This window comes from Homo sapiens, chromosome 19 (assembly GCF_000001405.40).
Source record: "Homo sapiens chromosome 19, GRCh38.p14 Primary Assembly".
In the NCBI taxonomy this organism is placed as follows: Eukaryota; Metazoa; Chordata; class Mammalia; order Primates; family Hominidae; genus Homo; species Homo sapiens.
Genome location: NC_000019.10, coordinates 21,777,316 through 21,882,435, shown reverse-complemented (window position 1 = coordinate 21,882,435; position 105,120 = coordinate 21,777,316). Strand labels below are relative to the sequence as shown.

At 42.3% G+C, this 105,120-nt stretch overlaps 1 protein-coding gene, 1 long non-coding RNA gene and 2 pseudogenes across 18 annotated transcripts, besides 7 other annotated features; 2 read left to right on the top strand and 2 right to left on the bottom strand.

Annotated features, from left to right (window-relative positions):
* The first annotated feature begins 8,018 nt into the window (after positions 1 to 8,018).
* On the top strand, positions 8,019 to 23,766 carry LOC105372324 (uncharacterized). Its single transcript, XR_936431.2, has 4 exons — positions 8,019 to 8,362; positions 18,215 to 18,304; positions 19,299 to 19,372; positions 23,728 to 23,766. It is a non-coding gene; the product is annotated as an uncharacterized LOC105372324 (long non-coding RNA).
* Positions 18,899 to 19,860: an enhancer, noted in NCBI's record as "H3K27ac hESC enhancer chr19:22045378-22046339 (GRCh37/hg19 assembly coordinates)". NCBI's record gives its function as "activates a minimal SCP1, AML or CMV promoter by ChIP-STARR-seq in primed H9 embryonic stem cells {active_cell/tissue: H9 hESC(primed)}" and the evidence as "EXISTENCE:reporter gene assay evidence [ECO:0000049][PMID:30033119]".
* Positions 24,219 to 24,719: an enhancer, noted in NCBI's record as "H3K27ac hESC enhancer chr19:22040519-22041019 (GRCh37/hg19 assembly coordinates)". NCBI's record gives its function as "activates a minimal SCP1, AML or CMV promoter by ChIP-STARR-seq in naive H9 embryonic stem cells {active_cell/tissue: H9 hESC(naive)}" and the evidence as "EXISTENCE:reporter gene assay evidence [ECO:0000049][PMID:30033119]".
* ZNF43 (zinc finger protein 43) lies at positions 30,371 to 77,490 on the top strand. 17 transcript variants are annotated; one of them, NM_001256649.2, is made up of 7 exons: positions 30,371 to 30,531; positions 31,409 to 31,498; positions 36,930 to 37,044; positions 39,110 to 39,291; positions 63,215 to 63,341; positions 64,450 to 64,548; positions 72,629 to 77,490. In NM_001256649.2, the coding sequence occupies exons 5-7, from the start codon at positions 63,230 to 63,232 to the stop codon at positions 74,827 to 74,829; spliced, it is 2,412 nt and encodes an 803-aa protein (NP_001243578.1). In that variant the 5' UTR covers positions 30,371 to 30,531; positions 31,409 to 31,498; positions 36,930 to 37,044; positions 39,110 to 39,291; positions 63,215 to 63,229; the 3' UTR covers positions 74,830 to 77,490. The 17 variants fall into 17 exon arrangements, with proteins under 17 accessions (NP_001243578.1, XP_016882700.1, NP_001243577.1 ...); XM_017027211.3 differs by having other exon boundaries at positions 39,110 to 44,582; NM_001256648.2 differs by having other exon boundaries at positions 31,274 to 31,498.
* Positions 45,217 to 46,189: an enhancer, noted in NCBI's record as "NANOG-H3K27ac-H3K4me1 hESC enhancer chr19:22019049-22020021 (GRCh37/hg19 assembly coordinates)". NCBI's record gives its function as "activates a minimal SCP1, AML or CMV promoter by ChIP-STARR-seq in naive and primed H9 embryonic stem cells {active_cell/tissue: H9 hESC(naive and primed)}" and the evidence as "EXISTENCE:reporter gene assay evidence [ECO:0000049][PMID:30033119]".
* Positions 46,190 to 47,163: an enhancer, noted in NCBI's record as "NANOG-H3K27ac-H3K4me1 hESC enhancer chr19:22018075-22019048 (GRCh37/hg19 assembly coordinates)". NCBI's record gives its function as "activates a minimal SCP1, AML or CMV promoter by ChIP-STARR-seq in primed H9 embryonic stem cells {active_cell/tissue: H9 hESC(primed)}" and the evidence as "EXISTENCE:reporter gene assay evidence [ECO:0000049][PMID:30033119]".
* Positions 46,301 to 46,460: an enhancer, noted in NCBI's record as "active region_14390". NCBI's record gives its function as "activates an Ori minimal core promoter by ATAC-STARR-seq in GM12878 lymphoblastoid cells {active_cell/tissue: GM12878}" and the evidence as "EXISTENCE:reporter gene assay evidence [ECO:0000049][PMID:35858748]".
* Positions 46,481 to 46,530: an enhancer, noted in NCBI's record as "active region_14389". NCBI's record gives its function as "activates an Ori minimal core promoter by ATAC-STARR-seq in GM12878 lymphoblastoid cells {active_cell/tissue: GM12878}" and the evidence as "EXISTENCE:reporter gene assay evidence [ECO:0000049][PMID:35858748]".
* Positions 46,571 to 46,660: an enhancer, noted in NCBI's record as "active region_14388". NCBI's record gives its function as "activates an Ori minimal core promoter by ATAC-STARR-seq in GM12878 lymphoblastoid cells {active_cell/tissue: GM12878}" and the evidence as "EXISTENCE:reporter gene assay evidence [ECO:0000049][PMID:35858748]".
* On the bottom strand, positions 55,157 to 55,674 carry BNIP3P27 (BCL2 interacting protein 3 pseudogene 27; annotated as a pseudogene).
* BRI3BPP1 (BRI3 binding protein pseudogene 1) lies at positions 81,249 to 81,956 on the bottom strand (annotated as a pseudogene).

Below are 105,120 nucleotides of genomic sequence, written 5' to 3'. Positions count from 1 at the left end.
ATGGCAGTCTTACACAATGAGACAATGGTGTCTCCTTACCCATTTAAATGGATGGACACAGGCATTGCTCCTCCTAGGCCAAAAATGATTCATCCCTTTGTTACCCCACAACATCCTGAACTATGGAAATTAGCTGCAGTTTTGTCAGGAATAAGGATATGGAACACTACCTATCAACTCCTTCGTACTAAAACCAAAACATCCACATTTCAACATCACCCTTATTTCTGAATGGGTGATACCTATTAGGAGCTGTGTCAAACCCTCTTACATGCTGTTGGTTGGAAATATAATTATTATGCCTGATGCACAAACTACAGAATGTCATAACTGTAAGCTGTTCACTTGCATTGATGCAACTTTTAATCCCACTACCAGTATTCTCTTGATAAGGGCTAGGGAGGGGGTATGGATACCAGTTTCTTTATGTCATCCATGGGAGTCTTCCCCCTCTATTCACATAGTCAATGAAGTTCTTAAAGGCATTCTTAAAAGAACAAAGAGATTTATTTTTACTCTTATTGCAGTCCTTGCAGGACTAATTGCGGTTACTGCAACAGCAGCAACTGCTGGAGTTGCCATCCACAACTCTGTTCAAACTGCTCACTATGTTGAAGCATGGCAGAAAAACCCCTCCAGACTTTGGAATTCTCAGGTGCAAATTGATCAAAAATTAGCTAATCAGATTAATGATCTCTGCCAAAGTGTAACCTGGCTGGGAGATAGAGTTATGAATTTGGAACACCGTATGCAATTACAGTGTGATTGGAATACTTCTGATTATTGCATAACGCCTTATGCTTATAATCAAGATCAACATAGCTGGAAAAGGTCTCAAGACATTTAAAAGCCTGGGATGACAACATAACCTTGGATATTTCACAACTTAAAGAGCAAATCTTTGAGGCTTCACAAGCCCATTTATCCACTGTTCCTGGCTCAGACATTTTTCAAGGCATAGCTAAATAATTATCTGATTTTAATCCCTTCAAATGGCTCAAACCTGTCAGAGGATCATTGTTGTTACTGGCATTATTAATATTGGTATGCTTATGTTGTCTCCTTTTAGTCTGCAGATGCCTCCAAGGAGTCCGAAACCAAGTCTGAAGTCAACGACAAGCAATGATGGCGATGGCGATTCTAGTTAATAAAAAGGGGGGAGATGTGGGTGGCAAGCCACCCAGGCACCGAGGCAAGAGACAGAGGACATGGGCTGTTCCAGTATAATAAAATATAAAACAAGAATTGTTATACCAGATATAGATCTTAGATATGATTATATATGAGTATCATTAATCATTAGTTGGTAGCAATTACTTTTTATTCCAATATTATGATAATCCTCACTCAATAATCATAGCCTAGGAAAAACCAGGCTATACAGAGATAGGAGCTGAGGGGACATAGTGAGGTGTGACCAGAAGACAAGTGTGCGAGCCTTCTGTTATGCCTGGACAGGGCCACCAGAGGGCTCCTTGGTCTAGCGGTGATGCCAGCGTCTGGGAAGACGCCCGTTACCAAGCGGATCATGATCCAGCGGTAGCAAAAGATGTCAAGAAACAACACCCGCTACTTAGCAGACTGGGAAAGGGTGGGGGGGGGGGGCGGTCTCCCTTTCCCCAGGGGAGTTTAGAGAAGACTCTGCTCCTCCACCTCTTGTGGAGGGCCTGACATCAGTCAGGCTCACCCGCAGTTATCCGGAGGCCTAACCATCTCCCTGTGATGCTGTGCTTCAGTGGTCACACTCCTAGTCTGCCTTCATGTTCCATCCTGTACACCTGGCTCTGCCTTCCAGATAGCAGTAGTCAATTAGTGAAAGTACTAATAGTCCCTGATATGCAGAAATAATGGCGTAAGCTGTCTTTCTCTTTGTCTCCTCTCCCTCTCTGCCTCAGCTGCCAGGCAGGGAAGGGCCCCCTGTCCAGTGGACACATGACCCACGTGACCTTACCTATCATTGGAGGTGACTCACATTCTTTACCCTGCCCCTTCTGCCTTGTATCCAATAAATAACAGCGCAGCCCGACATTCGGGGCCACTACCGGTCTCCGCGCATCGGTGGTAGTGGTCCCCCGGGCCCAGCTGCCTTTTCTCTTGTTTCTTTGTCTGGTGTCTTTATTTCTACACTCTCTCATCGCCACACACAGGGAGAGACCCACTGACCCTGTGGGGCTGGTCCCTACAGTATTTGTGGCCTTAAGTCCAGGAATGAAAGTCAACATGTCTCTAATTGGCTGTGTCCAGATAGGAGAGTTCTTACCTGCCTATGATGTGGGTTTAGAAATGATTCACCATCCTAATTGTTGCCGGATGTTCACATATCACAGTCACAATTCCAACTGTGACTTGCATCCACATGAGCAATTAAGAATCTTACCAGTTGGTTCTTTCCATGTATGAGAGTGATAATCCTAACAGTTGGCAGAATGTGCATACAAGAAACACAATCTCATCTGTGCACTGCACCTTGTGATGGCACCCTCTGTACCACCTGAAGGCTTTATATGGCATGTTAGAGAGTGGTTAATGCTTTATGACATTCATACATTAAGAAAGCACAGAACCCAAATTGTTTCTCTAATCCTAGCTATGGGAGACAATATCTCTGATATTGGCTGGTTCAAAATATGAGAGTCATCATCCCGTTTGTAAGCTAGGCCAAGATATATGTCACAATATCACCTGTGGGTAGGGAGCAAGCAGGAGAGTCACATCACCTGGGTAATAAGCCAAGGCTATGTTACAATCTTCCGGAGGGCAAGGACCAGGTAGAAGGGTCAAATCATCTTGGTTCTTGGCCAGTGGCATGTTATAATTCTATCTTGGAACCAAGTCACAGGCAGCAGAGTCATGTCACCTGAATGCTGGGCCAAACAATATGTCACAATGCTCTCTATGGGCAAGGTCCAGGCAGTAAGAACACATCATCTGGTTGCTGGGCCCCGCAATATGTCACAGTCTTTTTTGTGAGCAGGGTGCAGGACAAAAAGAAGACTCAAATGTTTTAGGTGATGAATGCAGAGATATGTCACAAGGTGCACTGTAGGCACGGCCTATGCAGCAGCCTCTCATCCCCCAGATGTCAGGCCCAGTGCTAAGTCACAATGCCCAAAATATGACAGGCTCAGGCAAAAAAGGAAAGTGACAGTGTCAAGATACTGGGTCCAGTGACATGTCACAATCCTGTCTACTGACAGGGCCCAAACAGAAGATGAGAGTCACATTACTTGGGTAATCAATGAAAATATATGTCACAATACCTTGTGGGCAGGACACATGCAGGAGAGTCACACCAAGTAGGTCTTAGACTCAGCCATATGCTACACTACACAAAGTATGCAGGGCCCAGGCAGAAAAGGAGAGAGACATCACCTCGATGCTGTACCAAGAGATACATCACATTCCCTTTTTAAGCAGAGCCGAAGCAGTGGAGGAGAGCACATCACATGGGAGCTGGGATCAGCAATCTGCCACAATCACCCCTGTGGGCAGGGCCTGTGCAGGAGAGTCACATTACCTGCATGCTGGGCCCAGTGATACATCACAATTCCTCCTGTGGGAAGAGGCCAAGCAGTAGGGAAGAGTCACATCACCTAGTACTGGGTCAAGCAAATTGTCACATTACCCCTTGGTGGCGGGGGAGTTCAGATAGAAGGCTCACATCACCTAGGTAGAAAAACTAAACGTGTGTCACAATGCCCCGTGAGCATAGGGCTCAAATAGAAGTGGAAAGTTGCATAACTTAGAGGCTGGTTTCAGCTATGTGTCACCATCACTTTAGTGAGCAGGGCCCAGGCATATGAAAAGAGTCACACATTTAGGTGCTCAGTCAAGTGATATGTCACAATATTCACTGTGTACAGGGCACAGGCAGAAAAGGAGAGTAACATCAACTAGGAGATGGGTCCAGGAGTATGTCTCCTATGGGGAAACCAGGCAGAAGGATCACATTACCTGTGTGCTGGGCCCAGTGATGTTACTCTCCTTCTTGTGGGCGTGGTTGAGGCAAGAGAGAAGAGTCACATCACCTAGGTTCTGGGCCCAGAGGTTTATCATACTCTGCCCTATGGGCAAAGCCAAGGTCAGAGAAGAAAGTCACATCAAACAGTTAATTAGCCCAGAGATATGTCACAAAGCCCTCTGTGAGAAGGCTCGAAGCAGGATACTCACATCACCTTCGAGCTTGGCCCACCAGTATATCACAATGCCTTTTGAGGGCAGGTCCCAGGCAAAAGAGCAACATTATGTTGGTGTTGTTTCCAGCAATATGTCACAATCTTCCCTGCAGGCAGAACCTGGAAAAAAAAGAAAAGTCAAATCAGCTAGGTGCTGGGATCAGTCATAAGTCATAATCCCACTTTGTTTTTTGTTTTGTTTTGTTTTTTGTTTTTCTGAGACAGAGTTTCACTCTTGTTACCCAGGCTAGAGTGCAATGGCATGATCTCAGCTCACTGCAACCTTTGCCTCCCAGGCTCAAGTGATTCTCCTGCCTCAGCCTCCCAAGCAGCTGGGATTACAGGCATGTGCCACCACACCCAGCTAATTTTTGTATTTGCAGTAGAGACAGAGTTTCACCATTTTGGCCAGGCTGGTCTTGAGCTCCTGACCTCAGGTGATCTACCTGACTCAGCCTCACAAAGTGCTGGGATTACAGGCATGAGCCACTGTGCTCAGCCATAATCCCATTTTGGAAGGGTCACATCACTCACAGAGTTGTGTCACAATGCCCTCTGCAGGTAGGAGCAAGGCAAAAGAGTAATTTCCCCTGGGTTTTAGAGCAAGAAATATGTCACAATGGCCACTATGCTCAGGGACCAGGCATGGAAGTTACATAACCTGGGTGTAGAGCCCAGTGATATGTCACAATGCCCCCTGTGCACAGTGCCAAGGCAGGAGAAGAGTCATCACCTGAGTGCGAAGACAAGTAATGTGTTATTTGCCTTCTTTGGACAATGCCAATGCAGGAGAATAGAGTCACATTACCTAGTTGTTGGGTCTAGCAATGTCACAATCCCATCTGTGGACTGGGCTCTCACAGAAAAGTAAAATAACTCAAATGCTGGAGAGGCATATTTCATATCACCTTTGAGCTGGGCCCACCAATATTTCACAATGCCTTTTGAGGGCACAATCACACCTGCATGAAAGGCCAGGGATGAGATTAACAATCCTGCACATTTCTCAATTACAGGTATGAGAGGAAACACTTCCTGTATGTTGAGTCTAAGTACGTGATTCACAGTCTCAACAGTGGACCGGAGCCACGCGTGAAAGCCTCAATCCGTCCCGCAGCCTGTCTCCTTAGCGGAGTCACAACCTCACGAGAGTGCTGAGTCTTGGTCTGAGAGTCACCAACCCACCTGTGGACCGGATTCACATATGAGAGTCAATTTTCCAACTTTCAACTGCTTCTGGGTGTGAGATTCAGGACCTCAGCAATGGGCTGTGTTAGTGTTAATGGATGACAATCTTTACTGTCATCTGGGCATGTGTACAGCAGACACGATCTCACTTGTGTGCTGAGTCACGTTAGGATACTCTCTGTACCAGTTGAGGGCTTTTTATGGTATGTGTGAGAGTCACGATCTGCTCTGATACCTTCAGGCTGGTATGGGCCCATGATCTTACCTGTGGCCATAAGCCCACATCAACATCTCTCCAATTGGCTGGGTCCAGATGTGAGGGTGCTCAATGAACCTATAAGCTTAGTTTAGAAATGAGTCACCATCCCAATTCTATCTGGATATTTGCATGCGACTGTCACAATTCTAACCGTGGACTGCATCTTTTCATGAGACTTAGGACCTCACGAGTGGCCTCTGTCCGCTTGTGACGATGACCATCCTAACTGTTGTCAAAGTTTGCATATGAGAGACACAATCTCAACTTTGTGCTGGGGCCCCTTTATGACACTCTGTACCACCCAAGGGCTTTATGTGATAGGCAAGAGCATGATAATCCCCTGTGATTTTTGTAAAACGAAATAACCCAGACTCTTACTGTTTTGCTAAGCCAAGCTACAAAAGACAGTATCTCTCCTACCAGCTGGTTCAAAGTATGAGAGTAATCATCACACCTGTAAACTTGGCCAAACTATATGTCACAACACCACCTGTGCATAGAGAGTGAGAAGGGACATCAAATCCCCTGAGTGTTGGTCCAGTGACATGTCACAATTTTCACTGTGGGCAGGGTGCAGACAGGAAAAAAAAGCCACAACACCTGGGTGCTTGGCCAAAGATATGTCACAATCTTCTCCTGAAAGCAGGGCACAAGCAGCAGAGTCATATCACCTGGGTGTTGGGCACAGTGATATGTCCCAATTTACTCTGTGAGCAGGACACAGGCAAAAAGAATCACATTACCTGGGTGCTGGGCCCAGCGATAGGTCACAATGACCCCTGTGGAAAAGGCCATGCAGGAGAGACACATTACCTAGTTGCTAAGCCCAGCGATATGTCACAATCCTTCCTGTTGGCAGGGTGCAGGTAGAAAAGAAGAGTCACAACATCTAGGTGATGCATGCAGAGATATGTCACAAGTCTCCCTGTGGGCAAGGCCCAGGCAGGAGTGTACTATCCCATGGATGTTGAGCCCAGCAATATGTTAAAATACTCAAAGTATATGGGGCCCGGGCAAAAGAACGGTCACATCGCCTAGGTGCTGGTACAGGGATGTGTCACAATCCCCGTTTTTAGCATGTCCCAGGCAGAAGAGGAAGGTCACATCACCAAGGTGATGAATCAAAGATATCCCATAATACTCCTGGTGTCAGGGCCCATGCAGGAGGGTCACATCACCTAACTGTTGGACCCAGTGATATGTCACAATACACAATGTATCCAGGGATCAGGCAGGATAGGAGAGTAACATCACCTAGGTGCTGCTCTGAGCTATACATTAAAATCTATATTGTGGGCAGAACCCAAGCAGTGTAGAAAAGTCAGATCACCTAGGTGCTGTGTTTAGTAATAGGTCACAACAGCCCCTGAGGAAAGGGTTCAGAAAGAAGCATCAAATCACCTAGGAGAGGGGCTTAGAGATGTTACAATACCTTTGTGGGTAGAGCTCAGGAAGAAGAGAGTGGCATAATATAGAGGCTGCGTCTAGCTATCTATTCAATCACTCACATAGGCAGGGCCCGGGCATGAGAGGAAGTTCCATCGCCTAGGTTCTGGGAGAAGCAATACGTCACAATCCCCACTAAGGAGAGGGCTCAGGCAAAAGAGGAGAGTGACATTGCCTAGGGCATGGGCCCAGAGTTATATCACAATGAACATGTGGACAGGGCCAACGCAGAAGTGTTAAATGACCTGTGTGCTGGGCCCAGAGATATGTCACAGTTACTTTAATGGGCAAAGCCCACATCAGATAAAAGAGGCATCTCAAATATGTTGTAAGTTGATGAGCCCTGAGATATGTCACAATGTCCCCCCCGAACAGATTCAAGGCAGGAGATTCACATCACCTCGGTGCTGAGCCCAATGAAATGGCACAGTGTCTCCTGAGTGCAGGGCCAAGGCAAAAGAGCAACACCAACTTGGTATTGAGGCCAACCATATGCCACAATCCACTCTGGGAGCAGTTGTCAGGCAGGAGAAAAGAGTCACAACACCTGGGTTATGGCCCAATACATATGTTACAATCTTGCCCATGGGCAAAGCCCAGGTGAGACAGGAGAGTCACATCAAACAGTCGATGGGCTCAAAGATATGCTACAATACTCCCTAATGGGAGTGCCCAGATGGAGAGTCACATCGCCCAGGTTCTTTTCCCCAACTGCTTCTTCCTAGGTTGAGTCCTGTGACTTGATTAGAATTAAGTGTGCTGAAATCCTGCAAGCCTCAGCTTCTCAGTAGCACCTGAGCTTTTAGAAAGCTATTCCATTCACTAAGTAATGCCATTTATAGCCTTCCATTAGACGTGAACAGAAGAAAACTGTTTAACTGGCAGAGAGATAGGTTTAACTAGCCCAGAGATATATAAACATTCCCCCTGTAGGTTGGGCTCAGGAAAAAGAAGAGAGTCACATAACATAGGAGCTGGGCTCAGCTTTATGTCATAATAACCCCTGCAGGCAGGGCCCAAGCACAATAGGAGAGTCTTATTACTTAGGTGCTGAGCCAAGCCATATGTTGAAATCTTCACTGTGGACAGGGTCCAGGCATAAGAGGACAGTCGCATCTCTGATGGGACCATAGATATGTCACAATGACTTCTGCAGGCAGGGCCCAGGCCAAAGAATCAGCCAATTAGTTCAGCAAACTTGGATTCAATCAAACAGTTATCTAAATAGCGACTGCAGATTCATCAAGTCAGGCCCAAAACAGTGGACGTGACAGCACATTCCTACACTGAGAAGGTAGGCAGGTTCCTGAAATGCTAATCTGGTCATAAAGCATTAAATTGCTATGCTGTCAGCTTACTTCAAAGACCTCACCTTTGAAAGTGAAGCTTTGTTTGTGTTTATGTAGACAACATTGTACGGCAATGTACAATCCTGGGTTTGTATTGTGGCATACAGTAGGGTAATAAGTCCGTATCTGCATCCTGATTATATACTAAGGTATTGAAAATGCCTTTTTGTGAACATCCAGTGTACACCTAAATATTTACATAGATGTACTTATCTATCTAAATATTTACATAGATGTACATCTACCTGTGTATATCTATATCCAGATATATTCATTTTTGTATTTTTATTCATAAAAAGTAAAGATGCAGAAGGTGAAAGGGTTGATAGGTATTGATACTGATACTGATATATAAAAATAATTCCATAGATGTATAAAGCGTTCTGACCAATAAACTCTATCTAGAGTAGTACACAAATGGAGGCATGCTATAACGTCCATCCATCTGCATTTAACTTATACAAAATAAGCATTGGTCCTTGTTGCTGACTTCTGGGAGATAAAAATTCACTAAGGCCATGAGAGTCATTCATGCCAAATCAAGGATAACCCTTTTTATTCTAGTGAACACAGAACCAAAATTAAATTAGCCTCTGCTGAAAAGCCCTAACCCAAATGTGCGAATGCTGAAAATGTTTATTTAAAGCTTCCACCAATTGAGGTAATTCTTTTTTTTGAACATGGGACAAAAAAATAAATTATTGTATTGCATTTTGTTGGCTGGAGAAGCAACTTTATTTGGTAGGAAATGAATAGTTGAGGTCTGTGACTTGAAGATACATTGCTGTACTGACAGTGAATTTTAGTTTTCTCTAGACACTTTCTTCTGTTTTATATATATATATATAACATGCAGGGTTATATAAATATGTTTATTCAATGACCATTTATGAGTATGTCTTGGAAAAAAAATAAAAGTATGTCAGAGGTCATTACCCTACCCTTGCTTCTCAACACACGTGAATACAATCAGCCAACCAGCTCAGCCCAGAAATATACTTCCAGAAATAATTATCTTTAAACTTCAGGGGCTCTTTTGTATGAATATATGACATAGCATGATAATTTGGGGATTTTTTTGTTTTGTTGGCTAAAGAAGTAACTTTTTAAGGTAGAGAAAAAAAAATTGGAGTCTATGACTCAAAGTTAGCCTGCTACACTGAAAGGAAATTAAGTTTTCTTTGGATAGATTTTTTTGTAGATTTAGATACAGATATAAAATACATAGATGAATTAACACATAGAAATCACAGGGTTATGCAAATATGTCTATGTAATTTCCATTTGTGAGTGTGTCTTGCAAAGAAGCCTCAAAATAAAAGATGTCATTTTACTACTCATTTCCCTCAAGACAGGTTAATTGATGCAGCTGATTAGGTCAGCCCCGGTGATTTCAATCATTCAATTAGCTCAGCCCAGGTTCTCCAATTAGCCAATTAGCTCAGCCCAGGTGAATAAAATCAGCCAATTAGCTCAGGCCAGGTGATTCCAATCAGCCAGTTAGCTCAAAGAAGTTAGACCCATCAGTCAATTATCAAAATATCAACAGTGAATTTCTCAAGGCAGAGTTACAATGGTTGATGGGAGTAGTGCATGCATAGATTGAAAATAAAAGCAGGGCCATAAAATGCTAATCTGAACATAAACTATTAGTTCGTGTACTGTGATCTTCCCAAATCTTTCTCATGCAGGAGAAGCTTTGTTTACATTTAAACAAACAACATCGTATGTCTATGTTTCATTCTGGAATACTATTGTGTTAGAGTAGAGAAGTAATTCTACATCTTTATCTATAATATATACTAGGGTATTGAAAATGTCTTTTGGCCAACATAATGTGTATACATTAATATTTACACATATGTAGTCATATAATCCTATATGTGTGTGTATGTTTATCTATGTATGTCTATATTCAGATGCATCCATCTTTGTATCTATATTTATAAAACATAATGATGTATAGCCAGGTGCGGTGGTTCACACCTGTAATTTTAGCACTTCAGGAGGTTGAGGTGGGTGGATTGCTTGAGCTCGAGTTTTAAAGAGCCAGGTGTAGTGGTATGTGCTTGTAGTCCCAGCTACTTGGGAGGCTGAGGTGGGAGGATTGCTTGAGCTCAGGGGACAGAGGTTGCAGTGAACCTACATGGCACCACTGCTCTCCAGCCTTGGTGACAGAGTGAGACCCTGTCTCAATAAAAAAATAAGAATAATGATGTATAAAGTGGAAATATTGATTGATATTGGTAATGATAGTGACATAAAAAGATGCTTTTATATATGTATAGACTTAACTTCCCCATAAACTATTCAAAAAATAGTACAAAAATGGAACTATGCTCCCACATACATCTTTCTGCTTTTAACAAGAAAGGATCATTTCTTGTTGCTCACTTCTGAACAATAAAAATATGCTAAGGTTATGAAAGACATTCATTGCCAGGTCAAGGGTGACCATTTTCTTTCTGGTAAACATAGGACCAGAAATAAAATAGCCTCAGCTTAAAGGCCCTCACCCAAATGTGAAAGTGCTGAATAATTGTCTTTAAAGCTTTCATAAATTTAAAGAATCTTTTTCAAACGTGTGACACAGGAATCAATCCTTGTATTTTTGTTTTCTTTGCTGAAGTAGTGACTTTTTGGGTAAGAGAATAAAAGCCAAGGGCTGTAACTTGAGCATTTACTTCAATACTGGAAAAAAAATGTTAGTTTTATTGGACACATTTCTCTGTAGATTTTGATCTAAATATGACATATATAGATAGATAAACATATACAAACACACAGGGTTATGTAAATATGTCTATATAATGTTGATCTGTGAGCACTTTTTTGTAAAACAGCCCCAAAATAAAATTAAATCAGAAGTCATTTTTCTACACATTCTATTTGGAAACAGTGAATCCATTCAGTCAATGAGCTCAGCTCTGGTGAATCCAGTCAGCCAATTAGCTCAGTCCAGGTGACTTTAATAAGCTAGTTAGCTCGACTCAGGTGGATCCAATTATGCAATTGTCTAAATAGGGACTGCAGATTCATCAAGTCAGGCCTAACATAGTGAATGTAAATAGCATGTTGATACAGTGAGAAACAAAGCAATAGCCTGAAATGCTAGCCTGGAAATATAGCATTACATAGCTGTACTGTCAGCTTACTTTCTAGACTTATTCCCTGAACCTGAAGCTTTGTTTACACTTATACAAACAACATTGCTTGGCTCTGTTTCATTATGAGATGTTATTGTGCCACAGAGTACCGAAGTTACTATACATTTGTGTTCTTAATATATACTAGAGCATTTAAAATGTCTTTTCAGAACATGCTTTGTATACATAAATGTTCACATAAACATACATAATTCTGTATGGGTTTTTGTTTACCTTTCTACCTATGTATATCTATATGCAAACATATTTAGCTTTGTATGTATATTCATACAGAAAAAAATGTGGAAAGTGGAAATATTGATAGGTATTGATTCTAATAATGGTATAAAAAAGACTTTTATACATGTATAATCTTAACTGCCTTATAAACTATATCCAGAATCACACATACGGGAGGTTGTTCTTAAATACAACCTGCTGCATTTAACATACATGAAGAAAGCATTGTTTCTAGTTTCTTTCTTCTAGGAAATAAAAATGCACTAAGGCCAAGGGAGTCATTCATTGTCATGCAAAGCTGGACCCTGGCCATATTTCAACCAAGTGATAGCGAACATGTGCTGAAGTGTTAGTGGTGGCTCTTATTCTCCAGGCTAAATCTTTGTGAGAAAGGCTAGAGTCCCTGGTGTCAGGCACTTCTGGCTTGTCCTAGCTGTGTGGTTAGGATTCCACTGAGCAAGTTTGATTAGACCCTGAATTAAAAACACTCGGGTGCCAGATAACAAGAACATTTACACATTTATAAGAATAATGTGATGTGATATGTAGCTTGGATTTGGTAAATCACGACTGAGCAATCAGCCTATTAGGCTGACTTGATTCACCTGGTCTGGAAAGAATGCAAATAAAAATGACCTCTGACCTAGCTTCATTTAGTTCTGTACATGTATTTATAGATATAAGATATGTGGATAGCGAAACATATACACCCAGAATGGTTCACATAGGTGTATCTAGGTAAAGTCCATTTGTGCTTATGCCAGGTAAAAAAGCCTCAGAAGGAAAGTAGATCAAAGTTCATTTTCCTTGCCTGCTCATCCAGACCAGGTGAATTCAATAAGCCAATTAGCTAAGCTCAGGTGATTTTAATCAGCCAAATTAGCTCAGCCCAGGTAAATATAATCAGCCAATTAGCTAGTTTGGGAAAGAAGAAGCATCAAGGAAGGCCCCCAGTGATGGATATAAATAACAGGCATGCAGTGAAAAGAAAAAAGCAGGGCCTTCAGATTCCAAGTTTTCCATAAAACCTTACATAACAGTACTGGAACTTACTTCTCAGGCTGTGTCCCTCAATGTTATTGTATAGCTAGCTGGGTTCCAGCCTGAGATGCTATACAACCATATATTTGAATGTAAGTCTATGCCTCAACATCAGTTTTGGCTGGAGGAGGATGTCTCTTGAACATATTTTGTATACATAAATATTTACATAGACAAACCCATATAATTTTATGCTTGCCTGTATCTACTTACAAACATCTATATCCAGATCTAATTATCATGCTCTTTATATTCAGAGTAGAGACATAAGAGGTAAATGTATTGATAGATATTTGTACTGTTAGTAACATAAAAAGAAACTTCCATATATGCAAAATTTTATTTGCCATTTAAACTATATCCTCAAGAGTACACTAATAGAAGCATGTTCTGACATACATAGTTATCATGTATTGCATATCAAGAAAAATTATTTTTTATGGCTCAAACCTGTGAGCAGAAAATAAACTAAAGCCATGATATCATTCATTGCTAAGTCAAGGAATACCTTTTTTATTCTGGTGAACTTGAGACCAGAAATAAAACAGGCTTAGCTTAAAGATCCTGACTTGTTGTAGGAGCACCATCCCACATACCTCTCCTTAGAAGCCTTTCCACCACTGTGATTCTGGCCTGAGGGGGGCATAGAAAGTGTGGGGTTGGGAAACAAAGCTAACTTGAACTGGCATTGATCACAGTGTATCTTCCAGGCTTCCCCCTGGCAGCAGCAGGCCTCCCATAGACTCCAGTGTTCCCAAATCGCTCCATCAGACAGATTCTGCCAGCCTCCCTTTTGCCTAGGAGGGGAGACAGATGACTGGTGCTTCCTGCTCTGCTACCTCCCCAGATTTCTCTCTGAATGTGTTGTCGCACACACTTCCTTTCCTCTCATTGGAAGTAATCTTCTAACAACTCATGGTCCTGCAGCTTTCTCAGGCTCATTTCCCTCCCGATAAGAAAAAGAAGAGAAAAAAATATGGACAAATTGCTCTCTGTAGGCAGCAAATGCAAATCAAGGCCCTCCCCTTCAAGAAAGAAGTAGAATGAGGAAAAAGGCTTATTGAGCCTCTTGTGATTGATTAAGAATCATACATCTAGATTTATCTGTATTCTAGAACTAGAAAAAATCTTTAGTGCACAAAATTAAATACTGTAATGCTTTCTACAATATTCAAAACCAACAGAGATTAGGAGCACTTCACTCAGTGGCGCTTGTGCCCCTAAAAACAACCAACCAACCAAAAAAAAAAACAGGTTCCTGAGATTGATCTGTTTCAACATTTTTGTTCTCAATCCCGGTACTATCACTACGCATCTGGACTGAAACACAAACTGAAAAAAATCAACACATAAATGATATGACTGGAGGCCAGGTGCAGTGGCTCACGCCTGTAATCCCAACACTTTGGGAAGCCAAGGCAGGTGGATCACGACGTCAGGAGATCGAGACCATCCTGGCCAACATGGTGATACCCCATCTCTACTAAAAATACAAAAATTAGCTGGGTGTGGTGGCATGTGCCTGTAATACCAGCTACTTGGGAGGCTGAGGCAGGAGAATCACTTGAACCCAGGGGGCAGAGGTTGCAGTGAGCCAAGATGACACCACTGAATTCCAGCCTGGTGACAGAACAAGACTCTGTCTCAAGGAAAAAAAAAAAAATGACCAGGATGGAGATGGTGGCTCATGCCTGTAATCCCACTACATTGGGAGGCCGAGATGAGTGGATCATTTGAGGTCAGGAGTTCCAGACCAGCTTGGCCAACATGGAGAAACCTCGTCTGTACTAAAAATGCAAAAATCATCTGGGGGGCGGGGGGTGCACCTGTAGTCCCAGCTACTTGGGAGGCTGAGGTGGGAGAATTGCTTAGAACAGGGAGGCAGAGGTTGCAGTGAGCTGAGATCCCACCACTGCACTCCAGCTTGGGTGATACAGTGAGACAAAATAACAATAATGTTAAAAAAGAAATATATATGAGCAGACCCTGGGCAACATAGTGAGACCACATCTCTGCTAAAAAGATGGTTAGATACATAGGTAGATAGATAGATAGATAGATGATAGATAGATAGATAGATAGATAGATAGATAGATAGATAGAACGAACAAGCCAGGCATGGTGGCTCACACCTGTAATTGCAGCACTTTGGGAGGCCAAGGTGGGCAGACTGCTTGAGCACAGAAAACATGGTGGAACCTGTCATGTGCGTCCATGTCAAGACAGTCCACCAACAGACTTTGTGTGAGCAACAAGGCTTTTTATTTCACTTGGGTGCAAGTGGGCTGAGTCCGAAAAGAGAGTCAGCAAAGGGAGATAGGGGTGGGGCAGTTTTATAGAATTTGGGTAGGTAGTGGAAAACTACAGTCAAAGGGGGTTTTTCTCTTGTGGGCAGGGGCGGGGGTTACAAGGTGCTTGGTGGGGGAGCTTCTGAGACTCATTGTCCAGGAGAAGGAAGGTCACAAGGTTAATTGATCAGTCAGAGTGGGGCAGGAACAAATCACAGTGGTGGAATGTCATCAATTAAGGCAGGAACTGGACATTTTCACTTCTTTTGTGGTTCTTCTGGAACAGGAATTAAAAGAAATTAAAGAATGTGTAAGCAGAAACTCAGTTGTACGTAAGAAAACCCAACTCCCCCTGAGAAAGAGAAAGAGCTGGAGTCCTTTAAAAACTAGCTCTCCCTCCCCCTCCCCCTCCCCCTCCCCCTCCCCCTCCCCCTCCCCCTCCCCCTCTCCCTCTCCCTCCGGTCTCCCTCTCATGCGGGGCCGAAGCTGGACTGTACTGCTGCCATCTCGGCTCACTGCAACCTCCCTGCCTGATTCTCCTGCCTCAGTCTGCCGAATGCCTGCGATTGCAGGCACGCGCCGCCACGCCTGACTGGTTTTGGTGGAGACGGGGTTTCGCTGTGTTGGCCGGGCCGGTCTCCAGCCCCTAACCGCGAGTGATCCGCCAACCTCGGCCTCCCGAGGTGCCGGGATTGCAGACGGAGTCTCGTTCACTCAGTGCTCAATGGTGCCCAGGCTGGAGTGCAGTGGCGTGATCTCGGCTCACTACAACCTACACCTCCCAGCCGCCTGCCTTGGCCTCCCAAAGTGCCGAGATTGCAGCCTCTGCCCGGCCACCACCCCGTCTGGGAAGTGAGGAGTGTCTCTGCCTGGCCGCCCATCGTCTGGGATGTGAGGAGCCCCTCTGCCTGGCTGCCCAGTCTGGAAAGTGAGGAGCGTCTCCGCCCGGCCGCCATCCCATCTAGGAAGTGAGGAGCGCCTCTTCCCAGCCGCCATCACATCTAGGAAGTGAGGAGCGTCTCTGCCCGGCCGCCCATCGTCTGAGATGTGGGGAGCGCCTCTGCCCTGCCGCCCCATCTGGGATGTGAGGAGCGCCTCTGCCCGGCCGAGACCCCATCTGGGAGGTGAGGAGCGTCTCTGCCTGGCCGCCCCGTCTGAGAAGTGAGGAGCCCCTCCGCCCGGCAGCTGCCCCGTCTGAGAGGTGAGGAGCCTCTCCGCCCGGCAGCCACCCCATCTGGGAAGTGAGGAGCGTCTCCGCCCGGCAGCCACCCCGTCCGGGAGGGAGGTGGGGGGGGGTCAGCCCCCCGCCCGGCCAGCCGCCCCGTCCGGGAGGTGAGGGGCGCCTCTGCCCGGCCGCCCCTACTGGGAAGTGAGGAGCCCCTCAGCCCGGCCAGCCACCCCGTCCGGGAGGGAGGTGGGGGGGTCAGCCCCCCGCCTGGCCAGCCGCCCCGTCCGGGAGGGAGGTGGGGGGGTCAGCCCCCCGCCTGGCCAGCCGCCCCGTCTGGGAGGGAGGTGAGGGGGTCAGCCCTCCGCCCGGCCAGCCGCCCCGTCGGGGAGGTGAGGGGCGCCTCTGCCCGGCCGCCCCTACTGGGAAGTGAGGAGCCCCTCTGCCCGGCCAGCCGCCCCATCCGGGAGGGAGGTGGGAGGGTCAGCCCTCCACCCGGCCAGCCGCCCCGTCTGGGAGGTGAGGGGCGCCTCTGCCCGGCCGCCCCTTCTGGGAAGTGAGGAGCCCCTCTGCCCGGCCAGCCGCCCCGTCCGGGAGGGAGGTGGGGGGGTCGGCCCCCCGCCCGGCCAGCCGCCCCATCCGGGAGGGAGGTGGGGGTGTCAGCCCCCCGCCCGGCCAGCCTCCCCGTCCGGGAGGGAGGTGGGGGGGTCAGCCCCCCGCCCGGCCAGCCGCCCCCTCCGGGAGGGAGGTGGGGGGGGATCAGCCCCCCTGCCCGGCCAGCCGCCCCGTCCGGGAGGTGAGGGGCGCCTCTGCCCGGCCGCCCCTACTGGGAAGTGAGGAGCCCCTCTGCCCGGCCACCACCCCGTCTGGGAGGTGTACCCAACAGCTCATTGAGAACGGGCCAGGATGACAATGGCGGCTTTGTGGAATAGAAAGGCGGGAAAGGTGGGGAAAAGATTGAGAAATCGGATGGTTGCCGTGTCTGTGTGGAAAGAAGTAGACATGGGAGACTTTTCATTTTGTTCTACACTAAGAAAAATTCCTCTGCCTTGGGATCCTGTTGATCTGTGACCTTACCCCCAACCCTGTGCTCTCTGAAACATGTGCTGTGTCCACTCAGGGTTAAATGGATTAAGGGCGGTGCAAGATGTGCTTTGTTAAACAGATGCTTGAAGGCAGCATGCTCGTTAAGAGTCATCACCAATCCCTAATCTCAAGTAATCAGGGACACAAACACTGCGGAAGGCCGCAGGGTCCTCTGCCTAGGAAAACCAGAGACCTTTGTTCACTTGTTTATCTGCTGACCTTCCCTCCACTATTGTCCCATGACCCTGCCAAATACCCCTCTGTGAGAAACACCCAAGAATTATCAATAAAAAAATAAATTTAAAAAAAAAATAATAATTCTGTGTACTTGAGTGACTTATGTATGAAATGTAGGAAAACCGTTTTAAAATCAGAATGTATGATGGACATAGAGAGTAGAAAAATGGTTATCAGAGGCAGGGAAGGGTAGTGGGGGTGGGAGGGAGGTGGGAATGGTTAATGGGTACAGAAAAAAATAGCTAGAAAGAATGTATAAAACATACTATTTTATAGCACAACAGGGTGACTATAGTCAATAATAACTTAATTGTACATTTTTAAAATAACTAAAAGTGTGTAACTGGATTGTTTATAACACAAAGGATAAATGCTTGAGGGGGTGGATACCCCATTCTCCATAATGTGATTATTACTCATTGCATGCCTGTATCAAAACATCTCATGGACCCCATAAATATATATACTACTATGTACCCACAACAATAAATAAATAAATAAATAAATAAGATCAGAACATAAAAAAAAAAAAAAAAAAAAACTAACTGCCTGTTTTTCCATCGCTAGTGAGCTTTATCTTTCCTCACTTCCCAGGCATTGTGAAGACCCTGATTCCATAGCTGTGAAGCTGCAAGGTCACTAGACAGATAAACTCAAGTCGCAAAACATGGTTTTCCTTGAAAAGTAAGAAATGATGTAATGCATGTCTCAACAAAATAACTGTCTTTGTTTCTCACTTCTGTAGTATGATTCCTCCTGCACAGATCTCCCCCCACCCACAAAATGCCTAAAAGCTAACTTAACTCTTTGTTGAGGGCTCAGTCCTTTGGATGTTAATCCGTCTGGGCTGATGAACCAAAGTAATTAATAAATATCCTCCTGAACCTCATCAGTCTCTCTGATTCCCTAAAATCTGGCTATACTTCAGTTGCCTCAGGCCATCTAGATGTATACAAGCAAGCTTGGGCTCAGAGGTCTGACGTTCCTGTCTTCTTATATTAATAAGAAAAAACAAAACAAAATAGTGGTGAAGTGTTGGGGTGGCAAAAATGTTTGGAGGTCGTATGGAGAGATGATGGGCAATGTTTCTCAGGGCTGCTTCAAGCAGGATTAGGGGCAGTGTGGAAACCTAGAGTGGGAGAGATTAAACTGAAGAAAGATTTTGTGGTAAGGGGTGATATTGTGGGGTTGTCAGAAGGAGCATTTATCATATAGAATGATTGGTAATGGCCTGGATGTGGTTTTGTATGAATTGAGAAACTAAATGGAAGACACAAGGTCAGAATAAGAGAAGGAGAAAAACAGGTATTAAGTGACTAAGAATTAGGAGGAGCCAGGACATCCAATTAGAGAGTGCCCAAGGGGGTTCAGCATAATTATTTGCCTCGTTGGCAAGTTTTGGGCTCTATCCTTGAGTTTTTGTATGTTGTCATATACCAGGCCAGATTGATTTAGGTAAAAACAACATTCTTCATTTGGAAATATGCAGAGTCCTCCTTTTTCAGCAGTAAGTAAGCCGAGGCCTACTCCTGTCTTCTCATATTAATCAGAAAAATAAAAGAAAATTGTGGTGAAGTGTTGATGTCATGAGAGGAACAGAAAGTTGTTCGGTCCTGTTTGCAAATTGATTTTTTTGGGATAAGGAAAACTAACGTACATGTGCCTGTCCAATTAATAGGTAGACACATGTAGGCGGAGGAGCCACAGAGGAAGAAGAGACCGTTGTGAGGCAAAATTGGAGCACCAAAAGAGGTATCTTGCACCCAGACTTTTAGGGATCTAGTGAGGGCAGCAGCCATTAAAGGTTGTAATGGGGACTGATAAGGCAACTGGGTAGTGGGGGAGGTTCAATTTTTATGGTGTATGAGAAAGTGCATACTGTTTACAAGAAACCTTTCATTGCTATTCATAGGGTTGGGTATAAGCAAACAAGAAAGGGGGCTGGGAGGAGAGTCGGAAGAAAAAGGGGAAGGTAGTCAATGATGGAGTGAAATGCAGGGCAAATGTCTTAAAGGAAATGAGGGGTTCTAAGAGGTGGGCTAGTGGCTTGTAACCCACATAGAAAAGGTTTTGAAAGGACAATAGAATGAAATGAGCCTGTCATGATGGAAAGAAGAATTTTCCTTGGTCCAAGAATCATTTGCCTTGTGTGGGAAGAGATTGATAGGTGGAAATTTCCATGGGAGAGTAGGTGGGAGTGACCGATGAGAAAGAGAAAAACTGGCCATGAGGGACAGAAGTTGGAATGCTAGTTGCTTCTTTAGCTACCTTATCAGCATAAGCATTGCCCTGAGCAATGGCATCTGATATCTTTTGATGGCCCTTGCAGTGAATGACTCCAGCTTCTTTGGAAGTAGAGCAGCTTTAAGAAAAGTTTTTATTAAGGAGGCATTAATGATTGAAGACCTTTGTGTAGTGAGGAAACCTCTTTCTGGCCATGTAATAGCATGGAGGTGAAGGATGTGGAAGGCATACTTGGAATCAGTATCAATATTGACATGTAGTCCCTTTGTAAGAATGAGGGCTCAAGTTAAGGCAATGAGTTTAGCTTGTTGAGAGGTAGTGGAAGGGGACAGGGAAATAGCCTCAATGATAGATGGAAGACACTATAGCATAGCCTGCCTTTGCTGGTGATTGGCGATTGGGTCTGGAAGAACTACTGTCAATAAACCAAGCGCAGTCTGGGTGGGGAACAGGAAAGAGGGAAATATGGGGAAATGGGGAGAATGCCATGTGGATTAGAGAGACATAGTCATGGGGTTCAGGTGTAGTATCAGGAATAAGATGAGAGGCCAGACTGAAGTCTGGGCCAGGAACAATGGTAATTGTGGGAGACTTAACAAATAGTGAGTACAGTTAAAGGAGCCAGAGGGCAGAAAATATATGCATCAAGTGCAAGGAGGAAAATAGATTTTGACAGTTATGGGAACTGTAGAGAGTAAGTGGAGCATAGCTTGTGATTTTGAGGTCCTCTAAAGGTACTAAAGCGGCAGCAGCTGCTGCACAGAGACATGAGGGCTAGCCTAAAACAGTAAGGTCAAGTTGTTTGGACAGAAAGGCTGCAGGGTGCAGTCCTGGCTCTCATGTAAGAATTTCGACTGCACAGCCCTGTACTTTGGCTGTGTTAATGAAAAGGGTTGGGATGAGTTAGGGAGAGCTAGTGTGGGAGCAGATTCTAGGGCTGTTTTTAAGGAATGGAAAGAGGAGTGGGGAAAGGATCCAGGATCTATGAGGTCAGCTAGGTTTCCATTTGTGAGTTTACATGGTTTAGTCAGGATGGCAAAAGCAGCTATCCAAAAGCAAAAGTATCTAACCATGCCTAGGAAGGAAAGGAGTTGTTTCTTTGTGGAAGGGGTTGGGGTTTGGGAAATTAACCAGACACAATCAGCAAGAAGAGCATGTGTGTTTTTATGAGGAATTATGCCAAGATAGGTAACAGAAGATAAAGAAATTTGGGCTTTGGAGGAGGATATCCTTTTGAGAATAGATGTTGGAGGAGCAGGAGGGTCTCCTGTTGGGAAGAATCATAGGAGGGGATGTAAAGTAGAAGGTCGGCAAAATATTGAATAAGGTGAGAAGCAGATGGATAGAAAGAAAGTAATCATGAGAAAGGGCTTGACTGAAGTAATGAGGGCTGTCCCTGAAGCCTTGTGGCAGTACAGCCTAGGTAAGCTGCTGAGGCTGATGGGTGTCAGGGTCAGTCCAAGTGAAAGCAAAGAGAGGCTAGGATGGAGGGTGTAAAGGAATAGTAAAGAAAGCATGTTTGAGATACAGAACAGAATAATGGGTTGTGGAGAGAGGTATTGAGGATAGGAGAGTATATGGGTTTGGCATCACAGGATGGGTAGGCAAGACAATTTGGTTGATAAGGCAACGATCCTGGACCAGCCTGTAAGACTCGTCCAGTTTTTGGACAGGTAGAATAGGAGAGTTGTAAGGAGAGTTTGTAGGCTTTAAGAGGCCATGTTGTAACAGGTTGGTGATAACAGGCTTTAACACTTTTAAAGCCTGCTGTGGGATGGGATATTGGTGTTGAGTCGGGTAAGGGTGATTAGATTTTAATGGGATGGTAAGGCGTGCATGGTCAGTCACCAAGGTAGGAGTAGAGGTATCCCATACTTGTGGATTAAGGTAGGGAGACACAAGGGGAGGATGTGAAGGAGGTTTTGAACTGGGGAAAAGGGTGACAATGAGGTGTGGCTGTAGCCCGGGAATAGTCAGGGAAGCAGATAATTTAGTTAAAATGTCTTGACCTAATAAGGGAGCTGGGCAGATAGGGATAACTAAAAGGGAGTGCATAAAAGAATGTTGTCCAAGTTGGCACCAGAGTTGGGGAGTTTTAAGAGGTTTAGAAGCCTGGCCATCAATACCCACAACAGTTATGGATGCAAGGGAAACAGGCCCTTGAAAAGAAGGTAATGTGGAGTGGGTAGTTTCTGTATTGATTAAGAAAGGGATGGACTTACCCTCCACTGTAGGAGTTACCCAAAGTGTCTGTGATGGTCTAGGAGGCTTCCAAGGCAGTTGGGCGGCATCAGTCTTCAGCTGCTAAGCTGAGAAGATCTGGGAAGGAGTCAGTCAGAGAGTCTTGGGCCAGAGTTCCAGAGGCTCTGGGAGTGGCTGCTGGGTGAGTTGGACAGTCCAATTTATAGTGGGGTCCCACACAGATGAGACAGGGCTTAGGAGGAATCCTGGACTGCAGGCATTCCTTAGCCCAGTGGCCAGATTTCTGGCACTTGAAGCAAGATGCTGGGGAAGGAGATCCTGGGGAAGGAGGTCCTGGAGGAATGCCTGGCTGCTGCGGTTTAGGTGTTTCGAAGGTCTTGTGTGCTGGAGATGTGGCTGTGGTTTTTCTCTCACAGCAGAGGCAAGTAATTGCAACTCAGAAATATGTTGCCATTTGGCTGCCTCTTCTTTATTATTGTACACCTCAAAGGTGAGGTTAATTAAGTCCTATTGTGGGGTTTGAGGGCTGGAATCTAATTTTTGGAGCTTTTTCTAATATTGGGAGTGGATTGGATAATAAAATGTACATTGAGAATAAGATGGCCTTCTGACCCCTCTGGGTCTAGGGGGGTAAAGTGTCTAAGGGTTATTGCCAAATGGGCCATGAACTGGGTTGGGTTTTTACATTTGATGAAAAAGAGCCTAAACACTAACTGATTTGGGAGAGGTCAGATAAAGAAAAAGGGGCATTAATCTTGACTATGCCTTTAGCTCCAGCCACCTCTTTAAGAGGAAATTGTTGAGCAGCTGGGGGAGGGCTAGTCATGGAATGAAACTGTAAGTCAGACTGGGTGTGAGGAGGGGAGGTGACAGAAGGATTATAGGGTTGGGGAGTGGAAGCTGAGGAAGAATTGGGACCTGGCTCAGCCTGGTGAGGAGCGGCCTGGGGTGGAGGGGAGATGTCAGATGGGTCCATAGAAAAGGAAGATTCCAAGGACTCAGAGCTCGGGGTGGAGATCGAAGGAACAGACAGGAGAGAAAGAAGAAAGATTTCGGATGAGTCGCATTGGGAGCAGAGACTAGGGAGGGACTGATGTGTAAAAGAATGCCTGGAAGTCAGGCACTTCAGACCATTTGCACATTTTATGACAAAAATTGTCTAGGTCTTGCAGGATAGGCAAATTGAAAGTGCCATTCTCTGCCCACTTGGAACTATTATCGAGTTTCTGTTGGGGCCAAGCAGTATTACAAAAGAAAATAAGATGTTTAGGTTTTAGGTCAGGTGTTAGTCGAAGGAGTTTTAGGTTTTTAAGAACACAGGCTAAGGGAGAAGAAGGGGGAATGGAGAATGGAATGTTGCCCATAGTGAAAGAGGCAAGCCCAGAGAAAAGAGAGGGTAGAGACATGGAGAGAGGGGGCGTGGTACTCGCCATCTAGGGGAGGTGGTACTTGCCACCAAGGGGAGGTGGTACCTGCCACCAAGGTGAAGGATCAAGGCAGGCATCCCTGCAGTGATCAGACGTCCCTGAAATGTGGGTGAATAATCAGGCAGGTGTCCCTGCAGTGACTTAGACACCAAGGGAAGACTGTCTTCCTCAGTCTGTGACCAATGCCAGGGTTTTGAGTTCACGAATAAAATGCCTCTCCTCTGTTTCTACCAGGAAGGGAAAGGAGGGATAGTGAGAAAGGCTGGAGAAGAGAAAAAAAAGAGGCCGCTTACCAGACTTAAAATTGGTGAGATGTTCCTTGGGCTGGTCTGAGGACCAAAGGTCATGGGTGGATCTCCTCATGGAGTGAGGGTGAGTACAGGGGACCAGTCTCCCAAAGGATTCCCCCTGTCCCAGGTCTTCAGCACCAAATGACACACACATCTGTGTGAAGAGAGTCCACCAACAGGCTTTGTGTGAGGAACAAGGTTGTTTATTTCACTTGGGTGCAAGTGGGCTGAGTCTGAAAACAGAGCCAGCAAAGGGAGATAGGGGTGGGGCAGTTTTATAGGATTGGGGTAGGTAGTGGAAAATTACAGTCAAAGGGAATTTTTCTCTTGCAGGCAGCGGGGTGGGGGGGATTACAAGGTGCTCGGTAAGGGAGCTTCTGAGACTCATTGTCCAGGAGAAGGAATGTCACAAGGTTAATTGATCAGTCAGGGTGGGGTAGGAACAAATCACAATGGTGGATTGTCATCAGTTAAGGCAGGAACTGGCCATTTTCACTTCTTTCATTGTTCTTCAGTTGCCTCAGGCCATCTGGATGTATATGTGCAGGCTTGGGCTCAGAGGCCTGACAGAACCCCATCTCTACAAAAATAAAATGTACAAATCACAAAGTAAGGTTAGCCAGTGGCGGGTGGTGTGTGCCTGTACTCTCAGCTACTGGGGAGTGTGGGGGCTGAAATGAGAGGATTGCTTGAACCTGGGAGGTTGAGGCTGCTGTGAGTTAAGATCACACCACTGTATTGCAGCCTGGGTGACAAAGTGAGAACCTGTCTAAAAATAAAAATAAATAATAATAATAATAAAAACAAACAGTAACAAGTGACAAAGAAAGAACAAACAATATTAAAATTTTTTTAACGGAGTGAACAAAGGTAAATAAGATCCTAATTAACTGTACCCCCCATCTCCCTCTGGCAGGGTTTTCTTCTGTCACCCAGGCTGTAGGGCAGTGGCGTGATCAAGCTATCCCTGTAGTTTCAGCCACTTGGGAGGCTGAGACAGGAGCAACCCCTGAGACCAGGGAGGTCGAGGCTGCAGGGAGCTATGGTTGCCCAACTGCACTCTAGCCTGCATGACAGTGAGAAGACTTCACTCAGAAAAAAGAAAGAAAAAGAAGAAGAAAGAAAGAAATTAAAACAACAACTTTAGTGTGCAGGAAGGAGCATAAAGAGACAGAGAACAAAGGAAAACAACAACTAAAGTGATGCAAAAAGAAAATGGAAGTGGAACTAGAAAAAAAAATCACAGGAAGATCACTGGGGCCCCAGCTCCTCAGAAGAGGGAAATGGGAGGCCCACGTGGGCGAGCCCTAGGGCAGGGGAGTGGGTTCGAGGCCTCAGCGAGCCATGATCACAGCCCTCTGCTGGACCTAGGAGACACTACTGCGTGTAAATATTTAAATGTTTGATATTAAATATTAAGGTCGACCTTCAATATTTGGAGCTGGTGGCCAAGTGTAACACCTGCAGCTCACAGCCCATATGTGATCAAACTGGTGGCTCAACTGAGAAGCCAGCCAGTGGCTGTGGGCAGTGGTGCACTGGGTCCACCCTACAGCCAAGTGTTATAATGCCCAACCTTGTTTTTACTAACCCTGTTTTTAGACTCTCTCTTTTGCTCCCTTAATCACCTAGACTTGTTTCCACATGAATAAACTCTCCCTTAGCTGAGAAAAGCTGGACGAACTCCATCTGGCCCCCGTGATTTACAAGACATTAAGGACTCCTTACCCACCCCCTTCTTCAAGGAGTTAACTTGTGTAAACAGATTCTCAACATATCAAAAGAATTCAATTAACTGATAAGGTACCGAAACAAACCATGTATGAAGTTCCCAGGATTTTGCTCAAAAGATAACACCATAAAGCCTTGAGTTTGTGTCCGGAGTAGTGCCCATATCTAACTCTTATGAAGGATTTAGATCCCCGCACCTGGTACCTTTGCTTTTTTTGTAACCATTTGTCTTTTAAGTTGTTTGTTTCTCTGTAACCATTTGTCCTTTTAATTTCTTGCATGTTTTTACTTCTGAAGAGTTGTTGCATTTAAGCTCCCCTCCCTTTCCTAAACCAAAGTATAAAAGTTAATCAAGCCCCTTCCTCGGGGCCGAGAGAATTTTGAGCTTTAGCAGTCTCTTTGGCCGCCGGCTGAATAAAGGACTCTTAATTCGTCTCAAAGTGTGGCGTTTTGCTAACTCGCTCAGGTACGACAATCTCGGCTCGCTGCAACCTCCACCTTCCCCGGTTCAAGTGATGCTCCTGCCTCAGCCTCTGAAGTAGCTGGGATTACAGGCACCCGCCACCATACCTGGCTAATTTTTGTATTTTTCTAGAGAAGGGTTTCACTATGTTGTTGATCAGGCTGGTCTTGAACCCCTGACCTCACGTGATCCGCCTGCCTCGGCCTCCTAAAGTGCTATGATTACAGGCATGAGCCACCGTGCCTGGCCAAAGTAGTTTTCTTCTAAGTTTTCAGTCTTCTCTCATACTGGTAGTAGACCTGGAATCACAGGACAATGGGCAGTGTGACAGCCTGTGTACAGGAGAGCAGAGCTTTCCATTTCCAGACACCCAGAGTTTTATTCCAGGCCAGGTCTCTATTATATTGTTTTTCTGGCAAACCTATAGAGTTTGCTGAACACCAAGCAATTCTCCAACACCAACCTATTGTCTAACATTTGAATTCTGATACCACCCAGAATCAACACAGACCCTGATTCAGGGTTCGGTTCCATAAGTTTTTCCTTAGTGCAGATGCCACTCACAAACCCCACGGGCTTATCTATGCTTCTGAGGTACTTTTGAAAAAGTGAGGACCTCCATAACCTCCCTCAAGTTAAATAATTTGATAGAGCTACTCACAGAACTCAGCAAAACACTGCAGTTATGGTGACCAGTTAATTATATAAGATACAACTCAGGAAAACTGAAATGGAAAAAATGTACAGAATAAAAAAAAGGTGGGGAAAGACGAAGAACATAAATTCCTTTCCAATTATGAATTACAGGGTGCTACCACATAGCCAGAAATAGGCTCTGCACATTTTCTCCTTGTTCTCATTAAAAAATCAGCTAAATTTGTCTTCAGCAGTCAAAATAAACTACTTCTAAATCAAACCTCACTTAAGTTTATTTCTTTCCCACAGACTCCTGAACTTTAAGCTACCCTACCCTCAGTCTGAGCCAAAATACAATCCCATTTTATGTCCCTCCTAAGATTCTCCTGAACCAGAATCTGATTTTTTTCACTCTCCATTTGCCATTCTCCTCCTACCTTATCTTTAAATCTTGTTTGCTCCTCCCTATGAAAGAAAGCCCTGGTCTGCCTATCCTTTGCAATCCTTAATGCTCTTATAATTAGTACTTCTTCCTGTTTCAATACTTCTTTGGATTTTAAATTATTCTACATAAATCTGTTTTATTTTACAACTTTTAGAAACGGCCTCAAAACAAGAACAATATTATCTTCAGGAAGAATCTTTCAGGGGGCCAGGTGCGGTGGCTCACACCTGTAATCCCGGCACTTTGGGAGGCTGAGGCGGGTGGATCACAAGGTCAAGAGATCGAGACCATCCTGGCTAACACTGTGAAACTCCGTCTCTACTAAAAATACAAAGAATTAGCTGGGCGTGGTGGCACGCGCCTGTAGTCCCAGCTACTCAGGAGGCTGAGGCAGGAGAATCACTTGAACCCGGGAGGTGGAGGTTGCAGTGAGCCGAGAGTGTGCCACTGCACTCCAGCCTGGGTGACAGAGCGAGACTCTGTCTCAAAAAAAAAAAAAAAAAAAGAATCTTTCAGGCCGGGCGCGGTGGCTCATGCCTGTAATCTCAGCACTTTGGGAGGCCGAGGCACGTGGATCGTGAGGTCAGAAGTTTGAGACCAGCCTGACCCACATGGAGAAACTCCGTCTCTACTAAAAATAGAAAATTAGCTGGGCGTGGTGGTGCATGCCTGTAATCCCAGCTATTCAGGAGGCAGGAAAATCACTTGAACCCAGGAGGCAGAGGTTGCAGTGAGCCGAGATGGCGCCATTGCACTCCAGCCTAGGCAACAAGAGCAAAACTCTGTCTCACAAAAAAAAAAAAAAAAAAAAAAGAGTATGTCAGTCCCCTTCCATCTTAACCTTAAATGCATCTGCCTGTGGGTCCCCAGCTTTCCAGGGCTCTGTAGCTTCTCTCAGTATATAGTCTTCTTTCAGGACTTGGACATCTGCCCAGGAAGCTCCCAAGGAAGAACAAACTGGGCCTTTAATAACCTCCTATTGCAGGATCAATATTAGCTTTAGCTTGGAGTCACTGGGTGCAAGCTTTAATTTCCATGTCAGAGTTATTCACTTGGTTTTTGGAAGTTTAAGTGTTTGAAAAATCCAGCGAAATTACCCAAACAGTGTTTATATAAAAAAAGGAGACCAGGTGCGGTGGCTCATGCCTGTAATCCCAGCACTTTGGGAGGCCAAGGAGGGTGGATCACCTGAGGTCAGGAGTTCGAGACCAGCCTGAACAACATGGCGAAACCCCATCTCTACTAAAAATACAAAAATTAGCCAGGCATGGTGGCAGGCACCTGTAATCTCAGCTACTCAGGAGAATTGCCTGAACCCGGGAGGCAAAGGTTGCAGTGAGCCGAGATTGTGCCACTGCACTCCAGCCTGGGCGACAGAGCGAGACTCTGCCACAAAAAAAAAGAGGAAATTTTAAGGTGCTTACATTTCATACCTCAGTAAGAAAAGCAAAAGTATCTATTCCTTTCAGACAATAAGTGTGTTATTATATTATTTCCATTAAAAATCATGTAGTAATTAGTCATATGGGAACACTTTTAGTAGGTTCCAAGTTTCATCTTACAAAATTTGACATTAAACCCAGAAATCAAGATAACAGGATGTAGAACAGGTATAGTCAATGTCACAAATTTACCCTGCACAAAGAGGAACTGATGTTTTTGCGAATCTTGTAACTTGCCCATTATCTACCACTTTTTTTTTAATGTATGCATTTTTTACAGCCAAAACGGAAAATATATTTTACCTATTCTTTTCTTTGGTAGCATTTTAAAAGATAAGCCTTGGAATTCTGTTTGAAATTCACTCAGCCATAAAAAACACACCTTACAGGAAAAAAAAAAAAAGGGTAAATGAGAATTTTAAACAAATGGAATGCGTGATTAGATTTATTTTCTGAAACCCACCTCTTTTATGACCTCTCAGGAGACACTGCACTATGTCCCAGGGAGTTTCCAAGTGCATTTTACTTTGCAAGTTCTTGCACCATCTCACCGGGGTCAGGTTTTTGTGTCTTGCTTTGTTTTTTAGGGATACCATTTTTCCCACGAATCTCAGAGAATCCAGAGGCAGAAATCGTTTCTGTTTTCACCTCAATACCAGCATCTGATTGGCTGACCAGCAATGTGTGTCCAAGAAATGGAAACTGGCTTGGATGAAGACAATCTTTTTTTTTTTTTTGAGACGGAGTCTCGCTCTGTCGCTAGGCTAGAGTGCTGTGGCGCGATCTCGGCTCACTGCAACCTCCAACTCCCTGATTCAAGGGATTCTCCTGGCTCTGCCTCCCGAGTAGCTGGGATTACAGGCATGCTCCACCACGCCCGGCTAATTTTTTTGTACTTTTAGTAGAGACGGGGTTTCACCATGTTGGCTAGGATGGTCTCCATCTCCTGACCTCGTGATCCGCCCGCCTCGGCCTCCCAAAGTGCTGGGATTACAGGCGTGAGCCACCACGCCGGCAACAAAAGTGAACTTCTAAGGTTGTGTCATCTGTTTCACCTCTCAGCCCTCCAAGCTATCACTGTTAAATATAATGGGTATTGAGAAAACTGTTAGATATTATTAAGGAATTTCTATATATCCTCCAGTTGAGTTAGGTGTTCTGATGTAGCTCAAGTATTTTCTTATCCCTACCTCCAGGGTCTAAACTAGCAAATTACATCAGGACACCTACAGAGGACAATTGGCGATTTTCCAATAGAAAGTGAAATAACCCCGTTAATGAGAGTAATGCAGTTATTTTAAAAAAAGAGAAGTCAGATTGAGATGTAGCACAGTCAGGGCACAATTACCCTGATAATAGCCACTTCACAGAGATTGGTTTAGATGTTTTTCTAAAATGAGCAAATTTAGGCAACATAATTCATGTTTATCTATCCCTAGCCCCAGCTGCTTCCCCGTTCCTAATGGTCATCCCAAGATGTGTACAGCAGTGTGGTACAGCACGGTGAGAGAGACCCTCAGGGATGGGACGAGGGTCTTTGCTGCATTGTCAACATAATTAAAAAGTTGTTAAAAGGGTATCCAAATGTTCTGTTTCTTCCCCTTCAGTAGCTACTAAGATGCACTATACAAGCTGACCCAGGGAAGGAAAAAAGCAAGTGCATTTCAAGGCTCAGCTCACTTGATTAGCTGTAATTCCCTGGGCATGTGCCCCGCCTACTTGAGCCTGTTTCCCTGTCCATAAAATGCGCAAACGCTAGGGAGGGTGGGTCCTGGAGCTTTATCCAATCAGTGGCGCTGGCGTGGGAACCACCCAATCAGACGCGCAGTTGGAGAGGGGGCCGTGGCTTCCGGCTTTTGGCGGGGCCTTTGTCTCCAGCTCCCGCTAGACCTTGGGACCCGCCTCTGCTTTTCCGCGTTCTCCAACTCGGGAATCCCCGGTGACTTTGTCGCAGCCTCCGTTACCCTGTGATCTGCAAGTCCTGGGAGACGCACAGCTAAGATGCCCGGACATCCTGGAAGCTGGGAAATGGTGAGTGTGCGGGGTTAGGCATCCCGAGAGGGGAGAGCAGGCTGTGAAAGTGGCGGGACCGGCCTCCTCACAGTCCGCTCCTGAGTCCTGGTCGCTGGCGCAGCTCCGCCCCAGGCCCCTCTGGCCGCAAGATGGCGGCTGGGCCCGCAGCCGAGCCTCCCGCGTCCCGCCCCATTCCTGCGCGGTACCCTGTCTGGAGCTCTCTGGTCAGCTCTGCACCAGCAGCCCCGAGTATTTCCCAGATTGTTCAGGGATGCCCGGCGGATGATCGGGGCAGAATCCCGACTCGGTGTGTGCGCAGGAGGAGCTGCGGCCCTGGGGTCTTCAGTTTCTGTTGTTAATTTTTTTTTTTTTTTTTTTTTTTTGAGAGGGAATCTTGCTATGTCGCCCAGGCTGAAATGTAGTGGCGCGATCTCGGCTCACTGCAACCTCGCCTCCAGGTTCAAGCGATTCTCCTGCCTCAGCCTTCCGATTAGCTGGGATTACAGGTGCGCACCACCAGGCCCGGCTAATTTTTATTTATTTATTTTTTTATTTTTACTAGAGATGGGGTTTCACCATGTTGGCCAGGCTGATCTCGAACTCCAGACCTCAGGTCATACGCCCGCCTCAGCCTCCCAAAAGTCCTGGGATTACAGGCGTGAGCCACCGCGCCCGGCCTCTTAGGAACATTTCTGAATCTCACACTCGGAGGCTGTCAAAAGTTGGATAATTGACTTTCATATGCGGGCCTGGTCCACAGGTGGGTTGGTTACTCTCAGACCAAGATTCAGTACACATGTGAGGCTGTGACTGCACTGAAAAGCACAGTCCGCAGACAAAATTGTGGCTCTCTTGCAATACCGTCAACCATTGAGATTGTGACTCACGTACTTAGACAGACCCAACATACAGGAGGTGTTGACCCTCATACCTGGAACCTGGACATGTGTGGAATTTCTAATCTCATTCCTGGACTTTCCTGCAGGTAAGATTGCATGCATCTACTAAGCACCTTAGTGATTTGACTCCTGCCTTGGCCCAGCCCACAGATGGAGATTGTGACATATCGCTTGACTTTGCACCTTGAAGATGTGACTTTTTTCCAGCTTTGGTGCTGCCCACAGATGGCATTGTGACACATAGCTGGGCCTTTCACTGAGGTGATGGGAGTCTTTTTTCTTGCCTTGGCACTGTCCACAAGGTGCATTGTTACATATTGCTAAGCCCTGCTCTCAGGTTATGTGACTCTCCTTTTTTCCTTAGTCCCTGAATATTTTGGACGTTAGGACATGTTACTAGGTCTAACACCTATACAATAAGAGGCTCCTGCCCAGGCCCTTTCTTTTTCTTTTTTTGTTTGTTTGAGACAGAGAATCGCCTTGTCTCCCAGGCTGGAGTGCAGTGGTGCGATCTCGGCTCACTGCAACTTCCGCTTCCCAGGTTCAAATGATTCTCCTGCCTCAGTCTCCTGAAGTGCTGGGATTACAGGTGCCTGCCACCATGCCCGGCTAATTTTTGTATTTTTAGTGGAGATGGGGTTTCACCATGTTGGCCAGGCTGGTCTGAACTCCTGACCTCGTGATCCACCTGCTTCGGCCTCCCGAAGTGCTGGGATTACAGGTGTGACCCACCGTGTCTGGCCCTGCCCAGGCCCTTTCTACAGAGGGCCTTGTGACATATCTCTGCATCAATCACCTAGGAGAGTGACTCTCCATTTTTGCCTGCACTCTGCCTACAGGAAAAATTTTGACTTATCACTAGACTCAGGTAATGTGTCTCTCCTGCCTGGGCCTGGACCACAGAGAGCATTGTTATCCATTGCTGGGCTCAGCACCCAGGTGATGTGACTCTGCTGCCTGTGTCCTGCTTTCAGAGGAAGTTTGTTACATATTCCTGGCTAAATATTCAGGTGATGTGATACTCCTGTCTGGTCTCTGCCCTCAGAAAAGACTGTGACATATTCCTGACCCAAAACGCACGTGATGCGACTCCTCTCTCCCTATTCACAGGTGGGATTGTGAAATATAGCTTGGCCCAGTTTGCAGGTGCAATTATGACTCTTCTACCCTCAACCAGCCAGTAAGAGAGATGCTGCCTCTTATAGCTAGGCTTAGGGTTATGAGTATTATCCTGGGTCTCTTTCTTGTACAAATGTCATAGAGAATTACTTTTTTTTTTTTGAGATGGAGTTTCGTTTATGTTGCCCAGGCTGGAGTGTAGTGGTGCAATCTCAGCTCACTGCAACCTCCGCCTCCTGGGCAATTTTTATATTTTTAGTAGAGATAGGATTTTGCCATGTTGGCCAGGCTGCTCTTGAACTCCTGACCTTAGGTGATCCACCCACCTCGGCCTCCCCAGGTGTTGGGATTACAGGCATGAGCTACCATGCCCAACTGAGAATTACCACTTTTTTTTTTTTTTTTTTTTTTTTTTTGAGGCAGGGTTTTGCCCTTGTTGTCCAGGCTGGAGTACAATGGCGAGATCTTGGCTCACTGCAACCTCCGCCTCCTGGGTTCAAGCGATTCTCCTGCCTCAGTCTCCTGAGTAGCTGGGATTACAGGCATGTGCCACTACGCCTGGCTAATTTTGTATTTTGAGTAGAGACGGGGTTTCTCAGTGTTGGTCAGGCTAGTCTAGAACTCCCGACCTCAGGTTATCCACCCGCCTCGGCCTCCCAAAGTGCTGGGGTTACAGGCGCCAGCCACCGTGCCCAGCCAAATTACCACTGTTTTGAATACTATATAAATCTCTCGTGGTACAGAGAGTGTCATTATAGAGTTCAGCAAGCAGGTGAGATTGTGTTTCTTCTTTGCCCACCCCACCAACCGTTAGAATTGTCACCCTCACACAGTGATGGAGCCCACTGGTGAGGTCCTGAATCTCATGCACAGACACAGTCCACCGTTAAAATTGTGGCTGTTATATGTGAACATTCCGCAGGAGTTTGAAAAATGACTCATTTCTAAATCTAGTTCATAGGTGAGAATTTTTCAATCTGAACCAATGAGAAGTCTACCTTCCTGAGGACATGTTGACTCATACCTGGGCTGAGGGCCAGAGCGAACACAGCTCACAAGAGAGATGGAGGCTCTTATGCACAGGTTCAATTCATTGGTGAAATTGTCACTAGCGTACTTAGACCCAACATAGAGAATGTGGTGACTCTCATACCTAGAACTGGGACCTGTACGGGATTAATTGATCACTGGACCTTTCTGCAGGTGTGGTTGTGACATTGGCCAGCACCTGAGTGATTTCAGTTTCCTGTCTGGTCCCAGCCCAAAGGTAAAATTGTAACATATCACTGGTCCCAGCACCTAGGTGATATGACTCTCCTCTTTTTATGGGACCTCACAAATTTTGGGTATTGTAAAATAGTACTGAATCCTGCACCCATGTTATGTGACTCTCTCACCTGTGCCCTACATGTTGTGCCATATTATGGCACAATATGTCACATTAGAAATTGTCACATATGGCCGGGCATGGTGGCTCATGCCTGTAATCCCAGCACTCTGGGAGGCTGAGATGAGTGGATCAGTTAAGGTCAGGAGTTCAAGACCAGCCTGGCCAACATGGTGAAACCCCATCTCTACTAAAACAATACAAAAATTAGCCACGTGTGGTGGCGCATGCCTGTAATCCCAGCTACTTGGGAGGCTGAGGCAAGAGAATCACTTGAATCTGGGAGGCAGTGGTTGCAGTGAGCCGACATGACACCACTGCACTCCAGCCTGGGCAACAGAGCAAGACTCTGTCTCAAAAAACAACAACAACAACAACAACAAATTGTTACATATAAGGCCGGGCACAGTGGCCTCACGCCTGTAATGCCATCAGTTTGGAAGGCTGAGGCGGGTGCATCACCTGAGGTCAGGAGTTCAAGACCAGTCTGATCAATATGGTGAAACGTCTCTACTAAAAATACAAAAATTAGCCGGGCATGGTGGTGTGTGCCTGTAGTCCCAGTGACTTGGGAGGCTGAGACAGGAGAATTGCGGGACATGGAGGTTGCAGAGCCAAGATGCGCCACTACACTCCAGCCTGGGTGACAGAGCGAGACTCTGTCTCAAAAAATAAAAATAAAAAAGAAATTGTTACATATTGTTGGGTCCAATACCCAGGGGATGTAACACCTTTTCTCTGGACCCTGCCTACATGGAGCTTTGTGATGTAACTCAATGATGCCCGTCACCATGGTGATGTTACTTTCTTTTTTTTTTTCGGAGACGGAGTCTCACTCTGTTGCACAGGCTGGAGTGCAATGTTGTGATCTTGGCTTACTGCAACCTCCGCCTCCCAGGTTCAAGTGATTCTTCTGCGTTGGCCTCCTGAGTAGCTGGGACTACAGGCATGTGCCACCACACCCAGCTAATTTTTGTATTTTTAGTAGAGATGGGGTTTCAGCATGTTGGCCAGGCTGGTCTCGAACTCCTGGCCTCAAGTGATCCACCCTCCTCAGCCTCCCAAAGTATTGGGATTATAGGTGTGAGCCACCGCGCCTGACCAGTAATGTTACTTTCTTCTCCTGCCTGGTCTCTGCTCACAGAGACCTAACATCAAGGTGATGTGACTCTTATTTTTCTTAGGCCCTTCATATTTGTGTATCGTGACATAATGCTCAGCTGAACACCTAAAGGTCGGAAGTCTCCTACCTGGGCCCTTCCCACAGGGAGCATTGTGACATGTCCCTGCATTCATCAACTAGGAGATGTGACTCTCCTCTTCTGCCTGCACCCTGCCTACAGGGAAAATTGAGGCACATTGCTGTGGCCAGCAACCAGATGCTGTGTTTTTTCTGCATGGGTCTTTATTACAGAAATGATGGTTGACATATCTCTGGGCCCAGCATCCAGGTGATGTGACAGTCTTCTTCTGTCTGGTCCCTGCTTACAGGAACATTGTAGCATATTGCTACGCCCAGCACCTACCTGATGGGATTTTTCCCTGGTTTTAGGTTTTGCCTGCAGCAGACATTATGAAATATTGCTAGGCCCTGCACTGACATGTGAGTCTTCTGCCTACGATTTGGCCACTTGGGCCATTGTGACATATTGCTGGGTCCAACAGCCAGGTGATATAACTTTTATGCCTGGACCCTGCCTAGGGGTGGCATTTTGAAATGTCTTTGCACCAGTCACACAGGTGATTTGACTCTCTTGTCTTACCTGGTTTCTGCTTACAGGAAGTTCTGTGACATTTTGCAGCACATAGCTGATTTGATTTTTTTTTCTTAGTTTTTCCTCCAGGGAAGATTGTGAAATATTGGTGAACCCAGCATCAAAGTGATGTTACTCTATTTTTTTCTTGGCCCTGCTCACATAAGACATTGTGACATGTTGCTGGGTTTTACACCCAAGTGATGTGAGTTTCCTGCCTGGACCATGCTTACAGAAAACATTTTAACACATATCTAAGCTCATCAACTATTTTATTTGACTCTCCTCTTTTATCTGGGCTTTGTCCATAGGTCAGATTGTAATATATCTTTGAGCCTGGGTTGTGCTAACAGAAAAGAGAGTGACTTATTGTTTGGCCCAGCACACAGGTGATGTGATTCTTATGCTTGGTCCCTGTTCAGGTGGTCATTGTGACATAACTCTGGGCCAATCACCTAAATAATAGGTCTCCTTTTTATTTCTGAATCTGTCCACAGTAAGAAATGTGAGATATCGCTTGGCCCAGCACCCATGCGATGTGACTCTCCTCTCATAGCTAGACCCTGCCCACTGTAGTGATTGTGCTACCAGCTCCTACGTTATCTGACTCTTGTCTTCTTCCTGAGCTCTGCAAACAAGTAGCACTAGGAAATACCCCTGGGCCTTTCACCTAGGTGATGTGACTTTTCTGCCTGGGCTCTCCTTATCCGGGTATTGTGACATGTTGCTGGATGCAGCATTTAGGTAATGTGACTTCTTCTCTACTGCTTGGACTCTGAACAAAAAAAGATTTAGATGTATCACTGGGCCCAGCACCTACATGATGGGACTCTTCTCTTGTCTGGGCCCTGCATCCTTTTTTTTTTTTTTGAGACAGAGTTTCGCTCTTGTTGCCCAGGCTGGAGTGCAATGGCATAATCTCGGCTCATGACAACCTCTGCCTCCTGGGTTCAAGCGACTCTCCTGCCTCAGCCTCCTAAGTAGCTGGGATCACAGGCATGCACCACCACACCTGGCTAATTTTGTATTTTTAGTAGAGACAGGGTTTCTCCATGTTGGGCAGGCTGGTCACAAACTCCCGACCTTAGGTGATCTGCCCGCCTCGGCCTCCCAAAGTGCTAAGATTACAGGCGTGAGCCACTGCGCCTGGCCCCTGCATACATATTGTGACATGTACCTGGGTCTATCACCAAGGAGTCTCCTACATAAGCCCTGGTCACGAGAGTATTATGACATATCTTTTCATTCATCACCTAGGTGATGTGACTCTTCTTCAGCCTGCACCCTGCCAAAAGAGGATTGTGATGTATCACTGGACCCAGCACCTAGATGACGTAACTCTCATCTTTTGCCTGGACCTTGCATATTTTGGGTATTGTTACATATTACTGAGTCTGACATTAGGGGATGGGAGGTCCCTGCCTGGGCCTGCCCACAGGGGGCCTTGTGACATATTTTGACATCCATCAATTATAATATGTGACTTTTCTCACCTACATGCACCATGCCCCCCAAAAACATTGTAACATACCACTGGGATCAGCAACCAGATAATGTGTCTCACCTCTCAGGGTATTGCTCATAGAGAGCACTGTAACATATTGTTGGGCCCTGCACCCAGGTGGTGTAACTTGCTGCCCGTGCCCATCTTACAAGAAGAGATGTTAAGGCATCCCTGCCCAAGCACCTAGGTGATGTGACTCTCCTGTCTCGTCCTTGCACTCAAAAAAGATTGTGACATATCTCTAGACCAGCCCCAGGTGATGTGACTCTCCTGCTCACTCTTTACCCATAGGTGTAATTGTAACATTGTAACATATATATATATATATATATATATATTTTTTTTTTTTTTTTTTTTTTTTTTGAGACGGAATCTTGCTCTGTCGCCCAGGCTGGAGTGCAGTGGAGCAATCTCGGCTCACTGCAAGCTCCACCTGCTGGGTTCATGCCATTCTCCTGCCTCAGCCTCCCAAGTAGCTGGGACTACAGGTGTCTGCCACCATGCCTGGCTAGTTTTTTGTATTTTTAGTAGAGACGGGGTTTCACCGTGTTAGCCAGGATGGTCTCGATCTCCTGACCTCATGGTCCGCCTGCCTCGGTCTCCCAAAGTGCTGGGATTACAGGTGTAAGCCACCTTCCCGGCCCTTGTCACATATATTTTGCCTGAGCTTACAAATTACTATGATGATTCTCATACCTTGAACCAGGCAATAAAAGAGATACACCTTGCCTAGCTAGGCTTGAGAAAACAAACATGATTCTAAGTTTCCTTTTTTTTTGCAAAGGTCATGGAGAATTACCACTCTCTCAGATATTATAAAAAGCTCTCAGGTGGCACAGAGTGTCATCACAAGCCAAAAACACAGATGAAATTGTGTTTTGTGTATCTTTTTTTTTTTTTTTTTTTTTTTTTGAGACAGAGTCTCCCTTATCACTCAGGCTGGAGTACAGTGGCACGAGCTCACCTTACTGCAACCTCCACCTCCCAGGTTCAAGTGATTCTCCTGCCTCAGCCTTCTGAGCAGCTGGGATATGCCCGGCTTTTTTGTATTTTTAGTAGAGATAAGGTTTTACCATGTTGGTCAGGCTGGTCTTGAACTACTGACCTCATGATCCACCTGCCCCAGTCTGGGCCTAGGGCCGCAGGTACGATCATGGTTTTATACAATCACAAAGATCTCAGAGTGGATTTGACTCTCCTGTATATTGTATAAAGCCCTCGGGTAATACACTGAGTGCCCTTACATGGCCCAGCACACAGGTGACATTGTTATACTCATATGCGCAACCAGCCAACAGTAAATATTGTCATCCCTTAACATAAACATAACCTACTTCTGAAGCTCTGAATGTCACACCTGGAGGCAGTGGAAAATTGCAAAATTGACTCTTATAGGTGAATCTGGTCCACAGATGGATTGGTGACTCTCAGGTCAAGATTCAGCACACCTGTGAGGCTGTTTTATTTTTTTATTTTTAAGACCGAGTTTCGCTCTTGTTGCCCAGGCCGGAGTGCAATGGCATGATCTTGGCTCACTCCACCTCCCATGTTCAAGTGATTCTCCTGCCTCAGCCTCCCTAGTAGCTGGGATTACAGGCGCCCGCCACCATATCCAGCTAATTTTTGTATTTTGAGTAGAGATGAGATTTTGCCATGTTGGCCAGGCTGGTCTCTACTCCTGACCTCAGGTGATCCACCTGCCTTGGCCTCCCAAAGTGCTGGGGTTACAGGTGTGAGGCACCACGCCTGGCCAAGGCTATGATTTTACTAAGAGACACAGTCCGCAGAAGAGATTGAGGTTGTTATGCATGGATTCATCTACATTGAGATGGTGACTTGTGTACTTAGACCCAATATCCAAATGGTATTGACTCATACCTAGAATGAAGACACGTGAAGAACTGTTTTATCTGATTTCTGGGTCTTTCTGCAGGTGTGATTGTGACACATACCTCTGCTCAGAATGTGAGCGATTTGACTCTCCTGCCTGGGCCCAGTACACAGATGGGATTGTGACATATCGCTGGACCCAGCATGTAGATCATGTGACCCTATACTCTTGCCTTGGTGCTGTCGCAGAGGGCATTGTGACATATCACTGGTCCCTGCACCCAGGTAATGTGTTTCTCCTTTCTGTGCCCTGCCCAAATGGGCTATTGTAACATATTACTGGATCTAACACCCAGATGATATGAATCTCCTACCTAGACCCTGGCTTCAGGGGACATTTTGCCATATTTCTGGACCCATCTATTTAATGTTACTCTTCACCTTTACATGGGCTTTTCCCTAGGAGACGTTGTAACATATCTGTGCCAAGCACCTACATGATCTCACTCTTCTCTCCTGCCTGGGCCCTGACCACAGAAGAGGGGGTGACGTATCACTAGGCCCTGACCACAGGTTATGTGATTTTTCTGCCTGGTCCCTGTCCAGAGAGGACATTATGACATTTGCCTGGGCCCATAAACTAGATTATATGACTCTCCTTTTGTCTCTGAAACTTGTCCACAGTGGAGATTTTGACATACCACTTTTCTCAGGATCTACATAATCTGAATTTTGTTCCATGCCTCAGTCTTGCCCACTGGGGTGATTGTGCCATATAACTAGTCTCAATTCCTAGGTTATGTGACTCTTCTTTATGAGCCTTACCCACATAGGGCATTTTGACATATCTCTGGAGCCCTCTCTTAGATGAGGTGACTGTGCTGCACGGTCCCCTTTTTTTCAGAAAATATTGTGCCATATTTTTTGACCTAGTAACAAGGTGATGTGACCCTCGTCTACTGCTTGGTTTCTGCCCAAGGCGGGATTGTGATTTTTTTATTTTATTGTTTTTTTTTTTTTTTGAGATGGAGTCTCACTTTGTTGCCAGGCTGGAGTGCAGTGGCACGATCTCAGCTCACTGCAACCTCTGCCTCCCGGGTTCAAGCTATTCTTCTGCCTCAGCCTCCCAAGTAGCTGGGGCTACAGGCATGCACCACCATACCTAGCTAATTTTTGTATTTTTATTAGAGACAGGATTTCACCACGTTGTCCAGGATGCTCTCGTTCTCTTGACCTGGTGAACCACCAGCCTCTGCCTCCCAAAGTGCTGAGATTACAGGTGTGAGCCACCATGCCTGGCCAGGGATTGTGATTTTTCACTGGGCCTAGCACCTTGGTGATGTGACTCTCCTCTCCTACTACAGGTTTCAGTTAGAAAAGGAGAGTCACGTCACTTAGGTGATAAACAGAAAGATAATGTCATAATTCTCCTATTAGCAGGGCCCATGCAGGAGAGTCACATCACCTAGTTGTTGGACCCTGCCATATTTCAATATACACAATTTGTTTCACCTAGGTATTGGTGAATTGTGTATTGTATATATTAAAATATGGCTAGTCCAACACCTAGGTGATGGGACTCTCTTCACCTGCTAATAGAGGAATTATGACATGTCATTTGTTTATCACCTAAGTGATGTAACTTCTACCTGAACCCTGTAAAAGGGGAGGATTGTGACATATCACTGGACTCTGTATCTAGGTGATATCACTCTCTTTAACCTGGGCCCCTTGTATTGTGGGTATTATGACACATCAGTGGCTCAAACCAAATGGGTAAAGAGCTCTTGCCTGGGCCCTGTCTGTGGGAAGCACCTTGTGACATATCTGTGCATCCATTACTTTGGAGGTGTGACTCTCCTCTTCCATCTGCACCATGCCCAGAGAAAGATTGTGTTGCATCTCTGGGTTCAGCAACCAGGTGCTGTGTTTCTTGTGCCCAGGCCTTGCCTGCAGAGAGAATTGTGACATAGCTGGGTCCAGTACCAAGTAACGTGACTTTGTTGTCTGTGCCTTGCTTTCGAGAAGGAATTGTAACATAACCCTGGACAGGCAACCAGGTAATATGACTCTCCTGCCTGGTCCTTGTCCTGAAAAATTGTGACATATTTCCGACTCAGCATGCAGGTGATGTTACTCTCCCATTTACTTTCTACTCACAGGTTAGATTGTGACATACACTTTAGCCCAGTTCACAGTTGCGATGATGATACTCATACCACAAACCAGTCCATAGCAGAGATACTGGTGCTGGTAGCTAGACTTAGAGAAACAGGTAAAGTCCTGGATTACCATTCTTTCACATTTTGTATAAAGTCTTTGGACGGTACAGAGAGTGTTATCATAGGGCCAAGCACACAGGTGAGACTGTTTCTCAAATGCACAACCTACCAAATGTTAGCATTGTCACCCTCACACGAATTTCACACGTGAATGGAGTCCACAGTAAAAATTGTGACTGTCATATGTAATCATGTGACAACAGTTAAGATGGTGACTCATTTCTAAACCTAGCTCATAGGCAGGTGAGAACTCTTTTCTCTAGACCCAGCCAATTGGAGAGATGTTGACTCTAATGCATGAGCCTAGGTCCACAGGTATGATTATGAGTTTGTATTAGAAAAAAAAGTCTCAGAGCAAATTGTGACCATCATGGATATTGTATAAAGCCCTCAGGTAGTATAGAGAGTTCTATAACAGGGCCTAGCACCCAGGTGACATTGTGACACTCGTATGCAAACCCAGCCAACAGTGAAAATTGACAACTTTCCACATGAACACAGCTCACTGTTGAAGTTCTGAATCTCACACCTGGAGGTGGTTGGAAAATTGACTCTCAAACGTGGATTCGGTTCACACGTGGGCTGGTGACTCTCAAACCAAGATTCAGCATACCTGTGAGGCTGTGACTCCACTAAGGGGACACAGTCCACGGCAAAGATTGAGGCTCTCATGGATGTATCCAGTCCACCGTTGAGATTGTGACTTGTGTACTTGGACTCAACATACAACATGTGTTGACTCTAATACTAAGAAATGGGATGTGTGGGATTGTTCATTCCTACATTTTTTTGTGACTGTGATTGTAACATACACCTTTGCCCAGCACCTGAGTGATTTGACTCTCCTGCCTGGTGCCTAGTGCACAGATCGGATTGTGACACATTGCTGAATCCAACATCTAGGTGGTGTGACTCTGTACTTTTGCCTCAGCACTGCCCACAGGGGGGCATTGTGACATATCACTGGACCCCACACCCTGGTTATGTGACTCTTCTGCCTGTGCCCTATCTTCATGGGCCATTGTGACATTGCTATGTGCAACATCCAGGTGATGTAACTTTCCTTGCTGGATCCTGCTTGCAGGAAGCATTATAATCTATCTGCATCCATCACCCAAGTAATGTGACTCTCTTTCTACCAGGTTGCTGCTTACAGAAAGAATTGTTACCTATCACTGGGCCAGCACCTAGCTGTTGTGATGCTTCTTTTTCTACCTACATTCAGCTCACAATGTAGATTTTGACATACTGCTGGGCTAAACACCAAAAATGAAGTTACGTTTTTCCTCAGCACTTTCCTCATCAGGCATTGTGACATATTGTTTGGCCCAGAACTAAGGTAATGTGAGCCTCCTGCCTGAACCCTGCCCATAGTGGGCATAGTGACATATTTGTGAACCCATCATCCATATAATGTGACTTTCTTACTTGGCTTTTCCCTATAGGAGAGATTGTGACATATATTTGAGCCCAGAAACCAAATAATTTGACCCTTCTTTCCTGCTATGGCCATGCTCCCATAAAAGAGAGTGACTTATTGCTGCGATTAGCACACAGGCTATGTGATTCTTCTGCCTGGTTCCTCTCCACAGGAGTTACTTTGACATATCTCTGGGCCCATTACTTAGATGATGTGACTCCTCTTATTCCTGGGATGTGTTCACAGTTTGGACTGTAACATATCGCTTAGTCAAGCACTTATGTGATGTGACTCTTCTCTCATGTTTTGGCCTTGTCCACTGGGGTGCTTGTGATATGTAGCTGGGCCCAGCTCTTAGGTTATGTGATCTCTTTTTTTTTTTTTTTTTTTTTTTTTGCCTGATCTCTGCATACATTTTGTATTGTGATATATATGGCTGGGTCCAACACCTAGGTATTATGAGTCTCCTGAATGGGCTCTGTTCAGAAAGGTATTATGACATATTCTTTTTTCTTCATCACTTAAATGTTGTGACTCTCCTTTTTTGACTAGAACCTGCTACAAAGGATAATTGTGAAATATCACTGGACCCAGCACCTAGGTGATGTGACTCTCCTTTTTGCCTGGGTCTCACATAATTTGGGTATTGTGATATATTGCTGAGACCAACATCTAGGGGGTGGGAAGCTCCTTTCTTGACCCTAACCACAGGAGCTTTGTGACATATCTCTGCATCCATGATCTAAATATGTGATTCTGTGTTTCTGCCTGCACCCTGCTAACAGAGAAGATTACGACAAATTTCTAAGTGCAGTGTATCTTGTTTATCTTGTGCTGACCTCCTATCTCATCCTGTGACTAAGAATGCCTAACCTGGGGAGGCAGCCAAGTAGGTTTCAGCATATTTCACACAGCTGCTATTCAAGATTGAGTTGCTCTGGTTTGAATGCCTCCAACATTAAGATCCACTATAAAATTATGAAAAAAGTCTAGAGTAAATGAGAATTAAATTAGGATGGGCTATTCTACCCTGGGTGCGGTGGCTTACTCCTGTAATCCCAGCACGTTGGGAGGCCAAGGCGGGCGAATCACCTGAGGTCAGGAGTTTGAGACCAGCCTGGCCAACATGGGGAAACCCCGTCTCTACTAAAAATACAAAAATTAGCCAGGTGTGGTAGCGCACATCTGTAATCCCAGCTACTCGGGAGGCTGAGGCAGGGGAATTGCTTGAACCCAGGAGGCGGAGGTTGCAGTGAGCTGAGATTGCACCACTGCACTCCAGCCTGGGTAATAGAGCGAGACTGTATCTCCAAAAAAAAAAAAAAAAATTTAGAATGGGCTATTCTGAAAGATGTAGCAATAATTATATTTGTGTTTATGAGTTTTTTTTATTAACCTCTACACTTGATAATGAAAGAGGTTTCCACTGCTAAAGGAAAATAAATCTCTTGATGCCAAAATTACTAAGCCACTAGAAAAGTCAAGTTGAGAACTATGTCAGGCAAATCTGCCTCCCATTTTATTTCTAAATAAGATAGCTACAAAGATAAAAAAGCTACATACTTTCTTTACAATTAGCCAACAAGGAAATTCCTTGAGAACCAAAGACAGACAGAACTCAGAGTCATTTCTCTGAGCCTCGCCTGAGACAAATGCACATCTGATTGCTTCCTCTGCACTGCTGTTAATTTAGATATGCAGGTTCACTGAGCCAGACTAAATTGTATTCAGTTGAATGCTTATCAAGGACTCAAGAATCCAGACTTTTATCTCTTATTTACTTATGACCTGGAAGCCCTCACCTCAAGTTGTCCTGCATTACTGGATCAAACCAAGAAAGAGAGAGAGGAAGGAGGAGGTGGAGAAGGAAAAAGGTAGGGAAGGAAGATCTTATACATATTGATTGATGTCTCATGCTTTCCTAAAATGTTTAAAAGCTGCTGGGCATGGTGGCTCACACCTGTAATCCCAGCACTTTGGGAGGCTAAGGCGAGCAGTTCACCAGGTCAGGAGACATCCTGGCTAACAGGGTGAAACCCTGTCTCTACTAAAAATACAAAAAATTAGCTGGTATTCATAGAAAATATAATTTTTAATTATCGAGTAATCTGAATAAATGAATATATCATAAAAAAATTAGCTGGGCATGGGGTCATGCACCTGTATCCCCAGCTACTTGGTAGGCTGAGTCAGGAGAATCGCTTGAACCTGGGAGGCGGAGGTTGCAGTGAGCCGAGATTGTGCCACTGCACTCCAGCCTGGTCGACAGAGCAAGACTCCGTCTCAAAAAAAAAAAAAAAAAAAAAAAAAAAGTAAGTGTAGGCAAATGTAGATGCAAATACACATCTGTTTACACAAATTCCTACTTTCAAAATCACAGAGAATGGTCACTTTTTAGCCTTTTTATGAATAAAATCCTGGATTCCATTTATTATTCCATTAGAACTTCTGTACCTATTTTGAAATTTGAGATTAAATTGTCTTTTGCTGAGTTTGCCCAGTTTATATTTCAAGTAATACTATATCATGGGAACACATTAGAGATTTTCTATATTTTTATGTTTTACATCAGTTTCTAAAACCTGGAAATTATCTTGTTTTGAATTTCTTATGAAAATGGAATACTATCCACTAAGAATATTCCATTAGCATACTGCAACTTAAAGTCAGGAGATCTAAACTTTTTCTGGTAACATTACCTATATTTAGTTTTTTAAAAAATGTTCTCTTTTTGTATATGCTTTTTAATTTGCTTTTAAAACATGTGCATAACATTTCCTTGAATTCTATTAATGGACCTCAATGCTTTAAAAAAATTTTTTGATAAAATAATTCAGTCTGAATGTGATGGTTCATGCCTATAATCCCAGTACTTTGGGAGGCTGACTTTGTAGGATTCATTGAGCCCAAGAGTTTGAGACCATTCTGGGCTATCTAGTGAGGCTTCATCTCTACAAATAAAAATATGATAACAAATTAGCTGAGCATGGGGCCACATGCCAGTGGTCCCAGCTACTCAGAAGGCTGAGACAGGTAAATTGCTCAAGCCTAGATTGCTGAGGCTGCAGTGAGCTGCAGTCATGACCCTGCACTCCAGCCTGGGTAACAGAGACTCCCTCTCAAGAATAAGAAAAACCCCACAGAGGATAAATAATAAAATATTCAATGTTTGTAATACTTCCTACTCAAAGGGCCAGAAGCCAGGAAGGTCATAAAAGCTGAAATTCAAAAACAATTGTTTTCATTTTTTAGTATCCATATAGTATATTACTTATAAGTGAAGATGACCTTATACACAAGGTTAAAGGCAAATACCCTCTGGGTTGGGCCTGCTCTGCTCAGGGAGGAAGCCCTGCCTGAAAAGGCGGCAGCCTAGGCTGTCATTCTTTCTTCTTTCAGCCCAGCGTCTGATCACATCTTTCATTCAGGGTTTGCGGGGGCAGGACCTTAGAAGTTATCCAATCAGGGACGCTGGGCTGGAAACCGTCCAATCAGGCACGGGGCAGGAGAGGACAGGGCGGCTTCCGGGATGTGGCGGGGCCTTTGTCTCTGGCTGCAGTTGGAGCTCTGCGTCTCGTCTTCGTTCTTCTGTGTCCTCTGCTGCTAGAGGTCCAGCCTCTGTGGCTCTGTGACCTGCGGGTATTGGGGGATCCACAGCTAAGACGCCAGGACCCCCCGGAAGCCTAGAAATGGTGAGAGTGCCGGTCCGACATCCCGAGAGGGGGAAGGGGCTGTGGCGTGACTCAGGCCTTCCCGCAGTCAGCTCCACAATCTGCGCGTGCCGGAGTTCTTGCCCAGCTCGGCCTCAATCCCCTTCAGCCATAAGATGGCGGCTGCTCTGGGAGGCAGCCCCGGGCGTCCTGTCTCTTCTCTGCGCAGTGACTGTGTCCCGGCCTGCAGCCCTCTGTGGGCAGCTCTGCAGCCGCAACGCGGCGTCTCTCCCAAATTGTGCAGGGGCCACAGGAGGGTCGTCAGGAGAGAATCCTGACTCGTGATGCAGTTTCATGAATAGGAAGAGCTTTGGTCCGTGGCATTTCTAGTCCCTCTTTTGGTCTATTAGAAACAGGAGAGTCGGCCGGGCGCGGTGGGTCACGCCTTTAATCCCAGCACTTTGGGAGGTCGAGGTGGGTGGATGACGAGGTGAGGAGTTCGAGAGCAGCCTGGCTAATATGGTGAACCCCGTCTATACTAAAAATACAAAAATTAGCTGGGCGTGGTGGCGCGCGCCTGTAATCGCAGCTACTAGGGAGGCTGAGACAGGAAAATCGCTTGAACCCAGGAGGCGGAGGATGCAGTGAGCCGAGATCGCGCCATTGCACTCCAGCCTGGGCCACAGAGTGAAACTCCCTCTGGAAAAAAAAAAAAAAAAAAACTAAACTAGATTTTCCTTTATTTCTGACATTCCCAAATGCCACCTTCTTCTCCGCAATTCACGTTATCAACTATTTTTTCTTTTTTTTCTTTTTTTTTTTTTTTTTGAGATGGACTTTCGCTTTTGCTGCCCAGGCTGGAGTGCAATGGTGCTATCTCGGCTCCCTGCAACCTCCGTCTCCCGGATTCAAGCGATTTTCTTGCCTCAGCCTCCTTAGTAGCTGGGATTACAGGTGCCTGCCACCACACCCAGCTAATTTTTTTTGTATTTTTAGTAAAGACGGGATTTCACTATATTGGCCAGGTGGTCTCGAACTCCTGAGCTCAGATGATCCACCCGCCTCAGCCTCCCAAAGTGCTAGGATTACAGCACTTAAAAATAGCCACCGAGCCGGGCTATTTTTTTTTTTTTTTTAGTGTACATTTTAGATACAGAGATACGTTTTAGATAAAGATATTTTAGATATCTGTATATTTTTGATACAGATATTTTAATTATTTTTTGAAAAATCATTGGATGGACTTAAATAAATTTTCCTTTCTTCTTTCCTTCTTCTTTCTTTCCTTCCTTCCTTCCTTCCTTCCATCTTTCCATCCTTGCTTCCATCCTTCCTCTCGCTTTGTTTCCCAGGCTGGAGTGCAATGGTGCAATCTCAGCTCATTGCAACCTCCCGGGTTCAACCGATTCTCCTGCCTCAGCCTCCCGAGTAGCTGGAATTACAGGCACCTGCCACCGTGCCTGGTTAATTTTTTTGTATTTTTAGTTGAGACAGGGTTTCACCTTGTTGGCCAAGCTGGTTTCGAACTCCTGACCTTGTGATCCACCCGCCTTGGCCTCCCAAAGTGCAAGGATTACAGGCGTGAGCCACCGAGTCCGGCCTAAATTTTGTTTTCTATTTGAAAATATTTTCCATATTGAAAAGAAAGCAAAAAATAATCCCCTTACACTGTTTGTAAAAAATAAAAATCTCTGTGCCTCTTTTCCTTTTCTTTTTTTCTTTACTTTTTTTTTTTTTTTTTTGAGACAGTGTTGCTTTGCTGCCCAGTCTGGAGTGCAGTGATGTGATCTCTGCTCACTGCAACCTCTGCCTCCCTGATTCAAGTGATTCTTTTGCTTCAGCCACTCCAGTAGCTGGAACTACCGGCACCTACCACCATTCCCAGCTAATTTTTGTATTTTTGTTAGAGACAAGGTTTTTCCATGTTGACCAGGCTGGTCTCGAACTCCTAACCTCAGATGATCCACCCGCCTCCGCCACCATGCCTGGCCTCTTTTTTCTTTTTGTTTTCCCTAGGCACAGGACTCTTTTTTTTCCCCCGCCCCGCCTTAAGATGGAGTTTAGCTCTTGTTGCCTAGGCTTGACTGCAGTGGAGCCATCTCAGCTCACTGCAACCTCTGCCTCCTGGGTTCAAGCGATTCTGCTGACTCAGCCTCCCGAGTAGCTAGGACTACAGGGATGCACTACCACGCCTGGCTAATTTTGCATTTTTAGTAGAGACAGGGTTTCCCCATGTTGGTCACGCTGTTCTCAAACTGCCGACCTCAGGAGATCCACCTGCCTCGGCCTCCCAAAGTGCTGAGATTATAGGCATGAGCCACCACACCCAGCCAGAGACTTTTTCAGAATGTTTTTAGGTCAAGTTTTTCCTTTCGAAAAATGTGGGTGATTTTTCCTCAGCCACACTTCATTTTGTTGTTTTTGTTTTTTTTTTCTGATCCTGGGTTTCAGTACTGTCTAGGGATAAACCAAGATAACCACCATGGCTATGTGTGCTACAGTGTCACAGCCTGGGTGTAGTGGCTCATGCCTATAATCCCAACACTTTGGGAGGCCGAGGTGGGTGAATCACCTGAGGTCAGGAGTTCAAGACCAGCCTGGCCAACATGGTGAAATCCCGTCTCAACTAAAAATACAAAAAAATTAGCTGGGTGCAGGGGCAGGCGCCTGTAATCCCAGCTACTTCGGGAGGCAGAGGCAGGAGAATCGCTTGAACCTGGGAGGCCGAGGTTGCAGTGAGCTGAGGTCGCGCCATTGTACTCAGCCTGGGCGACAAGAGGGAAACTCTGTTTAAAAAATAAATAAATAAAATAAAATAAAAATTATCATTTACCTTTCTCTTTCCCAGAGTGAGTTTAGGAATCTTCTCAGGTGTCTTTTATTTTATGGCTGGGTGATTTTCAACAGAATTCCAAGGCTTAGCTTTTAGAATGCTACCAAGGAAAAGAATAGGGAAAATCTATTTTATTTGGCTGTACAAAATTAATACATTTTTATAAGAAAACGTGGTATATAAGTGGTGAGTTACACAGATTCATAAAAACATCAGTTACTCTCTTTGCAGGGTAAATTTGTAGAGGTGATTATCTGTATTCTATATCCTATCATCTTGATTTCTGAGTTTAATGCTAAATTTTATGAGATGAAACTTGGTACCTCCTAGAAGTGTTTTCATATGACTAATTGTTTACCACATAATTTTTTTTTTTCAATTGACATGGAGTCTCACTCTGTTGCCCCACTAGAGTGCAGTGGCACAATCTCGGCTCACTGCACCCTCCATCTCCCAGGTTGAAGCAATTCTTCTCCCTCAGCCTCCTGAGTAGCTGGGATTACAGGCGTGTGCCACCACGCCCAGCTAATTTTTGTATTTTTGGTAGAGATGGGGTTTCACCATATTGGCCCGGCTGGTCTCGAACTCCTGACCTTGTTATCTGCCTGCCTTGGCCTCCTAAAGTGAGCCACTGCGCCTGGCTGGTTGTCTTGTTTAGTTAGTCTGTTCATAGTTTTCTTTGCTGTGCAGAAGCTCTGTAGTTTAATTAGGTCCCATTTGTCAATTTTTCCTTTTGTTGCAATTGCTTTTGGTATCTCCATCATGAAATCTTCTGGTTCTTATGTCTAGAATGATTTCCTAGGTACCTTCCAAAGTTTTTTTAAAAATAATTTTACATTTTAAGTTTAAGACTTTAATTCACTTTGAGTTGATTTTTGTATATGGTGTAAGAAAAGCATCCAGTTTCAGTTTTCTACGTAGTATTAGCTAGTTATTTTAGCAAATTTATTAAATAGAAATTTTTTTTTACATTTCTCTTGTAAGCTTTGTTGAAGATCAGATGGTTGTAGGTGTGTGGCATTATTTCTGGGCTCTCTATTCTGTTGCATTTGTCTATGAGTTTGTTTCTATAACAGTACCATGCTGCTTTGGTTACTGTAGCCCTGTGGTATAGTTTGAAGTCAGGTAATGTACTGCTTCCAGTTTTGTTCTTTTTGTTTAGGAATGCCTTGGGTATTTAGGCTCTCTTTTAGTTCCACATTTATTTTAAAATAGTTATTTTTAGTCCCGTTAAGAATGTTTTTGGTAGTTTGGCAGAAACAGAATTAAGTCTGTACATTTCTTTGGGCAGTTTGGCCATTTTAATGATACCTTTTCTATTCATGAGCATAAACGGGTTTTCCATTTGTTTGTATCATCTCTTACTTTTTGAAGCAGTTTTAAAATTCTTGTCATAGAGATCTTTCACCTCCCTGGTTAGCTATATTTCTGGATATTTGATTCTTTTTGTGGCAAATAGGATTGTTTTTGATTTGGCTTTTGGCTTCAATATTGTTGATGTACAGAGATGTTACTGATTTTTGTGCATTTATTTTGTATTCTAAAACTTTGCTGAAGTTGTTTGTCAGTTTAAAAGCTTTTCTGGAGCCGGGCGTGGTGGTTCATGCCTGTAATCCCAGCAATTTTGGGAGGCCGAGGTGGGCGGATCACAAGGTCAGGAGTTCGAGGTCAGCCTGGCCAACATGATGAAACCCTGTCTCTACTAAAATTACAAAAATTAGCTAGGCGTTGTTGTGTGGCTTGTAATCCCAGCTACTCAGGAGGCTGAGGCTGGAGAATTGCTTGAAACCAGGAGGTGGAGGTTTCAGTGAGCTGAGATTGTGCCACTGCACTCCAGCTTGGGTGACAGAGCAAGACACCGTCTCAAAAAAATAAAATAAAAATTAAAAAAAAAAAATTTTCTGCTGAGGCTATAGGGTTTTCTAGGTGTAGAATCATGCTACCTGCAAACAAGAGTAGTCTGACTTTCTTTCTCTTTATCTTGCCTGATTGCTCTGTCCAGTATTTCCAATGCTATGTTGAATAGGAGTGATGAGAGAAGGCATCTTTGTCTTGTGCCAGTTTTCAAAGAGAAATGCTTCCAACTTCTGTGTGTCCATTCAGTGTATTGGCTTTGAGTTTGTGACAGATAACTCATTATTTTGAAGTATGTACCTTTAATGCCTAGTTCGTTGAGGGTTTTAACATGAAGAATGTTAAATTTTCTTGAAAGATTTTTCTGCATCTATTGAGATAATCTTGTGGTTTTGGTCTTTAGTTCTGTTTATGTGATTAATCACATTTATTGATTTGTGTATGTTGAAATAACCTTGCATCCCAGGGATATAGGCTACTTGATCATAGTAGATTAGCTTTTTGATGTGCTGCTGGATTCAGTTTGCCAGTATTTTGTTGAGAATTTTTCCATCATTTTTTATTAAGATCATTGGCATGAAGTTTTCTTTTTTTGTTTTATACCAGGTTTTGGTATCAGAATAATGCTATTATGTAATGAGTTGGGGAAGAGTTCCTTCTCAATTTTTTGGAATGGCTCTAGTAAGAATGGTATCAGCTTTTTTTTTTTTGTACATCTGGTAGAATTCTTTTGTGAATATGTCTGATTCTGGTTTTTTATTGGTTTCTAGGCTATTTATTATACTTCAATTTTGAATCTTGTTGGTCTCTTCAGGGATACTTTTTTTTTTTTTTTCAGTCTTTGGAGGATGTACGTGTCTAGGAATTGATCTATTCTAGATTTTCCGGTTTGTTTACATAGAGGTGTTCGTTACAGACTTGAATAATTATTTTGTTGTTGTTGGGTCAGTGTTAATGGCCATTTTGTCATTTCTAATCGTGTTTATTTGGATCTTCTCTTTCTTCATTAATCTCTCTAGAGTGCTATTTATCTTATTAATTCTTTCAAAGATTTTACTCCTGGATTTCTTTTTTTGTTTGTTTGTTTGTTTTTTGTTTTGTTTTTTTTTTTCATTTTGTTTTTGAAACAGAATCTCTCTCTATTGCCCAGGCTGGAGTGCAGTGGCACAACCTTGCCTCACTGCAACCTCCGCCTCACTGCAACCTCCGCCTCCCTGGTTCAAGCAATTCTCCTGCCTCAGCCTCCTGAGTAGCTGGGATTACAGGTGCCCACCAATACACATGGCCAATTTTTGTATTTTTAGTAGAGACCGGGTTTCACTATTTTGCCAGGCTGGTCTCGAACTCCAGACCTCAAGTGATCTGCCCACCTCGGCCTCCCAAAATGCTGCGATTACAGGGGTGAGCCACTGCACCCAGCCTTCTCCATATTTTTATCATTTTTTTGTCTAACTCTCCAGTTCAGATCTGATTTTCATTTCTTGTCCTCTGTTAGCTTAGAGGTCAGTTTGCTTTTTCTTCTCTTGTTCTTTTATGATGTCAGGTTTTGTGTTTTTTTGTTTTTTGAGACGGAGCTCAATGAATCCAATGTCTACTGAAATTCAGATGTTCAAGAGTTCAATATGTCCAGAGACCTGGCTGTTGTAAAAGAAAATATAAATCAGAGGCTTTATTATCCTACCTGAAAATAAGAGAGACTATCTTGTTCAACTCTTTTATCTTAAAGCATTTAGATTATATGGAGATATTTTTATTGCTTTTTTGAAATATATTTAAATCATATTAACAGCCAAATCTTTTGGCATTCTTTTGACTCAAGATTGTCTTTATTTAAGACCTCAGATTCATTGCTTATCCTTGATTTGGGAAAATTTAATTTTTTTTTTAGTCTTTTAAAGTAGACACAGATTTGTTTAGATTAAAGCTCATTTTAAGAGCACACAGAAGTTTAGTACGAAGAACGAATTAAATTTAGAAATACAGAATGGTAAAAACTAAAAAATACTGAATAAATTTCTTTGACAGAAAACTGATAATCCAAGGTAATCTAATATTTGCAGGCTGAAGTACTTACACTGCAAAAGCAAGAACAGTTCAGTGTGTAAACTCAACCTTGGAGTCTGTGTAGTTTTTTTTGTGTGTGGTGTTTTTTGTTTTTTTTTCCTTTGTGATGGAGTCTCACTCTGTCACCCAGGCTCGAGTGCAGTGGCACGATCTCGGTTCACTGTGACCTCTGCCTCATGGGTTCAAGCGATTCTCCTGCCTTAGCCTCCTGAGTAGCTGGAGTAGCTGGGACTACAGGCACGTGCCACCACGTCCGGCTAATTTTTTTTTTTTTTTTTTTTTTTTTTTTTTTTTGAGACAGAGTCTCTCTCTTTCGCCCAGGCTGGAGTGCAGTGGCGCCATTTTGGCTCACTGCGATCTCCGCCTCCCTGGTTCACGCCATTCTCCTGGCTCAGCCTCCCAAGTAGCTGGGAGTATAGGCGCCCGCCAGGGCACCCGGCTATTTTTTTGTATTTTTAGTAGAGACGGGGTTTCACCGTGTTAGCCAGGATGGTCTCGATCTCCTGACCTCGTGATCTGCTCGCTGCGGCCTCCCAAAGTGCTGGGATTACAGGCGTGAGCCACCGCGTCCGGCTGTATTTTTTTTTTTTCCTTAAATTTACTTTTTTTGAGACGGAGTTTCACTCCTGTTGCCCAGGCTGGAGTACAATGGCATGATCTCAGCTTACTGCAACCTCCGCCTACTGGGTTCAAGTGATTCTCCTGCCTCAGCCTCCTGAGTAGCTGGGGTTACAGGCATGTGCCACCATGCCTGGCTAAATTTTGTACTTTTAGAGTAGAGACAGGGTTTCTCCATGTTGGTCAGGCTGGTCTCGAACTCCTGACCTCAGGTGATCCACCCGCCTCAGCTTCCCAAAGTATTGGGATTACAGGCATGAGCCACCGCGCCTGGCCTAATTTTTTGTATTTTTATGAGAGATGGGGTTTCACCGTGTTAGCCAGGATGGTCTCAATCTCCTGACCTTGTGGTATGCCCGCCTTGGCCTCCCAAAGTGCTGGGATTACAGGCATGAATCACCATGCCTAGCCTAAATAGTTATTTTAATATTCTTACTCATACTTTGAAATATAAAGTAGTTTTAACTGAAATATGGTTACAAACAATTTTTTAGAATACTACATACATTATGACTAGTACATTAAAGTTGGTTATACTTAGATATTTATATCTAATATCCAAAGAAAAGTCACTACCAAATTGTTACAATAGATATTAGTCTGACATGCTTATTAATTTATCCAATATGGATAATTACAGGGAAGCTTAATTTTAGTGTCTTTCATTTAACTAAATTGGAATGCTGCTATTACAGGACAGATAAAAACAGGTCAGGTGGCCACTCAAAAAATATAGTAGCTCTTCAGAGGCTGGGTACGGTGCCTTACGCCTGTAATCCCAGCACTTTGGAAGGCTGAGGCGGGTGGATCACCTGAGGTTGGGATTTCAAGGCCAGTCTGACCAACATGGAGAAACTCCAACTTTACTAAAAATACAAAATTAGCCATACATTGTGGTGCATGCCTGTAATCCTAGCTACTTGGGAGGCTGAGACAGGAGAATTGCTTGAACCTGGGAGGCGGAGGTTGCAGTGAGCCGAGATTGTGCCATTGCACTCCAGCCTGGGAAACAAAAGCTCAACTCCATCTCAAAAAAAAAAAAAAAATGGCCAGGCGCAGTAGCTCACACCTGTAATCCCAGCACTTTGGGAGGCCAAGGTGGGTGGATCACTTGAGGTTGGGAATTCAAGACCTGCTTGACCAACATGGAGAAACCCTGTCTCTGCCAAAAATAGAAAAATTAGCCAGGTATGGTGGTGCATGCCTGTAATCCCAGCTACTTGGGAGGCTGAGGCAGGAGAATCACTTAAACCTGGGAGGCGGAGGTTGCAGTGAGCCAAGATCGCACCATTGAACTCCAGCCTGGGCAACAAGAGGGAAACTTCATTTCAAAAAAAAAAAAACCACATAGTAGCTCTTCAGTTAGCAGTGTTGCAAGCTTGAATATATTACACTATATGAATAAACTCAAGATTTCAATTCTTCATCAAAAGGTGCATGTGGAAATTGTGAGATGTATTCCAATATGGAACTCCCATCCAATGGCTAGGAGATGAGACAGCAGCAGACATGGAAGAGAAACCTTAGAAAATTCTGCTGAGAATATATATTTTTTTCATAATGCTCATGTTTCTTGTGCTGAGAGTAGCTGTGCACTTCGTTTAGAGAGAAATTTGTTTAAGGGGAGTATTTTTGGTTGACTTGATCAATCTTTCATCTAATCTAAGTTTTTTCTTAAGATGCTTTGAACTTCTTTTTTTTTTTCTCAATACAGTGTTACTCAAATGGAGAGCTGTTTTTCTTTCTAATGCTTTGGGTGTCTGTTTCAGAAGCTCTGTTAGTGTCCCATGGTGCCTGTGAATGCACGATGAAAACTCTCGGAGTTATCATCATCTGAACTCATGCTGAAAACCCAACAGTTTTTTTTTTTTGGAGACAAAGAGTCTCACTCTGTCGCCAGGCTGGAGTGCAGTGGCGCGATCTCGGCTCACTGCAACCTCCGCCTCCTGGTTTCAAGTGATTCCCCTGCCTCAGCCTCCTTAGTAGCTTGGAGTACAGGTATGCACCACCACACCCAGCTAATTTACCTATTTTTAGTATAGATGGGGTTTCACCATGTTGGCCAGGATGGTCTCGATCTCTTGACCTGGTGATCTGCCTGCCTCCTTCCCAAAGTGCTGGGATTACAGGTGTGAGCCACTGCACTCAGCCAAACCCAGCAGTATTTTTTCCATGTCACCATTGTAAGTAGAAACTGAGCCTGAATCACTGCTCAGGCTTAGTGAGCCTGCTGAACTCTCTTTCTGTCTTTGCAATCTCTTAAGCAGATTTACTGTCATGCTGCTCACATTCTGGTTTAATTGTGTAATAAACAATTTTATTTCTGTTCTATCATTTTGGAGTTTCTCTGGGGCTGCAGAAATTTTTTTTAAATTCCATTTCCAAACACTGTCTTGAATTACCAGACATAATATAAACACATAAGGTGCCAACTAACCTTTAATCTAGAGGAAACTTTTTCTTTCAGGCTTCCCATCTATTCACAATTGTGCTGCAAAGTGTATGATGTCCCCTAAATATGCAGGTGGAATTGTTTTTTTGCCTATTTGGTATATGTAATTAACTGTAGTCGCTTCTAGAAAGGATAGACAAAATTTCTACAAACTTCACAGAGAAGGAACCAACCATTTACCTCTTCATTTATTATTTTTTATTTTTTTGAGATGGAGTCTTGCTCTGTTGCCCAGGCTGGAGTGCAGTGGCACCATCTCGGCCTACTGCAACCTCTGCCTCTCGGGTTTAAGCGATTCTTCTGCCTCAGCCTCCCAAGTAGCTGGGACTACAGGTGAGTTCCACCATGCCCAGCTAATTTTTGTATTTTTAGTAGACGAAGTTTCACCATATTGGCTGGATTGGTCTTGATCTCTTGACCTCCTGATCCACCTGCCTTGGCCTCCCACAGTGCTGGGATTACAGGCGTGAGCCACTGACCCAGGCTATTTTACCTTTTTCAATGACTCTTGTATCCTCAGACCTGAAAGTGATTCACAGACCATGGGGCCCAGAAACCCGATCAAAGTAACGTGTGCATTGAGTAGACATGAGGACATGAGGATCTCCACTTTCTTCCTCTTGCTAAAAATGCCCTAAACTGTGTAGGTGAAACCTGCTGCCACACCACCAGATTTAGCTCCACTAAATCTGCAGCCCCAAATTCTGATTCTGGGTTTTGAGATTTGAGAAATAAAAAAAAACTTTAATCTGAGAAATGCAAGTCCTTTTTTCAAACTCAGAGACATTAAAATGAGAACACAATTATTTCTTTCTCCTCCCTTTGAACTATGTATTTATCTCTTGAAACTATTTGCTATTGCCACAAGTAGCTATAAACTAAACTAATAATGTCACACTGGACACTATAACCCATACCTTAAACCTTAACAATGTATATCCAATCAATAATCAGTGTTATTTCTGTAAATAAATAAGACTTCCTGACAACTTTTTTTTTTGGTTGGTTGGGTTGTTTGATTTTTGAGACAGTTTCACTCTTGTTGCCCAGGCTGGAGTACAATGGTGCAATCTAGGCTCACTGCAACCCCCACTTCCCAAGTTCAAGCAGTTCTCCTGCCTTAGCCTCCCGAGTAGCTGGGATTACAAGCATATGCCAACATGCCCGGCTAATTTTTTGTATTAGTAGAAACAGGGTTTTACTGTGTTGGCCAGGCTGGTCTCAAACTCCTGTCCTCAGGTGATCCAGCTGCCTTGGCCTCCCAGAGTTCTAGGATTACAGGCATGAGCCACCGTGCCCAGCCTAAGTGGCTGACAAACAACTTTGTACCAGTCCACTCTCTGCCCCTCTTTTTTGCCTTTACAAATCTACTTGTAACTGCTGCTAAAGTTTACATTCCAGACAACTTGAATCATTGCTCCCAGGTTATAATCCTCAAGCTTGGCCCAAATAAATGATTTACTTATATTCATGTTGCCTCAGATTTCTTTTTTCTTTCTTTTTTCTTTTTTTTTTTTTTTTTTTAGGTAAACATATTATTTTAAATGTGCTACAGCAGCCTCTATGAGGGGATCTCTTTTGATTGTACCCTGCTTGCTTTAACACCCAAGAATGCAGAGCCAGGTTGATCCAACATAGAATCTGTACATATAGTTTGGCCTCTGCCTGGGATTCACAAGACAGGGCCAGGTTTTGGATTGAGAATGTACAGAAAATTAGCAAGAGACATTTTCTGCATTGTGAGAAATCAACATAGACACCTTAAAGACCCCTTTGAGAGTGTGGCTTTTTGAACTTTTCAGATTTTGCTCAGTGACCTGCTAACACTTACGTGAGAGGCTCCAGGTGTAAATAGAATCTAATGGCAGAATCTGTAAGTGTAAACAAGCATCTTAGGAGTGAGAGATCAAGACCACAAAATGTCCAGAGCTATGACCACAGCTATACCTACCCATAAAATACGATACTGGAGTAGGGTATTTTTGTCTTTTTTTCTTACCTAAGAGCTAGCTAATCAGGACAGGTGATGCAGGTTCTGGAGCTCTACCAGGGCAGTTCTATTTTCTTTTTTTGAGACAGAGTCTCACTGTCGCCCTGGGCTGGAGCGCAGTGGCACGATCTTGGTGCACTGCAAGCTCCGCCTCCCGGGTTCATGTCATTCTCCCTCAGCCTCCAGAGTAGCTGGGACTACAGGCACCCATCACCACGCCCGGCTAATTTTTTTTTGTTTTGTGTTTTTAGTAGAGACAGGGTTTCACCGTGTTAGCCAGGATGGTCTTGATCTGACCTCGTGATCCACCCACCTCAGCCTCCCCAAATGCTGGGATTACATTCGTGAGCCACTGCGCCTGGCCAGGCAGTTCTATTTTCTATTTAGAATCAGCCTGAGGCTGGATGTGGTGGCTCACACCTGTAATCTCAGCACTTTGGGAGGCCGAGATGGATGGATCACCTGAGGTTAGAAGTTTGAGATCAGCCTGACCAACATGGTGTAACCCCATCTCTACTAAATACAAAAAAAATTAGCCAGGTGTGGTTGCACATGCCTGTAATCCCAGCTACTTGGGAGGCTGAGGCAGGAGAATCGCTTGGAGGTTGCAGTGAGCTGAGATTGTGCCATTGCACTCCAGCCTGGGCAACAAGAGCGAAACTCCATCTCACGAAAAAAAAAAAAAAAAAAAAAAAGGCCTGATTCTTTCTTGCCCGGCTTATCATTGGGCAGTCAGCTCTGGGTCACTGGAATCCTCTCACAATCAACTAGACATCTTTGCGACATTTGAAAATGTCCAGAACAGAATTGTGTCATGCTGACAAGAATGGTTAATTCTGCTCTGTCTCAGTCTAGGATAAATTAGTCATGCTGTTCTTGTTTCTCATCTTGTGTAAGATGGTACCCAGATGAGAGTTTTTGCAGTTTTCTTGTAGTTGGGTGAAAAACAGGAGATCTGGAGACTCAAACAGATAAACTAATTTCTACCATTTCTTATGGCCATTAAAAAAATAGATGAAGCAGTCATCCCTATCATCCAGGAATTTTTAGTCTAGGCTAGCAACTGGATACATGGTTGAATTTAGCATTATATTGTTGGTACAATGAGTAGATGTGTGCAAAAAAAACTTTGGCTTTATTTGTCCACTTTCTTTGTATTGTTCTGACTTCTGATATCATCACTTGAAGGAATGTTTATTGAAAAAATAGTACTGTTTCTATTCATCTTACCTTGCTAAGAATACATATTTATCTTACAATAATAAATTCTCCTAGAAAACCTTAAGGGATTTGTTTAAATTGCTTATTGGTATATGTTATGAAATTGACAGGGCAGCGGCTAAAAAAGATTAAAATTACACAAACTCTGGAATTTAATTTTGTCTTAGGTAAGCTTAGGAAAAACCGAACAGGAAATAACCCAGTGGCATAGGGAACACAATTCTTTATTTTTTTTTTTTCTGAGACGGAGTCTTGCTCTGTCACCCAGGCTGGAGTGCAGTGGCGCGATCTCGGCTCACTGTAAGCTCCGCCTCCTGGGTTCACGTCATTCTCCCCCCTCAGCCTCCCCAGTAGCTGGGACTACAGGTGCCCGCCACCGTGCCCGGCTAATTTTTTGTATTTTTAGTAGAGACAGGGTTTCACTGTGTTAGCCAGGATGGTCTCGATCTCCTGACCTTGTGATCCACCCGCCTCGGCCTCCCAAAGTGCTGGGATTACAGGCGTGAGCCACCGCGCCCGGCCACGGAACAGAATTCTACATAGGTTCATCTCTCTGCTTTTTTTCTGTTCAGATTCACCCCTTTTGGAGGCCTTATTTAGGTCAGGCCTGCTTATTGTTCTGTTTATAATTTGGTTCAGATTCTGCGTGGAAGCATCCATGTTGTTTTAATTAAGTGCCTCATGTGACTCCAAAATGAGGCTAGAATCAAGTATAAAAGGTTCAAGATACATACACAAGAGTTAAGTTTTACTTTGCACTAAAGGGTGGTTACAGGGCCTGTTCTGTTTGGGTTTGGTAGGGACAGGACAGTGTGGCCCATATTTCCATTACTGTAGCAAAAATTGCTGGTGTCCATGGCAGAGGAGGGCACCTGAGGATAGAAAAGGTGAAACTCATATTAGCATCTCCGTGGAGCAGTTCATTCTTGCTGAATCTCTTCGGTTATAAAGGACAAAAATAGGTGAACTTTTTCTGCAGGTCTTGGTCCTTCTGCCTGTGGGTGTGGTGGTAGTAGGCAAATAGGTGGTGCTGACAGCTTTAAAGGCATATTCTCAAGATGCAGGTGTAATTTGTCCAGAGAATCTCATCTGGAAAGGATTCCCAGAGACAGAGAAAAAAATGGCTTTTTTTCAGCTAAACATGTCTCAGATCAAGAGCTGTGTCCACTCTGCTTCCTGGAATGCCATGTGTTTAGTACTTGTAAACCTGTACTTTGCTACTTGTGTTTTTCCTCCCTAATGAGTTTGTTTTAACTGCTTTTTAAATTTTTATGATAGGCAAGGGTCTCTGCAAAATATTTCTTTTCTATATAACAGAGCCTTCTCTACATTCTCTACATCATGGCTTCTAATATGCCATGCAGAATTCTCACCATGACTTTATGAACTGCAATATTAAAAATGATCCTTTCATGGTTGTTGAACATGGGAAGGTGTGGATACTCAAGATTTCTATTGGGGAAAACTGGGGTCCTTACTAAAAATGGAGAACATGTAATGTTGAGTTTCAGTCTGTTTTTTATTAGCTCTATGCAGAATAGGATTCAGAAAATGCTTGTTTAAACAAGAAGACATTTATAAAGCAGAAAGTTCTGAAAAATACTATCAGGATATACTTGCTTTATGGGTGCTAAAGATAGACTACTAAAAATTACTATTAAAAATTACAGCCTGGTTGGCCAGGCGCGGTAACACGGTGAAACCCCGTCTCTACGAAAAAAAATACAAAAAAAATAGCAGGGCGTAGTGCTGGGCTCCTGTAGTCCCAGCTACTCTGGAGGCTGAGGCGGGAGAATGACATGAACCCAGGAGGAGGAGCTTGCAGTGAGCGGAGATTCGCGCCACCGCACTCTAGCCTGGGCGACTGAGCGAGACTCCATCTTAAAAAAAAAAAAAAAAAAAAAAAATTACAGCCGGGTGTGGTGGCTCATGCCTGTAATCCCACCACTTTGAGAGGCCGAGGTGGGTGGATCACTGGAGTTCAGGAGTTTGAGACCAGCCTGACCAACATAATGAAACCCATCTCTACTAAAAACACAAGAAAATTAGTCAGGTGTGGTGGCACATGCCTGTAATCCTAGCTACTCAGGAGGCTGAGGCAGGAGAATTGCTTGAACCTGGGAGGCAGAGGTTACAGTGAGCCGAGATCGCACCATTGCACTTCAGCCTGGGCAACAAGAGAAACTTCACCTCAAAAAAAAAAAAAAAAAAAAAATTACAGAACATGGGAGACATCTGTATCTTGAACTTTGCATAAAACTGATATTTCTTTATGGTTAAATTTAGATTATAATTTACTTTTTGGGGGCAATATCACAGCAGTGATGCTGTGTCTTTTTGCGTGCATCAGCACATCTTAAAATTTGTTCTAGTACATTTTATGTTAATTATTCACTTGATTATCAAGGGCTCTCTGACAGACTCTTTCCCTAAATAATTATTTTCCTTTTTTCTTTCTTTTTTTTTTTGAGACAGAGTCTTTCTCTGTCACCCAGGCTATAGTGCAGTGGTGCCATCTTGGCTCACTGCAACCTCTGCCTCCTGGGTTCAAGCAAATCTCCTGCCTCAACCACCTGAGTAGCTGGGATTACAGGCACCCGCCACCGCACCCAGCTAATTTTTGTATTTTTAGTACAGACGGGGTTTCACCATCTTGGCCAGGCTTGTCTCGAACTCCTAATCTCGTGATCCACCCACCTTGACCTCCCAAAGTGCTGGGATTATAGGTGTGATCCACCATGCCCAGCCATTTGTCTTTTTTTTAAATGTATATGTGTGTGTATATATATAAAATATATTAATATATATGTATATATTATATATATATATTATTATTATTATTATTTTGAGATGGAGTCTTGCTCTTTGACCCAGGCTGGAATGCAATGATGTGATCTCAGCTCACTGCAACCTCCACCTCTCGGGTTCAAGCGATTCTCTTGCCTCAGCCCCTTGAGTAACTGGGACTACAGGCATGTGCTACCACGCTTGGCTAATTTTTGTATTTTTAGTAGAGATGGGTTTTCTCCACGTTGGCCAGGCTGGTCTCAAACTCCTGACCTCAGGTGATCCACCTGCCTCAGCCTCCCAAAGTGCTAGGATTACAGGTGTGAGCCACCATGCCCGGCCATATTATTAAGAATCTTTATGCAACTGATGTACGTAAACCATCACATTTAATCTGGCAGCTGCTCTTCTTTCTTAGGTTTTCTTTGCATTTATCTGTCTTTTGAAAATGAAAGCTCTTATCTTTGTTTACTTGCCAGAAAAACTAGAAAAAAAACACAGACTTTTCCATTTACTGGATGTTTGACAAAATAGTCTTTCTGGGCCAAAATCATTGGCATTACTGGTAAGCTTGTTAGAAACTTAGAAACTCAGACTTTATTCCAGATCTTCTGAAAAAATAATCTTCATTAACAGGATCCTCAGTTTATTGTACACCTTAATATTTTAAAGGTCCCTTCTAACTCAACATGTCTTTATCTGAAAAATATTCGCAACTGATTCTGTATGATGCAAATAGAGAACTCAAAAATTTACTTTTGTGTTCATGCCCTTAATTTTACAGTTTATCATCCAGAAAAGTATTATATATACACTGATGTTGTGGATCTTACATCACTTTCTTTTCTCAGGGGTAGAAAATACATTGGAGAATAATTCCATGAAAAGAATTATTTTATTGGATAATTTCAGTCTCTTCTATAAGTCAGTACCTGTTCTCTTTACTCTCTCATTTTACCTTGAGTCAAATTATAAATTCTGCCTGTGGCCACTTGGTAAATGTGTGTGTTTGTGTGTGTATGTGTTGTTTTTTTTAGGGACCATTGACATTTATGGATGTGGCCATAGAATTCTGTCTGGAGGAGTGGCAATGCCTGGACATTGCACAGCAGAATTTATATAGGAATGTGATGTTAGAGAACTACAGAAACCTGGTCTTCCTGGGTGAGCATAACTTCAATACTCAATTCCTAATATACCCTAAAGATTTCATTTTTGTTTTCTGTAGACTGTTTTTTTGGTAATTTATACTTTGCATTCATGAGTTTCAGATTCCTGTTTTCAAAAAAATTGGGATTTGTTGGCGCACTAAAGAATTTTTTTCAAGATGTTTCATCTTGACCTGAACTTTCCACATTTCTGAGCTGATCTTTCACTCCAGATTAGTAGTAATTCCAGAAATTAAGTGGCATAAAATACTGTTGCCCACAACTTAAAATCTAATTGCCAACATTAATTTTTGATTCAGTATTACCAGGTAGTGAAATTAAGAACCTACAAAATAAGATACTTTCTAAATATTTACAAATTTTTGTTAAAGGCCAGGCATGGTGGCTTACTCCTGTAATCCCGGTACTCTGGGAGGCCGAGGCAGGCAGATACCTGAGGTCAGGAGTTTGAGACCAGCCTGACCAACATGGCAAAACCGCATCTCTACTAAAAATGCAAAAATTAGCCAGGTGTGGTGTTTCATGCCAGTAATCCCAGCTACTCAGGAGCCTGAGGCAGGAGAATGGCTTGAACCCAGGAGGTGGAGGTTGCAGTGAGCCGAGATCGTGCCACTGCACTCCAGACTGGGCAACAGAGTGAGACTCTGTCTCAAACAAGAAGAAATTTTTGTTAAAAATTAGTATTTTGGGGCCAGGTACGGTGGCTCATGCCTGTAATCCCAGCACTTTGGGATGCCAAGGCAGGCGGATCACCCGGTCAGGAGTTTGAGACCAGCCTGACCAACATGGCAAAACCCTGTCTCTACTAAAAATACAAAAATTAATCAGGCATGGTGGCACACGCTTGTAATCCCAACTACTTGGGAGACTGAGGCATTGGAATTGCTTGAATCCCGGAGGTGGAGATTGCAGGGGGCCAAGATCGCACCACTGTACTCCAGCCTTGGTGACAGATTGAGACTCCATCTCCAAAAAAAAAAAAATTAGTATTTTGGGATTAATGATTAGGATATTCTATCACACCCTTCATACTGGACACATTACTAGGTTAATAATGGGAGAATATGAGCAAGATTCACGTAATTTATTTTTTATTGAAACAGGTATTGCTGTCTCTAAGCCAGACCTGATCACCTGTCTGGAGCAAGAAAAAGAGCCTTGGGAGCCTATGAGGAGACATGAAATGGTAGCCAAACCCCCAGGTAGGTGAGAGTGAAAGTGAATACAACAAACACAGATGAGAAGTCCAAAGGTTAAGGGGAAAGCCAGTCCTTAAAATGTGACTTGGGAAGCTGTGTTCCAAAGGAAAGAGTTTCTGGAAAGCCTGAGTTTTTTCATTTTGCTTTCACACAAGGGTATCTTCTGTCTTATGCTTTTACATTCTCTCAGGATTCTTATTTCCCTTCGGTGATCTTCCTTCAAGTTTACCATGACAGCCAAAGTCCTCTTCATGACATTTAAGAGACTGAACAATCTGACTGCTTTTCCATTCTTTTGGGGGACACACAAATATCTGCATACTTTTGAGAAACTGTATATTAAACTATTTTTTAAGTTCTTTCTTTACATCATGTCTGAAATGTGTGAGTAGTGCTTTCTGTTCCATTGGATTTCTTTGTATATTTTCTGCACAGTTCATCCTGTTTTTATTACTGTAGCCTTTAAATAATATGAAATTATGAATTATGATGTTTCTTTGCTTTGTTCTTTTTCCTCAAGATTGCTTTGTTCAAAGTTTATTCTAGTTTCATGTATATTTTAGAATTGCATTGTCCATTACTGTGAAAAAAATCCCACTGGAATTTTGATAGAAAGTTTATTAAATTTATAGATCACTTTGGATACCGTGGCTTTTTTTTTTTTTTTAAAGACAGAGGCTTGCTCTGTCACCCAGGCTGGAGTACAGTGGCACAATCTCGGCTCACTGCAACCTCTGCCTTCTCTCTCAGCCTCCCGAGTAGATGGGATTACAGGCCCATGCCACCATGCCTGGCTAATTTTTGTATTTTTAGTAGAGACAGGGTTTCGCCATGTTTGGCCAGGTTGGTCTCAGACTCCTGACCTCAGGTGATCTGTCTGCCTCGGCCTTCCAAATTGCTGGGATTACAGGCATGAGCCACCACCCCTGGCCTGTAGTGAAGAGGGGTCGTTGCTTGGTCACAAGGCTGCTGAGTCTGCACTAGGGTCCGCCTTTAGTTGGCTTGTTACAAGGGGCTTGGGTAGTTGTAATTTCCATTTTATTTTTGGACTTTCCTCTGTAGGGCAGAACACTAGGGCAGTTTTTTGCAGTCGGGTCTGCATATGGTGGGCTTTATATCAGGTTGTGGATGAGTGCGGTTTTCACTGAGTACCAGAGAGGATTTCCCCAGGTAACTGTGTGGGTTTCTAGTTAGGCAGAACTGGCCATAAACCATGGCTCAGGGAGCTGGAACAGTCATTGAACTGCTTCAGGGTCCACAGTAAAGGCCTGCATCACTATAAACCAGTATCTTCCTCCAGGCCTTTTGAAGAACAGGACCTCTCCCAAACTGTGGCTGGAAGCAGTTTGGGATGCTTACAGAGTAAGTTCAGAATTTTCTGTGGGACCAAGTTGGGTGGGCCATTTTCTGGTCTGTAGTTAAGAACAGGGGTCCCGTAGTTTGCCACCTGAATGAGAGCCTGCCTTCTGAAAAAGAAAACTCCTTAATCTTGGGCTTTATGTGAGTTTTACAACTGCCTGCCTGGATCTCAAAGCTCTTTTAAAGGAACTTATTTTTCAGATGGGGTCTTGCTACATAACCCAGCCTGATCTTAAATTCCTGACCTGAAGCAATTCTCCTACCTCAATGTACCGTGTAGCTGTCATTGCAAGTGTGAGCCATGATGCCTCCTGGCTCTCATAAAGGCATTTTTGTCTAGGATGGCTGAGAAACGTTCTTGCTCTGTGGGGATAAGCAAGTAGGGCACCTTTTATTTTTCCATCTTACTGTTGTCACTCTCCCTATACATTTTTAGTTTTTAGTTTTTCTTTTCTTTTCTTTTTTTTTTTTGCGTCAGAGTCTCGCTCTGTTGCCCAGGCTGGAGTGCAATGGCACAGTCTCAGCTCATTGCAACCTCCACTTCCCAGTTTCAACTGATTCTGCTGCCTCAGCCTCCCAAGTACCTGAGGTTACAGGTGTCCCCCATCACACCTGGCTAATTTTTTTGTATTTTAAGTAGAGATGGGATTTCACCATGTTAGTCAGGTTGGTCTATAACTTCTGACCTCAAATGATCCACCCATCTCAGCCTCTCAAAGTGCTGGGATTACAGGCATGAGCCACCATGCCTGACCCAGTTTCTATTTTTTATTTCCAAATTTGTCTGTAATTTTGGATTCAGACATTTAGGACAATTATACTAGAATTTACATATTATGTCTGAAGTAAATTAGATAATCAGTAAGCACTCCATATTTACTAATATAGTTATAAATTTAAGTTTGCTGTAGGTAAAAGAGAATGATAGGATTTGTACCTACTTTTGTACCCTAATTATAAATAATATAATTTATTCCCAAATATTTGTTTTATATATCAGAGGCTGTAACCGTATTCTGCAAAATATATATATATATATATATATGTAATTTAGTTGTAAGGCTATTCTTTGCCTCTAAAGTTGGATTACAGCAGTTTCATTTTTTGTAAGTATAGCATCTACTTAAAATATAAAAATTATCTATAGTTTCTTTTAAATGTTTATTAAAAGTTTCTCATTACAATCTTGTATTTATGATTATACTGCATTTTCTCTAAAATTTTACTGCTGTACAGTTCATGCCAATGATGCAGAAGTACAAAGTTACAAATATTGTAGTTATCTAAACAAATTCTTCTTTAATGGTGCATCAATGTTGCATACCAGATTTTTTTTTTTTTTGAAATGGAGTTTTGCTCTCGTTGCCCAGGCTGGAGTGCAATGGCATGATCTCGGCTCACTGCAACCTCCGCCCCTCCAGGTTCCAGCGATTCTCCTGTCTCAGCCTCCTGAGTAGCTGGGATTATAGGCATTTGCCATCATGCCCAGCTAATTTTTGTATTTTTAGTAGAGACAGGGTTTCATCATATTGGTCAGGCTGGTCTTGAATTTCTGACCTCAGGTGATCCGCCTGCCTCGGCCTCCCAAAGTGCTGGGATTACAGGCATGAGCCACTGTGCCTGGCCTTGCATACCAGATTTTATGAGTAAACATTTCTCTTATTATTGTTTTCCAGTTTCATATTAGTGTATTTCTTCAGTGTAGGTTTCTTAACATCAGTTTATTGTGTTTTTTGGTTTTACCTATGTATTATAATTTCAGACAATTTTCAATTCTGTATGCTTTAATTAAGAGATAATTAAATCCCATATTGGGCTTTAATTGGCCGGGCACGGTGGCTCACGCCTGCAATCCCAGCACTTTGAGAGGCTGAGGCAGATGGATCACAAGGTCAGGAGATGAGACCATCCTGGCTAACACGGTGAAACCCCGTCTCTACTAAAAATACAAAAAATTAGCCGGGCATAGTGGTACGCACCTGTAGTCCCAGCTACTCAGGAGGCTGAAGCAGGAGAATCGCTCAAACCCGGGAAGTGGAGATTGCAGTGAGCCAGATCGTGCCGTTGCACTCCAGCCTGGGCGACAGAGCAAGACTCCATCTCAGAAAAAAAAAAAAAAAGAGATCAATCACCAAATGTCTATCACAATCATATTATATATGTGTGTGTGTGTTTATAAATATATGACCCCAATTTTGGTTAAAGCTTATCTTGTATATATTATTTTTTAGCTAATTTTTAATGGTTGTTTTGTCTTCTCTAAGTTAGTAGTCATGGAAATAGTCTATTTTCACCATGTGTTTAATGATGAATGTATATTTTCTTTGTATGAGAGAAACACTTTTGTAATTTGAGGGTAATTTTTTAAAAAGTTTATAATGCTGTATTTTTTTGTTTTTTTTTAATGTTAGTGTTGTAAAAACATGTAACATGAAATTTACCATCTTAAATCTATTGAAGTGTACATTTCAGGCATGATGGTGACTCACATCTGTAATCCCAGGATTTTGGGAGGCCAAGACAGGTGGATTGCTTCAGGCCAAAGTTTGAGACTAGTCTGGGCAATATATGGAGATTCCCTCTCTACAAATAATTTTTGAAAATAGCCAGGCATGGTGGTATGCACCCATGGTACAAGCTTTTTGGGAGATTGAGGGGGAGGGATTACATGAGCTTTGAAGTTAGAGTCTACAGTGAGCCATAATTGTGCCACTGTACTTAAGCTTGGGTGACAAAGTGAGAACCTGTCTTAAAAAAAAAAAAGTACTTTTCACTCATGATAAAAATATTTACATTGTTATTCAAAAAACTTCTAGAAATTTTACACCTGTGAAACTAAATACACATTAAGTAACAAGTGCTCATTTTGCCCTCTTTTCAGCGCTTGACAAACAGCGTTTTACTTGCTGATTTTATGAGTGTGACTACTTAAGATATCTCAAATAAGTTGAGTCATATGGTATCCATAATTTCATTACTTGCTAATTTCAGGTGACATAATATTCTCAAAATTTATCTTAAAATGAGGCAAGATTTTCTATTTGAAGGCTGAATAATATTACATTGTAGATCTATATTAATTTTTTGATGTATTTATAAATCAAGGGACATCTAAGTTTCTTCAGCCTTTTGGCTTTTGTGCATACTGATACAAAAAATATGGATGTTCATATGTCATTCAGGTCCTGCATTTTCTGTTATGAATATAGATTCATAAATGAGATTTTTGTATTTGATGATTTCATTTTTAAGTATCTGAGAAACATTTATAATTTTTTTTTTTTTTTGGAGACAGAGTTTCACTCTTGTCGCCTAGGCTGGAGTCCAATGGCGTGCTCTCAGTTCACTGCAACCTCTGCCCCACTGGGTTCAAGTGAGTCTTCTGCCTCAGCTTCCTGAGTAGCTGGGATTACAGGCATGTGCCACCATGCCTGGTTAATTTTGTATTTTTAGTAGAGATGGAGTTATTCCATGTTGATCAGGCTGGTCTCGAACTTATGACCTCAGGCGATCTGCCCACCTCGGCCTCCTTGTTTTCCATCAACAGTCAACATAGGTTTTTTTTTTTAATTTGTAATTTTTTATTATTATTTTTTTTTGAGATGGAGTCACACTCTGTCACCCAGACTGAAGTGCAGTGATTTGTTCTCATGTCCCAGGTTCAAACAATTCTCCTGCCTCAGCCTCAGGGTAGCCGAGATTACAGGCACCCACCACTATGCCCGGCTAATTTTTGTGTTTTTAGTAGAGATGGGGTTTTGCCATGTTGGCCGGGCTGATCTCGAACTTCTGACCTATGGTGATTCACCTGTCTCAGCCTCCCAAAGCACTGGGTTTAAAGATGTGAGCCACTGTACCTACCTGGATGGTTTTATTTTTATTGCATCATCAACAGATTTTGTATTTTTAAAAAATTTATAGTAGCCATTCTAAATGGGTGATAGGTGATTTTGTTTTTCATTGTGATTTTTATGCATTTCTCTACAAATTGTAATTTTGTGTCTTTTTAAATGCTTCTTCCCATTTGTGTATATTTTTGGTAAAAATTTAGTTCAATTATTTGTCCATTTCCAAATCAGATTATTCAACTTTATTGTTAGTTTTAAGAGTTGTTTATAGGCCAGGAGCAGTGGCTTACGCCTATAATCCCAGCACTTTGGGAGGCTGAGGCGGGCGGATCACGAGGTCAGGAGATCGAGACCATGGTTAAACCCTGTCTCTACTAAAAATATAAAAAATTAGCCGGGCGTGGTGGTGCGCGCCTGTAATCCCAGCTACTCGGGAGGCCGAGACAGGAGAATGGTGTGAACCCGGGAGATGGAGTGTGCAGTGAGCTGAGAACGCCCCGCTGCACTCCAGCATGGGTGACAGAGTGAGACTCCGTCTCAAAAAAAAAGAAAAAAAAAGTTGTTTGTATATTATGAATATTAAGGAATATCACATGTGATTTACAAATACTTTCACTCATTTTCTAGGAGGCATTGTCTCTCTATTGAATGTTTTCTTTGATGTACAGTAATTTCGAGGTATAGTGTAGTTAAATTTTTCTGTTCTTTTCTTTGCTGTTCATGCATTTAAGGTTGTGTCTAAGAAAATGGTGCCAAGACCAATGTCATGTCTTTTTTCCATATTTCTTTTTAAAAGATTTGTTAGTTCCTTTTTTCTATGTGTTTTATTTAAAATATTTGTATATATAATTCAAGAAAATTATCCAACTTTATTTTATTAGTGTTGGTATCCACGTTTCAGCATCATTTTTTGAAGAGATTTTTTTCTATTGCTTCCTCATGGCAACTTTGTAGAAGTTCATTTGATCATACACAGAAGGGTTCATTTTAGGACTCTTTATTCTGTTCTTTCATCTACTTATCTGTCTTTGTGTCAGTACCACATTGTTATTGTAGCTTTTAATATGTTTTGAAATCAGAAAGTATAATGCCTCTTTATTGTTTTCATAGTTGCTTGGCTATAGTTTTTTTTTTTTGTTTTTTTTTTTAGAGACAGAGTCTCGCTCTGTTGCCCAGGCTGGAGTGCAGTGGCATGATCTTGGCTCACTGAAAGCTCTGCCTCTTGGGTTCTAGCAATTCTCCTGCCTCAGCCTCCCAAGTAGCTGGGATTACAGGCACATATAGCCATGCCCAGCTAATTTTTTGTATTTTAGTAGAGACAGGGTTTCACCATGTTGCCCAGGCTGGTCTCGAACTCCTGAGCTCAGCAGGAAATCCACCTGCCTTGGCCTCCCAAAGTGCTAGGATTACAAGTGTGAGCCACCATGCCTGGCTTGGCTATAGTTTTTAATCAAATTTTAAAATTGTGAAGAATATTTCTGTGAAAAATTGTACCATTGAATTTTATGTAGAGATTATATTGAATTAGTTCACCACTGTAGCTTGTATTGACAACTTTGGAAAAGTTAAATTCTTCGGTCCTTGAGCAAGAATATGTTGAAGAGTGTGTTTTATTTTGATATATTTTTGGATTTGCCAGTTTTGCTTTTAATTCCTAGTTTTATGCAATTTTGGTCGAAAAACACAGTGTATAATTTTGGTCTTCTTAAATTTATTTGTCGTCGTCGTTGTTGTTGTTGTTTTGAGACAGGATCTTACTCTTGCCCAGGCTGGAGTGCAGTGACATGATTTTGGCTCACTGCAGCCTCAACCTCCTGGGCTCAAGTCAACCTTAGCCCCTTAAGTAGCTGGGTGTACAGACATGCACTACCATCCCTGGCTAATTTTTTATTATTATTTGTAGAGACAGAGTCTCACTATGTTGCCCTGGCTGGTCTCAAACTTGTGGCCCCAAGTGATCCTCCTACTTTTGTTTCCAAAATTTTAGGATTATAAGCATAAGCGACTGCACCCAGCTGGTATTCTTAAATTTAATAAGACTTGGTATTTATCCTAGCAGAATACACAAGATGCAAAGAAGAATATTGTATATTGTCTTGCTTTTTACTGGAAAGGTTTGTATGAGTCTGTTAAGTCTCCTTTGTCTGTGATATGGTTTGGATGTCCATGTTTCCAAACCTCATGCTGCAGTATAATCTTCAGTGTTGGATGTGGGATCTGGAAAAAGGTATTTTTGTCATGGAGGTGAATTCCTCATGAATGACTTGGCACCATAGTCTTGGTAATAAGAAAGTTTACACTCTGTTAATTCAAAAGAGAGCTGGTTCATTAAAAGAACCTGGCTCCTTCACCTCACACTTTCCCTATTACCATGTGACATTTCCAGTTACTCTTTGCCTTCTACCATAACAGTAAGCTTCCTGAGACCCTCACCAGAAACAGATGCTGACACACACTTCTTGTACAGTCTGCCAAATTGTGAGCAAAATAAGCCTTTTTTCTTTATAAATTATCCACTCTCAGGTATTCCGCTATATGCAAAATAATTGGAGTTGGCAATTTACTTCTAAAGGCACTATGTTATGTTGGAGAGCAGAAAAAGCTGTGTTGGGTAAATGTAACCAATTTATATTTTCCTTCTATGTGGCTCTTTGCATTGGACTCACCTGGGGCACTGCACACACTTATTTGTAAATTTTTCACTGATTTGATCAGTATGTTTTTGTTACATTTATATGTCTATAAATAAATTAGGGCCTGTGGTATTTTTCTATGACATCTTGCTTATGTAGCTTGTGTGATTTTATATGTTACATAAAGTATATTTATCTCTGAGTCTAGCAAGTGGAATAATTTGTTATTTTTATTTTTTTCAGTTATGTGTTCTCATTTTACCCAAGACTTTTGGCCAGAGCAGCATATAAAAGATCCTTTCCAAAAAGCGACACTGAGAAGATATAAAAACTGTGAACATAAAAATGTACATTTAAAAAAAGACCATAAAAGTGTGGATGAGTGTAAGGTGCACAGAGGAGGTTATAATGGATTTAACCAATGTTTGCCAGCTACCCAGAGCAAAATATTTCTATTTGATAAATGTGTGAAAGCCTTTCATAAATTTTCAAATTCAAACAGACATAAGATAAGCCATACTGAAAAAAAACTTTTCAAATGCAAAGAATGTGGCAAATCATTTTGCATGCTTCCACATCTAGCTCAACATAAAATAATTCATACCAGAGTGAATTTCTGCAAATGTGAAAAATGTGGAAAAGCTTTTAACTGCCCTTCAATCATCACTAAACATAAGAGAATTAATACTGGAGAGAAACCCTACACATGTGAAGAATGTGGCAAAGTCTTTAATTGGTCCTCACGCCTTACTACACATAAAAAAAATTATACTAGATACAAACTCTACAAATGTGAAGAATGTGGCAAAGCTTTTAACAAGTCCTCAATCCTTACTACCCATAAGATAATTCGCACTGGAGAGAAATTCTACAAATGTAAAGAATGTGCCAAAGCTTTTAACCAATCCTCAAACCTTACTGAACATAAGAAAATTCATCCTGGAGAGAAACCTTACAAATGTGAAGAATGTGGCAAAGCCTTTAACTGGCCCTCAACTCTTACTAAACATAAGAGAATTCATACTGGAGAGAAACCCTACACATGTGAAGAATGTGGCAAAGCCTTTAACCAGTTCTCAAACCTTACTACACATAAGAGAATCCATACTGCAGAGAAATTCTATAAATGTACAGAATGTGGTGAAGCTTTTAGCCGGTCCTCAAACCTTACTAAACATAAGAAAATTCATACTGAAAAGAAACCCTACAAATGTGAAGAATGTGGCAAAGCTTTTAAGTGGTCCTCAAAGCTTACTGAACATAAGTTAACTCATACTGGAGAGAAACCCTACAAATGTGAAGAATGTGGCAAAGCCTTTAACTGGCCCTCAACCCTTACTAAACATAACAGAATTCATACTGGAGAGAAACCCTACAAATGTGAAGTATGTGGCAAAGCCTTTAACCAGTTCTCAAACCTTACTACACATAAGAGAATTCATACTGCAGAAAAACCGTACAAATGTGAAGAATGTGGCAAAGCTTTTAGCCGGTCCTCAAACCTTACTAAACATAAGAAAATTCACATTGAAAAGAAACCCTACAAATGTGAAGAATGTGGCAAAGCTTTTAAGTGGTCCTCAAAGCTTACTGAACATAAGATAACTCATACTGGAGAGAAACCCTACAAATGTGAAGAATGTGGCAAAGCTTTTAACCATTTCTCAATCCTTACCAAACATAAGAGGATTCATACTGGAGAGAAACCCTACAAGTGTGAAGAATGTGGCAAAGCTTTTACCCAATCCTCAAACCTTACTACACATAAGAAAATTCATACTGGAGAGAAATTCTACAAATGTGAAGAATGTGGCAAAGCTTTTACCCAATCTTCAAACCTTACTACACATAAAAAAATTCATACTGGAGGAAAACCCTACAAATGTGAAGAATGTGGCAAAGCTTTTAACCAGTTCTCAACTCTTACTAAACATAAGATAATTCACACTGAGGAGAAACCCTACAAATGTGAAGAATGTGGCAAAGCCTTTAAGTGGTCCTCAACCCTTACTAAACATAAGATAATTCATACTGGAGAGAAACCCTACAAATGTGAAGAATGTGGCAAAGCTTTTAAACTGTCCTCAACCCTTTCTACACATAAGATTATTCATACTGGAGAGAAACCCTACAAATGTGAAAAATGTGGCAAAGCTTTTAACCGATCCTCAAACCTTATTGAACATAAGAAAATTCATACTGGAGAGCAACCCTACAAATGTGAAGAATGTGGCAAAGCATTTAACTATTCCTCACACCTTAATACACATAAGAGAATTCATACTAAAGAGCAACCCTACAAATGTAAAGAATGTGGCAAAGCTTTCAACCAATATTCAAACCTTACTACACATAACAAAATTCATACTGGAGAGAAACTCTACAAACCTGAAGATGTGACAGTGATTTTGACAACACCTCAAACTTTTTCAAACATAAAATAAATTATACTGGTGAGAAATTCTAGAAATGTAAAGAATGTGATAAAGGCTTTACATGGTTGTCACACTTGATTGTAGGTAAGATAATTTACATTGGAGTAAACTTCTACAAGTGTGAAGAATGTGGCAAAACTTTTAATTAATGCTCGTACCTTATTGCACAGGAAAGAATTTTTACTTGGAAAAAGGTATATACACAAAGAATGTGGAAAAGCCATTAATATGTGCTCATATCTTACTCAACATCAGAGAGTCTGTACTTAATAAAACCATTATAGATGCAACTAGTGTCAAAAGATCTTTCAGAAAATAAAAGCCTTTAAAGTGAAGAAGATAATTCATTCTGAAGACAAACATTACAAATATTAAGAGGGTTGTAGTACCATTACTTGCATCACAGATCTTATTGTACACATTTTGTACTAAAGAAAACCCTGAAGCAGTTGCTCAAATACTGTTCAACATCAGAAAATTTATATTGGAAAAAACCCCTGGAAAATGTAATAAATTTGTAAAAACAGTTTTGAAAAACTACAGCTTATAAAACATGAGGGTCTATAATGCTTGGTTGATAGTACAAAGTTTATTCAACATCAGGGAATTTATATTGGAGAAAAACCCTACAAATGTAATCAGTTTGGAAAAACATTTTTAAAAAAACCACAGCATAGAAAACACCACAGGGTTCATACTAAAATATGTTTTTGCAGATGCAGTAAAAATGAAAAAAATTTAATCCGAAATTAAGTTTATGTAAATATCTGAGAATTCACAGTAGAAATATCTAAGGCGCGGACACTTCAGACATTACACTAAATCAGTGCTAAGTACAGAAAACAACACAAAATAAAACTTGGTGGATAAATTATTTGTATATAACATTAAAAGAAGTAGAAGATTTTCAGTTATAATTACAATTAAAGTATACTTTTATCTTGAAAAAATTACTGATTTTTAAATTAGTGAATAATGATGTAATTAAACTCTCAAATAACTTTATGCTCTTTTTTCATTCCTGCTATATTCACATGTGAAAGCATGTGACCAATTGTTGCTGCACCAAAGATATGAGAGATTCTTTTATTAGGTGGGCATTATTTAAAACATTTTTTATGGAACAGTAAGGATATTAAAGTGTAAGATGCAGCCAGGCATGGTGGCTCATGCCTATAATCCCAGCACTTTGGGAGGCTGAGGCCGGTGGATCACCTGAGGTCAGGAGTTTGAGACCAGCCTGACCAACATGGTGAAACCCTGTCTTTACTAAAAATACAAAAATTTACCAGGCACCTATAATCCCAGCTACTTCAAAGGCTGAAGCAGGAGAATCACTTGAACCTGGAAAGTGGAGGTCTCAGTGAGCCGAAATCATACCATTGCACTCCAACCTGGGCAACAAAAGTCAAACTCCATCTCAAAAAGAAAAAAAAAAAAAAAAAAGATGCGTGATGAAAATGTAACTGGAGAGGCTCTTTGTGGTTAACTTATAAAGGAGTGATGCAGGAGATAGGTTTTCAGAGTAATATTCTTCTGCATTATAGTGACAAAAGTTTTTTATTTTAGTTAAAATTGGTTAAATTAGTAAGTCATTTTACTTATTGTAATTTTATGTAATTAAATGTACATTTTTAAATTTTTAGATTACATGTAAATATAACTTTTAAAAAAATGTGTTAAGACCATTGTACATTCAATGAAGCATTATTATGCTTCTAACTTTAACCTATTTCACCTTACTCAAGAGTGTATGTAAAAGATGGTAACAATATACTATTTGGTAACATAATGGACTAACATTTCTATTAATCTATTTCACCAGTGGCTTTCAACTGCAAATAAGTTAAAGAATATTTTTCTATAGGTTAAATATTCTTTTTTGTCTTATTTAAACTTACTGTTCTTAATTTCTGTGGGTACATAGTATGATTTTAATTACCTTATTTTATTCTTTGTGCTATTCATAATTTTTTTTGTTTGTTTGGTTTTTTTTTTTGAGACAGAGTCTTGCTCTCGCCCAGGCTGGAGTGCAGTGGCGCGATCTTGGCTCACTGCAAGCTCCGCCTCCCAGGTTCACTCCATTCTCCTGCCTCAGCCTCCCAAGTAGCTGGGACCACAGGCGCCCACTACTTGTTTGGGTTTTTTTTTGGAGATGGAGTCTCGCTCTGTCACCCAGGCTGGAGTACAGTGGCATGATCTTGGCTCACTGCAACCCCCACCTCCCCGGTTCAAGTGATTCTCCTGCCTCAGCCTCCCGAATAGCTGGGATTACAGGCGTCCACCATCACACCAGGCTAATTTTTGTATTTTTAGTAGAGATGGAGTTTCACCATGTTGGCCAGGATGGTCTCGATCTTCTGACCTCATGATCTGCCTGCCTCGGCCTCCCAGAGTTCTGGGACCACAGGCATGAGCCACTGCACCTGGCCAAATGTGTATATATTTATGCAATATATAACATGTTTTGATACAGGCATATAATATGTATTAGTCACATCAGGATAAAGTATCTATTACCTTCAGCATTTATCCTTTGTATTACAAGCCAATTCTACACTTCATTATTTTAATGTACAATTAAATTGTTATTGACTACAGGGTCATTTTAATTATAAAAATTATATAGAAGTATAAATAAAGTCCATACATTCCTGAGTCATGAATAAACATTGGTATATATTTTTCTTTGACTATGTGGCCGCTCTGCCTGAAACACATACAGAGTTTTAGTTTTGACTTACATAGGGTTAAATATACACATACATTACTCTAAAGATAAACCTTAGGTGTAAGAAAATTATGGAGTAAGTAACTGTTCTTGTATGAGTGTCTACCTATTTTAGGAAGAAAAAATCAATATTGAAGCAAAACAAGTAATTTTAATAAGGTGACTAATTTACTAGAAAACTAAAAACCTCAAAAATGCTGAAAGGAAATCTATACTGTCTGCTTTCTATTGAATTCATTACTGTAAGATCTTATGGTTTATGGTTCAGAATCTCCCCATGCAAACTTTTTTTTTACTTGCTTGGTACTCATGCTAGACCCATAATTTTCTTTTTTATTATTTTTTCTTTTATAGTTTATGAGGTATTATGTAAGCTCACTGGGGATTATAAGAATGATTTTTATGAAATTTAGTTGTGCACACAAAATAATTTTTAGGTGCAATTCCACAATTAGTGTTTTAAGTTATATTGAGTTAGGATATTCGATTTTGTTTATTTAATTGGAGACTTCTATATAAACCTACTTTAGCTATTGTTCATTTCACTTTCTATAATTGACATATGTAAATTTATTGAGCTAATTAGTTCAGGTAAATACTAGGGAGGCTTCATAAGTTCTGAAGTTTTTTTGTTCTGTTTTGTTTTGAGACAGAGTCTTGCTCTGTCACCCAGACTGGAGTGCAGTGGCATGATCTCGGCTCACTGCAACCTCTGCCTCCCAGGTTCAAGCAATTCTCCTGCCTCAGCCTCCTGAGTAGCTACAGGCACACACTACCATGCCCAGCTAATTTTCTGTTTTGTATTTTTAGTAGAGACAAGGTTTCACCATGTTAGCCAGGATGGTCTCCATCTCCTGACCTTGTGATGTGCTCACCTCAGCCTCTCAAAGTGCTAGGATTACAGGCATGAGCCACTGCGCCTGGCCTTATGAGGATGTTTCTATACATAAATATAGTGAACAAGCATGATGGTGCTTGCTGTGTAACAGATTGTCCATAATAAGCCAAAAACATTTCTGCTGGAGTTAGTTGGTAGCTTCAAGTCAGAGACGGAAAATATCAGTGATGAAATAATATTGATTCTTACTGTGGAGAGAACATTTTTCTTATCTTTAGTAAAAATACAAAAATTAGCTGGCCGTGGTGGCATGCACCTGTAATCCCAGCTACTCAGGAGGCTGAGGCAGGAGAATCACTTGAACCCCAGAGGGAGAGGTTGCAGTGAGCCGAGATCACGCCATTGCACTCCAGCCTGGGCGACAGTGAGGCTTCATCTCAAAAAAAACAACTGTAGTTTTGTAAGCATCCTCAAAGAAATCTACACCTGTTTCCCAAACACTTGCAATGCAAAGTTAAATTTCACAGAATCTTTTCACAAGAGTGGGTAGACAGCTGTTTTCTTCAAACTGAGACCTGGACTATAAGGTCTTGATTCTAGCAGATCTGACAGGACTACCTACAAACCTGCATGCAGGGCTGTGTGAGTGGCTGCTGGAGCACATTGGTGGGCTGAGAAGGGCCATGGAGACATTTATGATCACCAGACGCCTTCACAGCTGCATTATGCAAATGCTGGGCTTCACTTCCTAATGAGTTCTAGCAGACTAGTGTTTCCACCAGTCCCTGACCCATGCCTTCTGAATCTCCCTTGCCCAGGGTCCTCACAGCTGTCCACTATGTATGTCTCAGTCTCTGCTGATAGAGGCCACCTAAAATGAGAGCAGAATAGGCCTCAGAAAAAGCACCTAACAACCCTACTATAAGTATTTCAAAGAAAACCATTCAGATTTTCTCCAAGGCTTGTCTGTTGCTGCTTACTGTTCGTGAGAATGCTTTCTAAGCAGCAATAGATTTGAGAATGTCATTAGCCACTACTGTTTGTTTTCCTTCTCATGTCCCGCATTAACCAAAACCAAAATGAAACCAACAAAAAGCCTTCCAGGATATAGCTTTTGTATATAGGCCTAGCTGGCTAGCAGTAACATTTGGACTTTAAATTGAGTCTTGAATGATCTTCAGCGGTTACCCAGATAGCTCTTGGCATCAAACCCCTTGGCATCTCTTCCATTCCTTTTCCTATTCAAAATATTGAGGTTAAAATACATCAAAGTACAGAGGGAAAAAAATCTTAGGTCTTCTAAAAATAATTGTTTCATTTAGAAATCTGAATGATGGAGTGTTGGCAGAGGGCCACCAGAATTCAAAAGAGGTTGAGTTTAATCCTCCAGCCCAACTGTCCACATTTAGAAATGACAACATTCACGAACTAAGTCAATATAATTTGCACAGATCTTACCCAACAAACCCTAAGCTGCAAAAACAAACACTTGCATTTACACTTTTTTTTTTTTTTTTTTTTTGAGATGGAGTCTCACTCTGTTACCAGGTTGGAGTGCAATGGCACTATCTCGGCTCACTGCAACCTCTGCCTCCCGGGTTCAAGCAATTCTCCTGCCTCAGCCTCCTGGGCAGCTGGGACTACAGGTGCATGCCACCACACCCAGCTAATTTTTTGTATTTTTAGTAGAGACGGGGTTTCACCATGTTGGCCAGGATGGTCTCGATTTCTTGACCTCGTGATCCGCCCACCTCAGCCTCCCAAAGTGCTGAGATTACAGGCATGAGCCACCGCGCCCGGCCTGCATTTAAACTTTTCTAAAATGTCAAATTAGCATATTCTTTCCTCAGTGTAAAGTTTTAAGAAGCTTTAATCTGCCTTTATGAATTACCCTTTCAAAAATATATTTAAATGCTAGGAAAAGTTAACTTTATTCTCTACTCACAAATTTCTCTTACTTTACAGACAAATGTGGTTATATACATTGTTTAAAAACGCTTTTCTACTAATGACACTTCATGTGTAGATCTACACAAATGCTGTTTTTATTCTTCTGGGAATAAAAAGAGCTGTCCCAAGAACTAATAAAAGGATAAAAATATCTTTGCGGCTGGGTGCGGTGGCTCACGCCTGTAATCCCAGCACTTTGGGAAGGTGAGGCTGGCGGACCACGAGGTCAAGAGATGGAGATCATCCTGGCCAACATGGTGAAATGCCGTCTCTACTAAAAATACAAAAATTAGCTGGGTGTGGTGGTGCGCACCTGTAGTCCCAGCTGCTCAGGAGGTTCAGGGAGGAGAATCGCTTGAACCCTGGAGGCTGAGGTTGCAGTGAGCCGAGATTGCCCCACTGCACTCCAGCCTGGTGACAGAGTGAGACTCAGTCTCAAAAAAAAAAAAAAAAATCTTTACTATTTGCCCCTACTTGCTCAGCCATTTTTTTTTTGTTTGGGGTCTGGTGTTTGTTCTTTTCCCTCCATTTTGTTTTTTTGAGACAGTGCACTGGTAGAAATTGGCACTGATGGGCCAGGTGTGGTGGCTCATGCCTGTAACGGCACTTTGGGAGGCCAAGGCAGGCAGTTCACTTGAAGTCAGGAGTTTGAGACCAACCTGACCAGCATCGTGAAACCCTGCCTCTACTAAAAATACAAAAATTAGCTGGGCGTGGTGACATATGCCTGTCATCCCAGTTACTCAGGAGGCTGAGGCAGGAGAATCCCTTGAGCCCAGAAGGTGGAGGTAGCAGTGGCCAAGATCGCGCCATTGCACTCCAGCCTGGGTGACAGAGTGAGACTCCGTCTCAAAAAAAAAAAAAAGAAAAAAGAAACTGGCACTTATGGTTGGCTAACCTTTACGCTTCTTTGGAGCAGTGGAGAATTTTTAGCCCCCTGTTGAGGCAAATGTTGAAAAGTCTGACCTTGTTCTCAGGTGCTCCAGCTTCTTATTTACAGTAGAGCTGCCATGCCTGTAAAAGCCCATGGGCCAGGTCATAAGGTGGACTTTACTGTGAAGCACAGGGAGCACCTCATTCCTCACCCTTATCCTTGTGCAGAATGTGCTTGCAGGACCTGGAGAACAGGATGGTCCACACGATCCAGAAGAAGTGCTGAACACCAGATGCAGTGCTTTGAAGGTTATGTCCAGGGTCAGAAACTAGAATCAGTAGGCCAAGCAGCTGGCACTGACCAAAAGAAGGGCCTAGGCTAGGCTGCTGGCCACTGAGGCTGGGTTGCAATGCTGGGACAGGTTGGAGATGTCAAGTCCAAGAACATCCAAAACCTCTTACTAGACTCTCCACAATGTCTGTAGAAACATATGTACTCCCAACACAAACTTCTTGGTGAGCCAGGTCAAGATCTTTTGAGCAGCAGATATTGCCTTTTCACAACAGGCTATGGATGCTCCAGCAAAAGGTGTCGACTATGCCAGTGTGGCTGTTCTCAGTTCCCCAGTGACCCCATGTTTCCTGCACTCCTGAGGCCAGCAGCTCAAGCAGCAGCAGTAGCAACAGCAGGAGAGGCCAGCTCAGGCCCCGCACCTGCGGTCTGCCTGAGGCTCATGTGCCCATGCCAGCAGGGGGGATGTGATGACATAGTGCAGGATGAGGGCTACACACAGGGCTGGGTTGCCATGGGCTCAACAGGAGCAGCATTGAAATGATCAAGGGCTGCATACCACACCTTTGTCTGCTACTGCTGCCACCACCTATAATTTATAGGTAAACACCTTTTAGGAGGCACATATAATCATTTAGAAAGATAAAAACTCCCTCCTGCTACTTTTTTTTCTCCTTCTTTTCCCGTGCCAGACTTTTGGCTAACATCTACAAACATATTAGATGGCAGCCATATAAATTTTATTTTAATTATAATGCTTTCAAAATTAATAAATGAGTAAGTATAAAATAAAATCTTAACTACTGTATCAGCAAAAGAAAATGAAACTCATATTACAATTAAAGTGAAGAAAGTTGATGGGCTGTATATATTGACTGGTAAAAGTTTTAGATACCAAAAGTTTCACAGGCAATAGAATATCCAATTACCCAGTTAGAGCAGGTAGTCAGATAGTGATGAGTTGGGTAAGGTAGAGGCCCTGGGAATGTGCCCCAGGAATGTCAAGTGATTATCAGGTGGTCACCTCAGGATTGATAAGTGGTCTCAGCTGGTGACAAGTAGGGGCACCCTTCTAACAAATAGAAAACATTTTGAGTGCTTGGGCAACAACTTAATAAAATCTCAAAAATTTGGCAAGACCATCCAAGCATGGACAGTGAGAGGCAAAATAGTGGAGTTTAACCAATATATGCCTTTCTCTGGAGGTGCTCAACTGGTAAAAATAATATCTCCAATAGAGCAAGCATAGAACCTCAGAACACTCATGAAGCATGCAGACGACTTCCCTACTGCTGGCAAGTACCGCACAAGCAACAGTGAGGCATTAATCATGCCAAAGGGACCAGGGGAGGAGTCCATAATACTAGAAAATAAGTGAATGTGTAAGAAACTGGAGCCAAGGGCCAGGTAGGGCACTTGATCTCTAAGTCACCCATTTGGTCCCTTTCCAAAGCTACTTTGCTTTCTTTCAATAAAGTCCAACTTTTGCTTCAAATTTGCTTTTTGTCTCTTGGCTAGATACTTTCTTTTGAGAAGACAAAAACCAAAATCACTGCAAACCTGTGCGGACTGGCCATTGGTAACACAGTGAGAAATGATTTATATTTTATTGCTGGTAACATATTAGTTATTAACTTCTCCATAATAAATAGAATTTCACATGTAAGGTTCTAATTATTATATGAAGCTTTTCATGTTTTCAGAAATAACTGTCAATTTTTCTCCAAGAATTAACAATTAATAGGTAGTCATTAACATTGCTGTGTTTATATCTCCTAAAATTATTAGATGGGAATAAGTTTTTATAAACAAAATCTTCTGGTGTGGAATGTTTTATCTTTTGCAGCTCATGCATCAACATATCCCAAAAGAACTGTGAATTTGGGAACTGCAAGAACTGAGGCCAGATTTGTTTACCATGGAAAATTTGGAGTGTTTTCCATTGCAGCTGACTCCATCATCATTTAACCTTCTGTTGAAGGACCAGTGAGAAGCTGTTAATTTCTTTTTTCTCTCCTTTTCTTTTCTTTTCTTTTCTTTTTTTTTTTTTTTTGAGACAGTCTCGCTCTGTTGCCCAGGCTGGAGTGCAGTTGCATGATCTCTGCTCACTGCAACCTCCATTTCCCAGGTTCAAGCAATTCTCCTGCCTCAGCCTCCCGAGCAGCTGGGAACAGGTGCATGTCACCATGCCCAGCTAATTTTTGTGTTTTTAGTAGAGACGGGGTTTCACCATATTAGCCAGGCTGGCCTCGAACTCCTGACCTTGTGATCCACCTTCCACTCCCTCCCAAAATGCTAGGATTACAGATGTTAGCCACCCTGCCTGGCCAGAATCTGTTAATTTCAAGCTGCAAAAGCCTTATTGTTTTAGGGTTAGCATTAAAAATGAGAAATGGGCAATTTTCTTGTATTCTTTGTATGTACTTAAGTGATAGTAAATAGATACTGAAACAAAGTGAAATGTTAATGGTGACTATTCAGAGCACCTGCTCTATTTTCTCTGGATACCCTGAGATTTCTGAATTTTTTTTAAGGTAGTTTTGATCAGTGATTAGTACCACCTTGCCAGAAATGTGCTCAGTTCAGAGATAAGTAAATAAGTTGGCTAAAAGCACAATTACTAAGTAGTGAGGTCACAGCTGGATCATTGCTGATTCCATTTTCTCTCTTCAGATATTTTCAAGGCTTCATACTGTGTTACAGTGTAACTAAGAACATATAATTTGAAAACAACTTGTTTTTCATTTGTTTCTAGAAGTTATACTTCAATATTGGAGCATGGTACAACAATTTGAAAGACATTATTAGCCAATTTAATCTGAATTTGGCTAGAAACACCTAGAAAGCTCTAAGTACTGGATTTGAACCCCCTTTTTTTTTTGAGACAGAGTCTCGCTCTGTCGCCAGGCTGGAGTGCAATGGCGCAATCTCTGCTCACTGCAACCTCCGACTCCATGGTTCAAGCTATTCTCCTGCCTCAGCCTCCTGAGTAGCTGGGATTATAAGCACCTGCCACCACGCCCAGCTAATTTTTGTATTTTTAGTAGAAACGGGGTTTCACCATGTTGGCCAGGATGGTCTCGATCTCCTGACCTCATGATCTGCCCGTCTCAGCCTCCCAAAGTGCTGGAATTACAGGCATGAGCCACCACACCTGGCAAAGGCCTTTCTATGATATAAAAACTTGAGAATATACAGATGACTTTTTGCAGAATTCTGACAATGCTCTGTTAATTCCAATATTACAGTTTGAAGTTTGACTAAGCTAACAATAACTTAAATAAACAAGATTTCTAGCCGAAGTAATAAAATGTAGGGGAAGTAATCTTAAAAATTATTAGCTACAAAAACTAAAGCCAAGGTAATTATTCTATAGACAGTATCATGTATCCTATTTAATAGAATATTTCTATTTGTATATTTCTTCAATTTGAAAACTTTCAAAGATGTCTACACTAAAAAAGCCAGAATAATCTCCAGATTTTCTATCCAAAGCTTTTTTGAAGATTTCAGAAATGGTTTGTGTGTTACTTTTCATTTATGTAGCAAAGAAGGAATCAAAAAACAAATTACAAAAAGTAGAACATTTAAAATAATATAAAAATGTTAAAAAGAATTAGAAAACTTTTCAAAAATAATTTGAGCTTTGCCTGCCTGAGGCCACACCTTACCTATTGAAATCAATATTTTCTGTATGTATGACTAAGTTCTTATAGCCTTAGGAAATTTTTGAAATTGCATCAAGAAAAATTTAAAATTATAGGCTTGGAGACTTTAATTCAGCTCAACAAATATTTGCTACATCTGCATAATGTTCCTAGCAATATATTCCAGGATTATATTTTCATCAAAATCTAAAAAAAATTTTAAGTTGATTTTTTATAGATTGGATTTTGGTTTAGAAATATTAGGTTTAATACTCTAGGTAAAGATACCTGAAATACTGTAACACTCAGTGAATAAACATTTTCATTGTCTTCTACTGTGTTCATAGACTTTATAATAAGAGATACCCCAAATAATATTTGTGGAAATAGGCCTAAATATATTATATAGTAAATATTGGTATTATGCTAAGCAGATATAATCAAGATAAATGAATTATATATATATATTTTTTGAGATGGAGTCTTGCTCTGCTGCACAGGCTGGCATGCAGTGGTGCAATCTCAACTCACTACAGCCTCTGCCTCCCGGGTTCAAGCAATACTCCTGCCTCAGCCTCCTGGGTAGCTGAGATTGCAGGCATATGCCCCCATGACCAGCTAATTTTTGTATTTTTAGTAGATATGGGGTTTCATGATGTTGGCCAGGCTGGTCTCGAACTCCTGACCTCAGGTGATCTGCCCACCTTGGCCTCCCAAAGTGTTGGGATTACAGGCATGAGCCACCACTCCAAGCCCAGGTCTTTTAAAATTAGCACTGTTTAGATTTGTACAAAATTCATAGGTTTGCAGTAACAAAAGTTTTAATATTTTTTTCTCCCAAAGTACTGGGATTGCAGACGTGAGCCACCGCACCCAGCCGAATTACAAATTTTTGTAAACAATATGATGAAATTAATCCCTAATCTCTACTTTTTAGGTACATAAACTAGCAGACATATAAAGTAGTTTTTCTTTGTTCCCCTCCTTATTAGTCCTTTCAGTTGATGGTAAAAAGCTGTATTTTCTTTTTTTCTAGTTGGCTTGCATGTGAATCAAGTTTTTCGTTGAGAAGCTTATTTTCCTGAGATTTTGTTATACTTGGTTTTAGAGCATCCAGTTCCACAGCATCTGTTACTTTTGGGACCCTGAATTTGCTAATTCTTGAGATTTATCCTTGAGAAAATTATTATTTTAATGAAGATAATAAATATGAAGAGTTTTTTTTGTAAAGTTTAGTTTTTCTCCTTCTTTCAGTTAATTTTTTCCTCATCTATTTGACCTTAAACCATATAAACTCTAAAAACTGCCCTTTAATACTGAGAGATACTTGGAAACCACTTTTCTGTTAACTGCCCTTCCCCACCATTCTAGCAATTCAGAATACTAATAACATTATTTTTACCTAAACTTGTAGTCAGCGAATGCTGTAAGGTGATTAATCAAATATTATTTACTAAACACCCAAGCAGTATACTATGATTTTATTACCTTTTTTTTTCTTTTTCTTCTTTTTGAGACGGAGTTTCACTTTGTCACCCAGGCTAGAGTACAGAGGCATGATCTGGGCTCACTGCAACCTCTGCTTGCCAAGTTCAAGCAATTCTCCTACCTCGGCTTCCCAAGTAGCTGGGATTACGGGTGTGGGCCACCACGCCTGGCTAATTCTTTTGTATTTTTAGTAGAGATGGGGTTTCACGATGTTGGTCAGGCTGGTCTCAAACTCCTGACCTCAAATGATCTGCCTACCTCAGCCTCCCAAAGTGCTGGGGTTATAGGCATGAGCCAGCACACCCGCCCTTTTATTACCTTTTTAATACAAATTTATTTCTTGAATTAAATAGTTATTTCACTTTATATTAGTTTGATTTTCTTTTTGCCTATTGCTAAGTTTTGCTAAAATACTACCACTTAGCTTACACTTGCCCCAAAATTGTTTTTCATTTGTTTATAGCACTTTAAATTATCTCTGGGTTACATTTTTTCTTTCCCTGCAGATGTCTCTCCTGCAGCCTGCCTTCTTCCTCCTCTGATTTGGTTTCTCTCTGAAGAGTGTAAAGCTGTGACCTAAGCCTCCCCTCCTTACTCCCTCAAATGGCTTCCCTGTCTCTGAGTCTCCTTCTGTTTGGTTCTGCTCTTGTTTTGCTTGCTGATTCCACAGACAGTTTGCATCCTGGTATCCAGAGAGTGTGCATGTTAGGTACATTTTTAAAGACCTTGGATATCTAAAAGTAAATGTATTCTACCTTTTATATTTGATGGTAATATGGTTTGGATATGTGTCCCTGCCAAAATCTCTTGCCAAATTGTAATCCCCAATGTTTAAGGTGGGGCCTGCTAGGAGGTAAATGAACCATGGAGGCGAATTTCTCCTTCTGGTGCGGTTCTCAAGATAGAGTTATCTCAAGATCTAGTTGTTGGAAAGTGTGTGGCACCTCCCTCCCCCTACTCTCTTCCTCTTGCTCTGGCCAAGTGAAGTATGCCTGCTGCCTCTTCACCTTCTGTAATGATTATGATAATTTTATTCAAAACTGGATTTTTTCGTCTATTGAGCTCCTACTGTGTACCATGCGTTATTTTGGGAGCTGAGGATTTCAGAATAGGTAGAACAAAATTAAAATACACTTAGGTTTCTATGTAAAAAGAATTTTTATTTTGGGGTGACAAGAATGTAAATAAATAACCACAGCAAATTGATATGTGTGTGTGTATATATAGATATTTATATATAAATTTATATACACACAATAAATATCTATATATACACCACCCACCCATATGATTATATAAGAAAAGCAAAAAGCAAAGTAAAAGACTTGGAGAGTGATAGTGGTGTGTCATTTTCTAAATGAAAGTCTCAGGCTCAGAAAATCTGAACAGTGACCCAAAATAAATAAAAGAGCCATGTCTGTATTTCAGATAAGAGCATTCCAGACAGAGTGAAGAACACATCACTTCTGCTGCTCTGACATTAGACTAAAGATCTGAATTTCTGTTATAGCTCAACTGAATTTGCTTGGTTTGCCACTGCAGAGATTAATGCACCAGGTCAATCTCTAGGGGCTCTGGTCTGCAGATTGTCAAGACAGCCTATTCAACATGTAAGAAAAGCTCATGGAACTGAAATCACCTATTTCTGCAAAAGGGGCACAACCATTGTTAATCTCTTTATATTTTGGAGACAAAATATGCCACATTTGAGAATGCTGCTTCAACACATGTACAGAGTGACCCAGAAAGCTGCCTATCTTTACTGAAGCCCAGAGCAAGAGGCAGTTCTGCAGCTGGTGTGGCTGGAGGGAAGGCAGCTCTGCAGTAGAGGACACAGGATGGAGCTGAAGCATCTGCAGCAGGTCACGGTGCTGTGACCTACTGCAGAACTGACAGTTGGCAAGCCCAACTGACAACCACAGTACAGAATTCCAGGGATGTAAAAAAAAATCTAGTTTTGACAAATGTATTGGAAATAGGTCTTGGCTTGCCACTGCACTTCTTTAGAGATTGAACAACTGATCATGGGATATGATGTAACAAGACCTGAAATATCCATTATGAATTGCATGTTATGAGATCTACTGGAAAATAGCATGGTATACACAGTTGCTGTAGACAAGTAAGGAACACTGGTCTATAGGCCATCAAGCTGAAGCACGTGCTATGGGCACAAAAAGGTTGCATGTAGAGGTGACTCAGACCTCCATGGCACCTACCTCCATGCATTGCCACCTTTCAACCCACAACTGAGGCCCTATTGGTGTTTCTTATTAACAGGTAACCAATGGGGGAAATAATTTACCTATCCACAGATGATTCTGTACAATATGCTATTTCCAGTATAATTTAAGCTGGTAGTTATTTGGCCCTGAAAAAAAAAAAAAAACCTGGGGAAAAGATAGCTTTCCAAATGGCAGAAATTTGAACAACATATAGTTTTTGTTTACATCATTTAGAGATAGGCATCTGCATGTATTTATTGCTAATGGCCATAAGTCTGGAACTGTAGACTTTGATATAAACAAAAGATTCAGCAATAATGAGTCTGCAATGAGGTATATGATTGACCAGTTGGAATGAACATGGGAATATTTGTTTCCTATGTGAATGCTTTTTGTGAGTATGAGAAGCTACCAATAATAGGGCTAATAGGGCCAGGTGCAGTTGTTCACGCCTGTAATCCCAGCACTTTGGGAGGCTGAGGCAGGTGGATCATGAGTTCAGGAGATAGAGACAATCCTGGCCAACATGTTGAGACTCTGTCTCTAATAAAAATACAAAATTTAGCTGGTCGTGGTGGTGCGTGCCTGTAATCTTAGCTACTTTGGAGGCTGAGGCAGGAGAATTGCTTGAATCAGGGAGTCGGAGGTTGTAGTGAGCCAAGATGGCGCCACTGCACTCCAGCCTGGTGACAGAGCAAGACTCCATCTCAAAACAAACAAACAAACAAAAAATATGTGTGTATATATATATATGGCCAAATGGATGACTGGGCTTTGGATATTAGACTTTTTCCATACCTTTCACAATGTTTGCTTAATGGGTCCATGGAAGACAATGTGGACATGGTAGGAGGGAGAAGATTTTCCATGAGTTCAAGAACTCATGGACTTTCCTTCACTGATACTGGCCACTGATGCAAATGAGCACCAAGACTGCCAATAATTACCAATGCTGAAATCCTGGAAAGGTGAGCTACCTTGATTAGACCCATCAAATTCCTGGTAGAATTGTAGTAATATTCTTTCCATTTTTTCCTAGAGGTTGTAAAAAAAATTTTATCACTAGAATTGACACACATTTGAATACTGATGTTCCTCTATTATGCTTCTCCTTGCATCAAATTAGTTGCATTTGCTGAGTCTTTATTCTCTGTCCTGATTTTGTACATATTATTGCCACTGATGACAGAGTTTATTTTCCAAAAGAGAAGTGTCACAATAGGCTGCAGCCTGTAAGATTTCTTGGTCTTGTGATTGCCCGCATCATCCAAAACATACCCTTAAAAGAATCAGTTATGTTGCCAACTGTGAGACCATACCCTAAGAGCTTAGGTTTCTATCACACAAGATGTTCCCGGAGGCACATTGATTCCCTCACCCCAGGAACACCAGGAAGTGCAGGATTAGATCTCATGGCCAGAGAAAGGGTTACATTAGTTGGGGAAGACAAACCCACCAAGAATCCCACTGGCATTTGGAGACCTTCACCAGCAGGATACATGGGACTAATTTTAGGCAAAAGCCGTCTTAACTTACAGGGCATTAGTGTAGTCCCAGGAGTTGTTGACTCTGATTATGAAGGAGAAATTCAAGTAGTTTTAATGTCACAAGATCTTTGGGCTTTTGAACCAGGAGAACATATTGCTCAATTATTGCTTATTCCCTATAAATTACACCCTTCTCCATGAAAGGAGAAATGAGGAAATAAAGGTTTTGGGAAGCACAATCACCTGGGAAATCTATCTAAGCCAACCCTAGCCTCTAATAGACTCACCTGTGTAGTATAAATTAAAGGAAATAAATTTTATGCGCTTATGGATACAGGAGCTGATGTGTCAGTAATATCTAAAGACAAATGGCTCCCATCCTGGCCCTTGCAATTAACTTCTACATCCCTAGTGGGAGTAGAAACAGCTCAAAGTGTTCAACACAGTGCTGAGATTTTACCTTGTCTTGGTCTGGATGGACAGTCATGTACTTTTCAGCCCTATGTTGCAAATATAGCTATCAATTTATGGGGTTGAGACTTACAGCATGGGATATGAGACTTACAAATGAAAACTTTGATGACCCAGGATTTAAAATGTTGAAGAACATGGGATATCAGAAAGGAAAAGGTTTGGGGAGGTTCCTACAAGGAAACCCTAACCCGATATCAATAACTGGAAAAACAGATAGAAAAGGGCTAGAATGTCAGGATTTCTGATGGGGGTCATTGATATTTCTCCTCCACCCTCTGCTTTACCATTAGAATGGCTTAGTGACAAACCCATATGGGTGGATCAATGGCCCCTATCTCAGGAGAAGCTGATGCAACATCAGCAGCTAGTAAAAGAACAATTGGATACAGGACCTTATTCCAAAAAGGTCCGGAAGATGGCGACTGCTGTAAGATTTGAGAACTATTAATGCAAAAATTAAACCGATGGGCACCTTACAGAAAGGTGTACCATCTCCAGAGGCTATTAATGTATCTTAAGGATTGTTTCTTTACCATACACTTACACGAGAAGGATAAGCCTCGATTTGCCTTCTCCGTGCCTTCTATTAATCAAAGAGAACCTGTTTCTCATTATCAATGGAGAGTTTTACCCCAAGGCATGCTTAACAGTCCTGTGCTATGTCAGCATTTTGTAGGACAGGCATTAAAGGAGCCTCGGAATATGTTTCCTACTGCTTACATCATTCATTTTATGGATGATATTCTTTTGGCCACTCCTACAGATCAAGTATTGCATCAATTATTCAGAGAAGTAAAGTGAGCTCTTGTTAATTGGAATCTCAAAATTGCTCCAGAGAAGGTACGAACAACTTCTCCATACCAATACTTAGGAACTATTGTTACAGAGAGGAGTGTATGGCCTCAGAAAGTAGTTCTTTGTAAAGACAGGTTATAGACTTTAAATGATTTTCAACAATTATTAGGAGATATTAATTGGCTATGCCCAATGTTAGGTATTGGTACCTATCAACTTACACATCTTTACCAAACCCTGCAAGGAGATTCTTCTTTAAATTCCCCAAGGCAATTAACTAAAGAGGCAAGACGCTGAGTTATGGCTTGTAGAGCAAATGTTACAGCAGAGACATGCCTCACAGCTACAACTGCAAAAACCTTTGCTTTTGTTTATTCTTCCTACCCCCCACTCTCTAGTAGGACTTTTGGGCCAGTTCATAGACAAGTCTGTAACAGTAATAGAATGGCTCTTTCTACCTAATCAAACCATCAGTACCTTGCAAGTTTATCTTTCTTTAATTACACAAATGGTGACTAGGGGCAGGCATAGGTCAAAAATGCTTACGGGATATCACCCTGACAAAATTATTGTTCCTTTAGACTCCCAGCAACAGGCCACAGCTTGGGAAATGTCAATTGCATGGCAAATTGCTTTTGCAGACTTTGTGGGAATAATAGAAAAATCATTATCCCTCAGACAAAATTTTGCAGTTTTATAAAATGCATTCTTTCATTCTTCCTGTGATTACTCATCACAAGCCTATTCCAGGTGGCCAGAATTATTTTACTGATGGCTGTTCCAAAGGCTGTGCCACTGTCTATGGACCTAAACATACTGAACCATTAATGACCTCTGGGGTTTCAGCTCAATGCTCAGAGTTAATTGCAGTCATTCAGGTTTTACAGCTCACAGCTTCAGATCCTATCAACATTTTCTGTGATTCAGCTTATGTTGTAAATGTAGCCAGTTGCATAGAAACTGCTACAATTAAAAGTACACTAGACCTGGAACTGCTTAATTTATTTTTAAGATTTCAACATGATATTTATTCTTGTGCAGCTCCTTTTCATATTTCTCATGTTTGTTCTCACACACAACTTCCTGGACCATTATCCTTAGGAAATGATAAAGCAGATAAATTGATTGGTTCTGTGTTTCAGCAAGCGCTACTGCACGAAAATACTTCCGCCCTTACTCACATGTTCCATTTATCTCGCAGCCAAGCTAGGGCTATAATACAAGCCTGTCCTATTTGCCAGCATGTCCCCGGAGCCACACCTGTAGAAGGCTGTAACCCATGATGTTTGGCTCCAAATGAAATTTGGCAAATGGATGTTACACACATAGCAAACTTTGGTAAGCTTAGCTATATTTCTGTGACTATAGACACTTATTCTCATATGCTGCATGATACATGCCAAACAGGTGAGACAATTGGTCATGTACAGTGACATTGTCATCCTTTGTTCATATGGGGATACATAAACAATTAAAAACTGACAATGGACCTGCTTATACTAGTCATGCTTTTCAAAATTTCTTACAGCTTTGAGCTATAACCCATAAAACAAGAATTCCTTATAATCCTAGAGGACAAGGCATTATAAAGTGGGCACATCAAACATTACAACACATGTTGAAAACACAAAAAGGGGGTATAGGAGGCCAACTACCACCTCAGTCAAAACTACATTTAGCCTTATTTACTTTAAATTTTTTGACTTCTGGTACAGATGGTAAGGCTCCAGCAGAAAGACATTGGCAAGTGTTAGAGGAAAAGAGGAAAGTTTATCCAAAAGTTTTATGGAAATCCCCAGAAGAAGGACAATGGAAAGATCCAGTGGATTTACTGATGAGAAGACAAGGTTATACTCGTGTTTTTACAGGAGATGGACAAACCGTGTGGATGCCCTCAAGGTGCATGAGACCATGGAATGGGAGACTGGAGGAACCCAGGGTGGCCAACCATGGGCTTCGCCCCTTGGTATGAGCCATGAGCCAGCTGAGCCTGAGTGTGAAGACAGGGAGAAGGCTGACTAGAGTCACGACGACATCAACCCAATAACTTGGGGGCAACTCAAGAAAACCATGCAGGAAGCTGAGAAACAAGTGGAGCATCAAAACCAGACAAAAACCCCTAATTACATGTTCATGGCCATGTTAGCCATAATGTCCTGTGCGGTATGTTTTCCATGTGCAGAGGCAAAAACATATCGTGCATATCTTCCCAATTCCCCAGCAGTACAACCTATACTTTGGAGTGACACTCCTCCTGAGATTTATCATGATCAAGGAGCATGGGCTTCAGGACCCCTAACTCCCCCTGACATAGAACAGTTAGACTCTCAGAATAATGTCATTAATTATATCGCTCCACTGGAAGGACTTCTCATGTGTATCACCACAAAGATGTCACTCAGCCATAGGTGTCTTACAATTCAAGCTCAAATATGGTTGAGTCACTATAGAAAAATCATGTCCTTATTAAGTCTTAGTTCTATTAATGTAACTGGTGTGCTAACCAACCATTCCCAGCCCAATTGTCCTAATTGTGCTGCTCTACAGAATGGATTCCCTTCAATAGTTCCTACCCCCCTCCTTGGACCCAGTGTCTTGGCCCAGTGCCTAGAAAACAATCTATGTTAACTGGAGACATTATGGATTGGGGACCTAAAGTTCAGTTAGATGGAAAAGATGAAAATCGGAAATCATGGCACAAACTTTGCTGGCATTGATGGCAAGCTTTTAATGCTTCTTCTTTATACAACACTGGAATCCAATCCATCTGCCACCCAGATTGCTTGGCATGGAGCAGGCTTTAGCCCATCTCTTCCTCAGCGGCATTATCTAGGGAGGAAAGGACCAATTCGAGAGACGATATGGAAGGCAGCACTCCCATTTATGAATGGCAACATCTGGGTTGGTATATTATCCAATAATAGCAATAGTAAATGACACAGTCTTAATGTTGCATTTGTAAAGAATATCACCACTCAATTTACAGTTTTTTTTTTTGTTTTTTTGTTAGTTTTCATTTTTTTTGAGACAGAGTCTCACTCTGTCACCCAGGCTGGAGTGCAATGGCATGGTTTCAGCTCACTGCAACCTCTGCCTCCTGGGTTCAAGTGGTTCTCCCACCTCAGCCTCCCGAGTAGCCAGGACTACAGGCATGTGCCACCACACCCAGCTAATTTTTGTATTTTTAGTAGAGATTGGATTTCACTATGTTGGCCAGGCTGGTCTTGAACTCCTGACCTTGTGATCCACCTGCCTCGGCCTCCCAAAGTGCTGGGATTACAAGTGTGAGCCATTGTGCCTGGTCTACAGTTTGTGTTTTTAATCTTCACGTTTTTTTGGCAGCTAAGAAGGACCAGCTCCAGGTAAACAATACCCAACTGACCTGTAAATCTTGCCAATTATATCACTGCATTAATCATAGCACATTGCAAACACACAGTGTCTCTACTTTGATGATTTTAGATCGCATCCCTGGGCTATGGATTCCTGTCAGTCTGTCCAAGCCTTGTATTCTCACACCTCCTTTGCATTTTGTGAAGCTTCTTCTAACTCAGCTTACTCATCATGTCCATAGAGCCTTAGGCATGATAATTTTCACTATTGTTTCCTTGGTCACACTAATAACTTCTGTTGTGATGTCCTCTGTAGCTTTGCATAGTTCTATTCAAACTGCTCAGTATGTGGAGAACTGGACGCGCACAGCTGACCAAGCATGGCTACTTCAGAATAAAATTAACACTGAGTTTCAAACTGAAGTGGCAATGTTAAAATTCATGGTTCTATGGTTAGGAGAACAAGTACAAAGCTTACAATTGCAGGAGCAATTGCGTTGTCATTTTAGTCACACTCATGTTTGTGTAACCAACTTAGAATATAACCAAAGTGAGTATCCATGGGGCCTTGTGAAAGCCCATTTGCAGGGAGCTTTCACATCCAACATCACCTTTGATATTGGTGAATTACAAAACAAAATTCTTATTTAAATAGGCAAACTCAAGAGTTTCAGCCTTCTTTAGAAGACTGGACTGAATTCCAGCAAGGCCTGGAGAGCCTCAACCCTTGGAACTATCTAAAGCACCACGTTAACTAACATCTTGTATGTAGTTCTTGGAATAATGTTGTTTTGTCTCTGTCTTCTGTTCACAGTCTGTAAAATCAGATGGAACGCCAATTGGAAAATGAGAGCTGCCCACCCTGGCCTTACATTGTTTTAATTAATACATAAACACAAAGTGGGAGAGGTTGAGAGCCAAAAAGGCCAAAGGGATTGTGACCAACTCAGCATTCCACTAGAGGCCATATGATCAAACAGCAAGCTGTTTGTCATGAATGGAGGATGTGAGCAAACTCACAACTGCGCCTGCCACCAGAAGGTTTGCTGAGGGTGGTCACTCCCTGGCACTGGGCTCCTTGAGGTTATCTACTGGGACATCTAGAGCCTATTGTTCAAGGAATGCAGTCTTGCAGGCCTACTCTGGACTGAGCAAATGACCTCTTCTTCCATCCCCCTTCTCACTATCTCTTTTACCAATAAATACGAAGGGCTGTGGAAAATCTGGGCCCTTGTCTACTAGAGACAAGGTGCCCCCGACCCCTTCTTTCAAACATACTCTTTTGTCTTTGTCTTTCTTTCCACATTCACCCTCCTTTCTTCAGTCCACCAGGGATCGAGTTCAGTAACAGACTCAGAACTTTGGGAGGTCGAGGCAGGGGTATCATGAGGTCAGGAGTTTGAGAACACCCTGACCAACATGGTGAAACCCTGTTTCTACTAAAAATACAAAAATTAGCTGGGTGTGGTGGTACGTGCCTGTAACCTCAGCTACTCAGGTGGTTGAGGCAGGAGAATCCCTTGAACCTGGGAGGCAGAGATTGCAGTTTGCCAAGATCACGCCACTGCACTCCAGCCTGGGCGACAGAGCAAGACTCCATGTGAAAAAAAAAAATAGAATAAAGAGTTTATTAAGAATTTTATGGCTGGGCATGGTGGCTCCCGCCTGTAATCCCATCACTTTGGGAAGCTGAGGCAGGTGGATCATGAGGTCAGGAGATCGAGACCATCCTGGCTAACATGGTGAAACCTTGCCTCTATTAATAATACAAAAAAAAAATTAGCTGGGCATGGTGGTGGGCGCCTGTAGTCCCAGCTACTGGGGAGGCTGAGACAGGAGAATAGCGTGAACCAGGGAGGCGGAGCTTGCAGTGAGCGGAGATCACGCCACTGCACTCCAGCCTGGGCGACAGAGTGAGACTCCGTCTAAAAAAAAAAAAAAGAATTTTATAAGGTTGTTTGAGTATTAAATTTAAAAATGCATTTGAATTTTGTGCTTTGTAAATAGTAACAAGCTGCAGAAATTTTTGTTCCTTGTTCTTTGTCTTAAGCTTTGCACCCATCAACATTAAATACCATTCATTGCACAAAATAGTTATTTAGTTGTCAGGAACTAAGTAAATTAATATTAGAAAATAATATAAGATTTTGGTAAAATAAAAACAACCTTCCATTTACTGACTCTCTTTATCTGTGTTGTGTTTTACACCAGATGAATAACGTAAAAATCCCTTAATGATTCAAAGCAGGAATTCTTTACACTTAAAGCTCAAAACAGCATTCTATGCAAGTGCTGTTTTCCACATTCTCAATCATTCTACTTCTGTCTTGCATTTCCACCTGGAAATATGCCTTTCAGTATCAGTTTTGAATTGTCAATGTTTCTGCCATTTTGCTAAGATCATTCCCTTCCTTAATCACAAAACTGTGCGAAACCATAAGAAACCTCTGGTAGGGTCATTGTTCCCATAGACCTTTTTTTCAAGATATGCTCAGATTCCCTAAGACAAAAATGGGAAGTAAAGCATTTGAGGAGAAGAATATAAATGATTTACAACAATATTCACTTTGAAAACAGAGCCAGACTTACAAAGAAATGGTATCTTTTTTTTCTTTTTTTTTTTTTTTTGAGACGGAGTTTTGCTCTTGTTGCCCAGGCTGGAATGCAATGGCGTGATCTCAGCTCACCACCATCTCCGCCTCCCAGGTTCAAGTGATTCTCCTGCCTCAGCCTCCCAAGTAGCTGGGATTACAGTCATGCATCACCAAGCCTGGCTAATTTTTTGTATTTTTAGTAGAAACAAGGTTTCTCCATGTTGGTCAGGCTGGTCTCCAACTCCCGACCTCAGGTGATGCACCTACCTCAGCCCCCCCAAGTGCCGGGATTACAGGTGTGAGCCACCATACTTGGCTGAAATGTTTTTAATAATTTAAAGACACTAGAAATCAAGGTGTTATCCAGGAATATAAATTGTTTAAATTATTTAACCTTTTTGATATATTAACTTAGATGTCAGGGGTTTCTGGAATTCAATTCTAGTAATTTCAGATATTTAACAACTTTATCTGCATCATTAATTTAATTTTACAACTTTATCTGCACCATTAATTTAATTTTTGCAAGTTTGTGACTTGTGATTCTTTTTTGCCAAATAAGTTAATGTCTTCTATATTCTATAATAGAAATAAATTTTAGAGTCATAAAATATGTCTAGAAAAAGGGTCTGTTTCAAATTCTTTCTCACTAGTAGTTTATCAGAAAGTTGTAATTAAGATATCAGTGGGACATCTAGGAAATACTGATGTTACATTTACAGAGAAAGTAAACAAGCAATTGCTCTGGTGGGTTCAGATAATCCCTAAATTATCTAGTTTAATCTGGTGTACTTAAAGATATCCTGGCTGCAGAAAATCTGGTTGAATTTGCATGAGTGTAAGAATGTGAGGATGTGTGTGTGCCTGTTTGTATATACATGTTTGCATAGTGGGAAAGTTTAGAATGAAAATCAAGTTCTGATGCAAAAGAATTAATGTCACAGATATTCATTAAAAAGTAATCTCTCTGTCATTCTGCTATTAGTGAGTATGCATTCTGTCCACACAAGCCTGTTTTTTGCTTTCTGAGGTTGCCGCAGGCCATTTCAGCTTTTCTGATTCAGTTGCTTCTAGTGATTGCAGATATCTTCCACTGCAGAAAATTGCAATTTATTAGTTCCTATTCTGTTTCCTAGACTCATCTACATAGAGAGAGTACTAAAAGATTCAGTTTTAAAAAGTTTTTATGCACATCAAAAATATTATTCCTCTTTTGTAACTCGTTCATGTCTATGTCTATTATTTGCATCAGGTAATGACTCAAACATTTCTCAAAATCTAGGAAGTTTACTATATTTCTCTTAAAGTTGGCTTATTTAGGGACTATAAGGTAATAAAATTCAGTAAGAATAGAGCTAGAACTACTAAAATTAGTCAGGACTATTAGATAATCTATTAAATTCTACGTTAATCTCGAGATAATTATGTATTTCAAATTTTACTCTAAAAAAGTACTGTAGATGGGGCGCGGTGGCTCACACTTGTAATCCCAGCACTTTGGGAGGCCGAGGCAGGCAGATCACGAGGTCAAGAAATCGAGACCATCCTGGCCAACATGGTGAAACCCCATCTCTACTAAAAATACAAAAATTAGCCTGGCACAGTGGTGCATGCCTGTAATCCCAGCTACTGAGGAGGCTGAGGCAGAAGAATCGCTTGAACCCGGCAGACGGAGGTTGCAATGAGCTGAGACCGCACCATTGCACTTCAGCCTGGGCGACAGAGCGAGACTTCGTCTCAAAAATAAATAAATAAATAAAAGCTCAGCAATTATAGGAAATGTATTTCGTATAGACTTAGAAAATTCCCATTTTTGTATGGTCTTGGGTGCCTTATTTTTTTAATTTTTTCCTTTTTTTTTTTTTTTTTTTTTTTTGAGATGGAGTCTCGCTTTGTCGCCCAGGCTGGAGTGCAGTGGTGCGATCTCGGCTCACTACGAGCTCCACCTCCCAGGTTCACAGCATTCTCCTGCCTCAGCCTCCTCAGTAGCTGGGACTACAGGTGCCCACCACCACGCCCGGCTAATTTTTTGTATTTTTAGTAGAGACGGGGTTTCACTGTGTTAGTCAGGATGGTCTCGATCTCCTGACCTCGTGATCCGCCCGCCTCGGCCTCCCAAAGTTCTGCGATTACAGGCGTGAGCCACTGCGCCCGCCCTCTAGTTTTTTTTTTTTTTTTTTTTAATATATATGACTGAAGACTGTGTGTACTTATCTGCCCTTACTGACAGAAAATCAAGAGTGCACATGAAAGCATTCTCTTGAATAAGGAAGGAAGCCTTATTTCTAATCTTCTATAGACTGAATTATGGAAGGTAAGATTAGTGAAACACTCTATGTCCAGAGCACTGAATGTCTTTCTGTCCACTGGCCACAGTAAGTTTGAATAGGTGGAGGTCAATGGTCAACACTAGGAATCAACAGGAATAATGCCAAAAATAAGGGGTCAGCTTATGAGAGATTAGATGACAAAATATGGCTTGAACTGACTCAGCAAGTATTACAAACTTTAGCAACTGATGCCCACTGACACTTAACAATAACACGGACTGGTGGCTGGGCATGGTGGGTCACGCCTGTATCGAACACCTGAGTTCAGGAGTTTGAGACCAGCCTGACCAACACGGAGAAACCCCTAATATACAAAATACTAAAAACACAAAATTAGCCAGGCATGGTGGTGGGCGCCTGTAGTCCCAGCTACTCAGGAGGCTGAGGCAGGAGAATTGCTTGAACCCAGGAGGTGGAGGTTTCGGTGATCCGAGATCAAGCCATTGCACTCCAGCCTGGGCAACAAGAGCAAAACTCCATCTCAAAAAAAAAAAAAGAAAGAAAGAAAGGCCAGGCGCAGTGGCTCACGCCTGTAATCTTAGTACTTTGGGAGGCCGAGGCGGGCAGATCGCCTGAGGTCAGTTCAAGACCAGCCTGACCAATATGGTGAAACTCCGTCTCTACTAAAAATACAAAAATTAGCCATGCATGGTGGCAGGCACCTGTAATCCTAGCTACTCAGGAGGTTGAGGCGGGAGAATCGCTTCAACCCTTGAGGCGGAGATTGCAGTGAGCCAAGGTCGCACCACTGCACTCCAGCCTGGGCGACAGAGCGAAACTCCGTCTCAAAAACAAAAAAAAAAAAAAGAGAAAAAAAAGAAAAGAAAAAAAGAAGGCCTAGTGACTATAAGAATCTTTATATTAGTATTTATTTATTATGTTGTTTATATATTTATTAATTATGTGTATTATGTTGTTTATATTAATTATGTAGTTTATGTTTTTAGCAAGAACATTGAGTCTGCACATGTGTGCACAAGTTCACATTTTAAAACAACAGAGAACATTAAAACAAAAAATCTTTCATTAAAGTGAACCATTCCAACCTCAAAAAAGATTAAGTTAAAACATGAAACCACTCTTTATATCTTGCTTCAAATACCTCATAATTATCACAGAGATTGTAGAGAGCACCTGTTTTGTTTAATAAAATATAAGCATATAAGTTTAAGATAGTCTGGGGCAAAGGTAGCAGACAGTGGGAAAGTCTTCTGGATTTGTTTTTGTTTTCCACATTCTGAAAAAGTCCTATGAAATAGCAAAAAGAAAAAAAAAAAAAAAAAAAGACTTCTTAAGCTATTGCATGCAAACCCAAACCCAACAAGATATTAAAGTCAAGTGATTCCCTATGGATTCACTGAGCGGGGAGAATTTCAGTACCAGTTGTCTAGGTTTCAGATTAAGTCATGGGCTCAGTGAGTGAATTCATGGTATTAGCTCTGTGTGTGTACACAGGATGCTGTCATTGCATCACTGTGAGGACACAGATGGCAGCATCAGTCATATATATATTGGGGCTCTTATAATACTGTTATAACCATGGGTGTGCAAATATTACTTCTAGTTCCTGCTTTGCATACATAGGCTTTTTCTGTATAATGTTCAGAGAAAGAGAGCTTTTTTTTTTTTTTTTTAATTTAAATATTGAGTTTTCTGAACCATTTGTTGGAGAGTCAGTTTTTCTCCCCATTGTTTGGTCATGATAATGGCCATGCAATGCCAAGCTGGAGCTACTGCTTTGTCCATTTCTGGAGCACCCAGTCCGTGAGTGCCTTCAGATTTGCCCCAGTGCCCCTGCCTGAGGTGTGAAATGGTGGCAACTTCTGGCACCTGTTATTGCCTGACCCATGGAGCTCCCAGCCCTGCTGTCCCCTCTGTCCTGGGTATCCTGTGCCTGGAGGTCTGGTCACTCCTGCTTCCACAGCACGCCTCCTATTCTGGCTCCTTCAACTCCCTTCCTCCTAGTTCTCATGGTCGGGCACCTGGCTTCTTAGAGATGCAGAAGCAGCATGGCACCTTGGGTTCTGAACAGGGTGAGCAGATGCAGAAAATGGGGGCAAATAATATTTTGTAATATGTTAGAGAATATTTATTAAATATTAAGCCAACACTTATTTTGTGAAAAAATATTACTTGATTATGGTATGTAATTTTTTTTTTTTTTTGAGACAGAGTCTCACTCTGTTGCCCAGGCTGGAGTGCAATGGCGTGATCTAGGCTCACTGCAACCTCCCCCTCCCGGGTACAAGCCATTCTCTTTCACCAGCCTCCCAAGTTGCTGAGATTACAGGTGCACACCTCCACATTCAGCTAATTTTTGTATTATTATTATTATTATTTTTTAGTAGAGACAGGGTTTCACCATGTTGGCTAGGCTGATCTCGAACTCCTGGCCTCAAGTGATCCACCTGCCTCGGCCTCCCAAAGTGCTGGGATTACAGGCCTGAGCCCCAACGCCCGGCCTGCAATCTTTTTTTTTTTTTTTTTTTTTTTTTTTTTTTTTTTTGAGACAGAGTATCTCAGGTGGCTCATGCCTGTAATCCCAGCACTCTGGGAGGCTGAGGTGGGCAGATCACCTGAGGTCAGGAGTTCGAGGACCAGCCTGGCCAATATGGCAAAACCCCGTCTCTACTAAAAATACAAAAATTAGCTGGGCGTGGTCGCGGGCCTCTGTAATCCCAGCTACTTGGGAGGCTGAGGTATGAGACTCACTTGAACCCGGGAGGCAGAGGTTGCAGTGAGCCAAGATCTCACCACAGCACTGCAGCCTGGGTGACAGAGGGAGATTCTGTCACAAACAAACAAACAAATATACAAACAAAAAACAAGAAAAAAAATTACATGGGATAGAAAAGTACATCAACAACTAATAGCTGAAAACTTTAGCAATTGGTAAAACCTTATTATGTTGATCTAAGAAGATTAACAACCTGACAAGGAAAATACAAATTAAAGCACATCTTAGGCATATCATAATCAAACCACTAAAAATCTAAAGATAAAACAATATAAGAAAAAATTATACAAACCTAATATTCTTTTTTTTTTTTTTTTGAGATGGAGTTTTGCTCTTATTGCCCAAGCTGGAGTGCAATGGCACAATCTCGGCTCACCACAACCTCCCTCTCCCGGGTTCAAGCGATTCTCCTGCCTCAGCCTCCAGAGTAGCTGGGATTACAGGCACCCACCACCATGCCTGGCTAATTTTTGTATTTTTCTAGAGACGGAGTTTCACCATGTTGTTGGCCAGGCTGGTCTTGAACTCCCGACCTCAGGTGATCCGGCCGCCTCGGCCTCCCAAAGTGCTGGGATTACAGGCGTGAGCCACTGCGCCCAGGCTCAAGCCCAATATTCTTAAATGTCTGTAAGTTACTCTAAAATATCTTTGCTTTACCAGAAACATTTGTACATATATAAAAATTCTGGTTGAACTACCCCTGAATTCATTACTTAGATAGGCTTCTATTTTATTAGATTCACTAAGCAAGTCACACCAAAATACCTTAAAAGTAAGCCTTTTGCTGTTTGCCATGTTGACAATGTGTATTTAGCTAAAATATGGCTGTTTTTTCTCTGACAAAATTTGCCTGCTTGTAAATGCCCAGAGTAAAAGGACTAAAGTTCGTAAAATATAGATACAAAGTCTGGCACTGAAAAGATTCAAGAGTTTAAATTTCAATGAGCCTAAAATTACGGTATTTACCCAAAATGTGAGGATTCTAAATAACCAGCTGTGGGAGAGTTAAAGAACCACTTAGGGTTGCATTCCCGTGGAGGCTCCCTTGATCAGAAACACTGCCATAGTCACGAGGGATGTCTACAAACCAAGATTCAAAGTATATGTTTTTATAGCTTAAGATACCCCATTTTAAGGCAGGAAAAAATCTCTGTCAGATGGTCTAGTTTGATGCTAATTTTAATGAGTGACATATTCTAGTTGAACTAATTTGATATTTGTTACAGAAAAAAAGGCAGCAGGTGGATTCCCATTTCCAGGGCATTAATAATTGGATGCTTGGTGTCTCAGGGTTTATTCTAACCAAGATGACTGAGAGTAATGGACACAGTTTTACCTTTACCCAAAAAAGTTTATTTCAAGTGAAACATTTTTTAAAAATTTACTTTATTAAATATAACTCTAAGAATATAGAGGGTTTTTTTTTAATGACTTCTCAAGAACAGGTATTGGCAAACTTTTTATAAGAAAGCAGAGAGTAAATAATGTATACTGTACCACGTAGCATTTGCCACATCCACTTTCTTCAGCCCTGAAGCTCTAAGAGGCTGGAATAAATGAAGGCAGTGAAGGGGTAGCCAGTGGGGCCTCAGCCAGCAGGCCCATGGCTGCTGCTGGTCCCTGATATGGGGGGAGCCACAAGGGAACACAGCAGGTTATGCAGGACACAGACCCTTGAGTTTGCTGAAGTTTCCCATGGGGCCAGGCTCTGCCCCAGAAATGCCACTAACAGTACCCACTCATCGTGAGGGCTGTACGCACATCTTTTGCCTGCTCCCACCCTTTGCCCAGCCTGGAGCCTGCTGCTGCCACTGCCAGGGGAACATGGCCACCTGCAATGAGATCAGGCAGAGGAAATAGTGTAAGGGTCAGGATTTCAGCAGCTCCCCATGTTTCTACAGGCAGCTTCTTTTTCCAGGAACAGGGTCCTGTTTCCAAGCTAGCATCTGGGATTGTGGGGGTTCTTATGTGCTCCCTGGAAGGCGCTCTTGGCTGCAATTTTGGGCAAGGGTTTTGGGAGGTCTTCAAAGGCACAGGACTAAACTTCCAAACATAGCAGCTGTGCCCTGGGGTCTTCATGCCACCATTCTGACTGTGGATTTATTCATAATGATAAGATTTCACATTTTTATAACTTTAAAATAAAGAATTTTTATTTTTAATTAAAATTTCCATGCCTTCTGTAATATTTTCAGATACTATATTTGAGGCTATCCTGTAAATGTCTTATACTTGTATCTTTTGTGGTTGTTTGCATGTTTCAATAGTGATGTTATTATTACTGTAAAAGTTTTAAGTTTGTGTTTTAGGAGACTTTGACCTATTTGTGGCCTCTTTTTGAGACTCATGTTTATTGTAGAAAGAGGAACCACAGAGGTCCATGTTTGAGTCAGATCAATCTCCTTTTGCCATCAAGGATTTAACATCAGAGGCTCCAAAAATGTAAAAGCTGATTTAATCCTGAACAAAAAGTGTATGTATTATTAATATGACACAGGAAAATATTT

Coding starts and splice junctions, on each gene's coding strand:
- ZNF43 (NM_001256653.2), top strand. CDS start 30,502: ATGCCCGGACATCCTGGAAGCTGGGAAATG. Junction 30,532..63,214: donor ATCCTGGAAGCTGGGAAATG/GTGAGTGTGCGG, acceptor TGTTTTTTTTAG/GGACCATTGACATTTATGGA. Junction 63,342..64,449: donor CAGAAACCTGGTCTTCCTGG/GTGAGCATAACT, acceptor TTATTGAAACAG/GTATTGCTGTCTCTAAGCCA.